Below are 144,179 nucleotides of genomic sequence, written 5' to 3' on the forward strand. Positions count from 1 at the left end.
CAAAATGTCATGTGTGTGGAAACAAAATACTCCACCGGGAACCGATGAGGGCTTTCTGAATATTCAATCACAGCATAAACCTGTTAACAACAGCATATTTTCATCTATTAAAAAAAAAACTTAGCAGGGGGGCCTTTTCCAGTTAAAAAACATTGCAGTCACTCCTCAGAAGAGCCTGTAGCTTTTATTTTGTTATGTTCTGCTTTTTTTTTTTAATAAGCAATGCATTACCTTATATTTTTACCTTCATTTCATAAATTCACCCTTGGAAGAACACCTAAACATGAGTAATTCTTCAGTGTTTTATCTTCAATGGATTGTTTCAATTATATTCCTTTCACCTCTGGGAGCTTGGGTTTGAATCTAGCTGAAGTCACAAGTTAAATTAGTTTAGTGGGCTCAATATGTACCTCTTACAAAAAGGTGGCAAAATACTTGACAAAATGTGTTGTCAGCCTGACCCAGGGGTGATCTGATCAATCTATAACCTGCTGGGATAAAATACATCTGGATTTTGTTTTGTTTTTTTAGAGCATTTTACAGTACAAGTATCTGGACTGCATTAATCACTTCCTGGTATAATCGTGAGTGGATGACGAAATGCAAGGTCATTCTGCAGTGCTCTAATATGCTCTAAAACTATCGAGCTTTGGTAAATCCTGGCAGGGTATTAGCTGGTGCTCATGAATACACAGAGACGGGGTAGCCAGAGCATGATCATTCCTAGCTTGCCCAGGGGTGAATAAAGAAACTTCACAGGATGTGAGGGGAAACATGCCCAGTTTTCCACTCCAAGAAGTATTGCTTTGTGGTGTTTTTTGTAGAGGGTAAAGTTCAGGTTACAAATTCTCTTTAGTTTGGATCTCACCTCAGAAGCAAGTCTTTGAGGATTACTTCTAACCTTTTCCTCTTAGGTTTTCACAAAAACAAACTTATCATTAGCACCACTACAGTATCTTTGGCCAAAAACAGTAAGAAAAAAAAAAAAAAAAAAAAAAAAAAAAAGTACATACTGTATTTATTTTCCCTTTGTACCAAATGTATCTGTGGATGTGAAAGTCACTCTGCTGGTTGTTTTAGATCCCAAGAAAACACAAGCTTGTAAAGCTTAGACACACAAGTTGGAACAGACTTACATGTAGTTCAAGTATTTACATGTACAGTAGCTGCAGAAATGTGTTTTTGCCTTTTGCAGTCACTAAATACTTTCATAATGCCACCTTATCATAATATATGTATTCACTCTATTTCCTGAAGTAATTTATTTAAAAAAAAATCTTCACCTAGAACCCCAGCCAAATGTATAATGCAAAGAAAAGTAATGGTCTAACATACACACAGTTCTCATTTAGTTTGATTTTAGTTTAAAACTCTCCAATATGAACAGCAGAAGGCCTCATTTTTGTACATTACAATGCAGTGATCAAGTTGACATTTCTGTGAGTCAGCGCAAACATTTACATCACATGCGATCAGGGATTAAAATTCATATGTGCACATATGTGCTCCTCGGGCAACATTTCCAATGTGTTTACTGCTCAGATAGCTACACTAACCGAGCAGCTGCCAGTAAGTAAACAAATAAGGATGTGTTGCTTATACTTTGTAAGCACTACAATAGCATAAAAAAGGTAAGTACAATTTCACAGTGCTTTTTTTTAACAGTCATTTAGTATAGTGTTGTATATGTCATAATAATACAAAAATGAAACACAACAGCAACTGTGTATTACACTTGTCTGGGATCACCTAACAGAGATCGTTAGTTCTTTTCAAACATCCACAGATTTCACCGAAATTTACAGTGCTGGAATCAGTTATGAAAACACTGGGAAGAAGGACCGCCCTCTAGATACATTATTTAATCTTTTTAGAAAACAGTAGTACTGTAAGCAAGAAACACATCCCTATTTTTGTTTGATTCCATTCCACACCAAACCAGTCTCCACCCTCATAACAACCCTGAGGTTCATGTAATCTGTTACGGGGGGTTACTGCCATGTTCAGGTTGCCAGTAGGTGGACTCACAAACCAATGGGGTTGTTTGGGTGTTTCCATAATTGTTTCCAGTACTGTACAGTACACACAGAATATAGTATATGTCACCCCCAGAGCCCTACTGCTATACTTACATGTCTATCTCTATCCCTGTGGCAGTTTGGGTCTGGATGGTTCCATTTATATTCATAAGCATATGCATATATATGTTTATAATCACTTGATAGTTTACAAATAAAATGTGTGGCCAGTGCAATTGGTAAACCTTTTATATTGTGCAGTTTTATTTTATTTTTACTGTTTTAGCATCCTTTGCATATAACAAACTACAAAATAGCACCATTATACAGTAGATAGGATTTCTTAATATGGTTTGAAATATATATGTACACTGATAGTACAACGATGTATAGAATAAAATATATGGAAATATGGTTGATTACACTGATACATGAACATATTACCTGAACAAAAATGGTCTGTGTGAGATTCAGAAAGCTTACATGTATTAATGCATTTGTAAAACATATCACTGTCTAGCTAACTGTTTCATTAATATTTGACAGTTTTTATTATTTTTAAAATATATGAATTTCATTAGTCTACTTAATCATGGTGGATGGGTGTAATTTCCAATTTTTGGATGCATCAGAGAGGATATTGTTCCTCCTGACAGAAACTGGTTCAACTATATATATATAATACTATGCAGATCTGAGAAAGGCAAGCATACTGTGTTATCAGAGACTTTAAAACAAAACAGTCTGTACAGAAGTGCAAACATTATAATTCTTAGAAATTGCAACTGATGACACCAGGAGCTGTGGTTCACACAACATGTCTTTCACAACCTGAGTTAACCAGAGTGCACTGAAGCATTTTGTAGCAGAATCGACAGCTGGGACATTCTATAGTACTTACTGTACTATTGGACAGTAAGGGCCTCATTTACGAAAGGGCACTAAATTTGGAGTTAGCGCACATGGAAAGTAGTGAGCCTAACGTGTGTGATAAATCTAAATTTACTGCCCCATTTACTGAAGAATGTATTAATTTAAGTGCACAGTATTTGGTACTTTACATACCATGTCGTGCACACCACATGTATTGTGAGAGATAATTTAATGTGCACGATAATGTCAGAGACTTACCTGTGACCCCTGTGATATCAAAAGCCCCAGCAGTCCAGGCATGTCTTTTGGTCAGTAGCTTGTGAAGGTGGAGGTGACTTGCATTGACCGAAAATGACCGATCAACAGACACAGCACTCAGCAGAGGACAGGCAGAGGCAAGGTAAAATGAAACTGCACTGCTTACCGTTTAATTTTAACATGTATTCCTTGTAAAAGAAAAAATAAAATATAAAAATCAAAGCTTTTTCCTTTAATGCATATACAGTAAAATTAACGTTGTGCAATGGTATGTATATTTTTTGTTCTGCTTACGAGAAATATTGATTGATGAGATGTAGCCTCAGTTCTCTTCCTTGTCGGCATTCCACCCTGCAGATCAGACTCCGTGGATTGGGGTGACAGTACTACGAGTACAATCAATATCACATGTATTGTAAACCTGTCCTCCGTGAGAAATTGTATACAATTCCCCATTAGCTTTAGCAGGGCTTTTTTTTTTTTTTTTTTTGTAAATCGCAGTTTATTAAATAGGTTGCAGTTAAAGCTGAATTACATAGTTTAAAATAAATTGTTAATACTCTAAAACATGAGTGTCAAACATACGGCCTAAGGGGACATTTTTGGCTAACCGTCCATTGCTTTATAAAATTGCATTGATGTACTGAAACTCTACATGGTTAAAACAATCTCGGTAGTGACTGACACTGAACTTTCTCCAGTGTGAATGCGTTATTCTCTCAGTGAAAACAAAGACTTTGGTAGGCGAATTCGAAGATAACCTATTGTAGTGTGAATTGTGTGAAATATGCAACCATTGCCATCTTCACACAAACTGCAACCATGGCAACAGGCGTGAGGAGGTAACAAGATTGAAACACTGTGCACTGAGAAATGCATGAAGCAATCTACGCTGGCTATGTTTTTCAAGAGAAAGGTACATAATTACTGTATTCAGCATGTAAGTGTACTTTTATTTTTATTTTTTTCTGTTCTCTTTTAAATATAGTTTAAATGTTGACAAACTGAAGTTCTCTTGAAAGGACGATACTGTATAAAGACGTTCAATTTTATTTGAATGTTATTATAGTGAACAGCCTGATAAAACAAACATTTCTCCAGGTCCCAGGGAGGGGTTAGTTATAATGAAGTTAGACTATATTTATTTTACTTTGTGTAAATTTTTTGTCAGTAGCGAAAAAGTAATTGGAGATGTTACGGAAGCGGAAGGTGGAGGCGGAACACAGAAGATTCCAAAATCATTAGCCAGAGGATTATTTTTTTCACTTAATTATTTTGACGACAAGGCAATATGTCTGATTTGCAGTGCAATGGTTGCAGTTATGAAAGATTATGCCATACAACGTCACTATGATACGCTGCACAAAGCAGCGTATTTTGAGTTTACTGCAAATTAAAGAAGCTATGGAGTCTTAATGAAAGGAAAGGTCTTTAACTTCAAAAGCCATTTTAAGTGCAGAAACTGGTAGGATTACAACAGAGGATGCTAGCAGAGTGCTGGAAAAAAATTCAAAGAAAGAAATACAGAAGTACCCATTCTGCATTAACAGGCATTATGTGGTAAAGTTGCAGAATTAGAACACATAATGAGCATTGTTATCAAGTGTCCTGACAGAAGGTACATTTCAAAGTGGTACTGTTTACTATTTTGCATTTTCACAGCTTGTCAGTATATTTTTTTTTTCAGTGCTGTTAAAACGTTATATTTTGGAATATAAGTTCAAGAGACTTAACTCTGGCTTATTTATTTATTTATTTATTTATTTAACTATTTGAGATTTCCATTTTTATTACATTTGTGAAAGTGAATTTCTAGGAAAGCTGCTTCTAGTTAATGTGTTTTGTGTATAGTAGTATATTTTAGTATACTGGCCTACATAAAATTTATACAGACATTTTCACATACATTACAATCTGTGTGTACGTACACACACACACACACACACACACACACACACACACACACACACACACACACACACACACACCCCTCGTTATATCGCTCCTCTCTATACTGCGGATTCAGATATATTGTGGTCCTGGAGTTGGCTCCCTGTTTTTACAGTCTACCTGCGCATGCCTTACCTGATCTATACATAGACAATTTAACTTTGTTTGTTTTAATTTGTACTGCACATCACAAACTAAAATATATAGAACATATAAAAACAAAGCATTAATATCATACTGTTATTATATATACATGCATTGCTTAATAACAGAAACCAAATTAAGTATCTACTTGCTGAAGCGGTTTTTTAAGCAATGCACAAGCAAAAGTCACTGGGCAGTGACGTTGGCTCCCTAGCAACAAGCTTCCTGTGTTGTGAATGGATTCTTTCAATGCAGTGGTTTGGGCAATTGAGAAAGGAGAGAAGAATTCATTAAATTAATTAGAGACTTAAGTTGATGAGAAGCAGTTACCTTCCACAGAATGAATGAAAACGGTGTGCTGCTTTTTATACGAAAAATGATAAAAAGCAGGTTGCATCGAGGATTTATACTGGAGCTTGATGACCCCAATAAAATGAAGGAGTGGTTGTACATTATTTGTTAGCCTATTTGTTTTTCTATGGGTCTCTGATGGCCGTCGATCTATAGCGGATTTGTATTGGAGCCCGACACGCGCTGTATATGTATTTTTTACGATGTGGCCCACCAAGTGAACAGTCTTAACTTAAATGGCCCTTGCTGCCAGATTTCTGTTGAAACTAATTTTCAAAAACAAGTAATTCAGCAAGATGTATTTATTTAGCGTTAGTGAATCAAACAAACAAATCTGTTGAATGATTCAAACGAATTGTGTCAGTAAAAAGAATCAAACTGCACATCACTAGTTTTCAGGCCAGAAAAATAGGTTTAAATAGCGCACCTATCAGTGATTAAAGCCTGGTGTCCAAACAAACAAATTATCACTCACTTTAAACGTGCACAATACAATTATCGCCCTTTTGTGAATATGGTGTGAATGAAGCTAATCTCATTTTCACAGTGGGGAGCTTAATTTAAAAACACTTTTTCATTCTGATTACCACAGTATGGCACAATAAAATTAGTGTGCACCATAATATGCCCACTATTTCGTGTGATAATGAATACAGTTGCAATAGTAAATAGGAAATCATTAACGTGCACAGTAATTGCAGTTATTGTGTAGTGTAGAGTCCTTTCGTAAATGAGGCTCAACGGATGGTCTCAGACGCATGCAACACACCTGCCTTTCCGGGAATGAGTGCCCAAAGTCATTGTAATAGACGCCAAGGCTCTTATCGAAAATGATAAATGAAAAATACGATCCAGGTATCATTAATCATGTTACAGTTTAAACATTACTCATGTACAAGCCTGCTGCGTTTGGGTACCAATTCCAGATTAAGATTAAGTGGTTGTGAATTTAGCTTCCATGAAAGGGCAGGGGGAATGGAACTGATTAGTCAGGCACAGAACACAATAAAGACTTATCGTCAAAATGTTTGTCTAACTGTGTTGGGTACAAATTTACTTTGAAGCACCTACATGCTTACATCTTAATCATTAAATTGGAAATCCCACATAAATAAGGAAAAAATAGTTTTTTTCAAACAAAAGAAAGAACTTAAATCGTTTTAGGTAAAATGGATACACTGCTAACAATTGTTTCTAATTTGGCTAAATGAGTTGAGATCTAGAGCTCTTGCTATACTCTACCATAACCACAATACAGAATTGATATGTTTCATGTCACACCAATTATTTTTTGTTTTCCTGAAAGAGGGGTTGTCAATGTGTGTTTCAAATAAAAAGCCTTAAAGTCCACTGCTGTATTTGATCCTATTTGTCCTCAAGTCCATGCATCCATTGTTCCAGTCCTGCTGCTACTCTGGTGCCAAACTAATTTGCTCAAGGTCTACACCAGCAGAGCCATATGAACTCCAGGACGCCCAAAAGCTGCTCTGAAAAGGCTGGTGCACAGAAATGAAACCAACAACCACAGGGTCACACGTCACAGCCCAGATCTTCGTGGCTATATTGGTTCAATACATTTTTAGTAAAGTGATTTTCCTACCAATAACACATTGCACTGTTGAACAGCAGAAAGCCTTCTACCTGCGTTTCTGCTATTGAACTCATTTATATAATGTTTCACCAGTTTGCATTAACAATAGTGAACCATTCTGCAATGGCGCATTCACCTCTTAATTTTTATTATTATTACTCTGGATTGTGCTCTTCTACATCCGGTAGTTCCTGTTGCCTGTGTTCCCTCGGCTGGAATTCTTCGAATGTGCCTCCTAGAACAGAGAAGAAAGAATGGGTTCATTAATCTTCCTCGGTACTAAAAAAAAACACTTGTATAAATAAACAGCATTACTATTGGAAACATGTTTTTTTAAGTTCAGTTCAAGAGTCTTTTAGTAGTGATTTCATATTTTTGCTTTTAAATGCCCATCTGCATGAAGTGGATAGTGTATACCTTGAATAAAGCTAAACGCTTAGTCCATGAGACAAATAGTGATGGAAGGTAAAACTGATAAAAGTGCTGTGTATTGAAATAGCATCAATAACTAAACACACTTAATAATACATTTTAGATATTCTGAAAGAAACAATGAATTTAATAACAAACATTACAAATAGAAGTATTTTTCAATGTCTGTATTAATATACAAACTCTGCTGCTAGAAAGAATTCTGTGTTGGGATCAGGGGAAGCTAGGCTTTCCCTTAAAGCCTGAATGCACCAACCTGTTTTGATTGTTCTGAGTCAGCAAACAATAAACAGTGTGAATGCATTGAACTTTACTCTTCATCTGTAATATACCCATTTGTTAACCTAAGAAATACCTTTTCCTTAAATCTCATGCTGAATCATGCATACCTACAGGTATGGGCAAAATTTTTGCATCACCTTATTTTTGCTTCATAAAGTTGAATGAAACCTGTTGAATAATGTTAAGTTAGTATATTGAATTACATACTGTTTTGTAGTTTTTCATATACTTAATGTAAAAATTTAACATTTCGAAATGTAACATGAAATACTGTACTACTATTATGGCTTCCTCTAGACTTTTACAACATCATATATATCATTAGTGTGGAATCGGTTATAACTTTTTTTTTTTTTTTAATTATTTTATTTATTTATTTTTAATTAGGCCTATGTCTCAATCCTAAAATTCCGGGTTACGCAAAACTTTTGGCCATAGCTGTGCAGAAGGAAACATTCAAACTTCCATTTCCTAATAATTGCCCATACTTTATTGCATAAAATATCATAAATTGCATAAAATATCATATATTGCATAAAAGCATAACATGCAGCACTGAATGAAGGGTCATCACACTTGAAAACACATACCTTGCAAGATGGCTGGCTATTACCAGATATGGGTTTCTGTAAACAGATTAAAAATATATATTTCTTATAAACCTTATACTTCCATCTCTCAGCAATAGAGATGCACAAATACAATATTTTAGAAAGACTGGTAGTATTGCATTAAGTAGAAATCCAAGCGCAATCAAAGAAAACAAAACACAACTTAAGTGTGAAGTAGTTTGAGCCATGAAAACCCTCCTTTTTGTACATTTCTATTCTGTGACAATTCTTCCATAAGCAACTGAAATCTGAACCCCAGTTCCAAGGTCCTAGATTACAATACAAGTAGAGCATCCTACCCCAGCTAAACCCCCAAAACAGACAGAGAATCCTTGAAAAAAAGATTATAGCAGATCTATTTTGTATATTTATTCAATATCTAAATAGGGTTTCATTGGAAACTGGCAGGCTCTTTCAATAAAGCACCCTAAAATGGAAAGAGCAATATCAGATTGGCTCTGCCCTACCTTTTGTGCTTTCGGCATATTGGTGTGGCGCTGGGCACGTACAGAGCGTGAGGATTTGGCTGGCTTAACAGGTGCGCAGTACATCTCCAGCCGCCTCAGGTCACAGCTCTGGAAGCAGCACTCGTTCACGATGCCCCTGTGGTGTGGCCGCCTTGTGCTGGCCCCATAGCCTGTTGGTTTGTCTGTGGAGTACAGTGAAATGGGTTTTACTAGCACACACTGCATCACAGCCACTAAGGCCTTAACATTGTCTTCTGTAAAACTGCAGCTGATGTTCCCTTTAGATCATTTGACATTTTTTTGTTAGAGAGTAGCTAGCGCCTAGGTGTTATCACTTTCCAAGTTTGTGTATTTGTTCATTGTATTTATCTGGGACAAATACAATTATAACAGAGTCACTTACATGACACAAGATGCATTGCATTTTCAATGTAGCCAGTAGTCTAGTTTCCATTGACAGACCCTGGGCAGACTGTGATGACAACTGTAATAAATCTCCATATTATTTCTATAGTTTAGAGTAGAAGTAACCTCCTATTGAATATTTGATTAAAAATACATACAGCATTAAAGTCATACAGTGGCTGTGACACATCAACAACAATGGAGATGTTTTGTTTAACCTGTATCTAGAGAAACACTTATCCAACTGTAAGGAAACTTGCTGAAGACATAGTTTAGGGGTATTTAGAGGCACAGACAGATCAATGTTTTACTTTTTCATCAGAATGATAGCTTTAATTTTGTATTCACAGCTGTGGATGTATATTACTGGCCAGCTTGCTTTACTCCAGTACAGGTCCTTTAGTCCCAGTCACATATATGCCATCCCTGTAGCTGCTCCTTTTCACTGAAATTATGTCTCCAGCTTTCCCCTTTTAGCCATTGCCAAGGAACCAGGCAACTTGGCTGGAGACTTGATAGGAACACTCAATTCTTTGTTAATAGAACAAAAAACATAGAATTAAGACAAAGTAAAAATCTACTGCACATTGGATCATTGTTATGGAGGTTGTGATCTGAATAACCCTTTGCTGACCTTTTGGGGCAATTCTTACTACTGATAATCCTATCAGTTTCTAGTCCCTTCCGACAACTGGTGTTCACAGAGTCTTTTATTTCACATTAAATTTGTACAGAATCTGCACAGCAGTGCAATCTTAATGGTTTCTTAATTGTGTGTCACTTTAAATGAAGAGAAATCAGGTGTGTAGTGAGCGATCTGGTAATTTTTTAATTTTTTTATCAAAGCCCCTTTAAAAAGGTATCCAATCTGACCACAAGTTGTGTGGTTTCATGGAATGCATTCACCCATGCTATTACAAAGATCCTGGCTTGGTGAGCCATGTAGAAAAGAATGGCTGTTCAGAATTAGCATACGGGTGGCATACGGCTATTGCAGTCGGTGCCAGTCTGAAAAGAGAATTTGCTTACTTCTTTGGTATTCAGTTCCAGTTTGAACCTAAATGTAAGATATAGCTAAACAGACATTTGTCACTGTGCATATATATATATATATATATATATATATATATATATATATATATATATATATATATATATATATATATATATATATATATATATATATGCACACACACACACACACACACACACACATATATATACATACACACACTACCGGTCAAAAGTTTTAGAACACCTCCATTTTTCCAGTTATTGAAATTTACGCAGTTTAATGTCTCAATGTACTCTGAAATTAAAGCATAGAATAAATAAACAATTGGAGATAGAAATCATGGAATCGTTTTGTTTAACAAAATGTAATCTAAATTTGACTCAAAGTAGCCACCTTTTGCAGATATAACAGCTGAACACACTTGTGGCATTCTTTCTACAATGGAAATCAAATATTGTTTGGAAAGTTCTTCCCAACACTGTTGCAGAAGTTCCCACAAATGTGTTGCACTTGTAGGTTGCTTTGCTTTCACCCTTCTGTCCAGTTCATCCCAAACCAGCTTGATGGGGTTTAAGTCTGGAGACTGTGCTGGCCATTCCATGATTTGAAGCCTACCGTCTTGTTCTTTTCTTCCAAGGTAGTTCTGACATAGCCTGGAGGTATGTTTTGGGTCATTGTCTTGCTGTAGGTTGAAACCCTGACCAACTAGGCGTATACCAGAGGGTATTGCATGGTGCTGCAAAATGCTGTGGTTTTGGTTCAGGGTGCCACTCACCCTGCAAGTCGCCGACTCTGGATCCAGCAAAAGAGCCCCAGACCATCATGCTTCCTCCTCCATGTTTGACAGTCAGTGTCACACACCGAGGAACCATCCTTTCACCTACTCGACGGCGTACAAAAACCCATGCGTGATGAACCGAAGATTTCAAATTTTGATTCATCGGTCCATACCTGTCAAACCTGTAGCTCGGAAGTCTTCTCTTCACAGTTGAAACTGAGACTTGCTTACTTCACCCAGTGTTAAGCTGTGCTTGAAGCTGTTGTCCTGTGAGCCGCCTATCACACAAGCTGTTGACTCTCAGAAGCCTGTCTTCTGATTCTGTTGTGGCTTTGGGTCTGCCAAACCTCTTCCTGTCAGTTTCCAAGTGCCTTTTGATGATGTAGGAAACTGTACTCACTGACACCTTGGCTTTCTTTGCAATTTCTCTAAAGGAAAGACCTACACTTTTAAGAGTCGTAATGGTCTGTCTGTCTTCCTTTAATTACCTTTTTCTCACCATTATGATAGCAATATACTGCTTCCTGCAGTACAATACTGTCCAAATAATGCTTAAGAGGGTGTAGTAACACAATCTGTTCCAACACTGCTTTTATACAGACAGAGGGTTTGTAAGTTAAACAAAAGTTGGGACACCTGTAGGAATTGTTGGCAGCAACTTTCAAGGCTTAATTTACTTCCATTACTGCAGAACAGCTGTAAGTTAAGCCATTACTTGTTCCCTGAAAAAGGCCTTTTTGTATAACTCTGAAATGTACATTACTTTTCAGTTTTTGGTAACCTAAACTTTTTTTTAACCTCTGGCAGTTTACCGCTTACCTTTGTACCATTTCAGGTTATTCACTGGACTTGAACTGCTTAAATTTCAATAAAAACTGGAAAAATGGGGGTGTTCTAACACTTCTGACTGGCAGTGTGTGATATATATATATATATATATATATATATATATCATATATTATATATATATATATATATAATATATATATATATATATATATATATAGGAATGTACATTAATGTACTTATAAGTGTTTCATGTGGAAATTCACTGCTATTAAAGCTTCCTCCAGCTTACTTGCCTTAAGTTGTTTGTCCATCTAAACCAAGTACTTGTTTTTGCCATGATGTTTATTTATTTTACTGTAGGTGTTAGATAGTATGTGTTAAAATATCACATGACTTACAATAGTGCCATCTATCATCTATGCCTAGAACAAATGATTGTATATTTTACTATGAAGGGGGGGGGGTGGTGGATCTGATATTGCAGGCTGTCTGTCAATGAAAAAAAAAAATTGGTAGTCTTAAGTGGTCGTTATAAGCAAATTTGACAGTGTTGTCGAATCTAAACCTTTACCTGTTTAAACCCATAAAGTCAGAACATCAGCATCCTAAAAGACATATTTTGCGAGAATATCTTGACACAAATCAAGGCAATTGTTATCTGTCCCTCAAACTCATATCCACTGTTTTTCAAAACAACTTATAATTCTGCCGAACAAGCAGCTGTTGTCAAGAAAATAATCAGCTAAAACAGATTTGAAAATGTCGTATTAGGAAGGTTTAATTCCTCTGATCTCTGTAAACAAAGGTTAGTGTCTTTAACGGAATTGACTTGTTGCCATGTGTGACACGCAGCTCCAAGGCATTTCTCATTATGACTTTTCATTCTTAAATCCTTGTCATTACAATTGTCTAATCCTGTCTGTTCATGTACAGGAGCCTGGATTATTCTGTGTTGATTGTCGCTTATATTTGTAAACTGTTGGAAATGCTGTTTCTGTCTGAAAGAATCTTTGTGTATACATGAGGATATACTGTTTGAGCAGAACAAACCAAAGATAATGACAAAACAAAGAGATGGGCCAATGTTATTTATTTAAATGGTACATTTATAAAAAAAAAAAAAAGAAGGAATACAAAAAGATCCAATCAAGCTGTTCACTCGTACTGCTCGTGTATGATATGGATAAGTATATATTAAATTAGACAAACAAATGACCAGGAATACATCAGCAAATTAAATTTCACAATGATAGGTGTATAATATTTATCAAATTGCATAACATTAAGATATGAAACAATAGGACATGCCAAAAATGTAAGAAATACTGCCTTCATCCTTCCCATACAAAATTATCCATCAAGCTGCCAGCACCGTTGGTTGTTTTTAAAATGTTATTGTCGTCATCTGCAAGGATAGACAAAGAGCATCCAAATATGTAATAAGCCTGCATAAGATCCATTACAATTCAATTCAGCCACATCTTTTATGGATCAGACTCTCCCCTCCCTAGTTGCTGTGACCCTTCCTCATCATAAATCTTTTGTCTCAAACAAGTCAAAGGAGATTCAAAGAATGAACTCCCCCCGGTGGTTGCTGAACATTAAGTTTCATTAAGTTTGAGTAACAGCTATTAGCCAAATCAACCGGGGGCAAGAACTCAGGCATAAACAGGTCACCACAGCACAATGTAAAGATGTCTCAATCCACGGTTCAGCTCTCAACTTGGCACCAATGAGACCACTATTGAAAAACCTTAAACCCAGACCACTAGATTTAGTTTTTGGGAGGGGAGTGACAGCTGGTGGCTGACAGCTACGTCACTGACCTAGACTTAAGGGCTATGCACACCGGGAGCGAAGCGAACGACACGAGTACAGCACGAGTAAATAAATAAACTGCAACTGTAGCTAGTCATGAAAAGAACATACTGTCTGCTTTTGCTCCTTTTGTGGAGACAAAAGAAAAGTTAAAACTAAGAAATTGAACTAATTAGCGTGCTAAGGAGGCTGTGCAAAGTGTGCTTCGTTCACACCTTCCTCCAGGAGTTTTCCTGTGACAAGATGGAAACCTGTCTGGATAGTGTAGAGAAGGAATGGAAAGCATTTCTGGAAGGCCCAGGGTGACATCTGTAAAGTAAGGGTGCCCTGTCATGGGAGGCATCCTAACTGAGTAACACACTAATACAACTGGGAAATGATTGCATATATTCTCTGGGACCAACACAGTGCTCAAGAAGGTGAGCACCTTGCCAGCATAGCACAATTTACAGGTCTGGGTCTGAATCCACTGCTGGAAAGTCATTGTTCCTGCCAATAAAATCCCATTGTTGGCAGAAGAAATGCTTTGCTGTACAGATTATGATGTTGTGGGTTTTTTTGTTTTTTTATGCTGTCAAGGTCTGAGAAGATAGGTAAATGACAATTCTACCTGGAACTATTTTCCTAAGCATAATACCTGGGATGTAATTGTGTTGTCCTCTGCAAAGCTGTGCTCCTAGTTTACTGTATCACATCTAGGCTACACTTTGTTTTTATAGGCCCATAGGCCCGAGTTTATACTGCTGTTGGGGCTATGAAAGAGCTATAGACCTGAAAGTAAACTCTGTTCTTATAGACATGGATTTTGAAATAAACTGGATTTCTTCCAGCTCTGGAACAGATGGCTTGTTGTGCAGCTTGGCTATTCCAGTTCTTCTTACATATTACGCAGGGTGATCCACAGACACAGCTTTGTCAGTAAAAGCCATAATTACAGGCTATGTCATGTTTTTTTTTTTTTTGTTGTTTCAAGGTTTACAAGCAGTCATGGCGAACAAGGACACAAACTAGAGTGTTGTTCACATATGCAATCTCAAATATTAAATCTCAGACAAGACTGCCAATAGTATTGAATTGTGATCAGCTGCGCTGGCTTTGTGATGTTGAAATCGTATAACTGATTTCACTTTGATATTCAAACCCAAGCCTCCAGAAGTGGAAGTTATGAAAAGCTATTGAGTTATCCACTTTAGCACAGGTTAACCACCCCCAGCACAGGTGCACCACTGTACTTGCTTTGACTTCGTTTGGGTGAGATTAGAGAAAAACAACTTATGGTGAGGGTGGTTCACCCAGTACAATGTTAAGGTATTGACCATTCTATTACTACGTATGTTCTCAGCCTGCTAACTTTTCATATTTGAAACCAGAAATGTTAGATTTTGAAAATGTGACTTGTATAATGTACAGAGGGCTACATGTTCTATTTATATGTGCACTGAAGTAACTTGGTATTGACAGTCATATAGTGGACAAACAGACAAGTGCAGTACTCTGGAAGTCTGCAGTTGATAGACAAAGAGAAGGATTTTTCATTAAATGAACTAAACAATTAATCACAAGCTTTCACGACCTCAAAAGGGTCTCTTCTACAGGTGAAAGTAGTAAAGAGAGATAGATGTTTACATTCAAAGGTGGCATCAGAACTTTAACAAAAACAGCTCATTTTGAATAACTACAATTCCTAAGTAACACATGTTCATTGATAAATGAAATGGTAGCCGTATTAGTCCAGAGGTGACAGACAAAGAGAAGGAGATGTGGTACCTTTTATTGGACTAACTAAACCAAAATTAATAACAAGCTTTCAAGATCTCAAAGGTCTCTTCTTCAGGTGAAAGTAGGAAATAGACCTTTGAGGTCTTCAAAGCTTGTGATTAATTTTAGTTTAGTTAGTCCAATAAAAGGTATCACATCTCCTTATCTTTATCTAAGTAACAAATGGAAAACATAAATCACAATTGTAAAAACCACACTTATTCAACTCTTGTACCACAAAAATATTAAGGTGGTTGTAATGACATGATCATAACATTGTAGCTCCCAAGCATGTACTGTATACCTCAACCATGCCATAGCCCAAAGGCAAAACAGGAAAAGACAGAAATAGTTTTGTTCAAGATGATACATTGTCTAATCGTTAAAAAGGTAGCTGTCCTGTTAACCCCAAAAACAAATGAACAAAAACACACAGTACCTTTTCCATATGCTTGTGCACACACTCAAGCGGGCTCTCCACACAGCAGCCTCAAACAAACTGTCTGCACTTCTTAAATCCCCTGCACCTGGTTCTAATTTACAAATACCTCCAGGTGCAGGGGATAATTAACAATAAAAAACAATTAACAGTACAATTTTGCACATTTTTTTTTAAGTAGGAAAAATCCGACCCTCCCCTGCCTTATATACTATATATATATATATATATATATATATATATATATATATATATATATATATATATATATATATATATATATATATATATATAATATCTATCTATCTATCTATAGATAGATAGATAGATAGTTTATCTCTCTCTCTCTGTGTGTTTTTTGCAACTTTGGATTGGAGGCTTGGCCTCTAGACAGGGGAGAGAGAGAGACGGATGGGCCAGACCTAGAAAGTTTTCCCTCTGGAGTTGAGGCTAGCCCGAATGGCCTCCGGCCCCCTGAAAACACAGAGTCCTCTGATTTCTTGGGAGAGTCGTTACAGGCGTTAGCTCATGACTGGGACCCAGTTATGACCCTCAGAATGACGGAAAGGCTCGTACGAAGCCTTGACGTAAGGAGGAAAAGAAAATCTGAAAAACAGAAATAATTGCTATTTATGGGACTCGAGCACTAAGAGTATGAGGGCCATGACCTAGGAGGATAAAGCAGGAAGTAAGACAGAGCCTTCTTTCTTGAGGTAAGATATAGTACATGAGCTGTGAAAGAATATTGTAGCCAGTGGTCCCTTCTGACCACACAAAGCACCTGTGGAGTTACTGGAACTCCAGATCAGGGAAGTGACTCACTATCGCCCCAAAAGATGGACCACTGGCTCCCCGCTGAACCCACACCTGTGAAGATAAACAAAGACCACATGCCAGTGTATAACATAAAAGTAAGAAGAGACAGACAATGACAAACAAATAACTAAAAATAGATGGTTAGTGGAACAAGCTATGTGTCGGCCATCGACTCGGCAGAGAGGAAAACAACCTTTCTATTAGGGAAAACCTCTGGTGGTCCTGCGGAGAGGGCGCCCCCACTCCGGGCATGCTAATTATAGACTGGTGTGCTGCAGTGATATTGGATGGCAGCACTTGGATGTATCCTGAAGGAGTGTGTGGTGTACAATAGGGGAGAAGACCTGCTCTGGTGACGAGAGCGGAGAGGTGGGAAGAGGAAAGAGGTATGAAGAGTCCAGGTTGATTACGAAGAATTCTAGTTGGGTTGCTGGGCAGATGGTTTAATCTTCATAGAGTGGGATGCGAAAGTCATCTTCCAAATATATCCCGAACAGGTGGTGGAGGGAATGATGAATGAATGGGCATGACTTTAAAGCGTCTGAAATATCCAGGTGCCGTTGCATGCTGCCGTAGCCTGCTGCTTTAATGGATATAATAGCTCTCTCTCTCTCTCTCTCTCTCTCTCTCTCTCTCTCTCTCTCTCTCTCTCTCTCTCTCTCTCATATACAGGCAAAAAAGCAAAACGCAAGAGAAAGAGCTGAGCTGTGACTGGTTTTAAATAGGGAGTCAATGATGACAGGCAGGTGAAATTAGGAAGGGACGAAGCCCTGGCTCATGCACCCCAAACTCCATTAAAGTTAATATATATATTTTGTCTACGACTGCACGAAGGTACTAATTAAATTGTGACCATAAAGTAGTTTAGCTATCCTAAATGCCTGTTTAAAATGTTTCATTTTATGTCAGAGAAGTATAATATTATTTTACATGCTAAAAGAAATCTCACATTACATGTGAGCCTGTTCTGATGTTTTTATGTGACAGGACACATCCTGTTTAAACATTAGGAAGAAATGGAACTATCAAATTATGTTTTGGAGTAGTTTTTTTTCTTCTTTTCTTCAAGCAGTACATTTATATTGTTCTGTATAAATCTGGCCCTGAAACATATGTGAGGTTATAATCAAAAAAGTGTATTTCCTCAGTCTGACTGCTGGAAGTATATAAGATCACAAGCATCCTGTGAGAACTCAGGAGTTGATTAGGGCATTATTCAAAGGAAAAAAAGTTCAACTTTTCAATCCACCATAATGAAATTCTGGCAATATACACTGAGAAAACTTCTGCGGGAAGCTTTCTGGACTCCTATTGCTTACTCTGATTTCCCCTTTCTGCATGAATCCGGGATAAGGTGGCAACAAAGGTTCCAATGTATTGCTGTTTTGTATTTTTCCATGATTATTATTGCCTGGTTCTCTAAAATCCCCACCCCCAAAAACATTTTTAATTAGAAATGGTGGTAAATACCTAGCAGGAGAATCATACATCTGTTACAGCATTCTGATACAATAACCTATGGAAAGCCACAGGACAGAGAGCAGTGGCTCAATGGGCTGACTGGGATGTGACACCTTTCACCAGTACTCTCTAATGAAGTCAGTTAGAACTGATTCTAAAATTCAACACAGATGTTGCTAGGAGGCCTAAGTGTGAACATGGGTGAGTAGAGTTGCACACAGTGCACTACACAAAAGCAATCTTTATAGAAGAGTTTAATTCTAGTTATTATACAGCATTAGACTTTGCATCTGAACCCAGTTCAGGACATGGAGACTGAATCACACTTTCACTTCCTTAACAGAATGGTTCCTCTAGGGTCGGATTGTAGCACACTGGCAATGCACACACTGCAGCTTCCCACACTTTATCAGCTCTGTAGCTGCTCTGTAGGTCTCTAGTGCCTTTAACCCATCAGCTTTAACAAACACTAAAACACTTGCATGAAAGTTTTCAACTCAAGGCTTGCACTCATTTAATTCCAGTATCTTAAAAGAAACAATATTTTTCTCTTAGCCACAAAACACCAGCACCGGTGCTTGTTAAGTAACTCATCAATGCCTGGAGGTCTCAATAAAATTGCTTTTTTAGTCCAAATTTGTGTGGTCTCTCTCAGATGTATGCACTGGATTTGCAATTCCCAAAGCTAATCAAATACTGAACTGCAAATAATTATGTCAAGGCATATACATAGGAACATGCAACATAATGGCCAATAAAGTGCCATCACTCAAGAATTTTTCTTGGTATTTAAGGTTCAGTGAAAATGTAAGTAAGTAAGCAGCAGGTGCGGTCAAATGCTCCTTTATGTGCCTATTTTTCTATCCACTGTAAAAGTAGACGAACCATTAACATGCATAATCTGAGTGTTTCAAAAATAAAATGACAAATTGCAGGTTTTTGGGTTGGCAAATCTGCTATTAGTGCTTCTACTCGAATTTTGAGCTTTTGCCCAGGATTGAGATAAAGAGGAACAGCACGAATAGTCTAGTCGTCTTTATTTGGCCCAACACTGAAACAAGAGAGGCCAGATAATATTAACTGTGAATTAACTTTAAGTGCTGTGCCTTGGAAAGTGTGGTATTGGAAGGTGCCGGATGCTTGTCAACTGTGGCAGACTGCCTAAAGCATACACTGCTGATCACATACACTGCTGGTCACGTACACTGCTGGTCACGTACATTGCTGGTCACATACACTGCTGGTCACATACATTGCTGGTCACATACACTGCTGGTCACATACATTGCTGGTCACATACACTGCTGGTCACATACACTGCTGGTCACATACACTGCTGGTCACATACACTGCTGGTCACATACACTGCTGGTCACATACACTGCTGGTCACATACACTGCTGGTCACATACACTGCTGGTCACATACACTGCTGGTCACATACACTGCTGGTCACATACACTGCTGGTCACATACACTGCTGGTCACATACACTGCTGGTCACATACACTGCTGGTCACATACACTGCTGGTCACATACACTGCTGGTCACATACACTGCTGGTCACATACACTGCTGATCACATACACTGCTGGTCACATACACTGCTGGTCACATAAACTGCTGGTCACATACACTGCTGGTCACATACATTGCTGGCCACATACACTGTTGTACTGTTTAGGGAGGGAGATTTATTCATCTGAATTTCAAATGTTGGTCTGGCACGGCGGATTTTAATGGAAAATATGTGACCCAAATCTTAGAATCAGTAAAGATTTTTCTTAAACTTTCTTTTACAAAGAAAAAAAAAAAAAAATATGCACTATTGACTACCATTTCCATCTCCTTTCTACAAGATACAAAACATAAGCCAATGCCACAAATAATACAACTTACCTTAATCAGGATCTAAAACATGCCATGCCATACACAGTAAAACAGACAAACCAAGATGACATTTTGATGAAACTGGCGTGTTACTGACTGCACTGTAAGGAAACGTTGCACTATTCCAATGCTCTACCTATTTTCGTACTGACTCTATCTTACTGGCTTTGGGTAATAACAAGTATAACTTCTTCCTCACAATTTCTTCATCATTTTAATAATAATAATAATTTGCTCACATTGGCAATGCACACACTGCAGCTTCCCACACTTTATCAGCTCTGTATCTGCTCTGTAGGTCTCTAGTGCCTTTAACCCAACAAATATGTGTAGCAGGGCAGAGGCTAGCAGTGAACCAGCAACCACACACAAAGCTTCTAACTTTATCTCACCTGCAGGTGTCAGAATCTCACACTACACATGCTGCAGGCATCATGCGCTTTATCATCACTTTGCTACATTAATGAGGTCCAGCTGCACATGAAGAGAATCTAAAGCTTAAATGGACTTCAACAGCATCAAAAGTTAAGACACAGTATGAAAAAGCTACAGAAATAAGATACTGTATATTACTATATATATTGTTATTCTGATGCTTTTAAGAGGCTTGGCTATTCAGACCCTGGATTACAATTCAGCAAAGAAAATCAATCAGAAAGCCATTAAACATGGGAAAAATGATAAGCATAACACAACAATCAAAAGTAAACTTACTGAAATAGAAGCCTCTCTCCCCGCACACAAACTGAAGAGTGTCCACAAGCTCAGCTCCGCACAGAGTCTCCGAGCCGGCTGCAGCTGCCTGAGTCAGGCACACAACACACAGGAGCAAGTAGAGCACATGGGTACAGGACAAACAGCACATCTTAAACTGCAACCAATAAGAAAGGGAGATCAGCCTTTTATAGCACACCACCAAAGCTTTGTAGTGTGCAACATACTGTCTTTTTATCATTATCTGTATACTGGATTTGTCAACCTATCAAGCCAACTGGATCCGTCTGTCAATATAGTTTATAAACTTTGAATGAATATGTGTACAGATAAACAGATGATAAAGTCTTTCATATCAACTTTTTAATACCCCAAAATATGAAACTGCTCCCAACCCCAAACTATTAAATTATATGTAGTGGAGAAAAGTCATACACAACTCCACGGGAAAAACATTTGTTATTACAACTGACAGACAACGCATCTTCTTTGAAACTGGCCAAACATTAGGCTTTATGGCATTTCGAGTGTTTTGTCACAGCTGTGATGTGTTTATTATCCTTAAAACTTGAAATGCATGCATTATTATTCTCTTTATTTTATTATTCTCTAAATGGCAAAATTATTAAAGGACCATTAGCTGAAAATGTCTCCACCTTTTCCATCACCACCAACCTCTGGCATCAGTTGCAAAAAATCAGAAGAGCAATAAAGAGATGGAAAGCCAAATACATAACTATATGAAAAATATCAACTTTGCGTGAGTGAAAATAATACCTAAGTAAATACATATATGCAGGTTACTTTATATGATCAAATTAGCATTTTATAAGTTCAATAATTTGATAAATGCAAAATATAAATTTTTGCTGAACTAATTATGTTTTTTTATTATTATTTTTATTATTACTCCATACTTATTCTCACAGCAATATTTGATTTGTATCTGCAAATGGTGGCTAACTTCTGTTTCCAGGGGGGGGGGGGGGGGGGAATCTGGAATATAAACTTTGTGACATAAGAAAGCAATCACGGAAGGTCCACAGCACCAAACTACTCATAATCTGATGAACGGCGGTCTTGCATGCTTAAATGTGAGCTACATGGATGGAAAGTTGCAAACTTGCCAAACCCATGAGCAGCAGCCAGGGAATCTCGACTGGCCAAATTTACATAATAAAGAAAATGTACACTAGCGCCCGCCTACATCAGTGTTATAAATTGGAACTTCAACCAGCTTTGCAAAGGGCATCTGGGGTAAAAAAAAAAAAAAAAAAAAAAAAAAAAAAACACGTTTCCTTTTTTGTTTAAAAGTTAATGTATTATTTGTCATTTATGCACTGTCAGCTATTTCATGTTAAACCATGCAGTGCTAGATACACAACTAAGCGATTCTTAATTCATTATCTCAGAAACGTAGTTCACTAGGCAGTGGTGCAGACGGCAACGTCAAAACTCACATTTGAAATACAAGATAAAATGCTTGTGCATATAAATAATTTGCTACATGAAGTAAAATCTCAATTTATAATATGCATATCACTCACTTTTTTATGCTTGCGATATAAATGCACATAATTACTGATTTTAACTTTATTTATGTATGCCAGTCAAACAATAACACAACTATTGTAAAAATAATAAAACAAGTATTGTCATGCAGTTAACTTTTGCACATATTGTATAATTTTAAAGCCCCATTAAAATGACAGTAACTGTATTTACACACTAGGAATTGTTGTTTCTCGACTTTGTACACAATCAACCTTTTTTCACAAACAAAAAAGATTTGAAAGCACATCAAAAAATTAAATAATAATAATAATAATAATAATAATAATAATAATAATAATAATAATAATAATAATAATAATAAAACGTTAACAGGTCAGAGACAGCAAACTGTCGTGTTACCTTGAAGACATCACACAAGTGCCACTGATGGAAGAGTGAATGCCTGCTGGACATCCCCATGGAACCTTAAACTACAAAGAGCAGCAAAATAAATGTGTTTGAAGTCATTACAAAAAAAAATAAAAAATTCAACGCGAAATAGGATGAGATGTGGCGAGCAATGTCACATTTCAATATTCAGACTTCGTTGCATTGCGCAGGCTCTTCTACTCTGGTTTTCGTAGAGGGAAGCGAGATTTAGCAAACAGAAGAGGGATTTAGAGAAAATCCTCACATTTATCTACATTACACAGACATTTTCGACAGGAAACAGCTGGGGGAACATTTGCTTTCTCCTCTGGCAAAGTTATTCATTAAGGAGTTTTGGGCACAATTACAAATAACGTCATAGCGCATTTCTAAGATGGGATTGAATTTTGATCTCGTAAAAGACTAATCTTAGTGAGCTCAAGGTAAAGCACTGCTCCTCCGCAATTACTTATTGTCGGGTAAGGTTTGCCAGCGCGGGCTACGAATAACTATTGCATTTTTTATATTAGATCACAGAAAAAGAATGTAACACGTTTAAAAACTGTTTAACAAACAATCCCTTAAAGCTCGAATTGGTTTCTTTGAACTTTGAAAACCCTTGAAGGCAGGTTTATAAAACTGAGCTAAAGAAATACAGTTAACAAAAAATAAACAAATAATAAATAAAGAATTTCCCTCCAAAATTCTTATAAATCTGTAACTTGCTTTTCTTAGTCAATCATTTTAAGCAGTTACTATTTTAACATAAATAAATAATTAATAACATACACTATGTTTGCTATTATAGGTGTGATCACATCACAACAACTAAATACATATGACATCTTAAGAGCATTGCATGCTAATCTCACATCCAAAAGCTGTGTATTATACTTCAGTTATTGCTGTAGAAAAGGGAAAATAGTTGCTGAGTAAGGATTTTAATTAAAATCCTGACAACACTTGTTTTTTTCTTTAGGCGTTGCTAGGGCTCAATAACACTAGGCTTTGAAGTTTTGCAAGTCAGGTCAAGATGACCTACAGTCAGGAAGAGGCTGCACAAGCACATTCTCTTCAATGGCTTCTTGCCATCTTTTCAGTGAGTGTCAGGCTGTGTTCTTGTTTCAACTTTTTCTAACCAGATGAACTTCTTACCTCACAACTACTCTACAGGTTGTATGCTTTCTATGTGTGGGTCAAGACTCTCAGAAGTCATTTTTTTGTACTGATCAGCATGTGATAAAAGAGTATCATGTGGTAAGTTTTGAATCACCTCATTTGTTCTGTGCTAGCTCTAGGCACAGGAGAGTAGAACAACATTATCTCACATTAGCACTGAGTGCATGCCATCACAGACTAAAGAGCATGGTATATTAATTTAAGTTGTTCCTGTTGTATGGGGCAGTATGTACCCAAATATTGTTTTGGGTTTTTTTCAGTTAGGGGAGGGGTGAGGTTGGCAAGTCCAACATCCATAGATGGCATTAAAAAAACTAACCTTTACACCTGGATTACAATTCTTTCTTTGATCACCTGCACCTGCACACTATTAACCACTTTGCCACAAACTACATAATTAAAATATTCTATCCTATATATATATATACCTATATATATATATATATATATTTATATTATTATAGTTATTTATTGTGCCTTCCATTATTAAGTACTGAGATTATTCAAGTCTTTAATTAACTCTAAGTAATTAACTTTAATTAACCCTAGTTTAAAAAAAAAAAAAAGATTATGTTAGCCTGCATTGATGTTGCCACTTCTTGACAACACAATATGTGTATGTATATATATATATATATATATATATATATATATATATATATATATATATATATATATATATATATATACTTATATCTATATTGCATTGTGATTTAATTGGTTTTCTAATGGAGCATTCTTTTTTGCCAAAACTGTCAGAGGTGCGGCTGTTGGAATTTGTTTGGGAGATGATTTCCATGTAAATGGTGCTTGAAGCAGAGAGGATTTCTCACCATCATATGTATGCATCAGAGGAGCTGCAGAAACAGGGGATCAGTGTTTATCTGCTCATGGTCTGCTAGTTTTGTTGCATCACTACCGTGTTCAGATTTCCTAGCCAGCTGCGGGTGATGAACTGTGAAGTCAAGACCTTCTGATAAAAAGTGGCCAACACGTAGGGGACTTGCTCTTAGCTACAGTACTGCACGAGGCTCATATATATTTTAGACAGCCCTTGTTTTGAACTCTTATCATCATCATCTAGAATGAAGTTGAAATGAACAGGAGCAGCATTTCCATGCTATCTAGATGCACAAACTAACTGAAATAGAAGTAGCGCATACGGACATAAAATATGGGATCAGTCCATAGTTAGAAATACAGACGTCAGCACTTTTTTTTAAATGCAGGATTCTTGAAATCCTCTAACAAAATGTACGTTATCGTTTAATTCCGAATGAAATATTAAACAAGTGTATGATCAGGCACATATATGTGTGTACGTGTGTGTGTGTGTGTGTGTCTGTGTGTGTGTGTGTGTGTGTGTGTGTGTGTGTGTGTGTGTGTGTGTGTGTGTGTGTGTGTGTGTGTGTGAACAAAGAAAGGTGAACATCAATCTTCTGTCTTGTGTATTTTCATAAGTGATATCCTCTTTGGATATCATTTAAACCTCAACAGAAATACATATACTGGTACATTCAAAGCCACTAGATTCCATCATAAGGTTAGCAGACCTAACAACCAGACCTTATACTGTGGTTTTCAGTCTGAATGTTTATTGTAACTGAATAACAAAAGGTGCCATATGGATAAAATGCTTATTCCCCAGCTGTTACTGGGGAGAGTATGATGTGATGTTGTAAAGCCTCCATGCTTTAGAATGACAGGAGGCAGAGATTGATGGTGTAGGGGCAAGGTAACATTGTATTTCATCTCTCTCTCTTTCTTTCTCTTTCTCTCTCTCTCTCACTCGCTCTTTCTCTCTTTATACACTGTAGATGTAAAAGCAACATGATCTGTAACAATATCCCTCATTAGCAGTTGTATCTCAAGACATTAGTACAGCTGCTCCACTTTACACTTTTATTCTTTTGTCAGTATAAGACTTTTTGCTGCTATAGCTTTTCAGAGAGATGTGTGAGTTATGTTTGAGATTGAGATTCTTGGTTGAACTCCCTTGACCAGGAAAAGGCTGCTTCATTTTTTTGTTGTCAAATTTGAAACAGGAAGTAGACTGAGGAAATGTAATTAAGAAATTCTGTCAACTATCATTTGTTAATAATAATATAACTTTATATTAATATAGCACAAAATCACAGGGCAAGGTGCACTGACTGCAGCAGTCTTTAGCAACAGTCCTTATATAGTGTTTTTAGTTACCAGAGCAACGTTGTAATGGGGGAAGTGTGAACTTCGTTCCTTTGTTAATTTGTGATGACAAATAACTCTTGCTTGATATAAGGTAAAGCTCACTGTTCAAAATGAACAGTATTCAAAAAATGTCTGCACCCTGGTAAAATATTTTCATTACATAAAAACTGTATTGTTTGTATTTGGTGTGCTAAAAAAAAAACCATTAAAATAAATTCAGTGTATACCAAACTGCTTCACGGAAGTATAAAGGAAATTCCAAAGATAGCAGAAATGATTAAATCCAGAAGTGAACATTAAGAAAGTGCTGGTTTCGTCAACACATGCAATCTGTTGCCCATTAACAGTTCTGAGTGTTTGTGTGTGTTCTATAAAAAGTCTGTTGGACTGTCTTGTGTAACAGATGGTTTTATAATTAAATTAATTCAAACAGCATTTCTCTAAATTAAATTAAGAAATTCTTCTGTTAGATGGAATAAAGATCATATGCAAAATGAGAAAAGGTGGTGTGTTTGTCCTTATACGAGAGCACACAATTGATGTGGTCTCACTGTCTTTTACTTTATAGAGGCTTTATACCATTATTGGTATGTCTGAATTACTACCTGTATTTCACCAGTACTATTGTACTGTGTTGCCCTTAAACAACCAACCTTTCGTTTAATGTCCAGCACCATTTAACTTTCCCCTTCTCAACTTTTAATATCTAGTATTATTTCTTAGCTTTGTAACATCTCCAAAGGGACCCCACTATAGATCATCCCACTCCTTCATTTTGGTCTGCAGGTCCCACTGTTTTTGTGCTTGACACAGAGCATCTCTTTCAGATGAAATGTTGAACCCTCTCATTCAGTTTTCCAACACTTTCAGTAAAGTACCAGTTGGACAGCACAGCCTGAGGAGTTCCAGTAGACAAGCATTTTGGGGTGCCTTCATCAGTGCAATACAAGTTTTCTCTCTCCTCCCAGCAGCAGAAACATCAGTGACTTCAATAATAATATTAACATGCAGGAAAAATGTGTGCTATTGCATTCTGAGGCTGTACACATTAAATGTTACATCTTTAACTCCCCAGCTGATGAGAAAGAGAAGCAGAACTAAACAAGTTTTGTCTTGAATATTCTGTTGGATTAAACAGGGTAAACTGAATAGCTGAACAGTGAATGGAACAGATAGGATAGCGGACATCTTAGAAATCAATAGTTAGATAGCAGAATAGCAGAACTGTAATAGTCATTTTATAGTACCATCTTGTGGCTCATATTGGAATAACAACTAATTGTGGATGAACTTTCAGTATACATTAAATAGTGTGGAACTGTCCTATGTCTAAAATAAATGTGTTGTGAGTTAGAAAAGTTAATTTTCTATTTTAAAACTGTCAAGATTACCATTTTTTCCCCCAATACAGCAGATGCATCAATACACACATTTCATTAAAAAAAAGTCAAAAACACTAGCGATAAGACTGAGAAGAAACTAAATCAATCGCAGTAAACAAAAGATTAGGCCAATATCAGGGTGCACACACTGAGGACAAGCCCTATCTGTTAGATTTATGATTCAGTGTTTGAAAGCGCTGTAATGATGAAAACTTCACGGTGGTAAACATGAAAGCAGCCTAAAGAGTGCCATCTACTGGCAGAAACTTTGCAAGGCAACTGCTTGTAATGTCAATGAGTACTTTGGCATGCCATACCACCTGTTGTTTTATATTATAAATATTGTTCTTTCCATTGTACTTTTTGCTGTTAAGCTTCAGTTCATCTATATGGAAATGTTGGAAGACCAACATGGTAGGTTTTTGGTTTTGACTAAAACAAGTTCAACATTTTCTTTTTTAGGGTTATTGTATGTTTCCCAGTTCTAGGTTGCTGTTCTCTGCATATCAGGTAGCATTGAATAGTCAACTACTCAGCTAGAAAACTGGTACTTCAGTTTCAAAGCAACAGCAGCAATATAGTAATGCCAATGTTTAAGAGCTTGTTTAGGAAAGTAGTTCATTCGTTCATGTGGCTCCCTCCTGGTGCCTGACGATTCAGTTCAATACTATGACTAAGAGAAAGTTCTGGGTTAGGGTGAAGGATACACTCATAGGAGGTACTCATTTATTGCATTCTACATGGTTTTTATGACAGGACTGACCACTGAAGAAACAGTATTAAATATCATATTTTTTTAAATCCCCCAAATCAACAGTAAATTACTTTTTTCGTAATTGCTCTATAAATTGGATTATCGTTTACAAAATACTATTTTTTTTATTTATTATTTTTTAACTGGGATGTGCCGAACATTCAAAATTGGCCTACACGTTCTTTGGTAATACTTATGAGAAAACAATGTACAACAGTCAAACATTATTACTTTTTTGAATTCCAAACACTATGCATTTTTATATCAGCCAGACAGGACTTCCTCTGTGAGAAAGGATCCTATAAGACAGTTTTGAGTATTCATTTAATAAGGTTGTTGGGAAACTTTATTATTAAGTTTAAGTAAGACAATACTTCTCTGTTTTCTCATAATAGTATTACCTTTGAAAAATAAAAGAGAAATTCAAATATCCAGTCATCGGGTGGTACCACAGCTATTTTAAAATAGCAGTGTTGTTAATCACATCTTTATCTGTGAAAGGTAATAAAGTCCACTCTTGCTCAAGCCAGCTGGGACACTGTTCAGATTAGAAATGTGTTCAAATCGCATTCTGTACCATACTAAAAAAAATCCTAATTTAGTCTTTGACTTTGAAACCTTTATTTAAGCAAAAATCAGCATTAACTCTTTGAATAAAAATGCAGAGATATGTTTTACACACTAATCACAGAATGATGATACTGAAGTTTGGTTACTACTGTTCCGGATGAAAGAGTCAGCTTGGACTAGCAGGCTTAGCAGTATTAATGTGAGTTTACTGTACACTGATTATAACACACATTGGAGGCTCCCTGTGTTGCATTTGTGTAATATGGAATGAACTGTGCTGAACTGAGCTGGGAGTATCAAGCCTATCCCAGGTCTCAGCTCATTTTGAACAGGCCTAGTCTGAAGTTTCCAGGCCTAATCCAAAGAAATACATTTCCATACACTTATTAAAGAAAGAAGCTTAGGATTTCAATACCAAGTAAACGCTTCTTCATTTGCGTACCTAGAAAGAGTACAATTTCATTTTTTTATACAGTCATCAGAATTCCATGTAATAACAAATGAACAGATTTTATGTAATTGAAAAAAAAAAAACCTGAGAATTAATTCCCTGGTCTGTTTGTATTATAGTCTCCAAAAATGAATTCAAAGAACCCAGGTATGCATTCCAAAACCCAAGTGAAACAATCAGACCATCAAACGGATTACCAATAAGAGAAGTTCTTCATCTACCGCTGACTTTGTATTAGTGGTTTTGTTAAGGTTATATAAGGAGTACAGCTAAGATTTTAAAATGAAGTTGCAGTGTGTCGCCTATTTAAATCATAAAAATATAAAATGTAGAAATATATAAAATAAGGGTTGAACAAAAAATAGTAATTACAGTATGCTGCACACTTCTGTATACCGGGTACTTCACATGGCTGATTACAGTGTTATGCAAATATAATCCCTAACATATCATCTATAAAATATAACAAGTTGCATCTGCTGTTGTTTTAGTCACAATGGGCTAGACAGACCGAACACACATGCAGAATAAAGACAGTAGTCGTTTAGCTGGCAGATACTTCTGTATCTAAAATGCATTAATTACTGATGTTTTACATGGTACTGTATAGTATTATTATCCACTAACAATATAGTACTAGTATTTCAATTTAGTTTTTGATCAAGCTACTAGTTACTATGCCAAGGAATTGCCACAATAATCAATTTTGTCTTGGTTCAGCTTTTACCCACTCCCATTTTTTTCTGCTTCCTCAAAATAAGAACTGCTGGTGTAATTAACCCCTGTATTTATGGGACTATATTTTTACCAATTACTAAATGACATAGAAATAGCCCTTTTAACGTGAAGCAAAAAGGACCAGGCAGTGGTTGCTAACAATTATCCATTTTTAAAAATGGATCAGAAATTCTAAGACAGCACAGCCGTGTCATATAGCATTAGTGATGAAGGATGACAATTTATTTACTGGCACATTAATACTTATCAAATACAACCCTAAATCGTGTAGACGATACATTTAGAACAAATATATTTCCAATGCTGTGAAGTCCTTTAAAGACACTTCAACAGAACTTGTATCTACTTTACATAGTTTCTAATAGTTTTAACTTATAAACAATATTTGCATGGGAATGATAGGTTAAGTGTAAAGGGTTCATTCATCTGTGTTTCATTGTTCTCCTAGCGACTGTTTAATTACAATATTTTAATGCTATCATCAGTGGTTACAGTTGAGCTCCTTAACACAAAGTAAAACTTTTAAAACCATACAGAACATGGTTTACTAAGCACATTTTTACAGTATATTTTTGACGATGGAGATTGGTGCTCAGCTCAACTTTTTGTTGAAAGCCCTTGAAACAGACTTTAAAATGATACCAACATTATTTGTGTGGAAATCCCAGAAGGAACAATGAGTCCAAAGTCATGAAAATTGCAATTTTCAGACATGTTCTCCTCACAGGGCAGCTCTACTTCTGTACGGCATGGGTATACTTTTTTCTGTGACACAATACGCAGCCTCAACTGAGTGAAATTGGCATTCCTTTGTTCATTTCTTACTGTAATTTGGTTTTTGCATCATCCAAGCTTTCTGAAACAAAATAAAATGGTTGGTAAGTCTGGTTTTGGTACGGATGTACTGCAGTTATCTCATGATCGAAAGATTTATTCAGGCTCATTAGATAGAGCATACTAGAAAAAAAAAACTGAAAAATACAGACTTGATTGGGTTTCATAGTCCAGTGCATTGTTGTCCAATAGGTTAGCCACTAGCCACATGTGGCGAAGTGGGAATCTAGGTGTGATTCGTAAATACGAAATGGAGTAATTGACACTGTCGTCAGGCATGTGATCTCAAAACTTTGACATTTTTGTGCGTTTGTTGTTAAAATGGTAAGACAAAAAGCAACGTGTATGAGTGTTTTTTGATGCTTGTGTGTTTTTTACTTCCTTGGTTACTGCTATGGCATTACTGATCATATTGAGTAGGCTGATCTTTGGGGTGCAAATTGATCATTTGTGAAACTGCATGTGTGTTAAAATGCTATAATAACTGTATTGTGTTTTAAAGAATATAAAGCCAGCAGAAATACTAAACAAATTGTTAAAACACGCTGTTCACACAAAAAATATGCTCTGTATTAACCTTTAGTTATGTTAGAATATTCTATATTCCTGTTTATTCTGTTATAACAATGACAAACATTATTGTATCTTTGTAAGTCTGAGTAAAAAGGGAAATATATTTTTAACCCAGGATTAGAATAGTTAAACCAAAGTGTATAATATGTTTATATATATATATATATATATATATATATATATATATATATATATAGATATATATAATATAATATATATTTGTAGATACATGTATTCTGCATATATTTCTATTTTATTCACATGCATGCTGTGTTCAAGTACTCCCTAAAACAATAACATCAGGTCAAGAGTTCACCTTACATAGTTTGGTGATGTGGGAGAGGTGGACTATGGAATGATGGTTACTTGATCATATAAAAGGAGTTACCAGGTGTTTTAAAAATGTTATCTACTTAAAGGACTGGAACTGTCAAGGCAGAATAATATTTGAGATTTAATTAAGACTTCTGATGTAAAAAGCAAAGCTAAAAACCTAGTCAAGTATCACTCAACTGGCTAACTACAAGCTGTTGTGATCTATGCTCTGAAGATCTCTGATCGAGCTGATTGCTGTTAGTATTTAAAGTCTTTGCCTTTGAAGACAGTTCCTGCCCATACATTATATTCTACACTTCCACATATATTTTTGGGAGGTATATGACATCTCTTTTATATTGATGCATTGCTATAAGGTATTGGTTTTATGTTTTAGCTGTGGAGAAGTAAAATATTGGATGCTACAGGGTTTAGCTGTGGCCGTTTTTAGCTTTAAGCATGCGTAGCTTAAGAGATAAAGATGTTGTAACCATAAACATATTGAAGTATTAATGCTATTATACCTGTTAAGGCACTGGACCTCCCAGATTGCCTGTCAGTTGGGATTCGATGTAGTCTGTAACTACTCAATCCATTTTTAAAGCATTTAATAAACTGCAGGAGTACTGATGTTACTCTAATTCATTAAAAACTTCAAATCGAATGAGTTGTGTGAGTTTCTTGATTATTAAAAGTCATCCGGATACATTGCAAGCCCAGTGCACGATTGATCCACTTACAGGAGTCTGAACCATCTTTATGTCCTCCTAAATGTCTCCCCTGAGTTTAAGAGTGTGTTCACAAATCTCAGATATATATTTTATTTTCCAGGACACAATAGACACAGAGATCCGTGAATATATATATAATATATATATATAGATATCTTATATATATATATATAGATATATATATATCACTGTTTTTTGACACACATGATTGTAATGTCGATTACGACACCAATGTTTTAATGAGATCTTCCGCGTTCATTTTGTTCAAGGACCCACAGAATACATCGTACCTTTTTCAACTGTTAACAACTTATTTAACGAATATAATAAGTTTCTTTATATTGTAAGACAAACGGAAATAATGTCTTTTAAGTCCCAAAGGAGGAGGTTCTATTTTTATTATTATTATTATTATTATTATTATTATTATTATTATTATTATTATATTATTATTATCTATTTCTTAGCAGACACCATTACCCAGGGCGTCTTATACAAAAAATATATATCACGAATTAAGGTACAATTAAGAGCAAGATACATAATACAATGACTTCAGTCCTAACGTTATGCTATTGTCTAACTATAAAATGCAATTATTAACAATTATAACATTAATATCAATATGGGGTACAAATAATGACTCACAGCTTGAAAATAACAGAGTTTCTAAATTTCAACGATACAATTATTAATTAACTTTGTTTTTTAATTAATTCAGTGGCTGTTAGAATGTTCCAGTTAAGCTTTTAAACATGACAAGGGAGGTGAAACTCAACAACACATCGTTATTTTGTAAGCAATTTATCACAGGTAATGCTGTGAAAAATCTGACTGCCTCCATCTGGAGGAGTCATTATCACACTGGTATAAGTGTCGTGTGTTAAACGAACAATGCTCTTGTTCAGTTAAAATCTACTCGAGGCATACTACTGGAGACAACTGGCAAAAAACATTGTTTATATCACCAGCTACATATTTCATAATGATTATTAAATGAAACACAGTATTCTTGTTTATGATTCAACCGATGCATGGAAGTTACCATTCCAAGATGCAGCCTATTACCCACATAACAGAATATACCAGGGGGGTGTAGCATATACGACCAGTTTAACTTCAAAGTAAATGTCTGACAAGCAAGCATCTATTGAAAATAAAAACAGATAACAACACTTAAAAAAAAAGAATGAGGGTATGCTTCAAAGCATTGCAATGATTCACTTTAGCATAGGCATGGTTCTGTTCAAAATGTCATCTTAATGTTAATACCCTTTGTAAATGTGATGGCACCAGCTGTACCTCCAAGCACTGGAAGGCATTTACTTTCATAGACATGAGAACAACAGTGAGAAGACAGAGGCACAGGTGAGCTGCAGTAAACTGTCAGAATGATCCCAGTCTCACTTTCCTTCAGCTCTATCTAATCGCTCGTGAAAGCAGCACATTAAAGATCTAAACAAAAGCAAGCAGTGCAGTATATCTGAAAAGGTTTATAAAAGCTTATAGGTTTAAGATATGATTAGCGTAACTCACAGTACACAATAAATTTGTGGTTATACATGAATGAACTAAAATGAAGCACATAATTCAATACACATAATTCATAATTTCATAATACACTTCAGCAGCATGGCAGAGCTAAATGCAATTCAATGTTTGTACATGTTCTTGGTAGCAGATCTCCCTATATTGCTTTTTATTTCTTATTCCATTTTCTTAAGGGCATTGGACAGAATTCCCATTTCACCTGAAAAACAAACAAAAACATTTTGCGATAGTTACTAAGCCTTCCTCTAGTGTGATGTTCACTCTGTGTTTTTGAATTCTAATGATGTTTCAAAACTAGACAAACAGTTAAAACAGTTTTTGCCTTCTACTGAGTGGTTTGAGTAAGTTAACTGTTCTGTTCAAAAAAGCGTTTATAGCTTTGCTTTTTTAATGACCTTTTTATGACAGTTGTGTGATCCTTATTGCAATTACCAAAATATTACAATTTCTGAAGGGGGGGGGGGGGGGGGGGGTTCCTGTGCTAACTAGCTTCAGGAGCTATTCTTCTATTTGCCTGCCACAGACATGTATAACCTAAGCTAGACCAGTCATTATGGTGAGTGTGCTCTATATAAGTGATCTAAACAGCAGCATTATTTAAATAAATAAAACAGAATCCTCTCTGGTGCTTTTGCATATTTTTACAGACATAAAGACACAAAATAGTGTATCTCCGTAACACAAAGGGTCCACTGTATTTGAATGATCTAAAATGTGGTGGTATTTAGATTCACTGCTGTTCAGTTCAATTCAGTTATGTTTCTTTGTTGTTTAGTTCAAAGATACACCTGCAGATGTGGTGTTTTGTAGAAAGCAGGATATGCTTTTTTTGTTTTTTTTTAATCATATCTTTTTGTAGTTCCAATTTAATAAACGAGATCGGAATAGAGCCACATCCTGGATATAACATCAACTATAAACACCAGGGGCTCCTGGGGGAAAAAAAAGACCAAAATAAATGCTTTGACATTATGCTCCCACATATGTCTTACCACTGATGGTGTCAGCCAGGTTCTTTAGCTGCTGCATGTTGTCCAGGACCTCAATGCTATGAGTATAAGGGTTGTAGCGAACAGAGAAGGGATGGTGGCAGCAAATTTTCTGTTGACATAGAAAAAATTGTGAATACAACCCATTGCTTTCTCACTCTCAGTCAGTTAAAAAACTAGACAAAGACCGTCACTACTACCATATTCAATTAGAAAAATTATGAATAGCTTGAAGACATTTTTACTTAAAATCTATGACCTCCAATTTCAAAATTACAGACACCACTTTGCCAACTAAAATGTTTTTTTTTTCTGTCATATGTACAGTTTAAGTTGTTTTAGAACAACTAACTGAAACATTAGTCTGCTTCGATAAACAACATAGTTTTACCTGACTTTTTCTTTGGCGTCTTCAAAGCTTTCAGCAACAAAGTAAACGGGCTGGAACTCAGTAATAGGGTACGCCTGAAGGGCAGTCTTTTCAGGTTCAAATGGCTGGATCTCTGGTTTATTTGTTAAGCAATACTGCAAAAAAAGCACATGTAAGATTCTTAATTACATGATCATATTTTTATATTTATGTGACTGACACATTGTTCATTGCTCATACTGCTGTGTTGTTTGTTTTCTTTTTCTCTAGAAAAGCTTATAACCTTATAACTTCTAAATGCCTTGCTGGATGGGTCTGAAAATGTATATTCACCTCCATTACGGTGGGGGAATAAAGAATGGATTGTGAAAGATTTGCATACTGCTCCCTTTATCTAAATACAACAAAACAAAATCCACTAACTACTAACAGATCCATGAGCACAGCACTCAGTGGTGTGATTTGCTGTGCTAGGCAATCACTCTTCTAAATTCATTTCTTATTATACTTCTTTTGAAAGCCATGTATCTGCTTCCTAGAAGGAGGATGTGACATGGCTCAGGAAGACAAAATGATTCAGTTATATAAGGTCATATGTCACTTACTCCAAAAAGTAAGTTTCAAGATGATTTGCCATATACATTTCCTGTGACATTTTACAGTTTCCAAAACTACATTCTTTTTTTTTTTTTTTTTTTTTTTTTTAAATTGGTTGTTTTGCATGTTTCTGAAAAAAAATGAAATAAGTACAAACCTGCAGTTCTCCAAAAGAGGAAAGCAGGCCGGCTCCATACGCTTTAATTTCCGAACCCTGTTTGCACAGGCCAAACTCAACTGTAAACCAGTACACCTAGCAGCAAGAAAAAAATCAAGCTTGTTACTGGATGAAAACACTGCAGTAAAACCTCTATAAAAGACCACCTATATACAGTAGCTTTGATTAATCTCTCAATACAGTGGGACAAAAGACAAGCACCATGGGAAAAAATGACACTGATTTATTTAACTCGGGCACCACTCTGTTGTTGGGTGATCTCATCCACTCATCTTAATGGCAGTGAGGACATTTTGTGGTTCAGATTCAGAACTTGCATTTGAACCTGGTCATCAGTCCCTGCGCTTGTCCTCAGAGAAAACAGTCTAACAGTGTGAGATATGGTGACCTGGATGGCCAATCAATGGGAGTGAACCTTCTGCATGTAATTCAATTATTTATAAAGAGCACATGTCTATGAAAACTACTTATAAATGGTCTGTTGAGCTCTCTTCATAAGCTGGTTTGACTATAGATATGTTATTTACAAAAATGGAAGATGTTATCTGTCATTTCAAGATCAACACAAAAAATATGCAGAAAAAAATTTGGAATATAATGTTCAACATGTTATCTATATGCAATGCTAAAATAAAAAGCTCTTACAAGAGTCTCCACTGTCCTCTTTCATGAGAAGGCCTTAAGAAAGGTATACAAGATAAAGAATGCATAATATATAGGAAAATGAAAACCAATGAAAATACCGTTGCAAGTTTTTCTATGTACTCATCTGGCGCACCCAGAGAAGCCAGTCCGATTTCCTGCAGGAAAGAGACAAACCCTGTTGCAATTATTCATTTGATGAGCACTAATTCAAAACCTCACAGGTTGTTTCTGCCTACATGCAGATCTCCGTCAGGCTTAGAATTGTTGTGCACATACATAACGGTAAATGAAATGGCATTCAAATAATTGTAGCAGTACCCTAGTTTCAGAGGAGCAGCCCTATACATACAGGCCAGTTGCTCCACCTATTATTCTATATCTACATCTTAGCAACTCTCAATACAGTGTGATGGCTGAATCCCTCCAACACATGTTTCGGAAAATATATTTTGTTTTCAGATAATTTCTTTAATTTCACTTAAGGTACCTTTTTTTCCCCAGATGCCCAGTTTTCTGAGAGATCACGGCATGACATTTTTTCAGTTTATTAAAGATTGTTGAAGCCAAGCTGAACTTTCTTGCCAGTCTCTATATAATGCAGTGTGTGCTACTGTCATGTTCTTTGTGCTTTCAAAATAGGTTTTTCTTTTCCATTTACCTGTAAAAACTTGGACCATTCCTTGTCAGGCACTTAAAGTAAGTAGCTGGGTTCTGAAAAACATAGCGTTATACATCTCCAAGTGTTGCTACATCTGCTTAAATAACTTACCTGTATTTTTTTTTCATTGTTAACATCATGACAACTACACTTAAAACTTTAAAGTCTGTTTCAAAGCTCTTTTCAAAATTGCTGCTCTAATGCACTGAGGTTTGAGAACTGTCCTCTAAGTCAATGCAGGGAGAACGATTAAAAAAAAAAAATAAAAACCTACATAACAAGTGCTCTGGCTTTTCTGTTCCGTACCACATCAATCATTATTGCTGTGTTATCTGTTTGACAATGTGGGTAATAAGCCTTACACCATCATTGCACTAGAGTGGACATTTTGAAAAGAGCTTTGAAACAGAGTGTAACAGGATGACATGTTGCATGTGTGGGTAGTCACTGGAAAATACTGACAGACACAGAGCACTGGTGTTGATACGCCGCACAGGCGTGCAGATTTAATTTTAACACAGAGCTGACACTAGGGTACCAGCAATAGTAAACCTAGTGTCACATTTAATAAAGAAATAAAATCAAAAACATAAGCTAGAAATAAAAGTTTGCCACAAAAAATGACGAGCGTTAGTCCCACTAAAAGTCCTGGCTGGGCAATCGCCTTCACAGGCTGCGTCTTGCGCTTAAAGGGCTCCGTGGTAGTAGTTCCCGCAGAGCGGACGCTTCCCTCCTGGATCTCCGAGCTGTAGCGCAGCTGTTTTTTGAGCTCTGCGCAGCATCCCCAGGCACGCCCACCAGCCAATCCAGACCTCCCGATCAGCTTAGATCAGCTGCCACTCATCTGGCTGCGCGTCACCGCTGATTTCTCACAGGTATACAAACTTGCGCAGGAACCAGCAACCTGGCTCCCTGTCACACAGAGTTATAATTGTAAAAAGTTGGCATGATGTTAACAATGAAAAGAAAAGTGACAGGTATGTTAATTAAACAGTTGTAGTAACATGCGGGGATGTGTAATGTTATATTTTTTGGAACCCCGCTACTTACTACTTAGATACTGGCCAAAATGATATATTCCAGACAGAAAAAAAACATTTTTTCAAGGAGTTGGTCATCTTTATTCATTCTTAATTCATCTTGCAATTGTATTATCAGCAATTTAACATAGTCTAACAGTATATTGTTGGTTTCCATGTTTAAAATATTATTTAGCATTGCTTTATTAATAGTAAAAGAGTACAGAAGTGAATGGACCGAGGCTGGCTGTTTACATACTCATGATAAAATGTCATGGACACACTAAGCTCTCTGATTGGTTCTTAGCAATCATATGACTGTGCTGGAATTTTTGCATTACGACACAAATCACATTTTAAAATCAGAGTAAATACTGAATGTTGTGATTTTTGAAGTGTCTAGTTTATAAGCGTGATAACACATAGCAAATTAATTTTGCAAAACAGTGGTTCAGGCAGGGAACTCGCTTTTGATCTACATTAAAATCGTAAACTTCAAGCATATTAGGCACCCTCATTATCAGAGCATTCGTCAGTCAAATGGCTAGTATCTCATTCGTCATTCGATAAACAACATGCTCAGTGATCAGCTAGAAAGGGCTTTATATCTTACATCAATCCGTTCATCCCTGTTGTGTGTCAGAGTTTGCCTTGGCTTCGTCTAACAGGGAGGGCAGCTATCCCGCCTCCACCCCATGGCTTCCTTACAGTCAGCCTCTCCACTATTAGCAAACTAATTTTATGGGCAGGGGTACCTTGAAAGGCCAAAAGCCAAAGAATAAAAATATATATAATTGTAGTATTTGCTGTCTAAGCCTTAATAAACATGGCTCTATCTATTGCATGAGTTTTCCTGACTCAGCTGCATTTTCTTGGCTTCACCACGTGACTGGCTGACTGTGATGAGCTGAAATGTTTGAATTATTTTGAGATTTATACCACTGTCAGAATATTTAGGTGCCACATTTCTCTTTGTTTACAAATAGGTTGACTAACGTACCTGCGAAAACTGGGCAAAGCTTGGATCAGCAAATAGAGGAGCATGGCCCAACAGCTCATGGCAAATATCACTGTAGAAACAACAAATATTTAACTGCAATCTGAAGAAATTTCTTTCTCCCTTTTTGTTAATTTGCAGAATTTCATACAGTGGCTTCCCCAGCTGTATGCACACTATGCACAGTGAGTAACAATAAATTGACAGTTTAGGGTTAACAAAACATTTTCTACTTTAAAAAAAAAAAAAACAGATTACATATAATTATAATATTACAGGACTTTGATACACCTGTAAACCCGATGTATTGGGCTCCTCTTCCAGGACTGAAAACGGTAAGTGTGCGTAACCTGTTATACTGTGTTTAAACAACGCATTTACCCATAAATAACAGACTACACTGACTAGATCAGACCAGCGACGGGACGCAAGCGGAATCCTGTGCAGGCTTAAACACAATTGGAAATATGACTCTTACAAAGAGCAGCCCTTGTGCTTGTTCTTTTTTAGCATTTATAAATCATGCAGTATTGGCCCGTGGGCCCCAAGATGCAATCAGCTACTTTGTGCAAGATTCAAACCAGAAAGCTCTGACTCACACTGCACTCCATGTGGTAAGGCTCACTAGATGAGCCCCTTCAGGCTTTTTTTGGGTCGAACAGGAAAAACTCTGCATAAGGCAACCATTCTAAAATAACTACATCTAGCAACCTCAGGAGATAAGGATACAGTGAGAGTTAGCATATCTTTTTGGGCCGTTTCTTTCATTTGACTATTCCATAAGGATTCATCTTTCTCATGCAGGCCCTTACACTGCAGAAATCTGGAGATGTCCTCCAGCTGTGGGATGTTATCTTCCCGGTAGTCACAGTATTTCTCCAGGAGAGGGAAAATGCGGTTGTGTTCCCGACAGGCATGAGTGGGATAGAGGATCTTGAGCTCCCTGAACACTGTGCCCCAGGTGACCTTCTCTTCCTTTGTGTACTCGACCTTTGGAATAACCTGGCCACTGAAAACAACAGTTACAAGTAAGTATTTCCTATTAAAGGAAGAGGTGCAAAAATAGTCGTACTTCAGAGATTTCTGAGCGTCTCCATAAATGCTGTGGTGACTGAATGCACCAAACAGGGGGCCCAAAACAATTGCTGAGGGTTGGTATAGTTGAAATTACCAGAATAGTGGTTAAGATATTATGTGGAAAACCTAGCAGCACAGTCTAGGGATTGAGCATCCAGTGTTAAAAAAGTTTTAAGAAAGAAATCTTTAGACAATAGCCATGATTCTTCTCCCAGCTCCTTGCGTCTCCATCGCTGAGATACCGTGTTTAATGTGTTGCATACAACCTGCACACAGAACATACAGGTGCTTTACAATGATTAGAGGAAAGCCAGTGTCATTTAAGTCCTCCCAGAAGCTTGCGGTTGATTTGAAAGATGTCACTAAGGTATGCATGCAGGTGGTAAGGAGAGGTGTGCAGGATTTTGGGGAGGTCAGTCAGTATGCATTGGTTTTGGGAAAGTAAAAGGAATTTGAGTGCGGGGGATTAGGGCTCATACAGGTCAAGTATTAATAGAAATAACTGCCTGTGGTAAAGTTTAGTAAATAGTAATGCAACCCTAGAATTCACCACAAAAATTGAAAGATAGATAGATAAATATTATTACATGTAAGTATATCTTTCAAAAGCTTGGCAAATCCTGGTCATTTGGTGTAAATCTTTATTTACCATTTTGACTAAATGCCCTAATTTAATTAACCTTACATCCTGCAGGAAATTCTATTGTTTCATTAATTTGAACATTTTTTTTTGCATACTATCCATTGGAAATATTTTTGATTTGACAGCCTACATAGTTAATAGAATTATGTTAAAAGCAAGCATCAGTGAGTTTCGGCATATATGGTGCCGTAAAAAAGTATTTGCCCCCTGTCTGATTTTCTGCATTTTTGCACATTTTTCACATTGAATTTGGTCAGATATTTTTATGGGTTGTAGTAGTATATAGAGGGAGTCTGAGAGAAAAAAATGACACCAAAGTTTGGTGCTTCTTTCAAGGTAATCAAACATGTAATCTTCAGGTGTGAAAAAGTTATTGCCCCCCCTAGTTAACTCAAACCAATTAAAGGGATAATTAGGGTCAGCTGTTTGAATACTTTGGTTAACAATCAGGCCTGATTTGGGCCAGCCCTGCCCAATATAAATCTGACTAACTTTGGCCCTTACCATCAGAGTGAAGTTGTCAGAAGACCTCTGAAAAAAAGTTGTTGATGCCTATCAGTCTGGAAAGGATTACAAAGCCATTTCTAAGGCTCTGGGGCTCCACCAAACCACAGTCAGAGCCATACTGTTCAAATGGAGAAAGTTTGGGACTGTAGCGAATCTTCCCATGAGTGGCCGTTCTGCCAAAATCTCTCCAAGAGCAAGGCGTAAAATCATCCAGGAAGTCAAAAAGAACCCTGGAACAGCATCCAGGGATCTGCAGGCTTCTAGATTTGGGGATGCTTTGCTGCTTCAGGACCTGGACAACTTGCCATCATTGAAGGAACCATGAATTCTGCTCTGTATCAGAAAATTCTACAGGAGAATGTCAGGCCATCCGTCCGTGAGCTGAAGCTGAAGTGCAGCTGGGTCATACAGCAAGACAATGATCCGAAACACACAATCAACTCTACATCAGAATGGTTGAAGAACAAGAGTTTAAAGTTTTGGAATGGCTGAGTCCAGACCTAAACCCCATTGAGATGTTGTGGCAGGATGGGCAGTCTATGCTCAAAAACCCACAAATTTCATTGAGTTGAAGCAGTTTTGCATGAAGGAGTGGGCCAAAATTCCTCCACGGCGCTGTGAGAGACTGATCAATAACTACAGGAAGCGTTTGGTTGCAGTTATTGCTGCTAAAGGTGGCGGAACTGGTTATTGAGTCTAAGGGGGTGATTACTTTTTCTCACAGGGGCATTGGGTGTTGCATAACTTTCTTTAATAACTAAATGAAATAAGTATCAACATTGTGTGTTATTTTCACTCAGGGTCCCTTTTATGTAATATTAGATTTTGGTTGAAGATCTGATAACATTCAGTGTCAAAAATATGCAAAAATGCAGAAAATCGGACAGGGGGCAAATACTTCTTCACGACACTGTAAATATTCCTTTTCCGACGTGACAGCTGGAAATTTGCCAAATCTTTCAGAAAGTATGTTTACTAACAAACGCAATAGAAAATGGTTGATCAAGAAGAGGAAAGAGCTCTTATTATTACTGCTGTTATTACTATTATTATCATCATCATTATTATTATTTTAGGCCTGATGATAATAGCAATATATTAGGCAATATGCATTTAATCATGTATGAAATGACACAAACCAGGCACGCCAAGATCATCTGAAATCAACTCCCATGTTAAGTTTTTGTCTTCTGTGTTTTTATAATTCCTTTGACTCTTGTCAAAAAGGTCAGGGAAATTAGACACTGCAAGCACGATCTTCTCCTCCGTTTTGAGGGAAAGTGAAACAGGGCTTGACTTCAAACCACATGACACAAAGCTGTTCTCTGATTGCTCAGTTGTGTAGTTGTCGCATGACAAATTCGCAAAAATAGGCTTGTGTTGAAATTTGTGTTGCAGCGACGTCGCTTGCCGTGTTGCTTTTGGTGTGACAGGCACAAAATCATAGATTTTTACAGATTTTCTTGTGTTGCTTTGTCGTTTCGCCCTTTGTGTCGTGTCTGGTGTGTAAGGGCCTTAAGACTTCATTTAAGGGTTTAATAAACAAGTCTGTTGCTCACAGGCTGACGTCAAATGTGCAGTTACGATTTTAAATGCCACCCACTTGTTTTCCTTTATCGTTGATTTTTTAAAGTGCCAGCACGGAAAACTGAATAAAGTGCAGCCCTGTGTTGCACATGACAGCTATAACTGAAATGATTCATTATTCTATTAGCCTATACTGTTCTCCAGTTTCATGAAAGCGATTCCCTATTCAGTGTCTATGCAAAGATTACCAGAAGCTGTATTATTCAGCATCCCGGTCTTTGTAGTAGCTTCTGATAATGCAGCACAATTAAGACAACAGCCAGTGGGTCTCATTGGAAAGCAGTACTGCTGCAATTTGTTTCTCTTTGTTTAGTTGATATTTTCAATAAATAGCCTCAACAAGAAGACAGAAAAAAGACATAGACATAAGAGGGGGTAAGGGAGCAAAGGGCCAGGCGTTTACACAGTTTTTTAGTCAAAGAAAGTATCTGTCATCATGTCTAGGCTTGGGTGATATTTACTGTCTGTAGTTGTAGGCAATGTCAGCAAATTCCTTCCGCCGCACCCTGTACACAGGATCTGTAAACCCCTGGGAAGAAACAGAAAATATGTGTTGTTTTAACGATCTGTGGTATCTGTCTGCATTAGTCTTCAAAGTATTTATTGCAAATAAATACTTCTTTATAAAAGATTTTATGTAAAAAAAAAAATGTGGAATCGATTGTTTTTGGAGATACTGAACAGATTTCAGTTTAATGGCAGTTGAAAGGAGAGCAATTATTTATAATTATAGGGCCTTCAGTTAAACTAATGACATCAATTTTATCTCCCAGTCTGCCTGCTTCCTCCAGTGTTTTTACATGAAAATAGAAGATGGCCCAATGGCTTCGATCTACATGTGACTCATGGAGAGTACAACACAAAAAGGATGAATGAGGCAAAGAGCCCAAGGTGCAAGGAACCCCTATACGAGGAACATTTTAATATGGCATGCATCCTGTAATAGAACAAGCTACAGCATTATCTGGAGGCTTTATTGCTCCTCGTCTTACATTTCCACCCTACACTAACTTACGAAAGGGATGCAGCTGTTCCATTTCTATATTCCTGTAGGATTTTTGAATGCGTTATTATTTTCATTTACCTCTAGTGTAAAGAGTTTTCAATTCATTAAATAATGTGCACACAGCTGTACACGAGACTATAATTCCTAGGGCACACTAGATAATCATATGAGAGTGAAGCTTGAGTGCTTACTGGTGTGTATTAAATATAAGTAACAGTATAACAAAAATAAATATTCAGCTATACCCCATATACTGGATGAAGGATTCACTTTTAATTATTGGAATTATATTGGATTAAGGAAGCATTATTTTAAGTATGTGCTTAACTACACAGAAGGCTAACCCTAAGATAACAAATAATTAAGAATGCTATATATATATATATATATATATATATATATATATATATATATATATATATATATATATATATATATATATATATATATATATATAGTACACTACACCTTCAAACACACACTGTTTATCAGACAAAATTAAAAATGGATTCTTTTTTAAGGAATGATCTTTGCTTACCGGGTGATCTCAGTCCAGTTCTGAACCATAGCTCAGGATCTGGTTGGCAAATCTGTCCAGATCTTGAATATTCCTAGGGAACCATGGCACTAGAACACAAATCAGCAAAGATGAATGCGATGAACAGTACCCTAGACTAGAGAAGTACTCCTTTAGTCAAGGAACAGAAAGTGTGCGTTGCAGGTTTGTTCCCTTCACTGCTGCAAGTGTCTGGCCAGCTGTTTTGGGTTAAAGACATGACTGTGCTCTTTTTTTTTTTTTGAAGACTTGTTGTAACCAATTCAACTAGCTCTTAAACATGGATGTGGAATAAACCTATTGAAATCTTAAACTGTTGCTTTATTCTTATCTACGGCAGGCATTCATGCTTAATAACTGAACTTGCTTTCAATTCAGGATATGTAACTGTCACTGAATGCTCACTGCGGAAGATAGGGTTAGATAAAATAAATAATATCCAGGTGAGTAAAATTTAAATACTCCCCTCCACAAACAGAATTGTATATAGTCAATGCTGATCTGAAGGTAATTAGCAAGGTGGTTCAGAGTGCAATTAGTTTATCTAACACCAGGGGTCACCTTTGTAGCGTTTTTCACAGATCAGATCAGCGCTTCATGTAAATACAGGAACTCATTATTTGGGGAAGTTTTCTTAATGGGAAGTTCAGGGAAGTTTGGACAATTTGTTTGAAGGACTACCGCAGAGTAGGTACCATCCTTAATTTAAATATGACACGACCCTCCTCTGTACATTTTGTGACGTTAGTGGTAAGCTGCTAAAAATTAAGTTGATCACCCTGGAAGGAAAGGAAATACAGTATGCAAAAGTTTAATCTATTTGGCCAAGCATTTTCTACTATATAATCAGTCCCCCCCACCCCCCACAAAAAAATAAAAAATATGAAGAACTTTATTTGGATTAAAAAAAAAATAATATAAATAAATAAATAAATAAATAAATAAATAAATAAATAAATAAATAATAATAATAATAATAATAATAAATAATAATAATAATAATAATTTAGGAATGCATTTAGCAGTATAGTACTACAATCTTTAAACTAAAAATGAAAGCATTTAAGAAAGTCTATTCCAGAAGTAAACATTTTATAAATTGTTCATGCTTTCTTCTTTTGCACTGGTTAACAAGATGATTCATTTTTCAATGCTTTAGCGGCTCTATGGGAGCGATACATCATTGTATAAACTGCATACAAAGAATAGAGGGCTTTAAGCTTGAGTTATAAACAGCAAAGTGCCAGCTGCTTTAGAAGCAGTATTGGTAGGGTTAAACTGGACACCCAAGTTGAGATGAAATTTATGTGAATGTCAGATGCCTAATAAGATTGGATAATTGGATATTTCTATGTCCTGTCCTGCATTTGAAATATTTGAGAGTTTATGCAATACCCCCAAGTTTTGACCAGTTTAATTGGGGTCAGATGCCTCATTTGTTAAATTTATGATAGCCTAGGACACTAGTGGCTCCCTTTCTAAACAGAGCAACAAGTGTGGTGAGCCTCAGGGCCTCCCAGACAATGGGTCTGCAGCCTCATCATCCACAAGCCTCTCCACAACACAATAAATATCTCCTAATGGTCTCTTTCATTATAGAAAATATTTAATTCTGTTATCTTGTGGCAGACTGCTGTCTACAGCCTGTAAGAGGTTACCAAAAACAGCCATGAACAGAGTAACTGTATTTCTGTCAAAAAAACATTCTAATTATGAGCTGTTAATGACACTGGGGGTATGGTACCCTTTGCCAGGAGTCAGCTCTGCAGAGTACAAGGCCAGATGAATGGAGCCAGTTTGTCTTCTGAAGCTAAACTAATATAATTTGGGAAATAACTAATAATGAATGAATGAATGAATGAATAGAAGAACATTTAGGGTTTTGGTTTTGTGGAATTCTGTGAAATGGGTTGTTATAAAGCTGACATTCCTGAATTATTTAAAACATTTTTAGCTCCTCATTTCTTACAAATTCCAATGCTCTAACAAGTACTGGCACACTTTGTAGAAATTTGTGTCAAATGTATTTATAATGCTTTTCACATGTGCATCTCCCCCAAACTTTCCGTTTCAATCTTCATTTCCATTGTGGGACAGGTGAATGAAATATTTACTCTGGAAGAGGTCAAGGACAGAGAGCACTGGGGAGGGGTCTCTACCCAGAGGCCAACATGAACCAGAGTGTAACTTTAAGAAAAGTCTAAGAGGACAATGAAAAAAGGTACAGAGCGTATATAAAAACCTGCATCTTCACAAGTATTCCTGCATGTTGCATTCATTTACCTGGTATTCCTGCATGTTGCATTCATTTACCTGGTATTCCTGCATGTTGCATTCATTTACCTGGCATGTTGCATTCATTTACCTGGTATTCCTGAATGTTGCATTCATTTACCTGGTATTCCTGCATGTTGCATTCATTTACCTGTGTCCTTTGCCTTGCTGCGAGACAGTTTATGCACCTGCCCGCTGATCTGTGTTTTGAGGCTCGCGATGACTTCGTCCAGCTTCTTGGAGCACGTGGCGTCCACGTTGATGAAGAACTCATAATCCTCTTTATTGAGACGGGAGGGACGAGATTCAATATGGGTCAGGTTGATACCTTTCTCCTATGCAAAAGAAAAACAACAACAACAACAACAACATTTGTTTTCATTTTCAAATAATTATGCTCATGGTTCTATGAACAGTCAGACTCTTTGTTGGAAGAATTTGCAACTGCGGGGGTTTTGTTCCCCCCACTATTATGAAGCCGTATAAACATTTTCAAATCAATCCAAAAATGTATAGTTCAAACTGATTTTAGTCATCTATTTTGAAACAACCTAAATCATAAACTTTTATGGCTGCTTATTATTTTATATTAAAATAATGTTAATCTATTCCAGACATGCATCAATACAAATAACATAATTATCCTTGTGAATAGACACAAGGGCTTACAGCTAGTTGTACAGCTACATAATAATTATTCTCACCATTATAAGACTAAATCTATTTGCCCAGACAGGCTGACCTATGTTAAGCTAGCATATTGGTTCAAATTAATTCATATTTTATACTAATGAAGGTTAAGAGAATCTAGATTTACAATGAAATAGTAACACAAGTAATACATATATTACTCGTTCTTACCTGCTTTATATGTGTTCTTTATGATTCTCTATTGCTATTTCTGCTTAGATCATTATTTGGCATACTTCTGATAAAACCCACCCATTTTTTTTAAAGAGTAAGTAAACATAGAAAATAATGTTCGTACAGAAACATCAATATAGAATCATAATGAACATGCAAGAAATGAAACATTAGGAAAATGTAGATCGTATTACGTATACCTTTAAGTCACATTGCTTCAAATGATCTGATACTTTGCATCTTTTATAATGTGTGACTGTTTGATAACCATGCATGGCTGAGCGTGACCTGACAGCCACATACCCCACAGGCTCAATGTTAACGCTAACTAGGTGTAACTGGCAGTATAGTGTAACGCACTGCCTTCACAGGTCTGTCGGTGAGGAGAGATGAGGTTAAAAGCTCTATAACAATAACTGCAGAGAATTTTTTTTTAAAGATACAGAATTCACACAGAAAGTGAATCATATGTGGAATGAGAACATGTACAACACCACATGCAAACCTCATAAAACATATGTGAAGCATGTGAAATAAACATGGTTTTTATTTCAGTTGTAACATGTATTGTTTCAGGTTAATCAGTAACTTTACAAACTACACTAAATTATAATCTTTATAATCTGAATTATTTGTTACAGCAAAGGTAGGAAATACTGGTCCTGGTTCTATTCCAGGTTTAATATGTATAATGAAATTATTGGTCAGATGGTTTAATAAAGGAAAGCTTTGAGGTTGTTCTACAGTTTCGTTAACCCATTGGTACTCAAAGTTCTTATTTCAATCCATTCCAATCTAGGACTCTCTTCCAATCATTGATAAAGCTCCTGGGTTCAATTTACGAATTCATGATGTGATGGAAACAAGGGTCTGAGAAGGCCACATCAAGATGATTCTGGACATGGTTGGAAAGAAACTGTGGACTGGAATGGACTGGAAGAGCCACGAGTGAGTGACACCACTGACTTAGCTGTATGGAGAGGAAAACTGAAAACACTGCAGCTCTAAAACTTTTTCTTGTTTTGAAATATCAGTGACCAGAAATGAGAGAACCAGTACAGCTTCCTTTGTGTTGTTTTTTAAAAAGTCACTAGAGGGCGCCATAAGCTTAGCAAGACCAGTATGGAATGTGTAACCAGTTTTGTATTAAAATCTAACTTCCAGAAATGAAATAAAACTTTAAGACTCAAAAAAATTAAAATTAAAAAAAATAAAAAGGTCAAATGTATGCAATTTTTATGAGCAGGCCATCCCACTAGTGCAGTGGCACCCCAAATACTTTCATTTACTGGCAGTGCAGTGTAACCAAGTTGGGAATACATTCTTTACAACTTTGCGCTTATTTACTTCCACTATCTGGATTTTCCTCCACAGAAGGGTTAAAAAGGTTAAACTATGGATGAATGTAAGTTACAATCACTCAGAATTGTGGGAAATTGCTGCATTAAATCAATAAACTGAATGTTCGCACCCAAAGACAAAACATATATTATAGATGATCTGGATGGGTTCAGTTATCACAGACACAGAAAGGGTGCAGATGGGATCATCTGGGGGAGCTGTAGTTGTGCCCATGATTGTACTGCCTTTAGGAATATTACGAGTCTGGACTCCATTACACAACATAGAAATAAAATGTGAAAAGATAATTGCACCAGAGTACTGCTGTGTGGGTAAGAGGGAGAGTACCAATGCTATAGGCTAGTTGAGGTTGGTACACAGACAGTTTCTATTTTAATGTGCTCTTTATTATTTCACTACTGGATGCTTGTGTTTAGTTAGACGGCAGGACAGAACTATTCCTCTCATTTGGCCCACCTTTTTATGCAGTATCAAAAAAACTCTAAGGAATGGATGGCCTCCCAAGTTACACTTCAGAGAAGGCTTTTGCTGAAGTTCACATGGGCTTGGTTTACACACCAAAATATAAATAAGTCTCACCTGTTTGTCAAGCTGTTTTGGTCGTACCTTTCAGGCAATTTGGGTTTGCATGTAGTTTCTTTCAGGGAGAGAAATTATCCTTTAAAACATAAAGGGCCTAATTAATATTAAAATATAGGAGGGTATATTTAAATATTTATCTGTGTTCCTATTTGGCCTTGCACATCTACTGATATCGTGTAGCTTTCTTAAACTGGGTTTAGATTTTTTGCGAAGCGCAAGTGTAGACTGCCTTATTTAAAAAATGTTTTCACTGCATATATATTTATATACATATTATACAGATAGATTTATAATATATACAAGGTTTCCTGCAGAAGAGTAGCCTCAACAATTCAGATCCTTATGGCAGTCTACGAACTGAGCTAAAATCCAGCACTTTAGGTGTATGACTTTGGCAGTGTGCCCTGCCCATGTGTGGATTTGTGTTATGTGTTGCGTGTGGTGTGGAATGTTGGTGTATAGGTATTGGTGCACAGGATATAAATGGGTCTCTGCAACACGAGTGATTTAAAATATCTAATTGTATTTAGACAAGAGGATGGCCCAGCCACTTCACAGATTAAAAGGGGTATTTGATGTGTGCACAGGATTGCACAAATTAGTTCACATGCTGCGATTCAAGTGAATAATTAATTGGTAATTGAATCCCGGCACAACAGTATATATAGATGCATGTTTTACTCACTCAGGGTTGTGTGTTCGATGAGTGGAGAACAGGTGTGGAGAGAGAAGGAGAAAATAAAAAGTAAGAAAAAGGAAGTAACAATTGCACGGTACTTGTTTGTCTGTTCGTCCACTGTTTTGTCATTTTTGTTTGTCTATTTATTTTGGCCTAAAGTGCCGGGTGCTGTTTTTGTGTAACTCTTTTATTTGTTTGTTTATTAAACTCACTGAGCGCCGCAGCGTCTCAGTTTCACTAGCCAGTACTGACTGTGTGCGTGTTTCTTTCTGGCCTGACGTCACCCCTACAGCCTGCCTGTTCAGAATGACATAAACATTTCTAAACTGCATGTAAATCATGCCACTGTCACTGCTTGAGCTCTAGTCTCTGTGAATAAGTGCAGTACTGTGTTCTCAGCCAAACATTTTTAATGAGCACAAAACTCATCACAACATTTTAAATAAAGTCAGGTGTGAAAATAATCCTGAGGCTGGGTAGAGTGCCCTATTTCTATTGTATGTTAACATGTTTTATGGACCAATCTCAATACTGATGTGCCTTTTACATAAAATGATACCCTTTTTGAAAATCAATGACCATACACAAAAACTTTTTGTCAAAATGTCCCTCCAGGAAAATCTCAGAATCACATGAAACCCATGACTGGAAACCTCTTAACTTTGATGGGTTATAAATGGAAGAATTACTTAACAAATGCCACATTTCCAAGCCACTGCCTCAGCGTGGATTAGGAAGGAATGTAAGCATGATCATAGATGTAACATAATGATTTATGTGACAAAATTAAACAATTCAGAAAAGGTAGAAAAAACGTACATTATTTAGGATTATATACAAGAAGACCCAGGGACAGCACATTATTCAGGCTACACGTCCATCCAGTTGTGACACAGAAGTTAACTGACATTACCAATGAGTTACATATGTATTGACACCACCACATTATCCATGTCGCCAGGGACATGCATCCCCTGCAGGGTTAAAGAAAATGCTTTGCAGTAATGCTAATGCAGTAGGCCTACAGATATGTAAATCAAAAAAAAAAAAAAATATGTGAGGATATAAACACCTCAAAGGTTCTTTATTAAATGCCATTTCATTTGCTTTCTCAAATCACAGAAGGATATTTAGACTCGAGCCAAAACTATTAAGCCTGTGGCAAGAATCAGTTGTTTATCCTGCCCAAGGTATCATAATTTACAGATTACAAAAAAAAGCAACTGTATTCATCCCAACAAACATTTCCACTACAATTCAAGGAAGGAATCCCTTCCTTATACATATACAGACATATCATTAAGTCTTGAAAACTTGGATTATTCTAGTATTACTTTGTTAAAGTGACTACACATATGTATTATGTATAGGATACTATACGGTATGGAGTCCATTATAACTTGATCAATATATATTGAGGGGTTTGTATGATGTCATCAATCGTGTTACTGGAGATGTAGTCATTCGAAAACCCCAAGCTACCTGACATCTAATAATATAGAATGGCAGTAACTGTCTTCCCCAAAACATTCACTGAGATAAAAAACGAAATACCTTGACAAAGACAACTGTTTCAGTTTTAAATAACTTTTTTTTTTTGTATTTGGAGTTTACTTTCATGTATTTCAGACTTAGATTTAGCTTAAACAATGAACAAAAATGATACTGTGGGATTTTGTATTTTCAGGGTATGTTAAAAGCTCTGTTAAAGGTTAAAGGTTAAATGACCATAGCACTGTGCAGAAAGAGAAGTGCGCAGTGTGAATGGAAGGCTGGTTGGTTTGCTGCTTGGCTGTTTGTCTGGGGGCTGTGGAGGAGGGGCGGTGATCGATTGAGAGAGGATGAGAGGTGGGTCAGGGGTGAAACCCAGGAATTAGATTTTATAGGTCCATTTAAGCCTTTCAATGTTTCTTCCGTACTGTGAGATGTAAGGTGGAGTTTGGCTGCCAGATGTTACTGTTCCATGTGGAGATACAGTGCCTACTGAGACCCAGCCAAACAAATGACCTCAATTCTGCAAACACCTCCAAAATCGTTACATAACAAACATAGTTGTGCATGCCAATTTTTGTGTGAGCAAATGCACCACATACTTAAAAACTATAACTTGGATTACCTTGCAACATTAAATATAGTTGGTGTACTGGATGTCATGAGCCAGCTCGATCGCCCAAAACAGTGCAACAACATCCAACAAGTTGTTAATGCTCTCTCAGAACTGACCAAATTAAATTGCAAATGAATGCATTGACTGTGTTTTATTTGTTTGCATCATTAATATTTGACACAACAGTAAATCCAACACAACTTAAAATAAAGGAGAGAATCTCTGACAGCACAAGCCTCCTTAGATCGCTGCTGTCCAAATGAAATTGGCGGCTGAGGTAACCTTCACAGTTGCCAAGTCTGCTTATAATAGGCAGAATTGGGCTTGTTTTTGAGAGTCGCTGGTTGGAACTTGCATAAACACCCATACTCTAATATGGGTTTGCCTGTTTTGGGCTTGTTTCGAAAGGCAGTGTCACTTTTTTTTTTCTCATGAGACTTGGCAACACTGGTAACCTTCCTTGTCTGTCACAGCAGGCAGCACCAATTTTGGTAACAAACTAATGCACACTTCAGTCCATTTCATCAGTATCCGCCACATCCCACTAACCGTATTTGCCCAAGCGTGGTGTTGAATGCTTCCTCAGCAGCAGTCAGTGGTCTGGACAGGTAGGGTTTGTAAGCCAGGGTAGTACACAGCATCAGCTGATCCCCTATATGCTGAACTGCCTAAAGAAATATATATATATATATATATATATATATATATATATATATATATATATATATATATATATATATATATATATATATATATATAGATATATATATATAGATAGATATATATATATATATATATATATATAGATATATAGATATATATATAGAAAGTCTACACCCCCTTTGTTGTGTCAGTGCCTCAGAGTTTCATTCATTTAAATGAGGATTTTTTTTCCACTTATCTATACATCATACTACCACACTGTTAAAGGGAAAAAAGTTTTTACTGAGAAAAAAATATACATATTAAAAATGCAAAACTGAAAGATCATAATTGGATAAATCTCTACTCCCCCTGAGTTAATACTTGGTGGAAGCACCTTTGGCAGCAATTACAGCTGTGAGTCTGTTGGGATAGGTCTCTACCAACTTTGCACACCTAGATTTGGCAATATTTGACCATTCTTCTTTACAAAATTATTCAAGCTCTGTCAAGTTCCTTGGGGAGCGCAGATGGACAGCAATCTCCAAGTCATGCCACAGATTTTCGATTGGATTTCGGTCAGGGCTCTGACTGGGTCACTGTGTCCTACCCCTTTGTGTTTATTAGTGTTTTATGTTGTATATAGTGTATTAATGTTGGTGTTTATGTATAAAATACATGGGATATAAATATGGGTTATGAGCATGAGTGTTATAAAGTGTAATTTGTATTTAGGCACAAGGATTGCACAGCACTTCACGTGCAGGTAAAATGTAATAATATGTGAGCATGGGGAATTGCACAAAGTAAATTCACGTGCAGGTGTACCGAGACTCCAGCTGAATGATTAATTAGCAATCGAGTCTCGGTACAGCTGCATAAAAGCAGCATGTTTTCACTCACCCGGGGTTGTGTGTTCAGGGCGAAAGAACAGGAGAGAGACGGAGACATCTAAGTAAACAATTGCTACGTCGTGCTGGAGGACCAGCATGGTACTTGTTTGTTTAGTGTTCGTGCTGTTTGTTAGTGTCTGTTTGTTTAGTGTTTGTGCCCTGTTCGTTAGTGTCTGTTCGTTTTGTTTGTCTATTTATTTTGGCTCAAGTGCCGTGTTCTGTTTTGTTCAGCATCTTTATTTTCTGGTTGTTCATTTATTAAATTAAAAGGTGCAGACAGTGTGGACAAGGGACATATATATATATATATATATATATATATATATATATATATATATATATATATATATATATATATATATATATTATATAATCAATTATTGCTAGTGAAAGACTCACCTCAAATAAGCGCAGAGTTTTAGCCAGTGCCCCAACTCCCTCCTTTAGTGAGAAGATACAGGACACAACCTGAGCCTTGTTGGACACTTCCTCAAGGTACATGGACTCCTAGGTAGAACCACAAGAAATTAAAAAAAGACAAGATCATACAAGCATCTCAATATCCTTCAAAAGGAGATACAAAATTAATTAGTTTGTGAAAAAAACTGGATATAATTCCTGAAATGTATGAGCAAACAATTACTCAGTAACAGTGGCTTCAAGCTAGACCGGGATTTTACAGCACACAGGTCTACCAGTGCCAAATGGTGTAACCCGGAGACAAACCAATGACCGAGGAGTTCTTAAAGAAAAGAAAAAAAGAAAACCGGTAATATACTACAGCTAAATAAGTGACTGAACAGCAGCAAAACCATACTAAAAAAGAGAGATAGCAAGGAGATTTACCAGGCTGCATAAAGACCCATCTTCAGCATATCTGTGTTCATTAAATGTGTGTTCTTGTAGTGTTTTCTTGTGCAAACTTGTTACAGTTGACGTGGTATGTCTGCCACTGTGATTAACAAAGCAAGAATGTAGTCTTACTTTATGCAAAGCAGGCAAACTGAGCAAATCAGGACTTTCTAGTATTGAGGACTGCTATTACAATTTTAGAGTTAGTATTATGAAACAAATACCACTTTACTATAGATGGATGTGCTCAGCAACACTTTATACTGTCTGAATTTGCATAATATTTCATTTTGTGTCCGTTTATAATCCCGGTAACAGAGTACATGAGAAAGAACCACGAAACCAACAGAAGCCAAACACCACAAACCCAGAATCACCCAAGAGCCATGAAAAAGACTTTAGCCCCTTAAGGTTCAACAGGAATTAAGCACTTGCTGAAGCGGTTTCTTCTTAAAATACATTTGAGAGTGACTCAAGTACCACAAGGAAACTGCCAATTTGGATGACCAGATCCAACCTACCAGTAAATTGTAAACCCTGTTTCGCACACCTCATTGCAAAAACAAGAAAGTTATCATCATTTTATTTGTGGGACACATATGCCCTTGTACCTTAAAGGGTTTTAAAAAAGTATTTTAAGAAAACCTAATGGACAATACAATACAGAAGTAAAAGCAGTACTACACAGTTCACCAAAGGTGACAAAAATGTGACTGGCAAAGCCATCAGCAGCAGATATCTGTATTCAAAACTCAACCCCCACCCCCTACAAAAAACAGTATCATTAGGTAAAGACCATATGGAATTGATAAGATGGCAGTATGCTTTGGATGCAATTCCAAAAAAAAAAAAAAGATATCATTATTATTATTATTATTACTATTTCAAATGTGTTTATGTTCCTGTTCCTGAAAGGTGTCAGTTTTACTAAAATGTGCTACAACAGATGTCTAATAGTTCTAGTAGTCCTTTAAACTGCTTCTTATTGATATAATGCTCATGCCTACACCAGCTTGCATCATGGCATTAGGTTCACAAAGCTGAAATCAAGTAACCAGAAATGCTACTGACATGCTCCAACCTGCTCTTTTGTTTAAAGAAATACTACTAATAAAAAAAAACTTTACAGAAACATATATATATATATATATATATATATATATATATATATATATATATATATATATATATATATATATAATCTTGCAAGCTTGTGGAGCAGGAAATATCAATCATATCATTACTTTTTTGGCTGCATACCAACTGTTCCTCAAACACCTGTCCATCATTTGCCTAATACTGAAGTGATGCAATCCCACACTGTAGTTCATCATTCTACAAGATACACAGGGACAGTGGAGAGACAGAATCGGTTTGATACTGATCCTTTGAATGTACCAGGCTGAGTAAACTACTTTTCCAGTGGTACATAGATGAAGGCACTAGTTTTCTAGTTGATTTATTTTTCTTTTTAAATGTATAATGAATTGTTTTGAAGTTATGGATACATCTATGTCCTGTTGTAATTCTTCAGATTTCTGGGGATTTGATGCCTTTTCAATTCAATTGTTTTGATCAAGAAATTCAATTAAAATGATTTATTTCAACATGTAGGACAAACTGAAACCTACGGAATAGGTTGAAGATATAGTATATATATATATATATATATATATATATATATATATATATATATATATATATATATATATATATATATATATATATATGTGTTTTTTAATCCAGCCCCATAATTGAAGATACTGAAAAAAAGTCAAAAATGTAGTTACACTTACAGCTTAGCTGGTAGATTCTGTCACCAGTGTTTGCTGGATGGTACTGATTGGCCAGTCCGCTCTGTTGCTGCAGGTAAACATGTGCAGGTATTACATCACAATCTACTTTTATAACATTTTTTTTGCAGAACTCTATTAATGTAACCACCACTACAAACACTGCTGCACACAATAGCAAATTTTCAAATGGTCTCAAAAGCAAAGCTCTGGAAGTTGTGAACATAACATTCTGGCGGGGTTTAAAAACACTACATAATGTAATGTAACACCTGAACACAATTGCATCAGTTTATGTTGGTGGCCTATCCACTGTTTAACATTATAATGTGCTTTTCTCTGGTTTATGTAGTTAGTTGCATAACAATCAAATAGCTTATTAGGAACCACTCATACTTCCCTAAAACATGTTAAACCTGTGCTGGGGGTGGGGCTTTTGCTGGTCATTCCTCCTCATTCAGATTCCTATTTTTCTGAATATCTTGGAATCCCTCTACATATAATGGTAGCCCTTATTTTAATAACCTAACCTCCAACATGTGCTGTGGTACCCCAAATGTTATCAATTTACTACCAACCCATAATGACTAGTGGTACGCCTAATCTGTTCTTCGTTTGTACTGCAAAAGGCTTTCTACAATGAAGACTAACAAGAACGCCATGGCATTTATTGTCTTGGCACTCACCATTATAGAAAGCTATTATGTTTGGCTACAAGAGCCTATTGCAAATTAATACTTTTCCTAATAAATAAATGCGTATTTGAGCTCACTTTAAAAAAAAAAAAAAATAGACAAAACATTTTGATATGAATGAGCATTAATAATTATATTAGTCTATTTGATAGCGTTAATACGTGCAATTACAGTACAGTACTAGAACGAGAATTAGACTAGCGTATAAGAACTAACTGCATGTGCAAGATGCACGTGGCTTTGAATAAACCCTCTGTTATAAAGAATGGTAGTGGTGTGTGTTAAACTAAGAGATAAACATCAGTACGATCTGGAGCACAGGGTTCAGGTAATTAAGCCTATAATAAGTAACATGAACGTAAGTATAGGTGTGTCAAGGTACAGTTATTTAAATATATTCCAGTACAATGGAATTTACGTATAATTGTATTTTTAATCTAATAATAATAATAATAATAATAATAATAATAATAATAATAATAATAATAATAATAATAATTCTACGCCAGTCACCTGTATGCCAGTTTCTCTGTTTATCTTGCGAAATGGTGCATGCATGGTTCACTCTTCTGTGGTTTCCTAGTCTGCAGTTTTCTTCAGCTATGGTTCACTGGTCTAGGGTTTGTGATGTTCCAACCCAGATTATGTTTGTAAACTCCTACCAACTAGCGGAATTTAAATTCTGACGAAACGCCACATTCCCTCTACGTGCACCGAGTAACATCCTGGGACATTCCTATATCACGCGATGCAAATCTGTTTTTGTTTAGGCATTCACGTGAGCACCACATGTTTGCCATTGAACTTTTTCAGATATGTTTAAATCGAAAAGGGTAACGCGCTTTGAAGGGCAGATGTATCTACAATACGTACTACGCCAGCCACATGTTGTCTTAACATGCAGCTCTGCAATGCATTGTTCAAATTACATTAAAACAGTCTTAAATAAAGTATTAATTAAACTTCACTATTTTAATAACATGCATTTTGGTGTGTAGAAGACGCTGTGCCTATGTAGGGGCATCTATTGCTAAATTGGTGAGATTTATAGTCAGTAAAATACAGGAATGTGAAATATATGACATATATATAAAAACAGAGTGCTAGGGATGATAAAGTGTGATCTTTTTATTTTTCCCCACAAAGGATGGTCAAAATTCAAATAAAGTACTTGGTATTAAACCTATTCTCAGCATAGTTTCATAATTTTACTTAAATATTTGCTTAGAAAATGTCACCTTGTTTGCAGTGTAAATAGTTAGCTAGATATTCAGATAGGTTCATGTTTTGTCTGTTTTGACTAAAGAAGCAGCTAAAATCCATGAAAAACACCAATGATAGAAACAGTTATTTATTTTGGAGTAGTCAGACTTGTACATTTGCAATATAAAATGGATCTGTCACTGTACTCATCATGTTCTTCATCATCATATGTATCACCCATCACTGCTGCATCAAATATGTCATGAGAGTTAATTGTGGAAAGCCATCTTGTAACCAGAAATGGTTTTAGTATGTGATGTAAGTTATCAGAATAAAAAACAACTGGTCATTGGCCAGCCATTGTCAACAGGCAATGGGCAATGGTGTTACTACCAACAGCTCTCGTCCACCGTTACAGTAGTCTGTCATGCTGCACTACGTACCCTACACTGAAAATAAATGTTGTGTTGTTGTTATAAAAATAAAAATAAATGTTTTACCAATAATTGTACGTAAAAAAAAAAGCTAATGGTAAACTGTGTAACTGTAAGTGTCATAGTAACCTATCATGCTACAATAAAAATAAAAAATGGATAAATCGTGTTGATTTTAGCACTAGATCTGTGTTATTGGTTCTATTAATATTGAATACATTTGGTTGAATACAGCTATATTGTATAAAGTATAAAACACTCCTACACATTGTACTTTGCCAACTCTCACTTTTATTGTTTAAAATGAAAGATTTCTTCAGAGCATTATTTGGTTGAATAAAGCTATTTTTTTTTTTTTATTTTAGTTGTAGTAATATGATTTTTTCAACATTGACCAACTACCACTGATCAAAGTCGTTATTGCCCGGCCAGTGTTGTTATTTAGGTCTTTAAAACAATATTGACTGACAAAATTGGGCAATGATGTCATTGACTGCTGCTCTTGGGCATAGAGAACAATGCCCGGCCACTAATGTCATTGGCCGACTTTGGACATATACATATGCTGTAACATATACATATTCTGGTGATCCTAGATTATTTGCTAGATTACATGTTAAACTTACCTATTAAACTTTAGTGAAGAATTTCATTAACCCACTCATAAAGAGAAGTAGACACATTTACAGTACATCTTTACAAAATGGTTTGAAAATAGAAACTTCTATCAGGATAGATTTCACAACAAATAAAGACAAATCACAAAACATTGACTTTGGCATACACCAGGATCATTACAGTGCAAACAGTTTGAATGGGATAGTTGCCAGGTAGCAAACCGACTTTGCATTATTGCAAAGCCTAAGGCATTGGCAGAGGAGATGGGGATAGAGTGCATGGTTGAATGCAATTCAGAGGCTAAATACATTAACTGAACTAAATTGTCTTTGATTTTAAATATATATAATATATATATATTATATATATATATTATATATATATTATATATATATATATTATATATTATTTTTTTATAAAAAAAAGTACATTTTTTATGTACACAAAAGGTTTATATTATTTTTAAAATGGTTTGTTTCAGGATGTTTTGGTCAGGAATCCTTCTTCAGCTATTGACTTTTTGTCTTAAACGTCCTGAAATAAATTATTTTCTATCAGAAACCAGACATTGTTGGCTTACTAGTTTGTTACAAGGTACTGTTAGCTGCAGACACAAGCTTGCTCTCTCCTTTAAAATTTCTTGGCCACTATTTTATATGATCTTTGTGAGCAAAGCAGCCACCTTGCAGCTAGCTGTAGCAGCAGAGTGGAATGCATCCTCTATGTACATTCCTATTTAGCTCACTTAAACAAAACCAACAATATTTACTGTATTGACAGGACCACAGCACCCGGGAGAGAGCTCCTTTATGTGGCCAATGGGCAGGGCTGGTTTTCTGGGCAACGATGAAACTGATTAAATTAAAATAGGTTCAAACCAGTCAGTTAATGTCCCGTTTTCACTGTGCAAGCCCTTCAAAACTACACAGAATTTAAACTTTTTGTTTACCGTTCTCTGGGCATTGACATCCTTTCGATCTAAATTTATACAAAGGTTTCATGAATTACAGTATCAATAATTTCTATAATCGGTTTATGAACTGTATTCCATGTATTTTCTTTATATTTTTTGAATAAATCGTATTGTACAAATATCCTTTCCTCATTTTAAAGGGTGCCTCCGTGCCTTGCAGGAAGACCCAGAGCCAGACGCCCATCAGTTTGGAGCTGACTGCTTTGATGGCTTTAGAAATAGTTAAAAATGAAATGATAAACTAGCAGTATTTCAAACATAGATTTGTGACCTAGGCTGGGTTAAAATATTGCCAGCATGTTGTCCATTGAGCAATATACTGCTGGCTGAAAAATACATGCTAATGACTCACCACATTGTCAAAAATCAATACAGATTTGTTTTTGCATTACCTTTTTTTTTTTGGGGGGGGGGGGGGGGGGGGGGGGGGGGGGGGGGGGGGGGGGGGGGGGGGGGGGGGGGGGGGGGGGGGGGGGGGGGGGGGGGGCTGGGGGGGTGTTTTGTTTTTGTATCCACAAACTCAGGGACCTGGATTAAATAGCCATAAACATAAAATATAGGTATGGCAGTGCTGTGAACCTTTATTTAATTCTGGCCAGAATCTCAACCACATTCTAAACAGTACAGCAGTACCAGTGTGGTGTTATTGTGTGGCATGCTTCAAAAAGTGGTACACTGTGTACTGCAATTGCCTGGGCATACACAAATGATTTTAGCTCAGAAAACAAGGAAATGCCCATCTGAACAGGGTATGATGTACAGAGTTTGGTCTTTAAAGTTGTTTTTAATATCAGTTTTCTTCACAATTCAGCAAATGTATGTGACTTTAACTCATGAGCAACAAATGGGGTTATGTAAAATTGTAAACATATACGATTGTGTGGGTGAAATACTCGTTGTCTTGTTCAGTTCAAAGTGATTTGTGAGTAGTCAATCACAGTATTGGCAGCATATCATTTTCTGGCATTATACCAGTATTTAAAAGACTGCCAGTTAGTTCAGAGTTGGAATCAAACCTAGGAGCTAGCTAGTAAAATGTGAGTGGTCTTACCACTGCACCACTCACGACTCACGACTGTAATAGGGATTATTTTCAGTTAATTGAGAAGGTCTGTATATTTTCACTGGGGAACTTATTTCCATTTAAATTAATTGGTCGTTCGCAAATTAGGTGGTGTCGGTTGCTGAAATGAGTGGAAGTCATGTTCGTCCTATACTTTTGTTGATCACCCTTATTTATTGTACTGTTAATGTTCGCTGAGAGACTAAGCACGTGAACCAAGTGACAACAGGGCCCAAAATCCATGACGACAGTTACAATGGCATAATGTTTAACATTTGTTAAAATAATATAGTAGGCTTATATTAAAAATATTTATTTATTGGGACTGGTTCATAGCTAAACAGAAAATTGAGTTGTCATGCTTTGGGTATTACATTGGATAAGATTAATTACCGTATTACTTCAATTTGGCGCCTCCCTCTAATTAAAGACGCCCTCATATTGACGCCGCAGTCATATATCCGCTTTAAAATAGAGGCCGCCCTCGAATAAACGCCGCTATCAATAAAGAAACATTAAGGTATTTTTTCCCCACACTACTAAAAAACACACAGTAAACAAATAAACAAGCAACACTGACTATGTACATGTAACGCCCCCGAACAGACAGGAGCCTCAGTCTAGCACGTAAATTACAAACTAATGCACACACACACACATAGTAAGCATGTTTTATTTGAAAGAAAGTGCAAGATAAACTACGTACAGAACAGTAGTCCTTCTGAAGTTCTTAAAGGTGGTTTTGTTGTTTTGTTTGTAGTTCAGCTGTAATTCCCGTACAAGTAAAAAACAATGTGCTTACTATCTATGAGAAGATTTAGTTTTGGTTTCTCTTGCAGAGAAATTACAAACGAGCAAGTTACAGTGAGAAAAAAAAACGAGTAGGATATATTGTAGTTTGTACAGAAATCACACTGATATTATGAGTTATAATTGCCTAGTTTCATTTACAGAAACAAAATGGGTTTTTTTTGTTTGATTTTTTTTTTGGATTAATAGGAGATTTATTATATATAAGTAAGTCTCTACAAATAGCCATAGCCTAGTACAATTTTTCTGTCCTTAAAAAGCATCAGGGATGTTTCATGAGACAGCAAGAAGGCATTCAAACACATCAACCCAATCCCCGTGAGCTATCTACAGGACAGCTGCATATATTAGAATGTATCCCTGTTTTCACAAGAGGGGGTATTGCTGCAGAACGCAAACCCACACAGCAGCTCACAAAAGCGTAGTGCTGCGTGTGAAACATCAGTATATGCTACAGCTCAAAAACTTGGTAAGGGTGATGCATTTAGGTTCGTGGGGTATTAGTCATAACTTTAAATACACACAACAAAAACCTAACGCTAAATATAAGGTACGTGGGGATTTGGCCCATGGATCACCAATTAATTCTCACGGAGTAATCCCATTGTTCAATGTTCTCCCCCTCCAACACCTTGTTTATGGTCACGTGGTAGGGATTGTAATAACCCGAGATCCAAGATGCAAGAGTATAACTTAAATAACAGTGTCTTTATTAGAACCATCTCTGTTGAAACCTACACATTAGTGTTCTCTAGACTTCCTCGACCCCACGGTATCCTAGGTAGAGGGTAAGTACGTAGGGCGCTACTGACCTCTAGTGGCATAACTTGAACTGCATTATATACATAAACATTCACATTACTACATTCTCCCCCCCTTAAGATTTCAGCTTCTCTAAAATTTGGAAACAGTAGAAACACAGTTATGTAACGCTAATACACTAGATGTCTCTGAACTATTGCTGTAACAACAACTACACAAAATAGTCCATCCTTAACTGTACATAAACATTTAATTTCAAACTTTAAAAAAAAAAAATTATTTACAAGTCAAAGTCCTTCAGGTAACCAGGCTTTTTGACAGTTCTTTGGGAACGACGCACAGCTTGTGCCATGCTTTGATTGTCCCTGCCCACCTTTGGGGAACTCCCAGTTTGTTCCTCTGGTTTGAAAGCAAGCTGCTCTGAACAGTGTACGCATTGTTTGGAACAAGTTCATCTGGCATGGTTACTCTAGCTGGTGGTTGTAGAACCTCTGCAGGTGTGTCCTGCACAATATCCTCTGACCCAACGGTGTTGTCCTGTTGTCTAGACAGGATCTGATCTATGTGTCTGCGTACTATTCTGCCATCTCCCAGCATTACCTTGAAAGATACAGGACCAGTCACTGTTGCAATGACTCCTGGTATCCACTTGGGACCGTAACTGAAGTTTCTTGTCATCACAGAGTCTCCGTCTCCAAAACTCCTCCCCTTTGTGTGCTTGTCGTGGTGTTCCTTTTGTTTATTCTGCTTAAGTTCCACTTTTCTCTTTAAATCGGGATGCACTAAATCAAGCTTAGACCGAAGTTTCCTCCCTAGTAACATCTCTGCTGGGGAGAGTCCTGTGGTAGTTTGAGGTGTTAACCTATAGCTGAATAGTACCCTTGACACTTTAGTTGACATACTTCCTTCTCCCGCTTTCTTCATCATCGTCTTGAATATTTGAACGGCTCGTTCTGCGAGACCGTTGGAAGACGCATGAAACGGGGCTGATGTAACATGGACAATGCCATTTTTGTTCATGAATTCCTTGAACTCTGAGCTGACAAAACAGGTGCCGTTATCAGAAACTACCATTTCTGGTAATCCCTGATTGCTAAAACTTTTTCGCAAGCAGTCAATTGTAACAGCTGATGTTGCTGAAGTTACCGTGTAAACATCCATCCATTTGGAATGAGCATCTATGAGTATCAAAAACATCTGCCCCATAAATGGTCCTGCATAATCTAGGTGTAATCGCTTCCAGGGTCTGTCTGGCCACTCCCAGGGATGTAGCGGGGCTGTGGCTGGTGCTTTCCGGTGTTCCTGACACTTGCTACATGCCTTTACCCGTGTCTCTATCTCCTCATCTAGTTTGGGACACCAGAAATAACTTCTGGCCAGAGCCTTCATGCGCGAAACCCCTGGATGGCACTGATGCAGCTGTTCCAACACAGCCTGTCGTCCTCGCTGTGGGATGATGACATGTGCCCCCCACAAGACACAACCATCTTGCACACTCAATTCTGTCTTCCTAGCAGAATAAGGTGTAAAATCTGTTCCTTCCCCCTGCTGTGGCCACCCCCTTAAAACGTACTCTCTCACCCTAGACAGTATGGAATCTTTACCTGTCCACACTCTCACCTCCTCTGCGGTCACCATCGCTATGTCTTCCATCATCAGCACCCTGTCTTCCAGACCTGTGGATTGGGAAGTGTCCGGCAGTGGCACACGACTCAAGGCGTCTGCGTTGCCGTGGTCCTTACCCGCCTTGTAGACTATCATGTACTCATACACCCGCAGTGTCACAGCCCACCTCTGGATCCTCGGTGACACCATCTGTGGAACAGCCTTCGTTTCGTTGAAGAGTGAAAGAAGCGGTTTATGATCTGTGCATATGGTGAACTTTCTACCATAGAGATACTTGTGAAACCATTGCACCCCAAAAATCACAGCCAGTCCCTCTTTATCAAGCTGAGAGTAGTTTCGTTCAGCTGATGTGAGTGTTCTTGACATAAAACCTATGGGTCTCTCCCACCCATCCGGCATGAGGTGTGAAAGTACTGTGCCTATCCCGTAGGGGGAGGCGTCACAGGACAGAATCAGCTCTTTCTCACTGTCGTAATGCACAAGTATATCTGTGGATTGCATGAGCTTTTTAGATTTCTCAAAAGCAGCCTCCTGCTCTTTTTTCCATTGCCATTTTGTGTCTTTTCTCAACAATTTGTGCAGTGGAGCCAACAGTGTTGACAGGTTAGGTAAAAACCGGTTGTAATAGTTCAACAGTCCTAAGTAAGCCTTAAGCTCTGTTATGTTGGTAGGTGCAGGTGCATTTTGGATAGCTTGTACCTTGTTCTTAAGTGGGTGTAGTCCTGTGGCATCCACTTTGTGACCCAGAAACTCAGCCTCACTTCCCAGAAAGGTACACTTCCTTCTCTTTAGCCGTAGGCCTGCCTCCTCCACTCTCTGAAGTACCTCGCTTAGCATCTGCAGGTGCTCCTGATCATTCTTGCCCGTCACCATGATGTCGTCCAGGTAAATGGCTACATGGGGAATTCCCTGCAGCAAACCCTCCATAATTCTCTGAAAGATAGCTGGACTGGATGAAACCCCGAATGGAAGACGGTTTACAGTAAATAACCCTTTGTGTGTGTTTATAGTTACGTACTTTTTTGATTCCTCATCCAATATTACCTGTTGATAGGCATGACTCATGTCCAATTTGCTGAATTTTGCCCCTCCTGAGAGCTTTGCAAAAAGATCTTCAATTCTGGGAATGGGATACTGTTCCAGTTTGGACACCCGATTTACAGTAAGTTTGTAATCTCCGCAAATCCTCACAGAGTTATCAGGCTTTAGCACTGGGACTATGGGAGCTGCCCACTCAGAGAATTTCACTGGTTCAATTATTTTGTCTCTAAAGAGGCGGTTCAGCTCAGCCTCCACCTTCGGTTTCATAGCATAAGGCACAGGTCTTGGCTTAAAGAACCTTGGTGTTGTCTCTTTGTCAACATATATTTTAGCCGGTGGGCCTCGCAATGTCCCCAATTCCTCTTTGAATACATTCTCATGTTTCTTCAACACATCCTGGAGTGTTGTTTTGTCTCTACCTATCTGGTTTACAGTGCCCCAGTTTAATTCCAACTCCTTAATCCAACCGCGGCCCTGTAGGTTTGGTCCTTTGCCAGACACTACTACTACTGGCAGCTGTTTAACAGTCTCTCTGTACTGTACAGTTAAGTTTGCAGTACCCAATGTTTTCACTCTTTCGCCTGTATAGGTTCTGAGATGCAGGGAACATGTCTTTAGCTCAGGTACTTTTGCCCCATTCCTTAGTTTGGAGTACTCTGTTTCATTCATAATTGTAACACTGGACCCCGTGTCAACCTCAAATTGCACATCCGACTTGTTCACTTTTAACTGTAATGTGATAGGCGCTACCTTGGGAATGCTTGTCTCTGTTACGTTATTCATAATGAACACGTCTTCACCGTCACTTGCATCTGTTTCAGGATTTTCGCTAATGTGATGAGCCCCATGTTTTTTTTTTCACTTTTCCCTGCTTTTGTTTTCTTCCCCCTCTAGGTTTGGTTTTCTCCACAGGTGAGTTCGCCCTGCACGCTTTCCTGATGTGCCCCTTTTTTCCGCATCTGTGACACATTTCCTTAAGAAAACGACAGTCATTCGCCATGTGCTCACCACCGCATCTATAACATGCCCTCATAGTTCCGCCAGTTCGTGGTTCCCTCCACGTTTTTAGCTTTTGCACTGTAGCCTGGCTAGCATGTTTCCAGTTAGCACCATTGCTTCCTTTGCTTTGCCATTGTAAATCCTGAACGTCTTTGTTCGCTGTCTCCAATGCCTGAGCAAGTGTCAGTGCTTTTTTAAATGTTAACTCGGTTTCTGCTAACAGCCTGCGCTGAATACGATCATCGTCTATACCACTGACTAGCCTGTCCCGTAACATTTCCTTTAGCCTGTCTCTATAGTTGCAATGTTGAGCCAGTTTTCTTAGCACTGCCACATATTCAGTCACACTCTCATTTGCCTGTTTGTTTCTCGAGTTAAATTTAAAGCGTTTAACTATTTCGCTGGGCTTTGGGTTGTAGTGCGTTTTCAACAGTTCAACTAAATCGTCAAACGATTTGTCCCCTGGCTTATCTGGGCTTAACAAATTTCTCATCAGACTATATGTTTGGCTTCCTACCGAACTTAAGAGAATTGCCCTCTTTTTATTGCCGTTGTCAATCTCATTTGCTTAAAAAAAATGCGACAGCACTTCGCAATATTCCTCCCATGTCTGTAGTTGACTATCAAACGGCGCGGTTGTTCCTACCGTGGCAGCCATGTTCCGTTGTCTGTGAGCGCTCTCGCTAACGTTAGCAGGTTGGGCCGAAGCTATGCAGCTACACTTGTCTTTTCTCCTTCGTTGTCTCCGTTTTCAGCGACCTAAGACAAGTTGTCCGATTTCCTCGTCGCCATATGTAATAACCCGAGATCCAAGATGCAAGAGTATAACTTTAATCACAGTGTCTTTATTAGAACCATCTCTGTTGAAACCTACACATTAGTGTTCTCTAAGGACTTCCTCGACCCCACGGTATCCTAGGTAGAGGGTAAGTATGTAGGGCGCTACTGACCTCTAGTGGCATAACTTGAACTGCATTATATACATACACATTCACATTACTACAGGATGTAGAGGGTGAATGAAGCACGACGTGTATTATGAGTTGCGCACGCAGCAGTACTCTATGCGAGCTCCCTGCGAGGGATACGTTGTGCACGCCTTCGTTCTGCAGCGATATGTTCTTGGTTTTCCACAGTTTGACTTTATTATGAATGTTCTGCCATTTGTACCTAAATATTCAGAACGTCCAATTGTGATTAAATATATTGGCAAGGCAGCTGTGTTCAACCAAATACCGATAATAGCTACGAACGCTAACCAAAATGTCATGAAGACTCAAGTATTTTTAAAAAGTGTGGAACCTTATTTTTTCCATTTAATGAATGAATTAAAGTAAATGTTACATGTTTATTTTAGGATGCATTTGGTGACCATTGACTTACAGTATAACCCTTATTTCGAATACAACCTAGATTATTTAAAAAGAAGGTCTGAGGATTTATTTCGACTTCTTAAACTGTTTCACCAACAGACACAGATATTGCACTGACGTGTGTCATCCTGTGGATCACCAACCTATTTTTTTGTTTTCTTGCACAAATATTTTTCTGAATGAAAAAAGACACTTGTACATCTGTTATCTGCTGGCACAGCAGTACCACCTCGTGGTTATCACGTGCCTCGTGTACAATTATAAACTTGTATACATACACCTCAAACAGTGCGACGTCGAGCTGTCACATAAATGCAGTACGAAGCATATTGTCATGCAAAAAAAAAAAAAAAAAAAAGGCTACTGCAGTATGTAACAATAATGAGAAAGTAATGTCGCTTCTCTGCACTGTGTTAAAGGGTTATGGTACAATTAATGACAATTGTAGTGTAGTGAACCATAGCGGAAGTATACAATAGTTAAGTAGTATATATAACTGTGTTAAAGGAGAATTTAAAAAGGTAAATACGTAGTGTTAGCAGGATAAAAGCCTACCGTTCATTTAACTAGATCTTTCCAATGGTGTTAATTTTAACAACACAATGAAATAAATCAGATTAACATAACTATTTTGGTAGAATACATACTATTTTACCGTTCTGTATATCAATAGATTGTATAGTTACAATTATGGTCTTTATAGCTGTCGTGAATGAACCACTTTGCTGTATCAAACAGGCCGCTAAACTAACATCCCAAACGGTCATTAATTATGTAAGAAGTAAGACAATCTGAATCTGGTGATACAGTATTTGAAAATGTCAGCGATGAATGATTCACGACAACAGATACATGATATGCAGGGCAGGCAAAGAGATTCCGCTCTTGTTCTGCTCGATTGCACTTTTCTTTCCATTTAACTGTACAGACAAAACTGTTAATGGTCAGTATCGAAATGATCACGTAGGCCTACACAGCAATTCACCAGTGGTTCCTTCATTATACTGCACTATCGTACATGCTAGATTTTAGTTTCAACACACCTTTTTATTATATGAAAATCTACTTCTAATTTAGCCTACTCAATTATGTTGTAAAATGGTATTCTCGGTATAATTGGCTTCTGAAAATAATCATTGGGGATTTATAATTTTCTTCTTCTTTTTTTTTTTTTTTTACTAAAACTGTTTGCGGCAGGTGTTTTTTTTTTCTTCCACTATTTCGTTAACAAAAATCATTTAAGCACTATGTGCTGTCACACTAAATTCATACAGACAATGAATAAACTCAACAGCCTTGTCAGACATTTTGCAAAGACAACGTGAAGCTTAATTCCCATGCAGTGATTGAATAGGTGCCGATGAACATCGACAGCAAGCATGCAGGCGCGCAGCATAATGCATCGCTAGGCGGCGCCCTGGTCCCATCTCAAGAGAGTGTTTATTTAATTCAACAAGTGGGTTGCCAAAGAAATAATTTCATAAATCGTTCCAAGGCTGCGGTTGCTGCAGCGAATCCCAGCGCCCCTGCCTGCACCTGGAGCAGCACCTGCCGTCTCTCGGATGGTTAACAAAGTAAACAGAAGAATGGTCTTTACAAGCGTGGCAACACGTTATCACCCTTTCTCTAGGTATTTGGTCAACACACATATTATTCTATCTTTATCAGTTGTTAATCGCTTTCTCTAAAAGGAACCAGAAATAATTTGTTTGGATAGCCTCTTTAAACACATGGCAATGCATACCAAATCAAGTCACTGTAAGCATTATATCCACCACATATCGTGGCAGCATGACTTATTTAGAAATAAACCTTAATGAAATCAAATAAGCATGTAAGAAACTTGATGTTATAGCCCCACTTTTTAAAAGTTTATTCTGTACAAACCATGTTATATTGAATTATTTTTCAAATAAGTACTAAGAATAGCCATAAAAAGCAAAATATAAAAATAAATCCTACTCCTTTCCAAATAAATCGCAATAGATAGTAATTAATAAATAATAATTGCGAGATCCACATGCAGCGTTTACTTTCGCAAATATAATTGTAACAAGTGTTGATTTATTTCGTTTGGGATTCACACTTTTTTTAAGTTATTATTTGTGTTTTTATTTTTATTTTTTTATTAGAAGGTTTACTTGGCCTGTGTGAATTGATAGACAGGAGGCGCGTGGCTGCACAATAGACACACGACTGACCGCAGCCAATTGTGCAAACTTTTACTTCAATCCAATTAAATCATTAATGATCGATTATGCCAGCTGATTGAATAGTAATAACGCTTCTTCTATTAAAAAAGAGACCAGTTATATACAAAGTGAACTGAAAATCAAATAGAGCAACCTGCTTTACCGATTGGACTTCTTTGCTTCGTTTTGAAAAGCATCCACTGAGCGCTAAAGAGTTGCTTTGAGAGAAACATGGTGGTGTATTCAATATCACTAAGAAAAAACGGTTAATTGATGCAGATGCGAATCGCAACACCTGATAATGCAAACGTGGATCATTGTTGATTTGAATCTCTGATTTGCTTCTATACAAACTCGAGCGTCTATTTGTCATATTAATTAATACATCCATGACTTAAATAGCCAAAACTGAGAGAGACTGGAAAGAGCTGTTTCTGCTTCTCAGAGATCTTGATAGAAAAAAAAAAAAAAAAAACATTCACAAAGCACTAATTGGGCCCCAGAGCTGCACTGACAAGCCACGGAAGAAGATAGGTTTCATAAAGCCGAACGGTTGTTAAGAGGGCTGGAAACCCTTTGAATAGACCCCACGCTTCTTTTCTAAACTCCCTTGCTGAGCAAGAAATGGGCTACTTCTTGAATGCTGTCTTAATCTTGAATGCCATACCCAACAGAGAAAAACTGCACAATTTATTGAAAAGTTTTTTTTTTCTTTCTTCCAGCTATTCATCTGTACCGTGAGTAGGATCAGCTGGTTTTGTTTACCATGAAAGACCTTTGCTTTAATTTTTCTTTCCACAAGAACAAAACAAAAAACACACCCACCGACGCATGTGCTCAAAGCGTTCGCTAGATCGCATACTGTAACAAAACAGAGTGTAACCAATCATATAAAAAGTAAAGAATACATTGAATCTTTGAAGAGCTCCATAGATTAACGACCTCTGTTATGCTTATTTAGGGAGTGGCAATTAGTTATAATGTACATTTTTTTTATTTTCTTTACAGGACAAAATAGAAAGCACTTCAATAGATCGCCTGGATATTGTTGAAAGTGAAGGCCATAACAATACACAGGCAGCTTCGAAGAGAAATCGAACAGAAGAGACGATTAAGAAATATATTATAGATATAATTAGTACGCCACCAAAGACCTGTCATCGCATTTGTATTTAACACTCGTGGAGAACAAAGATCGTCACACTGTTGTTAGGCTATCTGCCTACTAAAAACTGTTCAGCTTTTAAGTAGGGGCCTAATGTATATTAATTTCAAACAACTGTAAAATAATATATCTTTTAGGTCCTACTTGTACAGACACAAACCTACAATAAACATGTGTCCACATTACTACTACTACTACTAATATATAATAATAATAATAATAATAATAATAATAATAATAATGAAATAATAATAGATATTTGAAGAAGTTTGAAAGCTGGGAATGAATGAGCTATCCATTCAGCATTTTAAAACCCGTATTCTTTTTTTGTTTTTGTTTTTTTTTAAAAGACGTAAAACTCATATATGGAGCACACAGGTACACAGGTACACGAAATGAAATGATAGAAGTTTGACACAAGGTGCAACTTTGACTTAAATTAAGCACATTAAATCTATGACGAGCAGCAGTCTTCCTTATATTTGCGATCAGGTTAACTTATCTGATGGAAATCTGGGGCTGGTCCTAGTTCTATTAAGATGGGTGTTGTTTATTCAGTGGTTGGAGTGGCACGCGTCCGGCGTACGCATTGTAACAACAATTGAAGCTGATGGTGAATGCAAGTTGTGAGTGGAGGCGTGGTCAGGGCCAACGCGTGGTGCTGTGTGTGTATTGAAAAACCCGAAACTGCCCAAGCACGGCAGTCATTTCAGCTTGGGAAGTGTGCACGGCAAGAGCCTGTGAGATTGCCTTGGAAAAACAACTAAAGTGTGCGTATTAAGCCACACGCGAACGACACGAGCTAGACGCACAGTCCCCCAGCAATCCAAAAGGGACTTTGAGATTCTCTCTTCACTTTCTTCCAACAGCCACTGCCAATGGATATCACTGCCAAGATGGAAATCAACACCAGCCAGCAGCAGTTCATGCCGCCTGCCTGTTTCTTCGCCGCTGCAGCACAAAACGCGCAACTCAGCCCGACTGACAGCCAGTGCAGCAGTAAATCAGTTTGCAAGCAGGTCAAGAGGCAGCGGTCGTCCTCACCGGAGCTGCTGCGCTGCAAGAGAAGGCTCAGTTTTGCCGGGTTTGGGTACAGCCTCCCGCCACAGCAGCCAGCAACCGTGGCAAGACGAAACGAAAGAGAGAGAAACCGAGTGAAACTGGTGAATAATGGGTTTGCCACGCTCCGGGAGCACGTACCCAACGGGGCCGCGAATAAGAAGATGAGCAAGGTGGAGACCCTGCGTTCTGCAGTGGAGTACATTCGGGCTCTGCAGCAGCTCTTAGATGAGCACGATGCGGTCAGCGCTGCCTTTCAGTCGGGTGTCATCTCCCCAACCATGTCCCAGAACTACTCCAATGACATGAACTCTATGGCGGGTTCACCGGTCTCCTCCTACTCCTCAGACGAAGGATCTTACGACCCATTGAGTCCTGAAGAACAAGAGCTCTTAGACTTCACCAACTGGTTCTGAAATGTTATAGCAGGTGTGTTATAAATCAAGTGGGGGGTTTAAATGAAACGGTTTAGTAGGACTTTAACTTATTTTAAACGCACAGATATAACCTCTATTATTACAAACTTATTAACACGCACAGATATAACCTCTATTACGTTTGGAATATATTTGTACTTACGTTTTGGGATACTGGTACCGTTATCTTTTAGTAGACCCATGAACTTGTTTGGTCCGCGTCGCGTGCTTTATATGCTAAAACATGAAGTCCTTTTCGTATATTTTCCCCTTTTGTATTTCAGGGTAAAATCCCTCGGCAAGGAGCCTGGGGGCGCACCATGCCCCCCCCCCCCCCCCCCCCCCCCCCCCGACATTGAAGCACTGCATTTGCACTCATGTCCGTCCACTGGAAGAAAGGGACTTAAAAAGGCCAGCTTCGTGCCCAGAAAGTACCAAGTGTCACCCTACAGTGGAAAGGATCCGCTTCCCTTGTTAAGAACGTTCAGATTTCAGGGTGGGGAATCAGGCCTTAAAAGAGACTGCATTATTAGACTGCTTGGCACAAAGAAAAACACAAGCCAACAAACTATGCTAAACCCAATCAAAGTACTTTCGTCATCTTTCGTAAACTTATGTAATATTTACATTCTAAAATTCTTCCAAAATTCTAACCTTGTTGTTTGGAATATATTAAGCTATTTTTGTATATAAGAGAGAGATTTATAGAACTTGTTTTATACAAATGTTTTTTTTTTTTTTTTGTGTGTGTGTTGTTTTTTTTTTTTTTTTTTTAATATGTGCATATCTTGAAGACTATAATGTGTAATGCTTACCTCTGCATACTTAGACGTGTAGTCTATATTGCTTTTGCAACTGGCAAATTGTGTAAATTATTTTGTGTATGATATCCCGAGGTGGGGTCGGAATTTCCCCAGTTGTACTTTAGCACCAACGTGTCTTATTTTATAGGAACTTGTTAATGTATACACGCGGGAAAGCGCTTTGGATTTGAAAGGCGCTATATAAATTCAATTCTGTTGTTCACAATGAAGACAAGTTTATGCAGCTATTGTCCAAACGTAGATCACAATGACGACCCATTGTTTCTATACTGCCTTTTATACGTATACCTTTGCCTTTTCCTACTGGGTTTATTACAAAACTGACAGTATAACCTTGTTTTTTTCTAAATAATAGTTTCATAATAAAACATTTTGAAAATATGTTATTGTGGCTGTGGTTAATATTATTTAGTAAACAGTTTCTTTTAAATCATCTCTATTTCACAATACACGACGCTATAGCATACATGTTACAAACTATACGTTTATGTTATTTACAAATCTAAAGACCAATGACACGTTTCATCAGGGCGATTTCTCCTCCCCTGCCTGTTCAACATGGGGCGCTCCGATGCTTTAAACAGAATTTAAAGCACCGTAGGTCACGTATTTTTTGTACCATTTCTTTTTAGAAATATTAGACCATTTTCATTTAAAAACCAATTTCATCATAAAGTACTATTTTTGAGATTACAAATATCTGCCCCTGCCATGCAAAATGTGACCTATAGGAGGGATGTGCTTTCCAACAACAGGGTGCTCGGCAGGGTCCACAGTGTGCTTGTCGTCAGGTTAGCATGGACGTGACCTGAATAGTCTTACATTTCGCCTGGCTTTGCTTACCCCCTCAATCGCATGTACATTCAGCAGGCGTGCGCTCAGTCAAGCGGAAACCCAAATCACAAAACGAATCTTACAAATCCTTAAAACCAGGTGTGGCTGATAAGAATTAATATTGGCCCAGTGTTTTGCACTGATAATTCTCCGTCTTTACAACACAGTACTAAATGAGTTTTCTTTTTCAAATTCCACATTTTAGAATTTTAAATAACTACATTAAAAAGTCGGTCATAATCGGGACAATATTCTCCTTTCTAGCGTCAGGGCTGTATATAGTGTTTGAATAGTGCGAAAAAACATGTTTATACTTTTTCTTTATGTATAATTTATTATATTTTAAAACTAAATTATAAAACATTGTGTATATAGGCATATAGCCAGGGCTGGTTTCTCAGCATCACTAATGGTGGACTACCTTATCCAATGTAACATTATAGATAGACCAACATTTGGGTCTGTGAATCTTAAAAATAAAGATATAGGTTTATATCTTTTTTTTTCTTCTAACTTCAAATGACTACATTTCAATTATTGCATATGGATTCCATACACTGACATGTGCCAGGTTTATTTATTCATATATATAGACTGCCGATTAAGTTTTACATCGTTAAGTTAGGTTGCTGTTTTTCTAAAATGTGTAACTTAGTTCTAAAAATCGACTAAAAACATAACATTTTACTGGTAATAGGAAAGGGCAAACTAAGATTGGGGTAAATCTCATTACATCTGCTCTAATCACTTAGCAACACGAAGCCCTTGTATAAAAAGGGAAGCCCATTCAGTGCACCCTGACAAGCAACATTCACGCGGCAGCATTAGCCAAGTCCATAAATCAGAACCCTCCACCCGTCTCGCTGCATTGGCTACTGTATAAATGTATGTCACGTGTAGTAGGCAAGGTCGGAATGTGCAAACGTTATTTTTATTTATTTTATAACAAATGGAGTTCCAAATTATTTACTGCGGATTTAAAACTACAGGATGCAGTGAACAACCAAAGCATACACTGTTACTGTGCTTTGCCGTTTAAAGACATTTTCAGTCGCTATAACAATCCCCCCCCCCCGTAATGATTCTCAAAGTAATAAACAATGGGTTTTCTCTGATATTTATACAGGAAAACAAACTAATCTTTACTACTTTGACTAAAGGTCAAATTGAGCAAGATTTTACAACTATTAAGAATGCTTCTCTTTTGATCTGTGAAAGAACAAAAACATTATTTTTCATCAACCTGTATTTCCTCATTGTTTTGATTTATCGATTTTATAAATGAAATTCTATTTTAAGTTTATGGTTTACTAAAAGTGCTAATAGATAAGTACTTTATTTCCTTGTTTGATCATTTCATTTAAATATAATAATAATTGTTGTTGTTTTAGCCCATTAGAAAGCAACATTTGTAACTTTACTTTTTTTTTCTAGAATATTTACTTTTAAAACAATTACAATTTAAGGTTATCAAATAAAAGTGCTGCTGGTCGCGTGCCTGGTTTAATGAATTATTTGGGGTTATATACTGGCTCAGCGAATTGAGAACACTGATTGGCTGGTGGCATGTGCCTACTGTCAGCTGCGCGCGACTATCCAGAGAGCTGACGAATTGCCCATGCATGAACAAAAAAATGCAGCTGCTTGATGTAAAACTGGTAGGTTTGCTGCTGAAAATCAAATCATAAAATTACAAACCGCAAATAGCATGGATTATTTATTTTCTCGTATCACCTACTGTCGTATTATACAGTCAATGTCGATGCAACTGCATAAAGCGGCAGCAGGCTAAGTGTGTGGATATGACAAAAATACATTCTTAGAATGATTGAAATGAAAGTTCACAGGGACACACCGCACCTGTGATACCTGCAGCCTCAACGACCCACCGAGATAGCAACAACCATTAATATTTAACTCGAGAATGGGTAACTAAACATACTTATCTAAAATACGATTCATTTTATATGCTATAATAAAGTATCGTGTTTCCTCACAAAGTGTTCCAACTTTTTCAGTTTGTATTTTATAAACTACATCTTCAGCTTGCTCTTTTGCAGCCAAATGCAATATACGTTCCTGTTCGCTAAAAAGTATAGCATCTTTGCAGCTTCATTGTCGAGATACAGTCAATATCTTTACAGGGGCCCAGCTTGCTTTCAGATTAAACTCAAAGGTTAGTTAAGAGACAAAAAAAGCTGGAAATCTTTCTGAAGAATGCCTGCTCCCCTTTGCTCGTCGCAGCCTAAGCGCCCCCCGTTTCAATACAGCAACACTTTGTTATGCGGCTCGCCTGTGTCAGAGTTCCACATAAAGACAGAAAGGAAAAGCCTCGACAATTACGGGTCGCTTGTGAGAAAACATTAACGCGTCCCCCTGCGAGCCTCTCCTAGCCTGTCAAGCGCGAGGGAAATAAAAATTGCCAGATCGAATTCCGCTCGCTCTCTCTCTCTCTCTCTCTCTCTCTCTCTCTCTCTCTCTCTCTCTCTCTCTCTCTCTCTCTCTCTCTCTCTCTCAAACATATGACTATTGGGGTGTATTTTTAAGGACCAAAAATAACATTACACTTACCTTCATCCTGCAAAACTATTGTACTGTAATGTATTCAGGTTGACTATATTACTATATAACGTAAGATTCTAGCAGAGCACCAGTATCTTTTTGGAGAACATTTATCTAGAACAAGAAAGAAAAACTCCAATAATATATTAAGCTAATTGTTCCATTTTTAAAAAAAATGTATTTGCAATTTAAAAAACAAAAAACGAACAAAAAAAAAACTGTGTTACAGACTACTTACTGATTTCAGTTGAGTCTTTGCTTTATTTGCTTAAAACAAAATTATACATAGATTATTGTTTTTTTTTCAACAGAAAAAAGAAAGAAACAGTGAATGTGGGTTTGGGTGGGCTGTGGAAATTGATTTACGAGTCAACTCCTTTTACCATTTCTCGCTTGAGTGGTTTATAGGCAGCCTTTTTCATTCAAAGAGAATAAAGATGGATGTGGAAGGGCCCGCATTGAAATTTAGTTGGGTTCAAATGCACAAATGACGTCGAACTCCCTTAAAAAGACTGATTTTGGGGGTCACAGACTATATAGGTCTCTGGGTAGAGATTGTATTGTGTTCAGTCCAGCAGCAAATAAATTAAATAACAGGCTTAAGCACCATTCAGGGTAGCTGAATGCAAATCAAAGATAAGTAGAAGTTTTCTTTTTTAAAAGGGCTGAATTTTTTTCCCATTCCTCCTATCTTTACAGGCAAGGTTTGAATGTTAAACATGAGTTACCAGGCATTATTCCTCCAGTGCGCTATTCAATTCATCTTTTTTTTTTTTTTTTTTTTTTGCAATGATTGCCTATCCTGGTCTGTGATTAATGAGCTGTAGTGCAATTTGGGGGCCATAATGACAATCAACACACAACTATAAACTCACATTCCTTTTGCAGATTTTCCAAGCTGTTACTAAGGGGTCCACAAATGAGCAGGATTGTTAAGAGATAGCTAAGCATTTCTGCAAACACCATTCTGCCCTTATCTTGCTGAGAAGTGCAATGGGCAGCAGGCTCATTTGCAAAACGCAAAGCCCAGATCGCGCTGGTTCTTTTATAACTAAACCAAAAATGAAAAAGGGTGGTGAAATAAGAATCCCCCAGTATTTGGCCTCTAAGCTATCATCCAGACAAAATACTGTCTTTGTTTTCTGAATTCGGAATCTGATTAATTTGAATCTAATGCTATTAATACAAGCGACAGGCACAGATTACCTTTATCAACCTTCAGCATAAGTAAAGCAAAAAGTCTGCTTTTACTCTTCAAAATAAATAAACAAATAACTATTAGATTTAAGGATGGCGTTTAATTATGTAAAAAAAAAAAAAATTTGAAACCCAGAGCTTTATTTTATTCTAAAGTGTACATATAGTGTACATTTTATTCTAAATGTGAACATTTTTGATAGCTGCTAACTTTTAATGTAGGTACTGTTATATATTTTGGTATACTAACAAGTACAGCTTACATGCCATCTAACACAGATACCTACAACATCATTTCAACCCACACCCCTTCATGCATATATCAGTTTTATAGGGATAGCCAGGTTACCCTCATCTTACTTGGGAACTGAGGAACTAAATACTGATGTGCAGAATCCACGTAAAGCAATCCCCTTGCTGGGCTGGTTCCAATGTTACAGAACCAACCCTAAAGGCACACCACCTCTGCTCATGTTTTCAAAGCATACAGCAAAACAACAGGCTGCACATGTCAGCTGTTAAATTAGCATTCTGTCATTTTCAGAAACTAAACAGGAGCAAATTCTGCTGGAGTTAAATCTGACCCATAACTTGTCTATTTCCCATCGATAAAAAAAAGTAAAAACATATTCCTAAGTGTTAATTTAAGAAGTAAAACATATGAGTACTTATTTAAGGCTAACTAACAGAACTCTACACAATAAAAAACAAAACAAAACAAAACAAAAAAAAACATTACAATATATCTAACTGAATTTGAGTACATCCTACTCTAAAATGAACCCCCTTTGGGCCAAAAACTTTTTTTTTTTTTTTTTTTTTGTGCAGTAGCAAAAGTAGTGTCCTGTTGACAAGCAAGGTCCTTATATAAATAGAGGCAACGCTTGGCATTGCAGTTGCTAAGGAATACCTGGCAACACTCAACAATAGTCCTTTTAAAGGGCCCATGGCAAACACTGACCATGGTAATGGTGTGGGCTTAGGGGAGGCTCTTGTTTTTAAAAAAAGCCTATCCACTCTCATTTAGCTCCAGAAATCATCTGTGTTCCGGAAACTCTGGGTACAATGCTAGAATTCAATGGCGGGTGTTACGATTTGTGTTGTTTCAGACAACGGAGGCAGCTTCTTTGGCAGAAGCATTTCTTTTTTTTCCAACAAAAAAGCTAAGAGGCAAAATGCTTGGGTTTTGTAAAAAGACTGAAAAGATGCAAGGGACAGCGTAAAGAGACAGCAGGAATGCCCCTTGAATTTTAATAGAGATCAGCAAAAGGATCCAAATAACCAATTAGTGATGCTGGGTTGTAAATGAGGAGCTTGGCTTCTTATGAGATGCAGAATTAAGTGGAAACCGGCAGTCAGAAATGTAGACACTGTGTGCTATATACAATATTTATTTTAAAAGGCAATAAAATGAAGGAAAAACCACAGCAATAACAAAACTGTTTGGGTAGGAATAAAGAAAGACAAATTACTGAGATATCCCTTAACAAAGTGTGAAAAGAAGGAACATGTCTTTGAAGACTATGACACTTTTATTTAAATGATCTTGTTTCAATTAATTCTTGTTTCAACTATTTTTAAGATACCATTAAATAACAGCCAGTTTGGAGAGATTAAGTAATCTTCTTATGCTGGTAAAGGAGTTGGTACAGACATTTTGAATTCATATGGGAGGGTTTAAAACAGTCAGATTGGAGAGACAATCATCCACATCTCAAAAGTATCAAAAGATTCACTTTCAAAGTACAGTAGCTGTTCTGAGATAAGGCTGTCCAAAAACACTGCCTAGAGCTTTCAGTACCATAGACAGCACACTACAGACTTCTGTTAAGTTTATTTTCTAATATAAATGTAATGTACACTTACAGTATGCCTGGGAAACCCAAGAGAACTCTCAGTTTGTTTTTTTATTTAATTTAAAGGACTGATGGTATTTTTGGCATCAGGGTTATCAACAAACCCTAAGAGGTGTGTGCATGAATATCAAGGTGAACCTAAAAACATAAATGAAGACAGAGGAGACACTAAGTTGCCATGAAATGGTCATGCATTCAATCCCAGTCATTTCATACTTCTAACTCAATGTGTACCCCTTTACTTTTATAAACCAGACTGGGTGGTATCTAACAGTGTTCTACCTTTCAGAGAGATGTGTAATATCAATAGAGCTCACTGTTCGACAGGATAAATTATATCAAAGGTAAGTATGAATACAAGAGCAGCAGTATACATTGAATTACATCATCAGTAAAATGTCAGTACTCAATTTAAAATCAATGGTGATATAATACACAAAGCAAAATTATAATCATAAGATTAATTAAAAAAAATATATTGTTTCAAAATGAATACAAACGTTATGTCTCTTTAATGAAACAAAGAATCTCAGACTTCCAAATGGGAAATTCAGTTTACATCGACCTTCAGTATTACTTTTGATTTTGAACAAATTCGGGATCTGCAGAATAGTAGTGTATCATAGTGTCCTGGAGTCATCCAGTGGGTTGGAGATAACAGAGTTGTGAATGAGGACAAACAGGGGTAAGTACATGAGGAAATCAAGGAGGTCGAGAGATTGGATGTGCTTCAGTTCTCGACGCACCTCTTCCTCATGCTCTTTACTGATCCCGCCAGCCTTCAACTCCACAATCAGCTGGTCTACGGAGATGCTGTTCGACTGGGAATCAATGTTGCACAGGAACAATTGCTGCAGAGATAAAACCGTCATAACAGACAAGGTTGTTCGGAACATGAGCACATCTCAAGAACCTACATCCCCAGCATGTAGAGCAGTGGAACTTATTTGTGAGTCCAGGACTTTGTTCCAACCAGGTCTATTATTGTATAAGTGACTTGGGGTTTAAAACATATAGATTTAAGGACCAGCCACAGCTAAGAACCACTGATGTTTATTTATTAATTTATTCAGAATCTGGCCTTTCATAGTATAGTATAGTATAGTGCAATTAGTGTGAAGAGCATGGAAATGTCTATAGCCAATAGTGACAAACATTATACCCAGTCAGTGCCCATAAATCCAGAAGTTTCTTATAATTTCAAACTACATTAATTTACAAGTTAAAAACGTCTAAAGATTTGTGAAAATGTAAGGTAGTGTAACAGACAGAGGGACACAAAAACAGCCTTACATAGTAAAACATAAAACCACATTTTGATTGAACCTTCCTATTATATATTTTTTGTTTGTAGTTTTTCTCTTTCTTAAGCATCAGCTATATCAGATGATGCCTATAAAATATGTGTATATGTTACAGCTTCTCTAGAAGTCCTGAGAATCAACTAGGCCTCATTTCACTGTAGCAAAAAGAGAACTCCAGGGAATGAGTAACCTCAGGATAACCCCACAACTGAGGGCATTCACAGCAGCATGTGACTGTATGATTCATACCAACTACCAGCCTGGTTACAGCTGACAAAACAGACCAGATCAATTTGAAAAAGACAAAAGTCGTTAGGAAATGACATCATAATGGTGGTGCTGAGCAGATAAAGCTGTGGTGGCATTAATTTGAGTGGGGCCAACAAACATGTTTGATAATACCCAGTGGCTTGCAGAAGACCACAAAAAATGATAATAAGAGCCTTTGGTTCAGTAAGCCGTCTGCCAAAAGCATGCACTAACCAAAGATCACGCCACAGCTGCAGTGCCTTTCTATTGAAACTCAGCTTCACTCGGAATAGGCTGCATTCGGCAGGGGTGTACATTTTTCCAGAAGCTCACAGATTCCAGCCATCTATGTGTTGCATACACTGGACATGGGTTTTGTCAGGCAGTGCAATATTTTTAAAAAAATTCACTTCAATACTGCATTTAAAAAAAAAAAAAAAAAAAAAAAAAAAGCAACTAATTGCATTAAAAGACTTCAGGATGTTTTACTTTTTGGTTCAAAAATGTATTTCAAAAGCAAAACATTCTGCTTTACAAGGCGTTCATTTATTTTCAGCAGCTCCTGTGTATATCTATAAATACCATATAATTGAGATTCCCACTGAACCTTCACAACTACTTTTATACTTTTAATGACAGCAGTTTAAGCAATAGATTTAAAGGAAGAAAGTATCCTTGCCCGAATAAGCTCTGAAATGGGATAACCTCGCTGGCAAATGAAAGAAAAAGCAGAGAAAAAAGAACATGAAAAGCATGACTCTTTCCTATAATTTGACTGCAGGTCAATAGTAATCTAACTACATCCATTCATTTAAGAAAAGCATTCATTTTATGGCAAGGCTGAAACTGGAAGACCTCAGGTTTCAGTCTTCTATTTGCTGGCCTTTATGCGTGCACCTGTTTGCACAGCTAATGCATCCTGTTTAATAACTCTGGGTAATCCTCTGGCACTAGCACCCAGACAACAGTCCTTGCTAGTTCAGCTGGATAATTATAAAAGGCTATGTGAATCAAACCCCCACAGTACATCAGGGGTAAAATTACTATACACTGTGTATGAAACACGTTACATACTACTGGGGTCCATATTTGGAAACCCCCCCCCCCCCCCCCCCCCCCCCCCCCCCCCCATGGTATGTGAATTACATTAGACTTTCTTCTGACCTGTTCTGTATAAACACCTGCTCACCATTAAGACCACTGACTATCAGACTCTTTCAATTTGAACACAGTCTGAAAAATCAGCTCTCAATTGCAACCATTTTAGTGCTTTAATTTGAGGGATTCCAATACAGAGCCATTTCATGACTTGTGTTATTTCCTTTTTCTATTGAGCAATTCAGTCAAACTTCTACATACAGGAGAATGAGCCTTGGACACACTATTGTTTTTGGAAAATATCCATAAACTGTCAACAATCAATGAGCCCTTCATTTAAAATGCATATACAAAGCCTCTGAAAGCCTTATTGAATCACACCGTAAAATAGGAAAATAGCACACCCATTTAAAAAAAAAAAAACAACTGAAATCTCAGAAGTGTTGACTCTATTGACAATGTTATAGCATGTTTTCTCATTTTATTCAATGCCTGCTTGTTGCTTATTTCCAATTGCATGAGTTGCCAGTTGGATTATATAGGTTAAGGGCATCAACGAACATTTAAACAAACATTTCCAACCCAAGGGCAGATAACTTGCCATTCATAGCTGTAAAATTGCAGTCTCTAACTCTTTATTATTGCTTGTAAATGTATAACAGCGCGTTAAATGAGTCAGCACTGCAGACACCCAGTTTCTTGTGGGGATTCTTGTTAAAGTAATTTTCCACGGCTTGCAACTTGTGTGCTCAGATTATCTGGAGACACAACCTTTACAACTTTAATGACTTGTGCGGTGCTGGTTAAACTTTTTCATCTGCTGCAATGGTGTGTCCAATCAGTGTCAAACATCAACCCAGAGAGCTAGAAATCAGCAGTGATGGAGCAATCTATTGCACAACTACTTTGAGAATTACAGTACCTGGAAACGGTGCTATTAACAATATTTTTGTTATACAGGTTTTGGCAATAGGGCTCATTGTCATACACAAAAATTTACATACTAGAACGGATTTCAAAAGCCACAGCGAGCCACCTTTTACATATCTAAAAATGATTGACTTTTTGTGAATATACACATTTTGTGACGACACTGCATTGCCGTCAGCTTTTATAATATTTGATGACAGTGGCGAAACTTTAGCGAAGGGGTCTGTTCTTTGATTTTGTCAGCCTGAACATTCTTGAGCAGTATTAGGCTCATTAAGCCAGCATCTGGTTTCACAAATCCCTGAAATGATATCTATTAATTAATGGCAATGAGGGACAGAAAGGGGTGAGATTCAAGTGTTTATAGTAGATTTACGTGGCACTAAGAATGGAAAAAGAACCCTTTAAAAATCAGCTACCTCAATACACAACGCACCTGTTCCAAAAAACATGGATGAACCTGTTAATTGAGAAGCCCCGCCTCTTAGTCTAGTCTCAGGTTTACTGCAGCGTTTGAAGTCTACCACCCCTCCTTACTTAAATATGTAATAAAGTAGATACAAGGACAATCACTTCCTTAATTAAAGGAAACAGAACGCTGCATGCATTGCCAGATATAAACACTGCATTGAAGGACTAGACTAGAAAAAACATAATTAGCAGTTTTCAAACTTTTGAAATTTGGGTAAATGCTAACTTCTTACAGTGAACATCTTTACTGAATATAATTGTTTAAAAAAAGTGGCTTTGAAATCTTGTTTAACTCTTTTAGCACTAAGGTCCCTATTCACAAAACTTTAAAAGTAATGTTTTGTTTTTTTTGAGCTACTTTTCAACTCTGCTGGCACCAGCTATCATAGTATCAGAATGAAGCAGATGGAGTCAGCAGAGTTGAAAGGTCACCATATTATGTGATTTCTTTGGAATCAAGAAGATCTCATATTGTGAACTAGGATTCTATAGGCTCATCCAATAGTACACATTTAGTGCATTTAGTGTATAACTACTGTACAAGATCCTTTTATGACACATTTCCCTTTTCTCAGTGTCTTCAATACAAATGGTCTGCCATACAGTATAATATTACTAAACATACCACAAGTGCTTTATAGTTATGTCTGTTAATATATACAAAATGCCTGGGAGTTTTAGATACACTGAATACACCCCAGTATCTTACATTCCCATGTATCTGTCTACTCCTTACCCTGGCTCTGTACAGCTTTAGCTCCAGTGTTTTAAAGTCCATCCTGCCAATCACCTTGTCAATAATGTTCTTTAGTGACACTTGGTTTGTACCTTGTGAACAGGCAAAAGCAAAATATATATATATATATATATATATATATATATATATATATATATATATATATATATATATATATATATATATATATATACACACATACACACCCATATATATATATCTATATATATATATAATGTGTAATATATACGAGAAGATATATACCATATATATATAATATATTATATATATATATATATAGTTAACGTATATAGTGTTAGACTATATATATATATAATAATCGTCAAGTTCGGCCACACTGCACTGTTAGCTGACACTATTATGAAATGCTCTTCGGACAGTGTGGTCATTTAACTTGCCACCTGACTATAGAAAGACACATATCAATTGCAAATGGGCACCTTTTGCATCTATTCTGTTGGCAGGTGACATTCTACTGCCATAGCGCTAGCCTGAAAAAGTTTTGCCAACAATAGGTTTACAATAAAAATCACTTTGTTTTTTCCCCTAATTTTGGTGGGTAAATCTGTCAAGGTTATGAGCTGATGATGAACTGTTCTGAATCCTTTGTGATTGCTTACACTACATTGTGGTTGAAACAATTAGGTAGGATGCAGGCCTGGCTCAGCAGAGTAATGGATAAAACTGTCAGACAGACAAGCAGGCCCGAGAACAACATGACCAGTCACTGACACTGAAAGCATTTCACAATAATTCAGCAGAAACAGAAACGTCTCTGTTTAGACAGACTATTACTTGTAACGTGTGGCACAACAGTGGTCAGGCCCTCTGCATCTCTCTGCTAACGAGTTAGGAATGCCCTATTAAGCAAGGATGCCACAGGCTTTGTGTCACTAGGACTATGGCACGTATGAATGGCTCCTGGAATCCCCCATTGGTCTGCCAGCCCAAGAGAGAGCCCTAGCAGGGAGCACAAGTACAAGGAGAGGACAGCACAGCTAATGATCATTAATTGCGTGGTTTGCAATAAAAGACTTCAAAGAAGCTCTAATGACAAGATAACACCCAATATAATAGCAGCACCTAGGTCAGGCCTTGTGCCTAACCCAGTTCTTTGGTTGTCTTCCTCAAGCCTTAGCACCCCAGTCATTATTGGAATGGACAAACCAGCATCCATTTGGCGCGCTAGACTAATAGCTTAAGCAATGTAAGAGGTTGTCATCCCCTTTGAAAAAGCTCACGTAAAACACATGAACTCAGACACACACACACACACACACATAGACCCACAATTTCCACAGTATTTAACTCTAGACACTAAATCAATTATTCTGAAATGTTATATGTAAATATGTTAATGTAAATATATATAACATTGAATTGACAAGGGAATGAACTCCCCAGAGTTTACTCTTCCTCAGGTGATCAATAGGGTTTGTTCCTTTTCCTGCATGTGCAGCTCTGTCATAGTGTTCACCTTTAAACTTCACACAGCAGCCTTAGAAGCTCAGAATGTTTAATTGACTTTAATTGACAAAATGTGTACATGTATTCACACATATTTATAATTTGTGAACTGTGACCATTTTCACTTCACTACATAATGACCTACAGTATATCACATTACTGTATTAGAGTTTGACTGTACTTTAATTTCTTCAAACAAAAAACTTTTTTATTTAGAATGACTGCACATGCTAACTGTACATACACACAAAGCATTTAGATGCCATATTTTTTAATGAAGAACAACATATATTACTTTAGAATTGTAGGGCCAAAAACGTTTACCTTGTGACATTTTTCTTAATTACAAAAACAATGCAATAAAAACTGTATTTGAGCATTTTTTATCTTCATCCATAATACACTGTATAAATACAGTATTCAAGAAGTCAACAATATGCATACTACTACTTCAAACAATGAACTTTATAAAGCAAAAGTACTTTTGCTGCTGAATTCTCTCTAAATTAGAACAACACCCAAAACCTGTAAGACCACACTTATTTACTATAGGTTGACCCCCCTAATCTAACCCTCAAACCCAATATATACACAATGCTTTTTGTGGCCTGGAATACTTCAATAATCAACTATATAACACTAGATTACATTACATCACTGTAGTGTGATTCACTTGAATTTAAAGGGTTGCATTATTGCGATTGTTGTCATTATTAAAGTATTTATTATTTTAACCTTTTGCAATTCATGAGTTGTAGCTCTTTAGTCAATTGACTGGCAAAGAAAAGAGCTATGCCTTCCACTGCATAGCTTTCCTATTCTGCCTGTGTCCTGAGCCAACAGAAGGGTAGTATTCTTCAAACACTTGCTCCGTATCCTGGGCAACAACTCAATAAAACATAGCTAACCTGTGCATGTCTAGTGCTGAAAAATAATACAGCAAACAAAAGTGAGTAAACAATGCTTCAAACACAACCTGGGAACTCTGCCTGTGTAATTCTACCTGCCTTCAGAGATATGCAGTTTCAAGGACAAATGAATAAACACAGAATGCAAGTTAAAGGCATTTAATTTCATCTTCAATTTAATGGAGTAGCATTAATCTATATTAAAGCTTTACTCTATAAAACAGTAGATCACCAGAAAAGCGTGTTGTGTCTCGACTGGGTGGAATGAGAATAAGTTGGTTCACGATCCAAGCCCAAGCGTTTATTGTGGTATAATGTGGTAAAACCATAGTTAACGGTAGTAAAGCAATTAGGAAGCCATTTGTAAACCACATATTTACCATAACTTCATGTTAAAGTATAGCAAAGCATGGTAAATAGTGTTAAAGTGCAGTAGAATTATAGGAAAATGTATTAACAGACTTAGAGTTCCCAATGGGTTCTCTCTGGGCTCCTTCAAACATCACTGATTGGATCTGACAAGGGCTAGTGGGTCTACCATTGGTTCAATTACTTGCTTTAGTAAGTCCTGCCGCTTTATGAGTCCTGGCCTCTCCATATATATATATATATATATATATATATATATATATATATATATATATATATATATATTATATATTGGAATTGCCAATTATTTTTTTACTGCTATGGGCAGCTTACAGGCATGCTCGCAGGCAACCAGCCAGTCTACATGGGTCGCTGGTGTGCAGTGACCTAACCCTGGCCGACCTAAGCCCTCTCCACCCAGACGGCACTCATGTGCTGCCCCCTGGGAACTCCCGTCCATAGTCAGCAGAGGAATAGCCTGGACTCGAACTGGCGACCTCCAGGCTATAGTGCCTTTACCAGATGAGCCACTCAGAAGCCCCCTATCAGGCATTACTCTTATATTCATTTTTATGGTGGTATACCATGGTAAAAGCCAAGTACTGTAACAGCAGAATGAAAGCATGACAAAAACTGAGAATCTTGAAACATCATGGTAAAGAATAATGCTTCACTATAGAAAGAGTTATAAATAGAGAGCTCTGCTGTTATGGGACTGACATCTCTGATCAACATTTAATAAAAAGAAAAAATAACTAAATTGTTCCTGAAGGTGTTTCTTGTGATGTAATTTGACATGATCTGCACTGAAGGAATGTGTCCACTATACATGTTGAAGGAAACTGAAGAGCATGCAGATGTGTAAAAAGTGAAATTACTTCAGATGAAATGTCTTCTGGAAACATATGACCAAAGAGGGGCAGATGGACTTGGTCTCAGCAAAGAGACTCTCTCTGGGCCAATGCAAACAGATCCTTCCCCTGTGGCCACTCCATTATTCACACAGCAGCCTCGGTACAATGTGATGCCTATCATTTTTTCTCTGATGTGCCCTCAGGTGATTCTCATATATGAGATCTGGGAGTCTAACCTCTAGATATGCTGTGAAAGATTTACTTTGCCAAAGATAACAATGCACCCTTGTCGGTTTCAATTTCTTCTTTTATATGTGTTTTAAACTATTTTTTATCAATTATCTCATTAATTGCCGAGCTGTTCAGGCTAGACATCACGTTCATTATCATTATAGAAAATGTCAAGTGGTGCTGTTCTTTCTCTAGATCCTAATAAATACATATGTCATTATCCTGCAGTAGCATACATTTTACTTTACAAAGACAGCCAATGGAATTACTGTTCTTTTACCATGTTTAATTTACCAAGCTTTGAAATGTTTTTACCACAGTATATAGCCATGCTCAGGATATCTCAAAAGGGGGTTAACACTGATTATTTCCTGAGAGCACTACATTCCAGTCTTGCTCACTGGATGCTAGGCTCTGAAGTGACTAGACAACATTGACATCTCTAGATATTGTTGATGGCTCCTCTTGAGGTCAATGAATGCTGGCCTTCATGCTGTCACTAGTCTGGCTCAGGGTAGCAGGAGATTTGGTAATTATGCATCAAGATTATGGAACTTTGAGCTTGTTTCTTGTTGTAGTCTTATTAGAGTTTAGCACTTTGAGGTGCTAACAGATTAAACAAACTATGATGCACTGAAGATTGTGCATTACAAAATAGTCATCTATAAGCAAATGTGCAATGGGAATACTGTAGTGACTGACTTACTGTATTCATATTTACACCGGTATGGAAATTTCACAAATTCCAGTATGACTTTGGCAATTAAAAATGCACAAGATTGGGGTCTTAATTAAAATTAATGGGTACTGGATCTGTATTTGTGTTTTCGTGGTTGGTAAGGGGTTTAGATTAAAACCAGTACCATATGGAAAATAATTAAGTGGTAGAAATCCACTCGACTCAATGTGCAGTATGTACAACTAGACGGCCAGTCTGCTGTAATGCTTATAGAGATGTGTTAGTTCAGAATGTAGACCTTCACCTAAAGCATTGATTCATGGGAGTGGGGTCAGGCCTTTCTAGTGCGAACAACCTGTGCCTTTATTCCTGTGGCTGCAGGAGGAGGTATATTGCAACCCTTTGGATTCATCCATGTCCCTTATTTATGGGGGCATAAAAACTCTCTCAGGACCCTATTGTGGCTGTGGAGTTAAAATTCATGAGCCCCTCTGTACTTACTCGAGTGCTGCTATTTTCTGTGACAAGCTGGCCATCACCGCAAAGAGACGGAGGTCTGTCAGGCCATCTGTTATGTGATAGTCGACCATCTCCAAAATCTAAACACAGATTGACAGAGAGGAGGAGCAACCAGCGAAAAGAGAACACATAGAGAACAGTTAAATAAACAAAGAAAATGGCGCCAGTGTTGTTGACAAAGATTATCTGTGGAATTGTGACTGTGGGCTTGAGTAGGCTAAGGAGTAATACACAATTTAAGAAAAAAATAAATAATTAATTATTATTAAATATCAATAGAGAAAGCCTGCACTCATAGACTTGCATGATTTATGCACATGCTTCATGCAGCTTTTATAACACACTTCACAACTGCGTATTTCTGGCAGACTGAGGCAGAATCGTGGTGTTGAAACTGGCTATGAAACAGCATGCAAAATTGAGATGAATTGTAAAAAACAGACAACACTGAACAATTTCTTATTTTAAAATTGTGTTCTTTAGAACTGATTGTAAGTACAACACATTTTTTATGCTTGCTTTACTCATTGTAAGGACAATTGTAGCACATTATTTTGTAGTACTGTACTATTTAAGCCTACTCCCTTTTTTGTTTAACACATGCATGAAGTAAACAGTTATGTTTTGGTATTTCGTGTTTCCCATGTAAATTTTTAATACACATGTATTTCAGTGCCATATTTGTTCAACTACAGTATATATCGCTGTTCTATATAAATACACTTGAAAACTGGGACTTTTCACTTACTGGCAACTTTTTGGTTAATGACAACTTTTTGCTGGGAAGCAAGAGGTTGTTAATAAGTGGCTTCTACTGTATTTGATTTTTAGCCATGAAGCAGGACGGATGACTAATGTGTTGGATATATGACTCTTTTTAAATACATGCTGTGAGCTCCCACTAAAGAACTATCAGTCTGTATTAGCACAGCAAACCAAATAAAAAGTGACCCAAACCAATAAGTAGCATTGAACACAAAGACACATCCAACCAACAGACCCCAATAACTATATGCAGCAACAATGCCTGTAGGGCACACCTGCTATTGTAAGTAATGTGGACTGGGCCTATTTTCATTTGTATAATGCAAACTAAAACCATATAACATTACTCCACAAAATAAAAGAACCTCACGAGATGTTCTTCCACAGTACGTTTGCTGACATAAAAGGAGAGGGAACTTTCAAAACCTGCTGTTGTGTTTGTTCAAATGGCTTTATGTACTACAGATCCTTTTATTTTAGTAGTGGGGTTCCAAAAAATCTAACGTTACACATCCCCATGTGTTGCTACAACTGTTTAAAAAATGTACCTGTAATTTTTCTTTTCATTGTTAACATCCTGACAGCTTTTTAAGCTTCTGTTTCAAATCTCTTTTCTAAATGGCAGCAGTTATTTATTTATTTTAAACAGTTGGAGCGTTCAAGTTAACTATGCAATTTTATAAGTAACTCTTTAGGAACTGAGAAGAATTAAAAAGGTCCAATTAAGCACATTATTAGTTCAATTTCGGGTTTCACTACACTGCTCTAAATCACTGCAGGAAGAGCAATAACAAAAAAAAAAAAAACTACAACAAGTGCTCTGGCTTTTCTGTTCCGTACCACATCATGAATCATTATTGCTGTGTTATCTGTTTGACAATGTGGGCAATAATTGTTTCACTATCAGTGCACTAGAGTGAACATTTCGAGAAGAGCTTTGAAACAGACTTTAAAGTTACAAATGTAAAACGTTTTCAGGATGTTAACAATGAAAAGAAAAATGACAGGTATGTTGTTTAATCAGTTGTAGCAACACATGGGAACATGTAACGCTATATTTTTTGAGAACCCCACTATTTAATCTCTAAGGACATAGTTAACAAAATAATCCCAGTATTTCTTACCTATTTCTTTCACAATCACTTTGTAGGTCATATTTTCCTAAATGAACACATTACGATAAACAAGTATTTTTGTTTTATAATGCATCTTGTTTTATCATTTAAAAATAAACAGAAAAACAGCAAGAGTTTACTGAGAATGTTTTGTAGTTCTTTTAGACTATGACTCTTCTAGACAGTGAATATATAAACTAATATATTTGCTTCAATTCCTCCTCTAAATAGTCTAAAAATTCATAATTTGTAGCATTTCTTTCCTTCCAGGACTCCCAGAAGTCATTTCAAGTGCTGTAAAGACTGGGGCACAAAATAAACCCCGAAATGCAAGATTGAAATATGCCCAAGGAGTGCAAGGATTTTTCTTCACAAAATAACCCTCACAATGATGAAGGACACACCAAAAACATTGATAATCCGATTGAAATCAAAAGGTATAAGTAACCCCCCATGAATCATGAAAATTCAAGAGTAAAATTATGTCTGCTCATTTTTAGACATCAGTTACAAGTAGCCATGTATAAATAGACATAGAATACTGGGCTTATGTGATTTTTATACAAACCTTCTGCATTTACTTACTATTCCAAGGTACTGGCTTTTAGACCAAAACTTTTATGGATTGAAAGAATATATTTAGCCAGCAACTTTTTGCACACTAAATTTCAGTAGGATTTATATGAAACTGACCCCACACCCCATTACAACTCTTTTCTCTGTCACCAAGTAAGATTAGAGGTAGTTTTTTAAGCAAACAAAACATTTAATAATACAAAGAATGTATGCTTTAGGAGGCATGGGATGAAAGTGCTTTTTTTTTTTAACCAGGGATAATAATTAAATTGATAGTAGGCTACATGAATCCATTATACAAAACAAAACATAACCACCACCTTTTCAGTTACGCAAGGTGAAGGTTTATTAAATGGGCCACATGTCATAGGTATATGATGAATGGATCAGACAATGCAGCTCACTGATTGGGAGAAAGGCAAAGCTCTCCTTTTGTACAGTAAAGCAAGCTAACAAACACAGACATCCCTGGTTCCACCTGTCAGTGGCTTTCAAAATCAGGGGAAGGTGCTGTATTGGTTTAAAAAGGCTAAGATGAGCTTTTGTTATAAGAGGCTTGATGTGGATTACTGTGTGGATTTAGTTAAATACATACTAGAAAACTATACAATGATATATTTTGATCAAATATATTAACTGTAAGGTATGTGTGCTTTTAGAATAAAGGGGGCTTCTTTCCCCTTTATTATACCATGCAGGTTTACTGTAAGATGGGCATCTGTTTTATCAAGGCCAAGTTGGATGATGCATATCCTTACAGAAACCTTTCTGAAATGCTTTTTGTGTATCATCCTTGGTTTTCCCTTCTCAAATGAGCCTGGTTTGAGTTTATTACACTGTGCAAACCATATGGATTTAAACTGGCATATCTTTGATTTTTTTTTTTTAATGTCCTTATTCCCACCACTTATTTTAGCTTTTCTAATGATGATTGTGCATGTGTATTGTCTCATTCTACATCTAAGCAGAGTTGAATAGTTTGCCCCAGGGACCTTATCACGAGGTGGGACTCAAACCTTGTTACTGCAGACAATTGATCCTCAGCTCTTACCACTGGGCTACATTATTCCACAACTGAGAAGAATAAAGAGAAAGCGCATCTTGGTTCATACCTTATTTAGAAAAAGGTGGGTTGCAGTAACTTCAAATGCACATGGGACAACAAATTTATTTGAAACGTTTGTCTATTTTCTTACTAAGCTTATTTGTAGGACTACTGCACATGGCACAAGACTGTGGTACACGTGCGCTTAATTATATTTTTCCTAGATTATATTGAAGCACCTTATTACTAATCAACCATTCAATAAACAATATTTCTGCTAATAATGGATCTATTTATTCCCATATCCAGAAAGTGTTATACTAGTGAGGGAGACTGTTGTCTCCAAGTATAGCAAATGAGTAAAACCGAAGTCCTATCGTGTGTGACTCTGCAGTTGTTGATGCATACATAGTTCACCCTCTAGTCACTGTAGTTTGCTTTGGATAAAAGCGTCTGCCAAATGACTAATTAATAATAATTAATAGTAAATGAGTGTTCTAAAGCTGTTATATGAGAGATGCTTTAGTCTTTCATTTTTCCTGGATTATAACAAAAAAAGGTAATTTGGCAACAAGTTGCCAAGTTGCCAGTGGAAGCCTTTGTAACATCCCTCTATATCAAAAGTGAAAATGGTCTTGTATGTTGCTGTATAAATGGATTTGGAATTTTAATAAAAGTCATTGGCGAAGAGATTCATATAGCACAGAAGAGTGGTCCAGAGTATTCAGTGGCCAATTTTCATTTGTATAATGCAAACTAAAACCATATAACATTACTCCACGAAATAAAAGAACCTCACGAGATGTTCTTGCACAGCACGTTTGCTGACATAAAAGGAGAGGGAACTTTCAAAACCTGCTGTTGTGTTTGTTCAAATGGCTTTTTGTACTACAGATCCTTTTATTTTAGTAGTGGGGTTCCATAAATCTAACGTTACACATCCCCAAACATTTAAATAGATGGAATTACAGTATAAATGGTTAATCCCAGCAATACAAAGCATTCCTGCAAGACCTTTACCCTGTAAACATAAATCTCTTCAGCATCAGTGAGGGCACTTGGTGGGACGATTTCTTTCAGAGCAACCAGCACCTGAAAGCAGGTCAGGTAGCCATCCCCGTCACTGTCCGCCTGGAAGACAGGACCAAAGATTATTAACACGATATCATTCTTTCACAGTCAACATTTGCGTGTTTGTGTGTGAGGGTATGTGTTAAATTACAAACTACAATTGTTCTGTGATGCTATTCACAAAACTTTCCAGAGTTGCAGTATATAAATGTTTTAAACGAGGGGCTGATAGAATGTAATCATGAGTAATGTGCTCAGTTGATATCGTTTAACAACAACATAAAACAGGGAATACTGCACATAAATCCATACCAGAATCTACCCCCAAGTGTTTTGAATTTGAAATCCCCCATCTAAATTCATTTTAATATAATGCAGGTTATATACATTGGTCTCCATATCATTTTAAAGTGTGATGTTCATTCTGCTATTAGCGTGCCCTACAGCCTCTAATTGACTTCTAACAGGGTGTTCACTAAAACAGCAAATTTTTTTCCATTACATGGAACTGAGATCAATAAAGTTTTTTTTTTTTTTTAAACCATTTTCTTTTAGCATCTTTTTCACCCCTCCCCTGATTACTGTGTAGTTTTAAATATTCCCTGCATATTTTGTGCCTGTGGAGTTCTTGTGGACATTATTGTTTGGCACCAGATGGTAACTGTTATTTCAGGATGCTAGTAGCTTGTCTTCAAAACAAATTCTTTTAGACCGGGTTGCATTTCCTTCACTTTTCCCCTGAGTTCAGCTATGTTTGAGAGCACCTGACTTACTCTTGACTTTTTCAAACTGGGCAACATACTATCCAAAAACAGTGATAACTTCTGACTGCAAACCAGGCAGTGCAACATCCACGCACTAGTGCATTTGACCTTTGTATCAGAGTGTTGGTGTCAGAGTCTTTACTTGGTGAAATGTAGGATTGGATTTCTGACAGCCAAGCATGCTTGTCAATGAACAAAGCTATTCAGAAGCTGACATCACGACCTTCTGCAAGGACTCCCTTTGCTCTAGCCACATCTCCCAGGAAATGGGGACTGGATAAGGACCTATAACTTCCCACTGTTGATACATTCCTACAGTTTCTCTGCTGTATTTGTGGGGTACAGTTGTTGTCTGAACCTCTTGTAGATATCTTGCCATTTGGTCTAGTATACCTACAGCATATAAAAACACTTTAATTTTCTCTTTTCTTTTGATTTATTGACATGCTAGAGTCAACATTAGCCAGATGTAAAGGAGAAGCAGAGTCATATGGCAAACCTGACTTGTAAGTGGATGACAAAGGAGGACTAAGTGTCAGGATTAGCAGAATGATGAATAACATATTTGACATCAGTTGGAGTTTCATATAATTCATTTATCCTGGCTTTTGTAAACTAAGAAAGTACAAGAAAAACAATCTTAATTCTGTCTTCATTGCACATGGAAGGCAAAGTGAGTTACTATAACCCACTCAATAATACGAATAAGAGAAAATACTGCTTTTACTGGCATGCCATGTTTTGTTGTGAACCACAGGTTACTTAGAATGGAGGCTCAGGGACAATAGCACTGGCAAGCCAGGCAGACTACCTTAATAGCTCTGCAAGCACACATCAATTCTGATCTGAACAACTTCTGCCATTCAGACCTCTCAGGCAATTGTACAGAATTGTGTGCTGGTTTTATGCTTGGACAAATGTACTTTGGGGGCTAAGTTCGCTCTATCAAATTCGTTTCACCGGTGACCTGAGCTAGAAAAGAGGCCAGTGAATTAGCCTGCGGTGGAAGAATTCCACTGGGGCAGCGGAGTGACCCATAGATTCAAGTTACAAGTAAAAGCGTCAAGGTGAACATTACATAGTTAGAAGTCTCTGCTTGAAACATTCCCATAAAGGGATATTACAATTTATATTGCATCAACAATAAGGTAAAATACCTCATATAAAGTATGATATATATTATACTACATTTACTGTAATAGGTCAAGTAGTAGTTGTTAATTATTTAAATACACAGCCATGTTATTACTCAGCTATTTGTGTAGAAGCTTTTAAATGTGGTTAATGCCAATTATTTCTTTCCAAAATGAAAAGCATTAATCAGTACTCTCCTCTTGAAGACCAACCTACATTATATTATTTTCATTATGTTAAATAACCCCCTCCCATTATATATATATATATATATATATATATATATATATATCTATATATAGATATAATATATGATATATATATATAATATATCTGTCAGTAGCAGACCCTTGGTCAGATCAAATTATGCAGCTCAAACCCTTAAATCCTACCCGTTATCCTTTTTGAAAGATTTATTGGTAATTATTATTTTTGGGAGGCATAAGTCAGTATTTCAGTTGATATGCAATCACTCATCTATTGAAGTTCAGTTACATGTTAATTAACAATCAATAGATACACAATTGAGTAATTAGACCATATTAACTAGTTTATTCCAATTGCCAGTGTTCTGAATATTGCATATCTATACATTTGAACATGTAACTGAACTTCAATAAAAAAAGGTAATTATATATAGATGAAATATGCACAATAAAACTTTATCAATGTATCTTAAGAAAAGACTTGACATAACAATAATAACAACAACTGCGTATTTAGGCTCCAAAATATTTTGAAAAGCGATATAAATAGAAGTTCAGTTTGATTAGTAATCTAATTGTAAATTCTGAATGTGATGCTTTTGTTAATGCCCACCCTTTAATTTGGCCAACGGTTTCTTTGTTGGAAGGCTGAGCAGAATAATAAAAAAAGTAGGAGCGGATATGAGAATTGTTCTTGGGAGAGAAAAGTGTGCCTGCTTTCTAAAGTTACAGTTGATTTGGGAGCAATTCAAGAGCTGTGAACCACAAGCCTTCACCTCGGGTTATTTCATCTGAGCCACCACTGGCTGCGGGAGGAAGAAGAGAAGTCAAAAACTGCACTCACCGCTTCAAAAGCCCTTTTGTATTTGGCCAACTTCTCTTGACTGAAAATGCAGTATTTTGCCAAAAAGTCAACTGCAAAAGAGCACAGAAAAAAAGCTGTGAGTTATACAAATACAACTCTGTTTTCAGAGCAAGCAGATCAAAACCTACAGCAAAAAAAAACAAAAAAAAACTAATTTACCAAAACAGAAACCAAATAAAGAAACTTAAGCGGATCAGTTTGATTTTTTTTATTAAATGCTTACTCATAATAATAGGCTAATTAGAAGTGAGGGAGCTTAAAGAGCTACTGGATAGAGTATGAAATATCACAGTTATTTTAACTAGCATATTCCTCTTTGTATAGTATAGTTTCACTTTGTACAGTATTTTACATTTCAGACATTACAGCCAGGTGACTAAAACTATGGCATCTGTATTTGAAAAATAGATAAACTGCAGTGAAATACAGTACGGTTATAGGAAAATTACAATTCTTTTCAGAAGGCCAGTATCAGAACTGCTGTTTAAAGAGCCATGGTGACATGAAACAGAAATATGCATGTTTAGATGTTGATTTTTTTTTTCTTCTATTGGCCTAGTGCATAGCTTTTATTAACTTTTTAAAAGGTGCAATAAAACAGTTACAAGGCTAAATGAACCCAACAGGTCCACCCTTATGACATTTAGAAAAGAACAAATGTGAGGGTGGGGTGTGTGTAGGGGGGTTGGAAGAGTTTATGTTACACATTTTTAAGCTCATCCATTAAAAAAAAAAGTGTCAATAAGGACTTTTTGGGCCCAAAGCTTGCTTGAAAAAGGATATGTGTCAGTGGATTGATAGTTGACAATATCTGATGCTTGTCAACTGTTCTTTTCTATAGAATTGTCCTTGAAACTTGACTAGACAACCTGGCATTAATGTTTGCTCTATGGAAGAAAAAAAAAAAACAGCATTAGGTTTGAGCTCAGGTTTGAAGATGTCCTCTGTGGTTTATACAGGTGAGCTTTTTAGTTTGAACAGGACAAGCCGACAAAAAACAAACAGAAAAAAATTGCTTAGAAACAAATGTCACAGCCAAATGTCTAGTACAATGCTACAGAAAATAGCTTTAATGAAGTGCATAGTGCCAATACTATCAATTCACATAACAAATGTTTGTCCATAAATTTCAATTTTGTAAGACAGCTGTGGTTTTTATTGTTCTGGATTCTTTAGAGGGTGGAGTATAACAGTCAATATCACAGTTCCTTATTAAGTGTGTTAAGTAAGTTTAACAGTAAGTAGACTTTAACCTGGTTCAGCAAATACAATAGAAATCATTTACAATAGCAATCCAATAACATCGTGTTGCCAACGCCAACACCATGCCAATCCAATAACATCGTGTTGCCAACGCCAACACCATGCCAATCCAATAACATCGTGTTGCCAACGCCAACACCATGCCAATCCAATAACATCGTGTTGCCAACGCCAACACCATGCCAATCCAATAACATAGTGTTGCCAACGCCAACACCATGCCAATCCAATAACATCGTGTTGCCAACGCCAACACCATGCCAATCCAATAACATCGTGTTGCCAACGCCAACACCATGCCAATCCAATAACATCGTGTTGCCAACGCCAACACCATACCAATCCAATAACATCGTGTTGCCAACGCCAACACCATGCCAATCCAATAACATCGTGTTGCCAACGCCAACACCATGCCAATCCTGTTGTTTGAAAGAGTAATGGAAAAATAAACACAGGTGCTAACATAGCTACCAATTCAGGTGGGACTTTATGTGCTTATCTGTTTTGTTTTATACCAAAAAGAGAGAAGAGCTTGCAGCTATAGGGTTACTTGCTATCCAAAAATAACTTCAGTAGATTAAAAGGTGTAGGGATTTGAGTTGATTGAAAGTGTTTCATAAATTGATTTACTTAAAGCATTTGCAGGTGGTTAAAGTTTCTTGTCTGGTTTAAAAGCTGAAGATGTTTGTGTACCCAAAACAAAAAAGCATGGCTCAGGGCCACATTACTTCTCCTGGTATCCAACTTGACAGTTGTGTTTGCCTTACAAATCAAGTTAATGATGCAAAGCAATTTACACAAAATGCCCACTTAGTAGGGTGCTCATGGGGTGAAAAGAAGGGGTGTGCTTGAGGACACATTGTTTCTGTCATATATCAGAATAAAAGTAGATTCTGACTGAAGCAAGGAAAAAGAAAACAAAAAAAAGATGGCAGCCCACAAATACCTCCTATGTGTTTGCTACTTTTGACATCATTGGTCTGTAAACTTGGCCTAAGACAACACTCTGATAGCTGTTTACAATTGAATATAATATTATATTACACATATAGCTCATGGACTGTTATATGAACCTGAATATTCTGGAAAGCTTAATGTAATTAAGTTTCACAAGGTGCGTGTCTCATGAAAACTTTTTGTTAAATTAAATGTGCACCAAAAATATCGACGTGAAGTTTCAATATCAGAGCCATTGTTCACAAACCTTGAACAATTATGAAGAACAGGAAATGCTTCAGCCTTGAAGCTTTTTTAATACCAGTATTACAGTATATTCTAAGAATCAAGCTACCTATTTATTATTTACAGAGCGTTTTCTTGAAATTTTTGGATTATCCGCTTATCCTTCATCCAAATTAGGTATACAATGATTTTCTTATAAAATACAATGATTATATTCACATCTAGTCAACTTTACTTGTTAAAGGTTGACTGATCAAAACCCAGAGCCCAGTCCGTACATCTGTTTGCAAATATCTGTGACAGCCCTTTCTGGATAGAAGCAATGTTTCAAGCAGATCCCTACTGGTTTAGAACCAGCCTCTACCTCACTTCAGACACTCAGACATCTGGCAAATCCCAATCAAATCTTTTCAAGAATCAATTCAGTGACAGTGACAAAACAATAAAAATCTGCAGACTTCAAGTCTTATCAGTTGTTGACCGCCAGCTTCTCTACTTCGCTCCACGCCTGCAAATCCTCCCTGGATTTATTGCAGATGTACGAAGCTTGGTGGACATAATAGCTCAAGAAAGAGGCTAGTCAACTTTGAGCTCAGAGCAATACCAATGGGAAATTACCCACACAAAAGGTGCATTGGGGTGACAAATGAAGAGAGAGCTGCAGCCCATTGAGGAGGCTGGGGCCTGGACAAAGCTTACACACTAATACTGGTCTGATATCCTTATCTGATTACACTCCAGCGCTTGATGGCTTTTTTTTTTTTTTTTTAACTTTCGCTTAGGGGGACACAGGTTCCTTGCTTTGGTGTGCAGCCTACCAGAAAATGTTAATCTAGAGAATGACTACATAAAAAAAGCCAAGAGTGATTTCTCAAAAAAAAAAAAAAAAAAAAAGAAATCTGCAATGAAGGCGATTCAGCCCAGATAAAAAGAAGAATAATAGGCCTTCGAGGCGTGACTTGTTTTATTTTTAGGCCCAAAAACAATTTTTAGGGTTTTGTTTTGTTTTTTAAAAAATTTTTGGAGTGACGTTAAATGATGACTTAACTTTGATAGGAAAATTTATTTTTGACCCCACACACACTACCTATATCCAATATATCTTTATATTATATATATATACACTATATATAGTTTAATATATTATATATATATATATATATAATATGATATATTATATGTATCACAAAGTGTTTCCTGTGTATTTTCTTTAGAGAAATCTCTATAGAAATTTATGAAGGAACATGTGTGATTTTCTTTAGAGATATCTTTAAGACTATTTAACTACTATGGTACTGAGGAATCCATTGTGAGTGCTCCCTTCAGTGAACATTCCCTATTTCCCTATTGTTTGAATAACTTCATCTTTGCTAGTTATGGAAACCTAAACAGTTAGCTGCCTTGAAAATATGCCCCCATGTAACAGGCCTAATGCCTACACCGATGAAGGCAATCGTCAACACATTTCTCTACTTGTCTTTCCGTTTCTTATAGCTTTACCACATCATTTATATTGGAGTATTTTAAGGTTTTGTGGTCTGATTGCAACTAGACCACTGGAGTGAGTTTTAACTACACATAATGGGCTTCATTTACAAAAGGGCACTAAAAGTAGTTGTAACATGCACATTAAGAACTGAGCCTAACCTGCACCATATATCTAAATTTACTGACCCATTTACTAACAGAAAAAGCAGTAATTTACATGCACACTATTTGGCTAATTTACATACCATAGAGTTATTATTATCGCACTTTAGTAAATACGGTGTGAATGAAGCTCCTCTTATTATTCAGAGCAGGGTGCCTCATTTAAATTACCATACAAATCACATATTCATTCTGATTACCATAGTGTGGCACACAGGGCCGCAGCAAGGAATTTTGGGGCTGGGACAAGTCCTACTCTATAAACCCTGATAAGTCAAGTTGAATCAAAACAATTGCATTAATATAATTAAGTTTAGCTACTCATTTAGTTTTTGTTACTACAACTCTGGGGCTGACTAAACTCATAACATGTATATTCAACAACTGTAAATTAATACATCTGATTTAGATTAACTTTTTAATAGTCAAGTTAGTTTGAACATTTTTATTTCATTTAAACAATAAGGAAAGTTAGCTGAGGTAACAGAATGTGCAATCAACAAGCTATTCGACATTTTGTTACTTCTGCTTATGTGCTTATGGCAGCATTTATAAGTGCTGGAACCAGGCAGATGCAAAGAGGTAGACAGAGGGAGAAAGGAGGGAGGTCACATCCGCAGAGAGACCACTGAACAGGGGTGGCAACACACAACACAAGGAGAACATATGTAAGGGAGCAGGTGGGGATACAAGAGACAAGCAAACAAAACATACTTGTGCAACCGCACATACACAAAACAACAACACAATAAACTATTCCAAAAATAAATTGTACAAGTCCCGCAAGGACTGATGGGAATCTAGTCCCCTGATTCTAAAACCATTTACATTTCAACTAACTTTAAATGGATGAGTGTTATCAATAAAATTTGAATTTTTAAGTAAATGTAAATTGATTTAATTTATTTAGAATGACCTTGGGTTGTACAGTGTTATAGAAGGTTCCCTCTCTCAACTCAGCTAGAGCACATTGACAGAATTTACCTGGTAAAAAACCTTCTAGTTTTATAATGTATTTTCTTTGTATTTTAACAAAACCTCACTTGTCACTGTGACAAAGTGCCCGCCCCTCTGTATGTTATCTGTTATGTTGCGTGTGGTTTGTTAAATGTTGGTGTATAGTCATTGGTACATGGGATATAAACGGGTCTGTGTAACACAAGTGTTTAAAATGTATATCTGTATTTAGGCACGGGATTGTACATCACTTCACGTACATTTATGTGAGCACTAGGTTGCACATAATTAATTCACGTGCAGGGATTCAAGTGAATAATTAATTAGTACTTGAATCCCAGCACAACAGTATATATAGATGCACGTTTTACTCACTCGCGGTGGGATGTTCGGTGAGTGGTGAACGGGAGAGAGAGTAGGTGAGTTAAATAAACTATCGTGCTGGTCCCACCAGCACGCAATAGCAATTGAAATGATAACTCTCCTACTCTCTCCTACTCTCTCTCCTGTTCTCCACTCACCGAACACCCCACCGCGAGTGAGTAAAATGAACAAAGACATATATTTATCTTGATTTAAATATAGTAAACCTATTTGAATAATTTATTTCTAAACTACTGAGATATACTTGTATATGTACTTATTCCCCTACGATTAATAGCCGTAGTCAAAGAAGCACAGTGGGCTGGTTGGCACAATAAAATCAGTGTGCGCCATGATATGGATACTATATAACGTCATAATTAATACAATTGCAATAGTAAATACAAACAATTATGAAAGTGCACACTAATTGAAATTATAGTGCACAATAATGGTTAGTGCCCTTTCATAAATGATGCCCAAAGTGTCTTGGTGTGGTCTTTGAAATATCAAGGTATTCCAAATTGAAGTAGAAAATACAAGCAACTAACCAAAAGATATTCAACAGAAGAAAGGGAGAAAGTGATGATTTTCTAGTGCTTATAAGAGCTAAGTATGTATTTAAAACTTAGGTTAACACTGCTTTAAGCAAAACACGATTCAATCCTTAATAAAAATGTTACTTACTACATATCCAAGTGAAGGACATACTGTCAGAAATTTCCTGTCACTGAATATTTTATTAGTATATAAAAAACAGATAAAACAAGGAAATTCAATAAATATATGCCTTGTGACAAGCTTATAGGAGAAGTTTGTGGTTTGTATTTCATGATTACTGAATAAGTAAAATGTGCTTTCAGCAAAACTGCAATGGGCCGAGTGCTTGTAATAGATCCTTCTCTTGTTCTGCATCTGAATTCGATTCGCACAGCCCCTAACTTTGTAGTAGGTTTTTCTTTTTTGAAAGCCTTTCGTACAGAAGGCATGAAACTGCTTAATTAGAGGATATAAAGTTTACTGCATACCAGGTTCCTTAGAAAATGCTCCACAATACAGATTACTTTACAGCCACTGCACACTCTGGGGGTGTTGCCCTCTGTTACAAGAGACTAAGCTTCAATGAGTTGTCCAGAGAGACCTACTGTAGGGTCTGGCACTAAATCAGGAATTAATCAGAATTAATCAGAAAGATAACCAAGGCTAACCCAAAGAATTATTAACACTGAACACAAACTAACACAACACAATTAATGGCCACTTCTTGGGAACCAGTAAACATTCCTCTAGCTCATGAACTTAATTTAATTTACGTAGGCCTGACGAACCAAAATTTACACACATAAATGACCATACACACACACACACTAACATTAAACCACATATACACATGTATATATATATATATATATATATATATATATATATATATATATATATATATATAGTTCACGCAAAGCCCTTGACTCAGGCTTGTTTGCACCTTATAAAATCACTGACCCAACACAGGGACTAAATTCAGTGCCGTGGTGCAGTTTTATTTGCAGTAAATCAAAGCAAACAAACCAAAACAAAAGTCTAACTCCTTTAATGGGTACTAAATAAACTTTTTACACAAACAAAACTATGATTTCTTACAAGATTATTTCCTTTACACTGAAATCATATAAAAAAATAATTAATGACAAAGTCAACACCCTGTCTCTGTTCATGATACTGTTGTGCCTGTTTATGAACAATTCATGTTATCTATAAGTGCAGAGCACATCATTAATTAATATTTACTTCAACTGCCATTTCTAAGCGACTAAGTAATTACATTGTTAATACGAGAACTTAAAATGTGTTACCAATGTAACAACATTATAGAATTTGACTTGAATAATTGCTCATTAATCAATAAGGTATCTATTCTCAGGGTGACAGAATTAACCTCTACCGTGTTAATTATTAACCCTTATTTTACTGCAGCAGTATGTGACTGCCTTTAGAAGCAATACCTCTATAAAGCTGCCTGACAACAAAGAGGTCCCAGCAGCATGACTGTGAATATTAGAACAATGAGCTGCTTACCTAGAGCCCTCACTAGGTTATTGACAAAGGAAACAAATTAAGATGTTGTGTCACCAAAGGCTCATTGTATGCAGTATTAGAAATAATGGGCTTCCACATTTTCACTTGTTAGGCATGAAATACACAAATGAACACTCTTTGATTTATATTTTGATCTATATTAATTGTGGTAAATACTGATTTAGATTCAAAATATAAAGATATACAGAAATGTGAGACAATTTATTAAGACAGGCTTATTTTAGTGTTATCCAATTGTTTTAAAATTCATGAATATATATATATATATATATATATATATATATATATATATATATATATATATGTATATGTTTACAGACATGGAAACATATGTTACTGTTTATTTTAAAAGTCGTAACAGATTTCCTAATACGTGTATTTTACAATGTATCAGTCACAATCACATCACATTTGCCTCTGAGATCACAATCATTTAGACACTCAGTTGAGGAAATTTGATATTGACCAGCAGCAATGGAACAACAGGATGTAAGATTCAAAATATATGAAGAAGTAGAATTTACATTAGTACACAATTCTAGTATGGCAAAAAAATCAACAACAAAAAAAAACTGTGTAACGGTTGGGGAAATGACATACTGTACTGCAAACCCAAGAATTATCTGTTAGAGCATTGGTTCTCAATCTGTGGTCCTCAAACCACTGGTGGTCTACCGGCTCACTTCAGGTGGTCCATGGAAAGGTTACATAAAGAAAAAGAAAGGAAGCGGCAGCATCGTTTATAGATCCCATTGCAAACACAAAATGTGACACCTTAAAAACTGAGCTACAGAAGCAGGAAGAAAATGTCTACATGGAAAATATCTCCAAGTTAAAAAAAAGTGGAGCATCTAAAATGTATTCTTTACTAGGGAGTTTTCCTGTATTGCGCTCACGTGCACTCAACACAGCAGCTTGTAAAATAAGGGATAACAGGATGTGCGTTGTGTTGCATTAACATACAGCTGTAGTTGGGTTCAATCAACAAAGCCATGGAGCGTTATCTCTCGTATAAAACAGATACAATACAAAAAAGTGTTTTTATTTTGAAAAATATATATTATATATCCTTCCGCTTTGGAGAAAAAATCGTCCCTCAAACAGTTCTATTTGTTATGGTGGTCTTCAACATTTCCATTTATTGTAATTAATTAAATGAATGAAGCAAACAAAAAAGTGTGAGAAGCACTGTGTTAGGGGTTTATTCTGGCCCAACTAGAAGCCTGGAACATCTTCCTGCATGTGACAAAATGTCGAATAACCAAGCCATGCCATGCCTTAAACACTTTTTTTAACCTGCATCCTTTTTCAATAACCACAATGCATCTCTCACCAGAAACGTCTCCAGTCAGACTAATCATCCCCTCCATCCCTATGTCACGCACTTAACTCTGTCACCGGGGCTGAACGTTATCGATGTTGGCTTGTTAATTGCGTGTTTAGGTTTGTGACGCCTCTCGACCCTTCATGTATTACGTTTATTTTTCATGCTTTTGTTTCACTTGCTGCATGCTACAGTTGCGAAGCCAGAAGTGTGGAATGCTGTGCCACGGTTCAACTGCTGCCACATCAGAGCCTTTTCAGAAACCATGTCAGCAGCTGGCAAGATTGTGCCGCTTGGGCCGCAACGAGCTCCCATTATGTTGTAAAGTGAGGGGGGGGGGGGGGGGGGGGTAAAATAATAAGCACTGCCACACGCAGCAGCCTAGGCTAAGTGGGCCGGGCCTGCAATCATTCGCATCACCGCAAGCCTGCAAGATCTCCAGTGATAATACAAACAAAGCAAAATTATATGCTATTATTGCTGTCATTCCCTTTGACATTGTGCCATTAATAAGAGCATTGTGGAGGGCCCTTTTCTGGTTGCACTGAGCATAATGAGCTCTTTGACAGATTTTTTTTTTTTTTTTACCCTCCCTTCTTTAAAGAAACCCAACATATGCCATACTTCTGCTTATCAATAGCTTTGTTGTTTGTTTGCCCAGTACTTTCAAGTTAATGTCAAGTACAATAAGGTATTCTGGCTTGAGGCTGTGCAAACAGTAGGCACATAAAAGCAGTGCACTGCTCAAAAAGAGCTTCATTTTAGTATTTGTGTACTGTACAGGAGTAAGAAGCCATCAAGGATAGATGCTTTGGCAGATGTTTCTCTTGGAATCTGACCAGTACTGTCTGTTATTTAGAGATATGGAAATGTACATGTATTGTAAATGTTAGGGTGATTCAAGGTTTCATGTTCCTGGTATTAGACAATATGTGTTTTTGATATTGAAAATGTGTAGGAAAGCACTGTGCCATTTCATGAATTCTACAAAGCACTGAGATTAATCAGCAGGAATGATACCAACTCCCACAGCACTGGCAGTACACGTTTTAAGACATTTCACTTTATTGTCCTGTTGTCCTTTGTGTTGGTGTGGTGCGCACAAGACCAAGTACAATGGAGGGGCCCCTCAGCCCTGTAGAGTGTTCCTAGCTCCCCCCCCCCTCCCCCCATTATTTTGGCTTCTCAGGGAATGCTTAAGTGCCAATTAGCACCAATTAACGCCATTAATACTTTTCATATAATAATGAGGTGCTCTGTTCACAGATTACTCAGTTGAATGCATTGCGCCTGGACCCCAAATAATAGCTATGAGCATTAGTCCCATGAGATTGGACCTTTGTGTAGAGGTGTCTTGCTCAGAGAAATGCACTACACTGCATAGCTTTGATGTGTAACGATTAGCAGCTTACTAAACTATACAATTCACTTTAATAGTTTAAAGATCTTTATCATTGTACATTAAAACTAGTGGTAATGCGGGTCTGTGAAAAAGGACCACTATTCATGACTATATACTGTTGTTTGTTGCTTGGCACAGGACCAAATAAACACTTTTAAGACGTTTCAAAGAACTAAACATGCAGGGACACTTACAGGAATGATTTTGAGAAAAACTGTTGTTCCTCATTTCTATTGTAATTAAGCACTGTGTGAGTGACTGGCAAGGGCAAAAGCTAGAAATGTGTATATACAGTACTGTATATAGATTTGCAAAACACACTGAGTGTGTGCTCAGTTTTAGTTTTAAGTTACTTCCCCTGAACTTTCCAATGATTGCTTTTTTTTAGGCAGGCATAACTTGCATTCGTCCCAAATTAAACTGCAAGCCCTGTGGTTTGCCTGTAGCCCCAGCATGTACCACGACTAGTTTTACCTAAATTTTTAACAAGCAAATACTGGGAGTTATGATTTATATAGGGAGAGGGAGGAAGACCATAGAACAGATCCACGAGACTTTTACTGTAGTTCCTGTACCTGGTTTTTGCAGTGGTTTCAGCACTGTTCCTTGTGGACAGCAGCAGCTCACAAGACAAAACGACCCCCAAAGCTGTACACCAACAATGCAAAGCGATTCTGTAGTCCAAACTCAGTTTAAGAAATGAAGAGAATCCGCTATAATAATGAGTTACACTGGGCCGCAGCCCTGCTGATTGCACAATACCTGGCCTTGTGAACACTTCTCTCTTGTTTCTTTTGCAAAAAAACAAAACAAAAAGCAGTTCACACTTAGAGACCAAAGAAGGAGGAAATTATAGAAGAGCTGAATGTGATTATTATCATGGAGTCTGCCAGCTAATACAACATAACAATATGTGTTTACAGTATGGATGTAGCCAGATCAGTTAAACAGACTTGATTACAAGGTTTTGCTGGCACTGCAATCAAGTCTATTGAGCAAAGGCAATGTCCCTGAAACCATTGTGGACAGGGTGAACAGTGGTCAATGAGGAAATGAATGAAAAGACTGCTTAATAGTATCCCAAGGCTAGAATAATAATTTGGATTGTGAATCTTGCACTTCAGTTTATTTTAAATTCACAAACAGTGCATATCTAAGAAACTGAAAAAGACTGAATCTTCCTGATGCCCTTTTATGCTGAAGGTCAATTGCATGGTCTGGCCTCACTCCCAAAGTCCCATCCTCACACTGGTAGACTATGGAAGTTAGTTACAAAAAATCTGTAAGACCTGCATATGCTCAAATAAAGTAAAAAAAAGCAAAGACCTGTGTCAGTGACCTGTGTCAATATAATTTCTGGCTGCAGTTTTTCTACAATTGACTAATACATTAATGTTGTCGAGTCACATATTACACATTGTGACCATCAAAAGAGAACAACTTACAGTCTTCAAACTTGGAGATGCTGACTGCTTCAGCAGGTTGAGCCCCGGAGGTTTTGTTCTCCCGCAATTTGGTGTAGATTTGAAATATTTTGGCTTGTCTCTCCTCAGCCAGTCGCTCCTTCTCCCTCTCTTCCCGCCAGGTGAAGTCCAGCTTCAAGGGCTTTTTATTGCGTCCCTGTCCCCTGCGCACTGCCTCCTCACTCTTCTCCCCCTTTACAGGGCAACTCAGGACAGACTGGGGGTCCTCCTTCCTGGGGGCACTGCTGTCAGAAAGCCACCCTGAAAGAACATAAGAACTGGAGGCTGTCAGGCCTGCTTTTCTGATTGTGGCCTGAGCTTATCTTAAAAGTTTAATTAACCTCTGCAGTGGACACAGATAATCTTCTATTGGTTATGCAGCACCTTTATAAAGTAATGATATTTGTATTTTAATTGTATCCCATTTCACCCTGTGCTGCAGGAAAATATAACTGCACAAGAAAAGTTCACAATAATATACTTTTTAATCTACAAACAGACTAAGCATTAAACACATTCCACCAAATAAGACTATAAATAAGATAAACTTTAGTTAGTGTCCTATTTTAAACTGATAGTACGTCATCATGAACCCAACCTTTACTTTTTACCTTCATTATATATATATATATATATATATATATATATATATATATATATATATATATATATATATATATATATATATATATAGTGTGAAGGTTCCTTTAGGGAAAGAACAAAAGGTGAAAGGAGAACATAAACCAAACAAAGAAATTAAATAATATAATGTGCTTGAGGTTAAAACTAAAGATGGGATAATTGATTAATTCCTAAATGTTAATGGTGTGATAAATAAATGAGATTTAAAATAATTAAATCTGATTTAAAGTAAATAGGTCTTATTTAGTAGAGACCATACATGGGGGCGTTAGGACCCAGTAGAGGTTACTAGAGTTGGAACCAACTCCAGGTTGATTCAATAAACCAATTAATTATGTTTAAAAGGATGTGAGTGTGGGTGTTTCACCGTGGGTGATAGTAGGAGTTGGTTGGGAGAGCAAGAGAGCAAATTATTACAGTGAAACTGGGCATTGAACTACTGGAAAAGGTATTTAGATTATGATTTGGTTTTGGTGATGAGGTAACAGGCTTAGCCTGCCTTGTTATTAGTTAGGGAAACATTTGTTTAGCCAGGGCCAGAGATTGGGTTAGGTTTTGTTTTGTTCAATAAAACGAAAAATAAACATTCTTTACTTTGTGTACGATTTCACAAAGGACCGTAGGACACAGTTCACAATAAACTTCTTCCTTTTTGACACCACAATTTATATTATATATATATGAATATATATATATATATTGTAATATGATATATATATAAGATATATATATAATATATTAGATATATATATAACGTACCATTTGCATGGTAATTCTTAAAGAAGTAAACTAACAACAATAACTCCCCTTACACAGTCAATTTTGTGTAATGGGACACAAGATTTGTTCCAATTCCAATGAAGCCCATGAGCTTGTATATGGCTACAATCCAAAAGCTGGTGTTAAAGGTGCTCTATTTGACACAAGAGGCCTCCCAACTGGCCTTGTGATTAGTAGCTAACTGATCCGTTCTAATTAGTAAAGTAAACAGAAACCTGTGAATGCAGCCACTAGACAAACATCAGCCTCACACCTCGAGCACATTGTTGGGTTGTTGGAACTGAGCTTCGTAATTACATTGTCCACTTAATACAACAAGACTGATTACAGTTTTGGCAACTTGAGCTTTCTCACTGAATAAACAAAAGGTATTTAAATATGGATTGGTTAAGTAAATTGACATGCAAGCCACAATTAAAGTTTCATTGAGCCTGCTTCCTTTTGAGACAGATCTGTGCATTGTATCCATCTCTACTCTCACTGGAGTTTTAGCACTGGTCGATTTAAAGCCCAAGATGGGTTTTGCATCAACCTTTTTTTTTTTTTTTTTTTAGTATGTATTTAAAATATAAGAAAATGTTACCTTTGAGGGCATGCTAATATCATACAATAAACTAAATTTGCAGTAGTACTTCATGGTAGAAAGCCAGCTAATGTATAAGTTACTTGTTATAACAAGAAGTCCTTGTGTTTTTCATTGACAGTATTAATTTTAAAATATTGACAGACTACTTATGTAGCCTTATATTTTCCACCCATAAAATGATTGAAATCTATGCATATCCTTCATGTTTTTATCCTCGATTCCAACCAGTTCATCCTTATGTTCTTAACATTCCTAATGGATAATTGCATGGCCCATTTCACCCTCTCTTGCGATATGCCACATAATCATACTTTTTATCAGTCATCTCCAGTACAATGTATTTCTTCATGGAACAAAATTGACAAAAAGAAAATGTGTTTTTTTTTTTTCATCTCTGCATCTAGGAATTGAACACTTCTGAAAATGTTACCAGCGTCTGTGTTTTGCCCCTGAAGTTACTATTTTCTAGATGAAAACAGAAGTTAATATAAATAATAAAGTTTAAATTATTAACCACACAGACACTTTACTGATGAAAATCCCAGTTTTGGCTTTTTTCTTATTTTTTTACTATATTTAAAACTGGAAATGGTAGCAGCTGCATTAAACTGCTTAGAAACCATCTTAAATATACAGACAAGGTTTCCATACCAACAAAACCGTCTGAAAAGGTGTAGATAGCTGGATTTGGCTGAGAGAGGTCTTGTTAAATCCTTTCCACAGCCCATCCATGGGCTGAACCAACAGTGGGAACAAAAAAACAGTGCGACTGAAAGAAGATCTAACTTGTATCTCTTTCTTTATGTGTTTAAAAAAGGATGGCTGTCCAAATCAAAGCGAGTTAAGCAAGACAATCCCTGAGCTGTGACAATGTGCCAGTCATCCACAGATGCCACCCAGAGGTTTTTTAGTTTGTGTTTTTCTTTTCTTTTTGTTTAAAGAGGAAAACCCACAAATTATTCAAGGGGGATTGTCCTTTGACTGGTAGAGCCTTTGACATATTTGGCCTCCCTTTCTCTCAAAACATCATCATCTCTATCAGCCCTGACAAGTGCCAATCAAACTTTTTGTATCCAAAGTTTAAAAAAAAACAAAAAACCTGGTGGATAAAAACAGAGGATTTGAAGACAATCGCTACAGAGCATCCACTGTCAGTGTGTGGTCTATGGAGGAAAGCAATCCTTCCCTTAACACTTTTAATCTCTGCCCCAGTGTTTACATCTTTTATACATGAAATCTTGCAATTCCTCCCAAGCATCCTGAACAAATTGTGGGTCAGTCCAGATTAGGCAGCTTTGCAGGCTCTTCATTAGAGCATGGGTTTGCATTTTAACATCTTAACAGCTGAATGCTAAGGACAACAATAAATGTCCCCAAAGTCTCATGAAAAAAATTACCACTGTTACAAAAATGGTTTGTTTATTAAACTCGGGATTACAAATTTTATTTACTTTTTATTATACTTTTCTTTTCACACTTGGGTTCAGCCTCTATTAGCAAAAACGCAGTAAGGTGTTTTTTTTGTTTGTTTTTTTTAAACAAAATGGTACTTATTTTATACAATGTCATTCTAATTAAATATGTAAGCTTTTTCTATTTTTTTTTTTTTTTTTTAGCAGACATAGGTTAGCATGAACTGAAATGTTTAGATGTAATATAAAATATGTCTACATACAACTGCCCAAGTCACCTGTGGTAGAGTAAACTTTTTACTGCATTGTACATAATTGTTGTGCTGATAAAATAAGGCCTATATATTTCAATGAAATACTAATCTAAACAATTGTTCTGAGTGGAGCAGTTACAGTCATACAGAAAATAACATTTTTTTTATTTTTTATTAAGACAGATAAATATATTGTAATTGTATCTTAGGGTTTGAAATAATCTATTAATGATTTGGTTGTCGGAATGTGTTACTAATTAATAAGACACATGACTAAAACTGCAATGACATACAAGAACAAAGTTAACAATAAGTATATTAATCAAAGAAACAACATTTAAAAAAAAAAAAATATTCAATGGTAATTGATGAAAGATGACTCCACATGCACCAGTATGTGTACTGATAATTACATAACTTCTGTAGCAGCTTTTCCCCTTGCCCTACAACACTTTAAGAAGACAGCAATCAGAGCGCAGGTGATAAACTGCACTGCAAACCGCTTTTTATAATTTTGGTTGTATCAGACAGCGATATCAGTTTCCATAGATATACTGTAACCCTGATCTAAGACAATTATTATCTTTTCCAGGGGTGAGCAGCCTCTGCATTTCAGGTCTTTGTTCCAACCTTGTCCTTAACTAACTGAACCAATGAAATCCCTGGCTGTGTCCTAAAGCACTTGATCATTTAATTTGATTTAATTATACCCTTTAAACAGAATGAAACTCAAGGACCAGAATTGTGTCTCTTCTGCAGCATAATTGTTTTTCACCATTCAAATTTAAGGATAAAGCTTACTTTGTGTTTTAGCTGAAAATGTTCTGGCTCTATTCTTAAAAGTATCAGACAGAGCACATGTAACTAGGCATAAAGCAAAACTACCAGTAGGGTGCCCTCTATCTGCAGTCTTCAGTGAAGGTTTGATACAGTGGTTTACTTCTGCACTCTCCACATCAAGCTTGTTATCACTGGATGGTAAAGCTGTGGTGACATACTTTAATTACAAAACAATGACTACAGATGATTAATAGACCATATAAATTGTGTTCATAGTAAACTATAGAGAAAGTTATGAACTATACAAACAACATTTACAATTTTTTTTTTCTGAGGTTCCATTTGGTACTGTGGGGATCAACTTTTTACTGTGCTAATTTTGAAGTCCACAACCCCCTCTAGGACCAGAACATTTCACTAGTGTGTTTCCAAAGCCTTAGATTACAACTGGACACATCAAACGTCATACTGTTTATTTTTTCTCTTATTTATTGAACTAATTTGACCTCGAAGACCACCTATTCAGCCGTGGTCTTCTCTGAGCAAATTTATGCCTGGTTTTGAGATGTTGACTCCATTCCTGATGACGAGTCTGAGACCACGAAACTCTTTTAGCACTGATGACCCAAGCCTGATTAGACTCAAGCTCCAAAAGTGAAAGGCTTCTATATTAGCCCACTCCACCACCTAGGCTTCCTAAATCTGATCTGCCATATAAATACAAAAAGCTACAAATTATTATTTTTTTATTTATTTCTCCACTACTAAATTTAAGCACATGTCTTTAGAGGCAATTCATATCTTGTTAAGGGTGCTGAAAAGCTTGCAAAAAAATAACAATCAAGCTTCGATAATTCATGAATCTGAAAATCATGAATTCACAGTTAGGCCTCATGACAGTAAATGTAAGCACTTCCACTAACTCACTGTATGCAGAGAACACTATATATAGATATTATACATTCTAACGGCCGGCTATCCAGTAGGTTCAGCGGGAGGAAGGTGGAAGAGTCAGATTTGCTGCAGAAAGCTGTTAGAACGGCTGTGTTTATTTGGCTCATATTTTAGAAAGCTCTTTATTGAAATGGAATTAAACCCAGGTATACCATGAACACACTGCCCTTACGCTGATGAGACAGTGCTCTTTATAACACCTTGCTCTTCCGTCTCACTCAGGATAGGGGACTGAAATCATACAAGGGGAAACAAACAAACAAACAAACTAGCGGCTGAAATAAGACTGCACACATAGGAAGAGAGAGGGAGAGAGAGGGGTGCAGACCTGACAGTTATATTTCTCACCCTGTTCCCCAGTCCATTTTTAAGTCCTGTCCCAATAACAGACCTTACGTGGTGGCTGCCCTTGCAGTACTATATATATATATATATATATATATATATATATATATATATATATATATATATATATATAATCAAAGTTCGTTGTGTTACAACCTGAAATCTTGATGCATTTAAATGGGATTTTTTTCCATTGATTTATACAACCTACTCAACACTTTGTGTGAAAAAATGAAAATCTTTTAAATTATTGCATGTTGTGTTCATATTTTTGTTCAGTGTACCATGAAGACCAAGGAGCTTCCAAAACTACTCTGGGATAAAGTTGTGGAAAGGCACATATCAGGGGAGGGGTATAAAAAAGATTTCAAAGGGAATCAAATCAATCATTAAGAAGTGGAAGGTATACAGCACCACCTGGAATCTGCTTATTACAGGCCGTCCTCCCAAACTGAGCAGCCAGGTAAGAAGGGCATTGGTCAGAGAAGCCACCAAGAGGCCAATGACAACTCTGAAAGACTAACACCGTTTCATGGCCGAGATGGGAGAAATTGTGCATGTGTCAACAATAGCTGAGGTACTCCACAAATCTGGCCTGTATGGAAGAGTGGCAAGAAGGAAGCCATGTCTGAAAAAATCCTGCTTGGAATTTGCAAAAAGGTATTTGGGAGACTCTGAAAAGATATGGCAAAAGATTATGTGGTCCGATGAAACAAAAATTGAACTATTTGGCCTAAATACAAAGCGTTATGTCTAGCGCAAACCCAACACAGCACATCACCCAGGTAGCACCATCCCTACTGTGAAGCATGGTGGTGGCAGCATCATGCTATGGGGATGCTTTTCATAGGCAGCAACTGGGAAGCTTGTCAGGGTAGAGGGCAAAATGGATGGAGCTAAATACAGGCAAATCCTTAAGGAAAATTTGTTTCAGTCTGCAAAAGACCTAAGGCTGGGACAGAAATTTACCTTTCAGCAGGACAATGACCCCAGGCACACAGCCAAAGCGTAAAGTAGAAAGTAAATGTCCAAGAATGGCCGAGTCAAAGCCCGGACTTGAATCCGATTGAGAATTTGTGGCAAGACTTGAAGATTGCTGTCCACCAATGATCCCCATACAACTTGACCGAGCTTGAACAATTTTGCCAAGAAGAATGGGTGAATATTGCACAATCTAGATGTGCAAACCTGGTAGAGATTTACCCCAAAAGACTCACAGCTGTAACTGCTGTCAAAGGTGGTTCTAACCAGTATTGACTCGGGGGGGGGGGGGGGGGGGGATACTTATCTAATCAAGGCATTGCAGCTTTTATTTAATTTAACTGTTTCATAATAAAAATTATCTTGCCTTTTCAAAGTGTTGAGTAGGTTTTGTAAATCAAAGTGAAAAAAATCCCATTTAAATGCATCAATATTTCAAGTTGTACTATAGGCACTGTATGTATAACTGCGCTTGCAGTTTTCACTTTTGCTGGCTGAGAAGGGGCTTGGCTCCAGCATCCCCCAGGGTCTGGATTGACTTCTTATTCTAAGCTGTTCTGTTTTGTCCCCGAGCAAAAGCTCTTCAGCCACATGCATGGCTCCAGTAGTTGGGAAACATGCACCCCTTTAAGGAAAAGCCAAAGACAACTCATGGCATGATATAATCTCCAATTATGTCCATTTTATCTCCTACTTCCATATAACCCTTGAAGGGAAGTGAGTCCCACAAAACTGCCAACACTCTTCTGACAGGGTCGATATACTGCATTAAACCTATTTAAAAACCTCCTGAGATTGCCCACATCTTTTATGGGTTTTCAGTGGCTGCAATAATTCTGTGATGCCGACAGAAAATGTACAGCAGGATCAATGATTGTTGGGATGATACTTTCGGTCTGAAGGGAACAACTAGTGAGCTAGATCTCTCAAACAGCTTCTAAAAGAGATTTGGAACTCAGAAAACTCGAACATAAGAGAAACAGTAAACAAGTTTATGGAATGGGTTGCAGTGGGCAGTGACGGATTCATAATCAGGCAGTATAAAAAAGGAGCGCTTGGTGTGCAGTTAATCTCTATCATTATGGGGAAAGGGGTGATGTATAGTCCCTTGGTCTGAAATATACTTTTTGCAACACAGTGTATCTGGAACTTAAACTTGATATTAAGCACACCTTAGCACAATGGATTGCTAATGAGTTGGGTTTCGTAACATTGTTTAGCATTGGTATGTGGAAATATGAAAACGGTACCAGAGGTATATTCAACCAATGGCTCATGAGAGCTGCCCATGTGCAACCATGGACCACTAGTACTGAACCATTGCATTGCCGTTAAATACATTTGCTTAGGGTTAAAACACCTGTGTATTATAATAACGTTCTCAACTAACAAACACACAGGAATGCTACTGTTGAACAGTGGAGCACAGCTTTGTATATTATATAACCCTTTTCACTCCAGCAACATACTATGTACAACTAGCAACATACTATTTGGATTGCCATGCAGTATTAATCAAAGCCAGTTGTCATATCCAATTTGTTTGTTTCCAGGGGTGCTTGTAAAATCATTGTAGAGTCTTTATTAACATCGGGGCATTATAAATTAACAATGTCTGGTACATCATTCTGTCTAAAACACCAATACAGCAATATCTAATAGAAAGAAAGTCTGTGAATTATGGCAAAATAAAGCAGTGTAATATAATATTTGATCATTTACAAAATAGCATTACAAACACAGTTCATAATCATGCTTTCTCAGTCTATGGCAAAGTAATACATCAGGTTTTCTTGCACCATGCTTATTAATCTGAGACAGAAACAACAGCATGCACACAAACACACACTGGCTTTGTAGGTCAGTGAAAAAAAAAATTGTTTCAGCTTTGTAATGATACAGTAATTATATTAATCCCTTGCTTTCTTTTATTTAACATGGTTAAGCTGGGCAGTTACGCGAAGTGACAGCATGTAAAAAGTGAAACTGAATTCCCAAATGCACCTTCTTTTTCTTTGTCTGCAGCTGAATCCATCCTGTCCCGCTAAAAACTGAATTTACTGTTTTAGACCCATGATGAAATGAGCATTGATCTGTTTCCATCAGTACCATTCAGTTGTTAGCAACATGTGAGAATGACATGCCAGAGGTCCATTGGTGAATAGAGGGTATTTTTTAAATTATTTTACCCCTGATTTTCTCCCCAGTGTGGAACGTCAGGAGAACTGAAGGTTCAGTGGGTATCTACCAATCCCACAACCATGCCAGCTTTCACACCCAGGCACTCCAGAGCAGATGTCAACAATCTACCAGCCCTGCTGGCCCGTCTGAGCTCACTAGACATCTGGCCAGCAGGGTTTGCTATAGAGTGATGAGGAGAAACAGTCTCTTCCAGTTAACCCACGGGAGCGCAAGCGCCAATACGACGCTCCCTTCCGTACAAACGAACGAAAAGACACACATTTGCCAGTTTTCCCATTGGAAATAGTGATATTTTGAAATATCACTGTCCTGGTCACAAAAGCAAAGTTTGTGGGGAATAATGGCCATTTTCTATACTTTTGAGGCATAAGCAATTAGAAAATAACACTTACTACCCAGGAACAAAAATTGTGTTACATAGTGTTATATGCCAGCAGGTCAATAATTCACCTGCAAGAGGATGGGGCACTTGGGAAATGTTGCAGTGAAAAAGTAAACATAAGGGATCAGATAGCTAGAAACTGACAGCATTTGGTCACCTGATAGCACACAAGTTCTACAGACTAGAAAAAAGTAGTAATCTAGACTTTGATATTTTCATGCACTTTGTATACAATTCAATTATCTTTTTTTTTTTAATGTGTAAGCAACCAAAAAAGTTTTGGCAATTGTAAATGCATTTAAAAGACAGAGCAAAGCTGGAGAAATAATTATTTGGAGTTAATTAATCTAATATGTGGATTGTGGATATAAATGCTGTACAAAACTATTGGAACAACTGCATACCTGTGGACTGTAATTGGGAATTTCTTTCTTCACTGAAGAAAGAGTTTGAGGTTGAAAGGTTGCTGGAAGATGAGCCCCTGGCAGGTGATGAAGGACTGGGAGATCTACGTACTGATTTAGATGGTGTCTAAATACAAGAGGAACATGCAATTTAGAAAACCAGCAAAATATGATGCTTTGAGTAATCATAGTATAACAACCAATACTGAAATATGAATACATCTTTGGAGTGTTCCTAAAATGTAAAATAAAGATGTACATGTAGAAGGTTATTGCAAATGAACCTGCTGTACATCTGATCAATATTTTTACAATAACAACATAATAACATGGAATCACATTAAAATATAATAACGCTGAAACAAGGAGATGTATTGTTAATGGTAGCATGTTGTATTACCGAGCAATCGGTTTCTGGGAGAATGACAAGATAACTGAAACACACCAGTAATGCATGCCTTGGGTATTTTGCTGTAATCCATATCAATTGTTCTGCTTTTTTGATAACTGCATTGCATTGTCACAGCATCAATAAGAATGGATTTGCATAATGCTGGCATAGCAAACTTAAAAATAAATAAATAAATAATCCCCCCCTCGTTTATTAAAAAAAAGTAATCGGATGCAGACACCCAAGTAATATTTTTTTTTCTCCATTAATATTTTCAAGAACAAACACAATCTGAGTGTTAAAAACCATTGCTTTTGCTGAATAGATTAATTGCAGTATTTCTCAGCTATAACAAGCTATCATTTATCAGATGACAGAGCAATTTTATTCAGGATGCTCTCTTTCTTCAGGTGTCAATAGAAACTGACAGCAGTTTTGTAATTACAAGGTTATCACCTCATAAGCGTGCAGCTATTTTGTGTCTGAATATGTACAACTGGTTTCATTGCACTGTAAACTAATAGCCCTTTAGTTATACATTATAGTATGAGACAGGGTTCCTTATGCAGTGTTCTCTGTGCAATAGAGGTAGAACAGCAACAGCAATAGAGGTAGAACGCTATGCTTATTGTGCTATTATTATTATTTTATGTCAGAGATGCCAATAGGCCCGTCCATGGAGTGACGTCCTCGGTCCCACCTGCCGAGGGAATAAGTAGTTGCTCCGCGAAGGTCACAGTGCCTGGGTGCTCAGTGCTCAGACGCACGGTGCTAGGTACACTTGGTGCTTCGGTGCTTCGGTGCTTCTGTGCACGTTGCGCCTCGGTGCTCAGTGCACAAGGTGCTAGGTACACTTGGTGCTTCGGTGCTTTAGTGCTTCTGTGCACATTGCGCCTGGGTGCTCAGTGCTCGGGCGCACGGTGCTAGGTACACTTGGTGCTTCAGTGCTTCGGTGCTTCTGTGCACATTGCGCCTCGGTGCTCAGTGCACACGGTGCTAGGTACACTTGGTGCTTCGGTGCCTCAGTGCGCATAGCGCCTTGCTGCTCAGTGCACACGGTGCTAGGTACACTTGGTGCTTCAGTGACACAGTGCACATAGCACCTGGGTACTTGGTGCTCGATGCGCTCGGTATTCAGTGCACATGGTGCTTTGGTGCCTAGGTGATCCAACACTCGCTGATGCACTCTGCCTGTAGATGGTGCTCCACTCTGCGTTCTACGGATCTCTTTTTTTATATCTCTTTTATTCTTTTTTATATATATATATATATATATATATATATATATATATATATATATATATATATATATATATATATATATATATATATGTACACACACACACACAGTGGCTTGCAAAAGTATTCAGACCCCTGACCAATTCTCTCATATTACTGAATTACAAATGGTACATTGAAATTTCGTTCTGTTTGATATTTTATTTTAAAACACTTAAACTCAAAATCAATTATTGTAAGGTGACATTGGTTTTATGTTGGGAAATATTTTAAAAAAAAATAAAAAACTGAAATATCTTGCTTGCATAAGTATTCAACCCCCACACATTAATATTTGGTAGAGCCATCTTTCTCTGCAATAACAGCTTTAAGTCTTTTGGGGTAAGTATGTACCAGCTTTGCACACAGTGTCGGAGTGATTTTGGCCCATTCTTCTTGGCAGATTTACTCCAGGTTGTTCAGGTTGGTTGGACAACGCTTGTGGACCGCAATTTTCAAATAGTGCCACAGATTCTCAATGGGATTGAGATCAGGACTTTGACTGGGCCATTGTAGGACATTCAACTTTTTGTTCTTGAGCCATTCCAATGTTGCTTTGGCCTTGTGCTTGGGTTCATTGTCCTGCTGAAAGGTGAATTTCCTCCTAAGCTTCAGTTTTTTAGCGGACTGAAGCAGATTCTCTTGCAGTATTTTCTTGTATTTTGCTCCATCCGTTCTTCCTTCAATTGTAACAAGATGCCCAGTCCCTGCTGATGAGAAGATCCCCACAGCATGATGCTGGCACCACCATACTTCACTGTAGGGATGGTGTGTCTTGAGGCATGGGCAGTGTTAGGTTTGCGCCACACATGGCGCTTTGAGTTTTGGCCAAAAAGCTCTATCTTGGTCTCATCTGACCACAACATACCTTTTCCCACATCGCAGCTGGGTCACGCTCATACTTTCTGGCAAACTCCAGACATGGTTTCAGATGGTACTTTTTGAGTAACGGCTTCTTTCTTGCCACCCTCCCATGCAGGCCAGTGTTATGCGGAGCTCTTGATATGGTTGACCGGTGCACCATTACTCCACTCCCAGCCATTCAACTCTGTAGCTCCTTCAAAGTGATTGTTGGCCTCTCTGTGGCTTCTCTCACAAGTCTCCTTCTTGTATGAGCACTGAATTTTGAGGGACGGCCTTTTCATGGAAGTGCCTGCGTGGTGTGATGCAGCTTCCACTTCCTGATTATTGATCCAACTGTGCTCACTGGGATATCCAAACACTTGGATATTATTTTGTACCCTTTCCCTAATCTATGCATTTGTATTACTTTATCTCTAACTTCTGTAGAATGGTCTTCATTTTCCTTCAGATTCACAGCCTTACCAATGATCCTTCAACATTGGGGTTTTTTTCCAGAAAATGTGACAGCAACTTATTAATAGTTCACAGGTGGAGGCCAATGGTAAGGTAATTGTGTCCTCATTAGGGCAATGTCTTTCATCGGTGCAAACTGGGAGCTTCCACAGCACAGGGGTTGAATACTTATGCAAGCATGATATTTCAGTTTTTTATTTTTATTAAAAATATTTCCCAACATAAAGCCAATGTCACCTTACAATAATTGATTCTGAGTTTCAGTGTATAAACAGACTAATCTGTTTTGACATTATTCAGAGATGTATATTTTGAAACTCCTGAGAAATATGCAATCGTGGGGCAGAAGGCAGATGTTTTATTATTATTTATTCTATTATATATTTTGATGTAGTGTCATATGTATTTCTTAACATGAGATTTGCAATGGGATTAGAGGAGATCAGGAAGTGTATTTCTGTCTCATTTTGATGCATGGAATGGTGTTAATGGTACCAAACTGGCACTGGCATACCCCTCCAAACGTTCCACACTTGGAACGTGCATTTTATTTCTGGTCTAAAATGGCACCAGGTTGTATTACTCTGTTTGCTGTCTGAAGTAGCACAACTGAGTATATGCATTTATTGGACTTTGATTGCATGACATATTTGTTAATAAAGAAATATAATGAAGTACAGACTTCCATGTTTGCGTTACAGAATAGGCCAATCTTGCAGCATCTGGTTAAATAAGTCACTGTATTCTTATTTACCCAACACATTTTCATTCAATAAACATTTAAGATATGAATTTAAATCATATCATCAGTCAGCAGTTGTTTGTTGTCCAATAGATGTGAATTAACAGCAATTTGCAAACTAAGAAATCAGTACAAGGCAGGCCAAACTGAGTTCTACTAAGTGTACCTTTAGAAGGACTTTTTTAGTGATATTACAGTAGGTGGTTAGTATGTTGTTAAACCAGTTATCTGGGCTGCAACATTAGTTTTATTGTTCCATTTATGTTATGTTAACTGAAGTTTCATAAGATGACCTGGATGCAAACGTTCCCTATTTCAGACTTTAATTATATTTGTATTGTCTACTATTGGCTTATTTAAAAAAAAAAAAAGCTCTTGAACTCTTAAGGGATATGATACGTGTGCCGTATGCAATGCAAGAAAAAACTTATTTTGTAAAGCGGTACTCACCGTTGTGCAAATACTCTGCTGATCATCTATGCCATTATCTGGACAAGTATCCACTGGCCTGTTTTCTTTAAAGACGGCAGGTGCATGGTGAAATGGGAACCCTGCCAAGAGAGATGATAAATGAGCACTTTGTGTAAGGGGACCATGTGGAAGAAAAATCAGCATGCAGCTAATATATCAAACAGGCCGCAATGTTGACTGATTAGAAAGTGGGTGACTCGGGGTAAACAGGATTTGTTGTTTAAAGTTAGTGTACGCACGCTCATGAAGAATTCAAGCCAGGGATATCCTGATCCCCCCCACCCCAAATCCATAAGTCAAAAGGCAGTTTTTGATAGAGATGCCATTTAATATTGCTGTACATTCAGTGCATTCATCACAACTTTAAACACTCAATCACAGTATATTCAGTAACACTAAATAGAACAATTATGACACGGCTTAAGTGGTAGAAGTTAAGAGAACAGTAATTCCTTTTTAAATCACTGATGGCACTGGGACATAAAAATGGGATCATTTGTATTTTGTTTGCAGCAATAGTAAACATTGGTTCTGTGACAAGCTGCCCACTTATTGAAACTGTGTTTTAATGTTACATCATTTGAAACCCTCTATGGCTATGTTTACAGTGACCTTTAGCACCCAGAATGGAGCTTTTTATTACTATCCTCCTTAGCCTCCTACTATGTTTTTCTAGATTTGGGAAATGCGTGTCTCAAGTGTGGAATGCCTGAAGGGGGTAGGCGAGTGCCAAAATCATTCCATGGGTCAAAACGTGTCAAATTCATGTGACAAATTACTGAGACAGAAATACACTACCTTATCTCCTGTAACCTGGAATGTTTCTGTAATATCATTCTAAAATCTTACAAAGTTGATGTAACACCCCTTTTAAATCAATGTGTGTTTAAATATTACTATAGTCTTATGATGTGAGCTATACAGCACAGCCCCTCCTTAAATAACATAAAATGACACCCACTGGTATGGCACTTCATGTAAACCTTAAAATAAAAAAGGACAAAGTCAAGGGTTTTTTTGTTTGTTTTTTTTTTCTCAGGGTCACACAGAGTGAGTTAGTGGTTGAGCTCGGATTGAACCTGGAGCCTTCTAGTAACAATCCCCTTGCTTTAACCACTGGACACACATCCATTGTTGTTTTACAGTAGGACCCAGTGACAACAAAAACCTTAAGCATAAAGAACATATCAGACTATAAAAACACCCATAGGGATGCCTGTATCACATGGGAGATTAAACAGTGGTTCACTAGACTTTATCATTAGAATTAATTTCATTATATCCTCCAAGAATATCGCTTTCAAAATGTGCAGTCGTCCCTATGTGATCTCCAGCGATGGTGTCAGCCTCACTTTCATTGATTCTCCTGAGGGGTTCTTCTCCCCAGCTCTGATGATCCAGCAGCAAGAGTCTTATATCAGACAGTGACCCTGGTTCACCTCCACTCACAAGATCTAGGGAAGCTCTTCTGTTTAACAGATCTAAAATCAAAGAAACTAGTGTGAGCAGTGTTTAATATAGTTATATAGCTATAATTGTTACAAGAATAATAAATAACAACATAACATTCACCCTACAAATGTAAAGCTTTTGGTACTAGCCTAAACTTTGTTTATATTTTTCTAATTGAACCCTTTAACTTTTGCATCACCCCATTAACAGCAGTATTGAATTGGTTGTATTGGCTCAGCTAAGCATGATACCAGTGTAAAATATACATTTAATCTTGTATATTATTCTGTTCCCAACTTGAAAAAAAAGGAAGGGGGCAGAATCACATGAGTGCACCACAGAGCTTCCTCTCACAGCTTTGCAGACAGATGTCAATCCTAACTTAAACCCCCATTTTGATAAGGTGTGTTGCATTATGGGGTGGTTTTGTGATGTAGACTTAATCACAAAACTAATTTAATTTGTAACCTGAGCCTGAGTAGTTAGTAACTAACCACACGATTGAATAAAACATTTTCTCAAAATGTTTTAAAAAAAACTATGCATGCAGTGTATGCAATATAGATTAAGCTTAAATCTCTTACATCCCTGTGGCAGAGCAAAGCTCTGCCCATTAAATTGGCAGAGATGGGGTTAACTTCCCCTACCTGCCTGGGTTTATTATGTTCAGGTGGCTGGGGTTGATTAGTTGATTAGGTTGATTAACGATCAATCAGCGCCCAGCCACCTGATATAAAAGGAGGCCTCTGCTTCTCATTTGGGGAGAGGGAGCTGAGGAAGCAGGTTGTTTTTTTTTTTGGGTTGTTTAGAAAGTTTGAATCCAGTGAAGGCATCACCCAGCCTGGAAACTGTTATTTTTGGAAGTTTTGCTTTTTGTCTTTCTTTGTGTTTAAATTGCTTTGTTTTGGCCCTTGTGCCCTTTCATTTTGTGTTTATTTATAATAAAATAGTTATTTTTTTTTGAACTGCAGTCTGTCTCTGGGCCTCTTTCCACTCGCCAGCCTGCCACAATCCCCTTCGGTCACAAGGTTTTATTTATATTTTTTGAAATTCGAGTTTGAGAAGTTGCCCTGTCAAAACTTAAAAAAAAAACATACGTGCATCATAAACTAGATTCATAGATAGAAAATGTAATGTGGTATAATTATGCATGCAGTGACTGAAGGTGACATGAGACATATGTCAGTTCCTTATGTATACCCCTAAATTGAACAGAAAACAAACCATTAAAAAAAGACCCAGCAACTAAGCAGGTCTGCCCTTTCTATGACATCCTTACTGCTTCTAATGCTCTGCAATTCATTTTTGTGATACAAGACTTTATCTTCTGTTAATGGACATGTGTAATAGTCGGATATAACAGCAACTACTTGGTTCCTGCTCACTCAGTCATACTATTCAATACTTGATTTGTAACAAAGTATTACTGGCACTACACGCATTCAAATAACAGCCCATGAATGAAAAATGATTTTGATTCCTTTGATGTTTTTCATTGGGGGAATTTCTATGTGTTGCCACACTGTTTATGGTAGACTGAGTTCCTGCAACCACAGACTTTTATGGTTAGCTTACTGTAACTCTCTTTTTGTCGTTAACTTTAAGAACTGTCTCATTCCAAAAGTTAAAGGATTTATTTTCAGCAATTTGCTTTACTGCTGGTGTTTGTTATTTTGTAAGTAACAAGAGATGGAGATACATTTACTATGCTGTAGTAATACATTGTACTCATAAGAATGGGTCTCTTATAAGAGAGTGGCCTTATTTAAAAACTGTTGTTGACAGCTTTATTTAATTAATCAAAAGACTTTAAATATGCTTTAATTAACTATTTAGGCATTTAAAAAATAAAAAAAAACTTAGATTGGTGGAAATGATCCAGTATCATATATTACATTTAATATATTACATATACAGTATACATGTATTCTAACACTATTTATTTCTTATACAACTATAAAAAAAATGAAAAATATAAAATAGATCATTGTTAACACTTCACAATAGATGCAAATCCTTTTCCCAAGGAAGGTGTCTCACATGTGCAGTGAAGGACCAAAATGTATACATTGACTTAGAATACAGAATGGATATTTGTTCTTAGTTTTCACTCCTAAAATAGTGGCTTCTGCAATAGTAGATTCCAAAACTGGTATTGCATTCAGTGAGACAGCTTACACTTCTGTCTTTATAATCCACCTGAACAGATGTTTGCTAAGGTCATAGATAGGGTTGAAATTGTTAAATTAGAATTATAACAAGATAATATTAAAAAAAAAAAAAAAAACTTAGTTTGGATATAAAGCATAAATAAGGTTTTCAAAATATTTGATGTATTACAGCAGAAAGCCTACAAGCATGGCCAGTTTATTTCACTGGCACATTGGTCTTCCATTCTGGGTCCTGATACTTTATCACTTTTAAAACACTTCTGTGACGCCACCCTTTGATCTTTTGACTGATTCTTTCTACAAATCTTCTAACTAAAAGTGGCTGTGTGGCTTTGAAGAGAAGGGGAGTGCGGGCAGATATATTGTTGATTAACAATCATTTTAACAATTACTTATAGTATTATACATTTTTAAGTAATACTTATAAAAGGCTTGTGATTTTAATTCAACATTTCATGTGGTTAAAGAAAAATAATACAATTATACATTAGCAAAAAAAGTTCTCATAATTACAAATTCACTTCCACCCTTATAATTTTTATTTTACATTTGTTCTGGACAGGTTCAGCAGCAACAGCAATTTCATCACCTCTTAGTATAGCTCCATCAATTACACAGATGCTGGATGTAAACTCAGCTTTTGCATTTCTGTTGTTTAACTAACTATTGTGCATACAATTATAGCCCACTTACACTTTGCCTGAGTTCTTCTTGGAAACCGACCGCAGGCAATGATATTTAGGTCTTCATCTGTTTTAGGTTTGGTAAAACGATCAATAACTTTACTCTCCAAGGAACTCATGACAACATTTCCACAATATGAGAGACATACATTTTAACTGCTTGTGCTAAGTGCAACAAAAGAGCAAAAAACACATCTAATTACCAAGTTAGCAATCAATTGAATCTTATTATTGAACAAGTATCAATTAGCAAGAAATGTTTTGAGTGGCATAAACAACTCAAAGTGTTTTTTCAGACGGTACCTCAGGTATCTATGCAGATCACTGTGATCCTGAAACTCTTAAAGTTTTGAGTTTTGTTTCTTGTATTCAACCTTGAGAAAAGCATTACAAACACCTCTCAGAATAAGTTATGTTTTCCTTGCATGCTATGAATTTGTCTTACTTACTACTGACTGTACAATCCTTAACCCCACTGAAAAATGTAATCCATTTGTAATTTGCAAAATACTGTTTTTGTATACATTCATTTTAACATATTAATAATTGGTCAAATGAATTAGGATGAACACAAACAAGGGCAAGCAAAACCGATGCATTAAAGAAATTCAACAGTTTGTTGTGTGTGAAACCATTATAGGTGAGTTTGGAAAAGGTCAAACATTGGGACCACTGAAGGAACGATAAAATGCCACCCAGGAGGAAACGATCAACTAAAAAGGGATAAGCTATGATGGGTTGTAAAGCCTTCTCTTATCCCCAGCCTTTCTCAGGTTCTTATGGTATTGTGTTACACTACACAAACAGATGCAATGCATCAGCTCTTCCTTCTTTAAGGTACTAATGTGGTCATCATTTTGTCTAAAAAGATACAGTATTTGCATTTATTTTCCAGTTGCTTTACAGCTTCTCTAGATCTCCATAAGATATGCATGGTATTTTAGCACCTGTTAAGACCTGTTAAGAAGGCTTCATTCAAAATAGTGCCTACTATGTTGGCTAAATTCCCCAGGAATGTTTTGGAATTGGTTGTTGTTGAGGTAAAGCAGAGGAAGAGATAAATGTTCTGAGACAATGCACATGACAGCTGAAGCTCCCGGAGGAAAGAAATTGTTAAAGTCTGACATTTTTACCCAAATCAAAATACTGCATGTCTTTAATTTTGTGCCATAAAAGTGACACATTGTATACACATTCAATTGAATTTTATTATTAATTTTCTATTTTTATATAAGTATCTACCCTGATCCTTACTTTTGGTGTCTTTACGTGTTTGATTTTCATTTCTTCTACATGGCTCAAGACAATTAATATCTCTACTAGCTTTTGTTTTTGTTTGTTTTAAGATCCAATGTGCATTAGCTTCTATTTCACCACTAAATTAATAAACAGTACTACCAGAAGATAATTTGGGTGGTGCTCTCCTAAACAATGAAATCAATGTCTATTGATATACAGAGAGTAATTGCTCTAACTGATCTGATTCTACTAAAGTACCTATTCTACCTCTGAGACAGTGTTTGTCAAAAAAAAAACATAAACTGGACAATTACTAACGTTACACATACCTGTATATTCCTATGAGCCAAAAGTATATTTTGTCTTGTTTTCTTTTTTTTTTATATAAATTATCAAGAACTGTTGGTTTTGGACAGATCAACCCAGGTCAGGCTAGATAAATAAATAAAAAACAGCATCTTCAGATTCTCACATGAGGATTTTTAGCCTTGGGGTTAATATCATTTTAAGGAAAGGTCACTACAGTACTACAGTACTTTATAACTGTGTCTGTCTTGCAGGGGGGTTTGCATGAGGTGGCGGATCAGCAGTGACAAAGCTAGCTGGTATCCTGAGGGAAGACACAGCTATGTTTAGTCAATTAGGCTCATATAGATGGTGAAGTTATAGTTTCAGAACAAAAGGCCCCTTTTAAGAAGAGAAAAAAAATTGTGTATTACTGTTTCACAAACAAATCTGGGATTGGCAAAGTCACATCCCCTGTGCAAATGTTTAAATCCCTGAAAGGATGCTCTAACCTCCTAATTAGGTCTACATCAAACATCCTTTCTATCCTTATATTTCAGAATTTGTGATAAAGGAAGTAAATACTGTGTGTATCAATTATGCCACAAGTGAAGTTTAGCTTATATCACAAATCAAACATGAAACAAACATAAATAGTTAGACATACTGTAAAAACAAACAGAGGTTCAGCAGGAAGATACAAACAAACACAATATGAATAGCTTGAATAAAATAACTTCAAATTGGATATCCGTTGGCTAAATACTTTAAATCACACCACTAAATAAATAGTTATATTTTCTCCAAAACACCTCAAGCTTTATAAGATCCAACAGATGGCTGATGGCCCTTCCAGTGTTTACCTGAGCCAGGTGAGCTGTATTGATCATTCCGGCTGTCCAGACAAGACTGTGAGAGAGAGGAGCTGGTTCTGGGAACTATTCCTTCAAGTTCATCAGAGACATCTGACTGGACATCGTTCAGTTCAAAAAATTTAGAACTCAGCTCACTGGGATCTAACAACAATAAACACAGACACATTATTTATATTTATAGGCAAATTACATTGAAAGACAAAACCAAACAGTACGTTATGGTCTTCCTGCTGGACCTAAAACCATGAGATTGTTTATTGTATGTAAGACATTACTGCCTCAAATACCACCACAAAATGTTATTGGGGGAAATGCATTCTTGAATGTTTGCTTATCAAATGTTGGCTACCAACATTGCTGTTCATTGTGTATTGTTTATCTTGTCTCTGCAGGAAAATTCAAACAATGTAACAGTATATAACCATGTAAAATGTTATCAATCCAAAATATCACAACTATGAAGCATCATTTTTTTAATCTCATTTATTTAGTTATCTTTAGTTAGAGTGCATTATCTGCTCAAAGAGATGACATCCGTTCTGGTCATGCAAGGCTAAACAAATATGCATATCAGCAACCTAAGACGCTGTAGCACTCTGCTGAGAAAAATCTAAACAAAAGAATTATTTGACTCCACAGTTCAAAGCATATTGCTGCTGTCAAGCTGGCCATCATCTTTCATAGAGGCACACCATTCTTCAACAAGCAAAGGGAGGAATGGGAATCTCCAATGAAGTCACTCAGAAACAACAAGCCACTTTGTCTCCTTCCTCCGGCCACGTCGTGCGCTTGAAAGCCATTTAACTCAATGTTAAGATGGCATGCAAGTGTCGGACAATGGGAAGGTCTCCCTCATTGTCAAGGACAGTTAGACTTTGAAGATGATGCTCAAAAAGGGTTAAAACAGGGTCAACTAGCGATTGTTCAGCCCTTGCATGGTGATCTGAAAAGGAACACTGCAGAAATGACAATGAAATCACCCATCTGAAAAAGAAACAGAAATCAAGAGTTAGCAAGTGAAGAAGGGAGGGAGGGAAGGAAGGTCCATGGCTGCTGGTACCAACATCCCTAGAGAGCACATGGGAGAAAAGTAATTAGATTCAGTGATATTGCTATACTTAGAGAGGAAACCATTTGTTCCATTGATTTTATATTTAGACTCTAGCAGTTGGTGGCATGGACTTGTATACAATGAATATAGCAATAATAACAATAACATTACATTTTTATAGCACCTTACATGACTTAAAAGCTAAAACATACCAGTAATTGAGGCCACATAAAAACAGGCACTGGATTGAATTCCTCATATTCTTATGTAAGGTCTAGACTCAAGAGGCATAGCAGATAAAAGTCATATCACCCTGGATATATCTCTTAGTTCTTGGTTCACATCAAAAACACATACAGCATGCACTGCACTGTATACGCATAAAATTTAAACAAGCATTTCTCCATTCAGTTTATTTTTATTTATTTTTACACATTTCAGTAGTATAGCCAGATTTGCAGGTATTTTCTGCTGAAAAAGGAGAGCGCCTCTTTAACGTTTGTTTACACTGTTGTTGTGCTTCCCTGATCTAGAAGATAACCTAATATTAAATCATGGCATTGAAATTCCACTGCAAAGAGAAAACCTGGCAAACATATATTTGTTTAATCCTTTTTTTATTTCTTAATGCTGATGTTATACAGAAATCCTACTGGGCAGATTTATTTTGGATATAGACCATTTGTGGCTCCTCAACTTTATTCTTGTATTTCCCTGAAACCTATGAAAGCAGGAGGAAGTGAACAGCAAGTTTATGATTACACACACAGAGCCTGTATTTGGGTCTTCTGATGGTTTTAGAACACATCAGCATTCAATGGTTTCCAGTGATTTATTGTTACCAGCTAAAATTCCTACTAAAACAAAATAATACAGAAATAAAATTATGGAAAGAAGAAACGCTCTGCAGTAACGGCACACGGTGAACCAAATGTTCATTGTAAAAGTTCAATGTCTTGAAACACAGTGGAACAAAATACTACCAGACATTTTTCAAAAGGCACTCTCTTCTCTTTTGTTCTAGCACTCAACATTATTTATTATGTCCAAAAATGGTTTGACAAGAGCCTAACAATGTGCCTGTGGAAACCAGTGCATCTGAGGCACTTTCTGTATACTGAGGCTTTCAATTTTTCTTTCTTTCTTTCTTCTTTTTTTCCTTGGTGTCCAGCAATGACGGAACAATTCCACCCCAGGAGCTCAGGGTAAATAACTATTCACCATACACATGCAAGGGCCTGTGAACAAACCATATGGAAATAAAAAAGTAAACATTTATTAACCTCTTTCCGGTGAGATGGGTGGAAGAACAGGCCAGTGGTTGAGGACTCTGTCATGCCAAATTTCCACAAAGGAGGGTGTCCTCTCTGACTGTGAGTGTTTGCCTGTTGAGATTTGTTCTTGGAGTGGGCCAGTAGGATTGCTGTGGCAACCAATCTTACTCAGATTGAGGTTCTCAGTGTTGCTGCTGATATTGGTTCCATGGTCACTCGATCCTAACAGAGGGGTTTTGTTCAAGGTGTCTTTCTCAGAACCTGTGCTGGTGGGAGTCACTGTGTCCAGTTCAGAGTCTGAGGAAGCAAGAGCTGACAGGAAGATGGAGGAGGTGCGCAGCTGGGAGAGTGGGGTGCTGCTGGCCCGTCCAAGGTCACTGATACCTGTTCAGTACAACAAAAGGCTTCCTTAGCAACATATTGTTTGTTTACTGAGTTAGACTAAAACCTTGGGTGACATCACATTGGTTAGTATACGGAAGAGCAATTATTTGATAAAGAGTAAGCTTCCTTAGTAAACTGCCATTAACTGGAGTGATGCAAGGTCATTATCAGACAATGCCCAGACCAGCTGCTCCCTGGGAAAGGGAGGGTCAGGGAGTTGAACTCGAACTTGACATATCTGTTGCTGTGAAAGTCTGGCACTGAAACACAGACTGGAGAACTTGAAGATGTTCCAGCCTGCCCATTCACTATAGCATTTTTTTATTTAGTGGTGGTTAAGAACTGCTAAAGGGAGATGCTAAATATGTGTTCCTCAGTATTCAAAGCAATATTAAACTGTTAAGTGTGATGGTAGTTAAAATTGGTTCATCGAGTTTTCATTTAGAGGCATTCCCTACTTTTTCACCAAAAATAATCCTTGTTAGAGATGTTGACTTCAAAAGACAGTTCTGTTTCTACTTCCCATAAATCAACACTATGCAGTTGTTGGTCAAGTTGCTATTTTTTAACAATCATAAATCCTGCACCAGTATAGCACACAATAGGAATAACTTACAAAATATGAAAATAAATGTTTTCAGAAACTACCTCCGTAGACTGTGGCAAAACTGTACAGAATGGGTTGATCTAGAATGGCAAGCATGCAAAGCTGATAAACTCTTACTCTACATCATTGGTTGCTGCAGATACACATAATAATGGCAATGTAAAATGGGCACACTAAAAGTAAGATTATAACTTTTACAAAATGAAGCAAAGGTTATTGGACTTTACCAGACTGTTGGGTGGTCCCTCCACTGTGGAGGCTGGTACTCCGACTGAAGGCACTAGTTTGCGGCCTGCTGAAATCAGAAAGTGACTCTTCATTGCTCGACAGGGCAGGTGTAATGCTCTCCCTGAGCTGGTCCAATTTTTCTAGCTCTGCATCATCCTCTTGCAGGCATGTGTCTGCCCAGGGGACCTCAAGTTCTCCTTGTTCCTTCTCTTCTCTAGGCTCCAGGCTCTGGCAGTTTCTGACTGGCTTGGTCACAGGTTGGGCACAATCCTGAGTGTCAACATTGTCTTCTGCATGAGAGGCTCTGCTAGGTGCAGGAGAACTAGGCTTTTTATACAAGGCTCGTTCAAACATAACTAGGTGCTGGAGATGACCAGCACTTTTCTTGGGATTGAACACTGAAAGAAATTAAACAGATAATGAATATAAAGATTACACTGACCTCATATTAAACTTAATGTCAGTCGTTTGAGTTAGTAGATTATCGTTTTCATGCCACAGTAGATGTGTTTATTTTCTCTAATTGGGAACTTTACGAAATAATTAGCAGTACCAATAATTAATTGTATTACTAGTATCATTTCCAGACATGGATTGAAATGCAATAACTATTGATATCTTACATTTTTAGATTACAGGCAGCATACAGTAAAACTAGGTCTACTTAACTTTATTTCTTCATGGTTTTACCTTAGCACTGTGATCATTTGAATTTCATTGTCTCAGCTGTCTTTTGTGCTGTATATGTTTTGAAAAGTGCATTACTTGAGTGCATAGAGAGCATTAATAAGCCAGTATGTTTATTAGGTGTTTAATGTGGTTAAGAGTTGCACAGGTGAAAATTTGCATTACACTCATCCGGTTTTTAGCTAGACATTGCTGTATACTGTAAGTGTGGTTAAAACTAACCCTCCTTTCTAAACTTGATACAAACATGCTTCTGAATTCCGACATTTGTACAAACAAAACCCACAATACCAAATGAATCCCCAGGCTGTACTTAGAATACTGGCATTTTCTTGCTAATTTATCAAAATGCTGGACCATTTCAGATTACAATTTCATAGAGCTTTATGCCTCACAAGAATAAAAAAATAAAACCCAGCCATCCATTATAATCTCTTAAAAAGCACATCGATTCTCTTCTCAAAACCCTATTTTTTCATTTTGCTGATCCTCTATGTAAAGATTGAAAATAACCATCTACGCTTGATTAATTAGGTTTGTAACTATTGTTCTGGAACCAGACAATATTTCTGAAGATTTGAATAGTTCAAAGACTGCCCTATGGTCACATTGCCAATACATCTTCCAATACACACTGGTTACAAGCATTTTTCTTCTCAATATGTTGTCTTTGGTTGGTGCGACATTGTTTGAATGTAAGGCTATTTGGGTCAAAATGTTTTTCTTTGCATCACAGCAGTGGTGCTGAGCACAGCACTCTGACCATACATCTTCCATGTCATAGCCATCAATGCACATGATGCCTCCTGGTGACCAATCAGAACTGCATGGACATCCTAATGGGGGGCATATTGGCATACTGAGCTCTTTAATGACAGGCATTGTTCAGCACAAACAAAGGAATAATTAACACGGGGTCTTGTGTGAAGGTCATCTATATGCCACATTCATCATAATTTAAAACTCAAAAGGGAAAACAAATCAAACACGCTGTAGTTGTGGCCGCCTCTGAAATTTCCATTTCAAATGTACTGGGTTGCAAAGCAAGCATTTTCATCCACCCTGTTTTGCATCTGTGACAGATAACAAACAGTTTTCACAATATTTTGTTTTACGTCAGAAATATTTTTATAAATGAAATGGCTACTAATGCCTTGAATTGGGAATGTTTAGCTGTAAGCTGTATGCAAAAGGGAAAGTAAAACAAATGCCAATATTTACTTTTTGAGGAAACACCAACTGATGTCAAGTAGACTCATCTTTCAGCTACACAGTTAACACTTATTTGGGAGCCATGCATGTTTTATTTTTTACAAAGAAAATCTGAATCTTGCACGGCTCAAAGCAAGTTAACTTTTTTCTTTTTAACTTTCTTATATCAACATTTACAAATACAGTCAAAATGAAAGAGAAAACACAAACCTCCATTAAGCAGAAGGTTTTACTACAGATCTCTCTCTCTCTCTCTCTCTCTCTCTCTCTCTCTCTAATATATATATATATATATATATATATATATATATATATATATATATATATAAAGCAATTAGCAATGAGTTTATATCATAAAAAAAATGTTTTGGGTAATATTTAGTAAGGCTCCAAATTTCGGAAGAGGCAGAGGAAAAATAATCAATAAAAAACATGCTGATAAAATATTTTTTGCTGTGTCCACAAAAGTGTTCAGGCAAAGGATTTGGGAGAATCATTTATTTGCGCCAACGCTGTATGAAATGCATTGGCCCCATTCTATTTTTGTTCACCTGTTCATGCTGATCTAGTACCTATTGCCTTCTCATAAGTAACATTTCTGTATAATAAATCCTTAAAGGAAGCACCTGAAGCCTTGCAAATATGTTCTGTTGTGTCAACCCAAAGTGATGAAACCAATGAGGATTTTTATAGAGAGATCCGAAATCATAACGGCACTGTTTACATGCTGATGCTAATTTATGTAAAATATAGAGAAGGGTAAAATTTGTATGTTTTCTTTATTTGTTCATCTGGAACTTTTTTTTATAACCAGCAAATGTTAAAAAACAGCCTTTTTTTTTGTTTGTTTTAAATAGTTCAGAATTTTAACTGATGATAAAAAAAAAGAATTAATTTAGGTTTCATTTAAGACAAACATTATTCTTTAACTGAGAGTTTTATTTGCATATCAGAAAACTTTATTCGATGAAAAAATAAAACTTTTCAATAGATTCTGCTTTCACAAATTACTAATATAACATTATTGAAATAATGCAAATAAATAAGGGAAGAAGGGAAAAGAACCCCCAGTGCTTTAAGTAAGCCTGTTTATATTACTCCTGTTGGCTTTGATTGATTGCTGCCTTACTGTGACTATCAATACAGTGCAAGAGTTGGGAGGGTAGGGGGCTCAAAGAAGATTTCTATAGAAATGTGATCAGTCACTGGGTGAGCCTTGACTAATGAAAAGACCTATGTCTGTCTCACTTTCTGTATCCCTATCAAGCCACCAATAACATCCTAACTCACAATAAGCCACACATTGGGGATATAGAGCCCCCCCCAATCCCATCACAGTAACCCACCCACCCATCCAGAATCCTTTTATGTCCAATCCTAATCCCTTCGATAAATAAAAAAAGGCAGCCAAAATTGTGCTTTTCCTTCTTGCCTGAGAGGGAGAGGGAGAGCCTCCATGGACAGTCCCTGCTTGTAATATCCCCGGACCATGTGACCAAAGGCATTCTAGGGGATAAAGAGCAGGAGCTGGGTACCAGATTTATGCAATGATCTTTTCACAATTCCCAGACTTATCCCATCTGTTATTCAAGGGGCCGCTTGAATGGCATGTGTCAAGAGAGTCATAGCTGTGCAAACTGCCTTAAGAAATCGCCGAGCCAATTTCTTTTTTTGCAGAGGGTGGGCCAATTGTTGTTGAGCCAACCACCATATGGTTGAATAATTAGTGCAGAGAAATGCTCTCCATCTCAATGTCAGGTCTTACAATATGTATATTAATGGAGAGCAGATGACGAATGCCTATGCATTAACATCAGTTTCAGCTCCAAGGCTGCAGATAGCCTCTCCAGTGTGATCTTTTCAGGTTCAAGTTTTCAGAAGCTGTTGATATGCAGTGTTGGGAGGGAACATGCAATGCATTACTGCAATCTGATTACATTTTTCAGTACCTTTGTCAAATAACTTTGAACAGATCACTTTTTAAAAGTAACTTCCCAAATATAGGTATACTGACCAGTATTGCGATGCCAACACTACCCAATAGAAACTCTTTAATCAAATCCAGTAAGATGTGTGATATACCAAGAATCAATGCTCACAATACACTAGCCAGTAACATGATAAAAATGGTTAATGTGTTATATATAGCGTATAGTGTAAATATGTATGTACTTAGTATGTATGTAATCTATGTATGTAAGTACCATATTTATCTTATGTATTTATTTGGTTATAGAGATATATCTGTTTCATACTTAAGGAACGACAGCATTGGTGTGACTTCCTCAGTGTTAAGAACAGAGACACTGCAGGGAGTGGCAATGTGAGCTTAACCACCTCTCTTTTGGAAACAGATTGAAAAACTTTTCAAGAACGAATTGTGTTAAATTGTGTCTTGGTATGATAACATTTTCAGCATGATTTTTGACCTTGGAAAAGGGATTCTAGCATAAAATGAGCAGCTTTCAAAATAAAATGTACAAACAACTTCTACTTTTGCTATTCATCAAGCCATGAAACACAGTGGTATCATAAACCTGGGTTACCTGCACTCCTCCAATTGTTACTTCGTGCAGTAAGAGCCTGGCTTGGCTGCGCATCCAGTGAGTCACATGGATGTGATTGTGGCTTAGATCTGTGAGCTGCGGGGGGTCCCAGGGACCCAGGAAACGACTTCATGTGGGCAGCAAAGCGAGGGCAAGGCAAAGGAGGTCCATCCGAGGGCGGGGTTAGCTGCAGTAACCAGGGAAACACAAATCAGTGAAGAAAAAGGTACTGTTCATAGTACATACAGTGGCCCAGTGGTTAGACTTGATGTCACAAATGTACAATGCATTCCAAACATGGACAATTCTTTATAGGGGCAAAAGTCCCACAAAATGTCATAGAAATGTCTCAACGAACATCAAAGTGCATTAGTAGAAAAACAATGTGACACTGTGACACATCGACAATAAACTAGATAAAGTGAATCAGCACAAGAAAAATATCATAGTTTAGAATCTGTTACTGATTGAGACTGATTAATATAATTTAGGGCTGCTGAAAATAAATAATTTCCCAACAGATCTTTATCATCCCTTCGAAAATTAGGTTCCTCAATGTCAGAATATTTTTAACCCAACTAACTGACAGCATAAGTTACATTCAGCAGCTGATCACAAAATTATGTGTGGATCTCTTGATAGTGTCTAGCAACTGCGTACAGGTTCTAAATACTGTATCACAGAAAAGCAGCCGTGTTTATTGTTTTTATTATTCTTAGTACTTTACTTATTTAACAATTTTCTTGGATGCTGTGAACAAGGAATTCATCTACAATCTAAATAAAACTGCTTTCTAATTTAAACAGATGCAGTTTGTTGTTTCAACTTTAAAACAAAATATAAAATCCCCAATTCTCTATTTGTTTTTCTGTGACGGCTCCCCCTTGTGGACTGCTGCAGATAGGCGCTCCTGACATGTTCACACTTGGTAACAGTCTGGCACCTAACACAGCTGAAGATTAAAGTTATTTAAACAAATTAATAAATATTTTCAGGACCCGTATTGGGTATTCTCTTAATTACACATTATGCAAATGTATTTACTGAAATCCTGACAAAATTCTGTCCCTCACATTGCCTGAAGAGAAGAATCTATAGTTAAGTAACAACTTCAACAGACAGACCTTTTTAACACATCGGAAAACCTCAATAAACCAAAAACGGTATTATTATTGTTAGTAGTATTTATATTATTCATTTGAATATGTAAAGCATGTTGACGTTCAAAAACCTTAAAAAAGTAGAAGGTAATTTAATTTTAAAAAGGGTTCATAAAATTAGATTAACCCTGTAAGTGCACTCTGCCTTTACAACAGTTACACAGTTCCTTTCCAAAGCTTCCTGCTTCTGTGTTTCAGTCCTGCACTTCATCTGAAGACAGCTGTCAGTTTCTTCTTCAATTGCCCAGCTGCTATGTGATTGGCATTTATCAAAACTACGTTTAACTGCATTAGGTTCGCTGTACTAACTTCTAGAGCATCCTGATCTCTGTAAGAAAAAGACATAAACTGTCTCTAAATAACTTCTCCTTTTTTATTTGGTACAAATGCTCTTTTCTTGAAGTACTGTTTTGTCCAGATCCTTATCAAAGCAGAAGTCTTCTAGTCATCTTTACCATGACAAGTCTATACTTATCCCTTCATTTTCATGTTTTTTTATGCATAATATTCTGTAAATTACACATTGCAGCCTGTGAGCAAAATAAAGTTGTACCACTTGTGAGAAGTTTTCAATTCACAAAACTTTAGTATAGATAGAAGACTAGAAGTTTTCAAATCACAACACTTTAGTATTGATAAAAGACTTTGTGAAGACTCTTAGGATTACCGGTAGTTTCTTCCACTTCAGTGAAGGCATTTACTGGTATTTTATTGGCTACCCAACACCTAAATATCTGGGAATGAATTTACGTGTGTACACAAAATACTAAACAAGGAATTATTAAAATACATATTGAAGCACACTGTGTTTCCTTAGTTAAATACATTACTGTGATAATTTTACTGCTCCTTGTTTGCAAGGCATTTCACTGGTTGCCAGTCTGTGCATGGTATAGGGCACCTTTACCAAAGTATGTTCAAATCATTTTTCAGCAATGGTAGCATGGTGCTGCAAATGAGAAGTGTGGTAAATCACAGCACAAAAACAGAGACCTGCACAGAAACAGCTATAATCATTGCAGAATTTCACATTAACACTGTATATAATCAAGAGATTGCATACTCACCAGGATCATTAGAATGTCTAGTTCTAGACTGAGCTAACAGCTTGCTGGATTTGAATGGAATTATTGGCTGCATTCGTCTCCTCCCTCACAGAGCTAGCGTAATGATTGTTACTAGCCTAAACCAAGCAGGGATTCTCTCACCCCCCAGACAGGTAGTCAGTCTGTCCTAATGGGTTCAGTTTAGATTTGTATCCAGTGTGAGCCAACACCAGCTGAAGATCAGCCTCACAGTGGAAGTGAACCTATGGAAGCTACATGATTTTGTTTGTTTAGCTGTGTTACTATAGTAAGTACATTTTATCACAAGGTGTGCGCTTCTCCTCAACCTGTCTGAGCCAGCACAAAGCAGCACTTTATACACGAGACACATGTTTTTATTCCTTCTCAAACAGAGCCTGTCTAATAATGAAAGATACCACAACAGCAAAAATTGATTTTTGTGATTGGTGGCCTAAAGACCCTTTTTGTCAGGAAATAATTTAACATGACTTTGTGTACCACAATGTTCGGAGAGTAAATATTTAATTCTAATGAATTTCTCTCTGTGGGCAGCACGTATTTTTAAAAATGTATTTATGTATTTATTTAGTTATTTAGGCCTCAGCATAACCCTTGCACCTGCCATCTTTGTTCTGGTTTACACAGGTCTCGTGTGTTCTAATTTTTTTTCCCCATTCGGCTTCAACATATTTTGTCATTAGCAGTATAAAGAACACTAACAGGGCTTACAGACTTAGAAACTACTTGTTAAACACCTTAAAAAGCATTTCAGAAATGTACAGTAATAGTAAAATTCCAAATGATCACCACAATATAGAACAGTGCATGGGGAGATATGCTTGTGGTATGTAGTTCCTCATATGTATTAGTACATAATGTTGTTGACCAGTTGTGTAGCAATCCAGATTTGAATGTGCTCCAGCCCACGTCAATTCTATATTTAACAGAGTAGCTAATGTAATTGATTGTGTAAGTTAACAGCTTGTTAAAGTAGAACTACAATTGCTGACATGAATGCAGGAAGTCTATTAGTTGACATCCCAGCAGGCAATCCAGAGGAACAAAACAGGAGCTGTCCCACCCCCACTGTATAATGATACGAAGTGACCTATTGTCTGGGACCAAAACAATCTGAAAATCTTTCCTAGCTGAATAGAAGTTTGCTTGAATTTCTTTACCTTCACAAAAAAATCCAGGCTTTCTGTAACTAGGTTAATCCCCCCCAGAAGACTAAACATGACTTTTTCTTTATATATATATATATATATATATATATATATATATATATATATATATATATATATATATATATATATATATATATATTTTTTTAGTTTCTGCTCATTCTAATTAAGGTTAATATGGGAAAGCCCAGACAGTACGAAGCACTGTTGGGACCGCAGAGATTTAGGCCAGGAAAATCTGATTATCAGCTTGTGTCAGAAACCAGGCTATAATACTGCTTAGCATTCAGCCGAACTTTCTACCCACAGGAAGAGATAATTATTAGTCATCTTTTCAAGTCCTGCATGTCTCTTGCATTAAAGAGCCAGTAGCGCAAAAATTCAATTCAAAACCACAGCAAAACCAGTTTCAACAAGCCCACTGTTGCTTGCAGTGACTTGATTGAAACTGGGTGTGAAAACATTGAAAAAGATTTCTACTGGAAATGTTTTGTCATTGAATTGAAGCTTATTTTAGTATTTCTAAACTCCTTACCATTGTTTTAATGTACCATGTCAGTGTTTTTAATATTTGTAGTTATGGAGTCAACTGTGGATCGCTCCCCAAGTGATTGTGTGGTCTTTCAGCAACTTTCACACATCAGATAACAAACCCTACAAATCCCATAAAAATAACAAACCCAACAAACATCAGTACTCTGTAACTTTTCAGGTTTTCCAACATGATTATTGATTTGATCAAGAATAGCTGTGACATGTCACATATATGACTTGCTGTACTGTAAGTCCAGCAATGAATGCATCTGGAAATATCGAATTCTAATGGTTCACACTACACTGCCTAAATCTCTGATTGGCTCAAAGGACTATCGAAATCCAATGTACATAAATCCCAAATACACAAAGTTTAGGAAGAGGTTTGTTTACTTTGCCATACACTCTACATGTTGAGTCAGTCTAGTGACACCTGTGATCTTACTGCTAGAATTAACCATAGTCATTCAACACTTGGTGATATTAAAATACAGATACCATTATCCAAAACTACACAGCCCAACTCATTAATGCACAAATGTGTCTTTTTGCTCTCATTGGTCAGCAATACATTTTCCAGTTGTGGTAAGATCTTGGTTCCTGTCTCTAAGCTTCAAGTCCAGGCATGTCCTAACAGGACTTCAAGCTCAATATTTTAACCTGAACTATAGGTAACCCATGGTAGCCACTAAACATTTGTCCAGTGTATTCAGCAGACAAGGGTCTCAATGTTCTACAATAAAAGAACACTGCCCTGCTTATATGCTCAGCATATGGCACTAAAAAAAAAAAAACTGAATTTTCAACTGACCTACTTTACAGCTTATTAACTGTAGAAATAGATAGAGTGACAGGAATGCATTTTTATAAATAATTAATACATTTTATTACTTTGCAAATAGTCACCTTTTTACACTTGCCTCTATGTTGTCATGCGCATGTTGGTAATCCTTCTCAAGTGCTTTAAATCAAAGGTGATCTTTAAAAAATCCAATCTATATTTACTTTAAAAAGTTTCACAGTAGGTGAATGAACTTCCTCCCTTCAATAGAGTTCATGTTGAACAAAATACACTGCACTGAGACTGTTTCCCAATTAGCTTCTATGGAAATACATAAACTTTTTTTTTCTAAGGAAGGAAGAAAAAGTCAAGTCTAAAAAGCCCTTTTCATATTTTCTTCCTGGGGTTTGGCTGGGAACTTGACTTGCCGCACAGATATACTCTGTTTATTCTCACAACAAAAGGTGTGTTTTTTTGCACATGATTTAATTTCACAGGTTCCAACTTTGGTTGGGGGTTTTGTTTTAGGTTTGAATACAAAGCACGTTAGTTGTACTTACATTAGTGTTTATCTGTCATAGACCTTCGGTTAATGATTAATATTATGGAACCTATTTGCAAATGAAGTATGTGGTTGCTCACTTCTAATAAAATACATTTAATATTAGAGGTAATGGTGTCACTATGAAGATAATAATAATAATAATAATAATAATAATAATATATATATATATATATATATATATATATATATATATATATATATATATATATATATATATATATATATATATCTATACTGATGACATGAACAAACAAAATCACAGAAAATGCGAACACAAATACAGATGACCTCCCTGAGCATTAACACAATCCTGGGAGCATTGACGCATACACCTGACCAGCCTCTGGATAGACTGCTGTGGGATGTTCCTCTACTCTTCCTGTGCAGCTGCAGCGAGCTGGTGAAGGTTGGCTGGTCGCTGTTGTCTCCTGTGGATGGCACTGGCGATATGGTCGCACAGAAGTTCTATTGGACTCAAGTCAGGAGAAAAAGCTGGCCACGACAAGATCTCAACATTGTTTTCTTGAAGTCGTGCAATTGTAATCCTAGCACTGTGTGGTCTTG

General features: G+C 36.9%; 4 protein-coding genes across 4 annotated transcripts; 1 reads left to right on the forward strand and 3 right to left on the reverse strand.

The window, feature by feature from the left end:
- Positions 1–6,627: 6,627 nt before the first annotated feature.
- On the reverse strand, positions 6,628–23,184 carry igf1 (insulin-like growth factor 1). Its single transcript, XM_041255102.1, has 5 exons — positions 22,776–23,184; positions 20,862–21,018; positions 8,978–9,159; positions 8,490–8,525; positions 6,628–7,420 (listed from the first exon to the last, which is right to left on the reverse strand). The coding sequence occupies exons 1-5, from the start codon at positions 22,833–22,835 to the stop codon at positions 7,361–7,363; spliced, it is 495 nt and encodes a 164-aa protein (XP_041111036.1). The 5' UTR covers positions 22,836–23,184; the 3' UTR covers positions 6,628–7,360.
- Positions 23,185–33,941: 10,757 nt separating this feature from the next.
- On the reverse strand, positions 33,942–60,848 carry pah (phenylalanine hydroxylase). The gene is given in 16 exon segments (XM_041253924.1): positions 33,942–34,251; positions 35,045–35,137; positions 35,140–35,153; positions 35,433–35,566; positions 36,166–36,261; positions 36,930–37,006; positions 38,102–38,246; positions 39,509–39,578; positions 39,911–39,953; positions 40,318–40,514; positions 43,781–43,848; positions 44,864–44,952; positions 47,307–47,490; positions 54,684–54,791; positions 55,131–55,236; positions 60,829–60,848. Coding segments are annotated over 16 exon segments (1,488 nt in total). The 3' UTR covers positions 33,942–34,207.
- An 11,757-nt stretch (positions 60,849–72,605) lies between these two features.
- Positions 72,606–73,372, forward strand: ascl1a (achaete-scute family bHLH transcription factor 1a). The gene has a single exon (XM_041253907.1). The coding sequence runs from the start codon at positions 72,762–72,764 to the stop codon at positions 73,356–73,358; it is 597 nt and encodes a 198-aa protein (XP_041109841.1). The 5' UTR covers positions 72,606–72,761; the 3' UTR covers positions 73,359–73,372.
- Positions 73,373–132,664: 59,292 nt separating this feature from the next.
- On the reverse strand, positions 132,665–140,800 carry LOC121317822. The gene is made up of 4 exons (XM_041253925.1): positions 140,552–140,800; positions 138,325–138,511; positions 133,879–134,277; positions 132,665–133,044 (listed from the first exon to the last, which is right to left on the reverse strand). The coding sequence occupies exons 1-4, from the start codon at positions 140,558–140,560 to the stop codon at positions 132,665–132,667; spliced, it is 975 nt and encodes a 324-aa protein (XP_041109859.1). The 5' UTR covers positions 140,561–140,800.
- Positions 140,801–144,179: the final 3,379 nt, after the last annotated feature.

The sequence above is a fragment of the Polyodon spathula genome, chromosome 7, assembly GCF_017654505.1.
Source record: "Polyodon spathula isolate WHYD16114869_AA chromosome 7, ASM1765450v1, whole genome shotgun sequence".
NCBI lineage: Eukaryota > Metazoa > Chordata > Actinopteri > Acipenseriformes > Polyodontidae > Polyodon > Polyodon spathula.

Bases quoted from the DNA above. Each gene is read 5' to 3' on its own strand.
- ascl1a (XM_041253907.1), top strand. From the start codon at position 72,762: ATGGATATCACTGCCAAGATGGAAATCAACACCAGCCAGCAGCAGTTC.
- igf1 (XM_041255102.1), bottom strand. From the start codon at position 22,835: ATGGGGATGTCCAGCAGGCATTCACTCTTCCATCAGTGGCACTTGTGT. The intron at 9,160-20,861 runs GTAAGTTTACTT...TGTACTCCACAG, and splicing joins GGAGAGAGGCTTCTATTTCA to ACAAACCAACAGGCTATGGG. The intron at 7,421-8,489 runs GTATGTGTTTTC...TCTCTGTTCTAG, and splicing joins ATAGCCAGCCATCTTGCAAG to GAGGCACATTCGAAGAATTC.
- LOC121317822 (XM_041253925.1), bottom strand. The intron at 134,278-138,324 runs GTAACCCAGGTT...AATTTCTTTCAG, and splicing joins TAACAATTGGAGGAGTGCAG to TGTTCAATCCCAAGAAAAGT. The intron at 133,045-133,878 runs GTAAAGTCCAAT...TGTACTGAACAG, and splicing joins AGGGACCACCCAACAGTCTG to GTATCAGTGACCTTGGACGG.